Source organism: Eublepharis macularius, chromosome 5, assembly GCF_028583425.1.
Source record: "Eublepharis macularius isolate TG4126 chromosome 5, MPM_Emac_v1.0, whole genome shotgun sequence".
NCBI lineage: Eukaryota > Metazoa > Chordata > Lepidosauria > Squamata > Eublepharidae > Eublepharis > Eublepharis macularius.
The window spans coordinates 170,819,336-170,960,427 of NC_072794.1; the positions used below are offsets into that span (position 1 = coordinate 170,819,336).

The window sequence follows — 141,092 nt, forward strand, 5'->3', positions numbered from 1 at the left end:
TCTTTAAAACCCCTCGAAAGACTAGGGCCGATTCCAGACGGCCCTCTGGAATCCGAAACGTTGCGCGTTGTCGCGCGTCATCGCGCGGAAAACGCAAAATATCGCGTTTTCTTGCGCGAGTTTTGCGTGTCCTCGCGCAAAACTCGTGCGAGAAAACACGATATTTCGCGTTTTCCGCGCGATGACGCGCGACAACGCGCAACGTTTTGGATTGCAGAGGGCCGTCTGGAATCAGCCCATAATTGTCCCTTAACATCCCATTTCTTTTCCATATATTTTTTCAGCTTTTTCCAATCTTCCAAAAATGCTTCTGGATCTTGCTCCTTCAAATTTCTTGTTAGTTTGTCCATTTCAGCCATGTACAACAATTTCCTTGTCCACTCTTCAATTTCAGGTATCTTTTCTCTCTTCCAGTACTGAGCATATATTATTCTAGCTGCTGATATATCATATAACAATATCTTATCATTTCTATTAACATCTTCCAAATGCAATGATAATAACAACATTTCTGGATTTTTTGCAACATTATAACGAAGCATCAAAGCCATCGCAGTACATATTTTGGTCCAAAAGTCTCTAGCCTTATGACAAGTCCACCACATATGAAATAGAGAACCTTCATGCTCCTTACATTTCCAGCACTTATTGGATAGCTGTTTGTTGGCTATGGCTAATTTTTTCGGTGTTAAGTACCATCTATATAACATTTTATAGCCATTCTCCCTAATACTGGTACATGTTGATATTTTTAAAGTATTTTTCCGTAATTGTTCCTGTAGGCATCCTGGTCTTGCAGCTTGGCTCTCTGACTGCTGTCCAATGGACTTTTCAACTGTCACTTGTCCAACATTCCGCCAAGCTGCCTACATTTCCCACCAAAACTTGAGGGAAGCTGACAAGTGTCCAACCTGTGTCAGGCATCACTTGTAGTTTGGCACAATAATGTCTTCAAGGAGCTGCATGTCCTGAAGTCCTGCTGCAGCCTCGACAGAAAAAGTGCTTGGAATTCTAAAATCTCCCCAGAGCACTCTAGAATCCAGAAGGATCCGTGAGCCTCTATGGGTGGACCAATTTAATGGGTTGCCCACTTTTTGCAGGATGTCAGGGCCATATTCACCCTTGCCTTGAGTAGGCAGTGACCAAATCACGGTCGAGACCAAAATCTCCAATCCCAAAAGAAGGCCTTCCCTCAAAGGCTCAGTGAAAAAGATTCATTCCAAAGCGTGGCCTTTCCAAAGCGTGGCCTTAATTCCAAAGTGTGGCTTCCCTTGGGTCTAACCTGGAAATTATAGCGGGTCCAGAACGCTGCTGCACATGTCCTGATGGGCACACCATATAGGGCACATGTTACTCCCATCCTGCCGCAGCTGCACGGGCTCCGCATCGAATTCCGGATTCGGTTCAAGGTTTTGGTTTTAACCTTTAAAGCCCTAAACAGACTAGGACCAGCATACCCATGGGACCGTCTCTCCCCGTATGTACCCCAGAGAGCATTAAGATCGGCAAATAAAAATTTGCTGGTGGTCCGTGGACCCAGGGAGGCCCGGCTGGCCTCAACCAGGGCCAGGGCATTTTCAGTCCTGGCCCCAACCTAGGGTTGCCAGCCTCCAGATAGTGGCTGGAGATCTCCTGGAATTACAACTGGTCTCCAGGCCACAGAGATCAATTTACCTGGAGCAAATGGCTGCTTTGCGGGGTGGACTCTATGAAATTATGCCATGCCAAGGTCTTTCCCTCCCCAAACCCCACTTTCTCCAGGTTTCTCCAGGTTTCACTGCCCAGATCTCCAGGAATTTCCCTACTTGGAGCTGGCAACCCTACCCCAACCTGGTGGAACTCTGTAGGAGGACACTCAGGCCCACCAAGATCTTATATCCTTTCAGCGGGCCTGTAAGACAAAGATGTTCCACCAGGCGTACGGTTGAGGCCAGTCTTTGATCATTTAGGAGCCTCCCTACTGGTCTCCCCCCAGGGGGGCAACGCTATCATCGACCTCCCTATAAGTGCAGTCATCGGATTATTATAAACTGTGCCCCCCACCCCACCTCTTTCTGTTCTGCTGTTCTATAAGATGATTGGGAAATTGGAGGGGGGCTGCCATCCGAAATGCTTGTATTTAGGATCCTTTCGGTTTTTAACTGTAGTTATATGTTTTAATGCCTATTGAGCATTTTATTGGAACCCACCCTGAGCCTGTTTGTGGGGAAGGCAGGCTATACATTGAATAAATAAATAGATAAGTAAATATCCTTGTGTGGGTCACTGTTTGATGTGCCTGGCATGCATGTGAGGTATATGCCCTCCCTCTGAGCTCCAGCATCTCCACTTGAGCATCAACATCCATGTGACAGCCGTCATCTCCTGGACAGGAAAGCAGAGTCACAAGAGGCCTTTTAAGGGGCACATGATCATCCTCCTGATAGCTGTTACTGCCTCGGCTAAACGGACGGGCACGAGGAAGCTGCAAGCATGGAAGGGGAAAGAGATGGGGTTCCTTTCTAAAATGAGAAGCACTTGAGGGGGTCCTTTTTCCAAGGAACTCAGGAGGGGAATACCTTAGTTCTGCCCCCTCCTACACAACAACCTGACCAGGCTGGTTAAGCGGAGAGGTAACAACTGGTCCAAAGGGGGAGATCTGTGCCCACCAGTGGGGTTGCCAATCTCCAGTCGTGCTCTGGAGATTTCCCAGAACTACAACTGAGCTCCAGACCACAGGGATCAGTTCCCCTGGAGAAAACGACTGCTTTGGAGTGTGGACCGTATCCGTATGCCATTGTTGCCTGCTGAGGTCCCTGCCAGACCCAAACCCTGCCCTCCCTAGCCCCCCTCCCCACAAATCTCCAGGAATTTCCCAACCCGGATTTACTAACCCTAGAGGTTTTACCCAGTTTTGTAATCTAACCACGGACGACACTTCTGTTTTGAAAGTTCCCTTTTCCTCCCAGGTGAGTCCCCTTTTCTTGAGGTGCCTCTTCTCTGGTGTGCAGGCGGGAGGCCGGCTCAACCTGCCTGCTGTGCAGCCTTGCCTTTCCCTTCCCTGGGGGATAGTGCGGCAGGGGGCTAAATAGGGGAGGGGGGTTCCAACACTGGCAGGAAGGGGTGTGAGCCCTGTATCCCTTTGCTCATGCATTGCCATCATATGTTCATCATAGGACCTCCAGTCCTCCCTGGGCCCATGGAATGTCTTGGCTGTGGCCCAAGGACACAGGAACGGAAGAGAGGGCTGGAGGAGGGGAGGCCTGAGAAAGGGAGCTCGGCCTCTCACTTGCCTGTCTCCCTCCCAAGGCAGCCCATGATACGCCCCCAGGAAACAAAGCCCTCTTCTCATATAAAGAAAGAAGTTCGCTACAGGGGAGGAAGGAGGCTTAATTCTCTGCAAAAGTCTGGACAGATGTTCTGCCCCTCTTTCTAGACTGTCGTCCAAGATGCAAGCAAAGGAAAACTTCAGGTAAGATCCCCCCAGCAATATATTGCTCTCTCTGTGTGATTGTATATAGTGTTACTAAAGCTGCCTTTCCAAACCTGTAATATAAGCTCAGTTGTCTCTCTGTTGTCCTTTTCCCACTGCTTTCCAGCCAGAACCAAAATCCTGGCCCCTGAGGGGCAGTTTACAGCAATAGTCTCAAACAGCAGAAAAGAGCAAGAGTCCAGTAGCAACTATAAGACTAATAAAATTTGTGGTAGGGTAGGAGCTTTCGTGAGCTACAGCTCATTTTTTCAGATGCCAGTAGAAAAAAATCAAGAGTCCCATAGCACCTCTAAGAGTAACAAAATTTGTGGTAGGATGTGAGCTTTCATCAGTTACAGTTGTAAATATTTTGTCGTTTCGATTAATTACTGTTAAGAAAAAAATGCTTTTAAAAGCTTAGGTTTTTTAAAATTTTACTTTTATAATAAAAAAGCAAAACAGATTTTAAAAAAAATTGTGGTAGGGCATGAGCTTTCGTGAGTCACAGCTCACTTCTTCAGATACCAGTAGAAAAGAGCAAGAGTCCTGTAGCACCTATAAGACTAACAAAATGTGTAGTAGGACGTGAGCTTTCATGAGTTACAGCTCACTTCTTCAGATACCACAAATTTTGTTAGTCTTATAGGTGTTACTGGACTCTTGCTCTTTTCTACAGATAGACTAACACAGCTACACATCTTGATCTATCTTAAACAACACAAGCATCAATTAAAATATACAAAAAAAGGGTTCGGAGAGGGTGTTCTTAGGCACTTGGTTTGCAGTCTGGACATGCCAACACTTTTACGGTTTCTCACCTGTAAGGAATTATTTCACGGGCATTCTTGCCTCTGGCCTCCCCAAAGCAAAAAGTATTTTTCTCTGCTCTTGTGTATATGTAGGCTTTCCTCTTCAGACCAAAACTCTTCCCACAGGCCAAATATTTACGAACACGGGAACAGCATTTCTTGGGAGCAAGTTCCGTCTTGTTCAGCACCTGACTTCCTCCAGCAGCCAGCCAGCTGTATAAATGTGTATATATGCTGAGTTTGGATTAGGGTTGCCAGCTCCAAGTTGGGAAATTCCTGGAGATCTGGGGGGGTGAAACCTGGAGAAACCTGGAGAAAGTGGGGTTTGGGGAGGGAAAGACGTTGGCATGGCATAATTTCATACAGCCCACCCCCCAAAGTAGCCATTTTCTCCAGGTGAACTGATCTTTGTGGCCTGGAGACCGGTTGTAATTCCGGGAGATCTCCTGGAGGCTGCCAACCCTAGTTTGGATAGAGAAAGTTGGTTTGACATCGAGGTTGTGTTTCTGTTGTGCAGATGTCACATTTTCCCCAGCATTTAAACGACAACATTTTCATGCTGGAAAAATGCAATTCTTTGACTTACCCCTGGTAGTAGTATAGGAAAGGAGGTCGCAGAACCTTTATGGGGTCCTCCTGAAAATTGCATATTATGTCACAAGTGGCAGCCTTTAACTGAATTAAACCCCGGTCCATCAAGGTCAGACTGGCAGCATTTCTCCAGGGTCTCGGGCAGAGGTCTTTCACCTCTCTATTGAAGTGGAGATACTGGGGTCTGAACTTGCGATCTTCTGCATGCCAAGCAGATTATTGAGCCACTAAAAGAACCCCCTCGCCTCCTGTGCACACATCTTTGTGACCTCATCTTTGAAACTGTTATTTTAAATTCTTTGACAGCTGCATGTGCCATCAATGTACAGTTCACTATAACTCCAACCCCATCCTGCACGCAGGAAATTCACTTCCAAGTGGCAGCTTTTCAAGACACGGGATTGGTTCAAACACAAAAAACGTGGTTTGTGAAACCAGGATTTAGCTCAAAAACAACCATGTCAGTCTTGGTTTTCCTCAACAAATACTAACAGTGCAGTCCTATGGAGAGTTACTCCAGTCTAAGCCCATTGACTTTAATTGACTTAGACTGGTGTGACTCTGCATAGGATTGCCCTGTTAGTCTTTTTCCTGGAGAGAGACGGCTGGTAACCTGGCCTGCACTGCAGTGAAGGCAGTGAGAGAAATATAGCCAGGATTAATCCAAGATCTAACACATCACCTGTGCCACAGTAAAGACTCTGTGGTGAATAAACTAATTTCAAGTCATGGTTTCAGATGATTGATGGAACCTAACTAACCCTAGTTACTAATGGCCTCCATTCAGACAACTACACTAACCCTAGGTGGTTGAATTAAAGCATGGCTGAGCCTTCATAAAATGTCGTTAATGCTTAGTCAGCCTCTCAAGTGGAAATACAAAACTGTCTCATTAAGCATTAACCAATTTAATCTTCTAGGACATTCTATCACTGACTTATGAGTAGCAGTTCTTAAGCAAAGCGACTTCATAGGAAAATAGAAGAGAACTTCTCCAATTCTCTAATCTTGGTGACCCTTCCAAAAATATTAGACTTTATTAAGACTGACAACACTTTGGTGATTTAAAAGAAGGAAAAGTTCATGGAGAAATATCCTCACGTAAACGTGATGCACTCAAACAACAACGCATGCCCATGAAAGATTTTAGACTTACATTTATACCTTCTCATAGACTGAACAAAATAAACAATCCTACTAAATAAAAGGTGAGCCGTATTGGCGACGACTCACCTTTTATTCTTGTGCAGTCACAGGTGGCAGGAAGGCTCGGCGCGCCTTTGCTGCCCTTCCCAGCCCCATCGGGCCGAGCCAGCAGTGGAGGCAGGAATGCCTGGCCCAGCCGCCCTGCCTCCTCCCACCACAATCAAGGCCCGGGGGAGACATCAATGGCCAGCCCAGCCCCCCTGCCATTTCTAGAGCCCGTTCCATTTTTTTTGCCACAATGGGCTTTATTGCTAGTATTGTTTATAATAATAAAGAATTTGCACAGACAGGCAAACAGCAATCAATGGCATTTCATAGTTTTGCAATTAATACAGATGAACGACAGGTTGGTTTTTAAGATACAGCAGGTCATACAAACCAAAAGAAGTAAGTGGCATTGGCTTGGCTCCGCTTATTCTCTTTTGACAGCTCCAGAAGGAGCACTCCTAAGGTTGGGAGAAGATAAGCTAAAAGAAAATCTCTGGCCTTGAAAGTTTCTTCCCTGGAGCCTAATTCAAACTAGCTACCCAAATACTCCCTCTGTCTCTTCCGCTGTCCTTCCTTTCATCACATTCCACTTTAGATTACACAATGAATATGAAAACATGAAGAAGAAAAAACATCAGGGTAAATGTAACAGCCAAGAGCAACTTTACTTTTCTTCTTTCGAGGCCAACACCCCCCCCCCCCCAAAAACATGGTTTCCCTTATAAGAAAATCCCTTAACAGAAAATTTCAATGTGAGCCTGCTGAAAAATCTTACATCCCAATTATTGTTGTTGTTATGTATTTAATTAATTCAATCTGAGAGGGTGCCACTTTTGAAAATAAACTCAGGCCATTTCCACACGTCTTCTCCCCCTCCCGAAAAATAGCACAAAACTTACGGAACGACACGCCTTCATGGTGCGATTTTCCATCATGACTTTGCTTCGTGGTGTGTTTTCCGATGTCATCGCGCTACGAAGCAAAGGCATGTCGGGAAATCGCACCATGAAGGCACGTCGTTCTGTAAGTTTTGCGCTATTTTTCGGGAGGGGGAGAAGACGTGTGGAAACGGCCTGAGTTTATTTATTATACATTATTATTATACATATTATTATACATATTGTTATTATACATAACAACAACAATAATTGGGATGTAAGATTTTTCTTGCATTACAGATGCTAGTTTTCTGCACTTCGCATGCCTACTCTATCAAGCAAATTACAACATGTAATTACAGCTAGGTTCCTGATGCTCTGATTATAAAGACTTCTTCCTTTTTCTGCTCCTCATATCTGATGAAGGGAGCTTTGACTCTTGAAAGGTCGTACCTTGGAAATCTAGTTGGTCTTTAAATTGGTATTGAACCTGGATCTTCAAAGGTTTTATTGATTGCTGTTTTTATGCTGTGTTTATTGTTTTTATCTTGTATTTTAATCAGTGTTGTGCCTTGCCCGGAGCCCGCTTGTGGGGAGGGCAGGTTAAAAATATAATGAAATGAATAAATAAAAATAAACTTCTGAAAATAGCAGTTCTGCAATTTAAGTCGGGCAGCAAGCCATGCCCTGGGATCTGAGAGCCCATCCCTCCTCATCCCAGACATGCAGGGACAACTTCCACGTATTTAACAGTAAAAGATAACTCTGTACATGTTCAGAGGAACTCATGTTTATAATTAGTTAACATTCTAAAAGATAAATGATCAGCAACCTCAACACTGTTAACAACTTGGCTGACCAGTTCACTTGCAAGTGTATAGAAGATGGTTTGATTTTTTTAAAAAATAATTCCTTGAAAAGTCGTTTGTCATCTGGCCGCTGAACAGAGTGGGCGGCTTCCATTGAAAAGCTTTGTGTTTCAAAGGCACGTAGAGCTGTCTACGTTGTGGAGCTGTTGTATTCTGCCCTGAGCCCGCCTGGTGGGGAGGGCGGACTAAAAATCTAATATATAAATAAATAAATGTGTGTGTGTGTGTGGCATTTGACTGGTGATTCCAGGGACAAGCCCCTCCCCTCCAAGATCAAAATCAGCTGACTGACTCTGCCTTCGGAGAGGAGGCGCTCTAAACTCCCCTCTGTCTGGAGATCAGGGGGCGGGGCCACCGGCCATGTGACCATTTTCAAGAGGTGCTGGAACTCTGTTCCACCGCGTTCCAGCTGAAAAAAAGCCTGGCTTCTGGGGCTTTCCTCAACACAGAATCAAATTTGTTCTTGCTGCTGGATTCTTTCCTTACAGCTTTGAGTACTGCAGAGAGACGGCAGACTGGCTACAAGCCCGCACTAAGCAACGGCCCAGGATTGCCATCATCTGTGGCTCTGGACTTGGTCTGCTCGCTGACAGCTTGAAGAACCAGGAGTCTTTCCGATACACCGACATCCCCAACTTTCCACACAGCACAGGTACTGCTCCCCCTCCTCGGCAATCACATTTCCCTCCGGCTTCACCCAGTGTCATTTCACTCACTCCCAGGTACAGTTGCCACTCTCTGGCTGGGGTCTGGAGGCCTCCAGAATTACAATTGATCTCTGGACAGCAGAGATCAGTGCCCTTGGAGAAAAGGGCAGTGTCAGAGAGTGGACTCTATGGCAACACAGCTCTGCTAAGCTCCCTCCCCTCCCCAGGCTCCACCCCTAAAGCTCCAGGAATTTTCTAACCCAGAGTTGGCAACCCTACTTCCAGGTCGGACCTACCTGGCTGTGAAGTGGGGGGGGGAGCTAGAGATCTATCATGATGAGGCAGGGTGGACTGCAAATGTCACTTGGTACATTTTACACCCAGGAGTAAGATTCCCATTTATATTGCCGTCGTCCATCATACAAATGCAAAATTTTCATCAACTAGTCTCTACATTGGATTTCAAAAATGCCAGTTTTCAACAAATGCTGTATGATAAAAGAGACATGTATGATGGTACACACATTTGAAATCAATGGGCTTAGACTGGAGTAACTCTGCTTAGGATTTCACTGTTAGGGTATTTACAAATATATAAGCAGAACCTAGTGGAAGCAAGCAGAAGGCTAAAGCAAGGCAGCAAAACCACTAATCTTGCACCAGATTCCGAAGTAACTAGCGTGGATTCCAACATCTCTCAATCTGCTTCCAGTGCGGCAGTGTAGCAAATTCAAACAACTTCAGTGATTTTTATTCCCACGCCTAGTTTTGCAGATTTACTCCATTCATTCATTGGCAAATTCATTAATGCTCATAACAACTGATCGATGAATCTTTCTTCAATCGGTGAGAGGATTAAAAATGCATGACCTTATAGGGACTGCAGGTGAATGATGCCTTGTTTGATATTATTGGATTCAATAATAGTGTTGCCAGAGCAGATGATGGAACAGCATTTGGCTAACCATTAGGAAGAACTTCCCGACAGTGAGAGCGGTCCCTCAGTGGAACAGGCTTCCTCGGGAGGTGGTGGGCTCTCCTTCTTTGGTGGTTTTTAAGCAGAGGCTAGACGGCCACCTGACAGCAATGCTGATTCTGTGAACCTGGACAGATCACGAGAGGGAGGGCAGGAAGGGTTGCATCAGCGCTCAGTTCTCATGGCCCCTTCTTACGTGCCCAGGGTAATGCCGATCACCACTTTGGGGGCAGGAAGCAATTTTCTCCAGGCCAGTTTGGCCAGGGATCCTGGAGGGATCCCACCAATTATATTGACAACTCTGGTTTTAATGTATTTAAATGTCTAATTTTGTATTATTGTATTATTATATGGTTGTAACCCACCCTGAGTCCGTTCGCAGGGCAGGCGGGCTATAAATCGAATAAACAATAGCAATAACAATAAATGGGGTTTTGCCATCTTCTGGGCATGGAGCAGGGGGTCACCGAGGGTCTGGGGGGAAGGTAGTTGTGAATTTCCTGCTTTGTGCAGGGGGTTGGACTAGATGACCCTAGAAGTCCCACCTCTATGATTCCCCCTCTATAGGGACCATAGACCACTATGTTGCCTTACATATTATCTGTTGCTTTATATATGTACTCCTACATACTACCTGTGCTTCATGTTGTTGAATGTCAGTCCTAGAATTGATTATGTTCTGTTTCAGCAATTCTTCAACTCCATATTAGATCCTTGCTAATGCAATGTCTTTGTAAACTTGTTTTTATTTATCCTATGACATGGTTTATGGAAATGTCCTTGACACTGTATGGAAATATTCTTGACACTGTACAGAAATGTCCTTGCTACTGATTGTGCTAATCTCACACTATGTAATCTGACTTGAGTCTCAATGGGAAAGGCGAATAAGTAAATAAATAAATAAATAAATTCTGATTCTATTATATGTAGTGCCATAGAACCTGGAAAAAAATTCAAACCTCTTCTGTCAACACCCCCCCCCCCAGCCATCTACCCTGCAATGGGGAAATATGTTCCCTCCCCCTAAAAAAGAGCCCAGCTTGCATGGTTAGAGATATCGTCTCTGTTTACATCTGATCTGGTTGTAAATGGCGCACAATTTGATGAGCAGGGCTTCAGGGCATAATTCCAGAAGCAGTTTCTGCCCTGGAAGAAATAAAGTAATTAAAATCCTTGTCCAGAGTGTTATTTCTCCCCCCCCCACCCCAAGTGAGCAGTCACAGTAAGCCAGAATTCTAGGAGGAAGAACTTCCAACTCCATATGAAGCCATCGCCTCTTATTTGAAGAATTAAGCACCAATGGCGATTACTGTGTGGTTCTCTCTTCGAGCCTCTTCATCCATTTTGCAAGGAAAAAAACCAAAGGTTGTTGTGGGTTTTCCGGGCTGTATTGCCGTGGTCTTGGCATTGTAGTTCCTGATGTTTCGCCAGCAGCTGTGGCTGGCATCTTCAGAGGTGTAGCACCAAAAGACAGAGATCTCTCAGTGTCGCAGTGTGACAATACATCGAAGAAAACCAAAGTTTGCATTGGGCAGCTCTAGCAAGGACTGAGTGGGGAAAGTGTTGGACACATTGGATCTTAACATCTTTCCTTCTTTCTCTTCAGTGACAGGCCATGACGGACACCTCATCTTCGGGGAGCTGCAAGGCAAATTGTGCGTTTGCATGAAGGGGCGTTTTCACATGTACGAGGGCTACCCTCTTTGGAAGGTAGGCTGGCTGGCTCTGCAGGTACTCCAGTCTAAGCCTGTTGAACTGCAGCTTTTTAGTCAAATATGGTCGACCAGAGAAGGGCTCAGTTGCAGAGCTCAGTGTCAGACTGAAGGTGGGGGCTCTGCAGCAGTCATCGAGCTCACCCCCCCCCCTTTGGTTAGGATGGGACAGACAGGGGAATCTCCAGAAAACAGCAAATATCTGGTGCTAGGAATATTTTGTGGCATTTTATCTGCTGCACTCGCTCATAATTCAATTAGCATTGCCAACTAGGGGTGTGCACCCGGAAAAGATTCGGGTTTACCCAAAGCGGGAAAACAGTCCGGAATAATTCGAATACCAAAGCGGCAAACAGCAACAAAAGTGCTGCTTTAAGCTTCCCCGCTGCCTTTTTTTCACCCGATGGGAAGGGGGAGAAGGGGTTTCCTTCCTCCCATCGGGTAACACTCCGATTGCCAAGTCCAAGTTTTAGTGTTTTGTGTTTTAATGGCTTGTATTTCAATACTGTGTTTTTAACTGTAAGCTGCCTTGAGCAGGACTCTGAAAAGGCTGCATAAAAACATTCGAAATAAATAAATATGTTAGAAAATTCCTGAGGATTTTTGGGGGGGGGAGCCTGGGGAGGGCAGGGTTTGAGGAGGGGAGGGACCTCAGTGGGGTATAATGCCTAGAGTCGACCTTCCAAAGCAGCTGTTTTCCCCAGAAGAACTGATCTTTACAGTCTGCAGATCAGTTGTAATTCCAGGCTCCACCTGGAGGTTGGCATGCCTATATCCAATGGCTGCAACACCAGGTGTGTGTAATTGCCTCTAACAATGACCTACAAACAAGCAGGAGAGTATCACAATATCAAAAGTTACAACAAAAAGAACAACTGGCGAAGTCTTACTAAATGTGAGTTGTAGCCTAGCAATAAATGTAATTTACATAGTCATTTACTCAAGAATCAAAAGGCAATATTCGTGTACATTCACCAAATTTTCAGAATGAACAAGAGAAGTACTTGATCACCGTATCAACAAGGAACTACTCTCTTAAAGTGGCATGGGCAGATGGACCTATATTATTCAAGCCTTAGAAATACAATTTGCTATTGCTCATAAAGTGCAAGCGCTTCAGTCCTCATTCAACATATGGTGATTGTAAGACAAGAGTAGAATATTTCACGATTCCATGAATAAATTCAAAAAGGTTCATATTGCACCAATGCAGGGCTCATTTCGAGGGGGGACGTGCGGGAAGGCAGTTCTGGCAGTTCCCCAAAGAGGTCACATGGCAGGTGGCCCTTCCCACCTGACCTCAGGCCATTTTGGGCCCGTTTCAGACTGGACTGGGGCCGAAATGGCCCGGATCGGGCCTCTGACAGGTGGAGGATCACTCTCCCACTCAGCAGCGGCCCAATCCTGACCATTTTGGGCCCCTTTTCGGCCATTTTCAGCCCCTTTTTTCCATTTTGGGCCCAATTTCGGCCCTGAATGGCCAGGATTGGGTCCAAAACGGCCAGGATAGGTGATGTCGGGGTGTGTGGTATATGCAAATCAGTTACACTAATGACACACCTCTGGTGATGTCAAGGGGATGGCATATGCTAATGAGTTATGCTAATGAGTTCCTCCAGCTCTTTTTCTACAAAATGACCTCTGCACCAATGATAATAAAATGCTAAACCAGTTCAGCTGGTCCCTAACGTGTCAGCTGGTCCCTAATGCAGGCTGAGATGAGCTGTGATCATATCTTGTTCTACGGATCATCTAGATCCTTTATACCCCATTTCAACATGTATCTTTTTCAAGGAATCACAGACTATAACAAGCAAAATCATTCAGGCATACTGGCGTGTTCAGTCCTTAGCTGGTGTGGCAATGTGTCAACAAAGACCTGTCCGAGCAAAGCCAAGCCAGAAGGCGTTGTAGTTTGGAAACGATGGGGGGAGAGAAAAGACGTCTCAGCCCAGCTGTTGGCAGCGAGTTCTCTGCCCTCTCCTACAGGTCACCTTCCCAATCCGTGTTTTTAAACTCCTGGGCATAGAGATTCTGCTGGTCACCAACGCAGCCGGGGCCTTGGCGGAGTCATTCCACATTGGAGACCTTATGATTATTCGGGACCACATCAACTTGCTGGGCTTGGCTGGGCAGAACCCACTGCTCGGGCCCAATGAAGAGAGGTACGTGCCATGAGGCAGCCTGGCCAGAAATCCGTGCCTGGATGTGCGGCCTGGAATTTCAGTTTTCTCACTTGCAGTCTTTCTAAGAGCTCATTCCAGAGTCTACATGGACGTGGCTGGATTCAAAGGCCGCTCAGTAGGAAAGATCCCAGTGGGGCCACTGCTGGTACCAGGCAGCTGCGGGTGGGTGGGAGAAGACCAAGATGAATCTCAGCATTTCTGGCAGTGCCACAGGGACTGCTTGGCTCAGACATGGCCAGTGAAAGCAGCAACAGGCACGAGAGGTTCAGACTTGGTTTGTGGCAACATGGGAGAGGGCAGCAGGGGGTCTGATACCCACCCTCATCACAACCGTGGTTTGCCTCCAAGCCAACTGACTGCTGTACCCACATAGGGTACTGCTCAGCTCTGCCCGGACATCTCAATTTGCCGTCGAAAGTTCACTGCATGTGGTTACATCATGCTCAGGACAGAGGTTGGAGAAGATGTAATGGGCTATTCCTGGCTCCAAGCTACCCTGCCAGTTTTCCTGGCTGCTCACAGACTCTACTTCCTCCATCAGGTTTGGACCCCGTTTCCCCGCCCTTTCCGATGCCTATGATGGGAAGATTCGTGCCCTAGCAATGGAGGTAGCCAGGGACCTGGGATACACCTCCTTTGTCAAAGAGGGAGTCTACTGCATGGTCGGAGGCCCCAACTTTGAATCCATTGCAGAGGCCCGGCTGCTGCACTTGTTGGGGGCAGATGCTGTGGGTAAGAAACTACACAAGTCAAAATCCCTTCACCGTCACCATCCCAATCTCTCCTGCTCACAGGTGCGCCACAGTTCTCTGGAGCTCTCTCAGCCTCACCTACCTCACAGGGGGATTGTTGTGGGGATAATAGTAACATACTTTGTAAACTACTCTGAGTGGGTGTTAAGTCATCCTGAAGGGTGGTATATAAATCAAATGTTATTATTTATTATTATTAAAATACCTGCTTTGTTATGAATAGCTACAGATCTCTGAGAGCAGAACCACAAGTGACAAAAGGCACAGATTGGACACTTGTCTGCTTCCCTCAAGTTTTGATGGGAAATGTAGGCATCCTAGTCTTGCAGCTTCGCTCTCTGACTGCTGTCCAGTGGACTTTTCAACTGTCACTTGTCCAACATTCCGCCAAGCTGCCTACATTTCCCATCAAAACTTGAGGGAAGCTGACAAGTGTCCAATCTGTGCCTTTTGTCACTTGTGGTTCTGCTCTGAGTGAAAAGTGGGCTCGAGTCATGTCAGTAAGTGGAATTTTAGCTCCACCCTCTCACTGTCAGGGTCTCCCTTGGTTCCCGTAGGTGCCAAACCAGGCAACTTAATTGTCGGCCGTCCCATACCTTTCCTTTCTCGCCGCTAGAAGAATGCTTCCTGTAACTTTAAGCTTGGTCAGGTCCCTTGATGCCAAACGGATCTTCCACTCACACTTGATACACTGATTTTCAGCATTCTATGACTGGCCATTGTGCCTGGGAAATTAAGAGTTTATGACGTTTCTTAGCAGCATGGAGGGAAACTACACGAGACGCCCGGGCGCGTATCAGGTCCTGCAAGGTTCCCTGGGTAGTGTAGTCTTACAAAGAACATGTCAGTCCCTGGCAGTTAGGTCCCTCAAGCCCTCCACAGTTAACATGCAGGTGTTCCAGATGAAGTAACTTTATTGAGATCTATACAGTACAGGTGCATTGATGTCACTTCTGGTAAAACACAGTGTCAGTCCCTGGCAGTTAGGTCCCTCAAGCCCGCCACAGTTTACACACAGGTGTTCCAGTTGAAGTAGCTTTATTGAGATCCATACAGTACAGGTGTTCACCTGAAGGTGGTAATTGGCAGAAATGACAATTCAAACAAAAGCATACCTAGATATAGAGAAACTTCCCACCCTCTGGGGTCTGTTGACATACTGGCGCAAAACCCCAAAGAGGTTGCATGGGAATGGATTAGTTTAGACTACATGAAGTACAAAGGGAAATATCCCAGTCTCTGGGAAAAGATACAATGTGCGCTGCTAGCAGCTCTTCTCCAAGGACACTTGCTGGTAGAAACGAAAGTACATATTTTTGACAGATAATGGAGAGGCCCCACTGGCTCTCCTGCAATTAATATTAGCAATTAAGACGCTCTCAGAGGAACTACACAGAATACAGCCTATAACTCTGGCAAACAGCAATGATCAGTACAAAACGCAGAATACAATTATGACAGGTCTGCTGGCATACATGACAGAACAGCTGCTCCATGTGATTCTCTGTTGGGGGAAGAGCAGCGTGGGGGGATTCTCCCTCTCCCTCTCTCTTTTGCAAAAAAAACCACCCTGGATTTCCTGCCTCCTTTGCATTCACACACACACACACACACACACACCGCCAAGCTCCCAGAGAAGCAGAGGCTTTTTGCAAGAGAGAGAATTCTCCCCTGGTGGGGGAACTGCACGGAGCAGCTGTTCTTTGAAAGACTTCACTACCCAGGGAACCTTGCAGGACACGACACACGAAGAACACGTGTCAGGCGTCTCGTGTACTTCGGCTCTCGGTCAATATCTCATTTTCGTATCTCTGGGCTGTGAAATTTGATTCCCATTTCCTTGCAGGGATGAGCACAGCGGCCGAAGTGGTTGTGGCCAGGCACTGTGGGTTACGGGTCTTCGGAGTATCGCTGATTACTAACCAGGTGACCAAGGAGTATGATACCCAGGAGCACATCGACCATCACGAGGTGCTGGAGGTGAGCCAGAGGCGAGCTTCCACCCTCCGGATGCTCCTTACAGAACTGGTGGGCAGGCTGGAATGGAACAGCCTCAGCAACAGTGATCCAGAGGACAACCAGACCGCATATCAGAATGGAACCTGAACACACCACCTATGGACTCACAGACCCACCCAAGAAGGGACGAGATCCATCTTGCAATTCATTCTATTTTATTATTTTTATTTACGTTATTTATAGTCCGCCTTTCTCACTGAGGCTCAAGGCAGATCACACAGTGTAAGTCAATACCCAGTAAGTCAATGGCACCTCCATTCAATAAACAATTGACCATACATAATTCAATTGACAACAGACAATTCAATAAACAAAGCAATAGGGTGTGCAAATGCAAAGGAGCAGAGGTTTGAAAACAAGCAGAAATCTGATACAGAGCTGATAAACAATCTTAAATCTTATACGCATGTAGCGTGAACTTTCGAGAACCACAGCTCTCTTCGTCAGATGCATGGAAAGTATGAAGAAACTGGCCAGAGAGCGATCTATCTATCTATCTATCTATCTATCTATCTATCTATCTATCTATCTATCTATCTATCTATCTATCTATCTATCTATCTATCTATCTATCTATCTATCTATCTATCTATCTATCTATCTATCTATCTATCTATCTATCTATCTCTGGCCAGTTTCTTCATACCCTCCATGCATCTGACGAAGAGAGCTGTGGTTCTCAAAAGCTTATACTACAAATAAGTTGGTTAGTCTTAAAGGTGCTACTGGACTCTTTACTATTTTGCAACTACAGACTAACATGGCTAACCCCTCTGGCTCTATAATCCTAAATCTGACATATTAAACAATGCAGAAACTACCCAGTAGGATCACACTTCCAGCAACAGACAGTACACAGTAGTATAGTCTATAGTCCATATGCTTTTATCTCTTTGAAACCACTTCGTTACAGTACAGCCCTCCTATCTGATTAATAAAGCCCTCTATAATTCAATTTTGTATAGCTTGCAGAAAGCTAGGAAAGTGGGAGACGTCCTGACCTCTTCAGGCAGGCCATTCCATAAGGTGGGGGCCACCACAGAAAATGCACATATACGGGCAGCTGTAGATTTGGTGATAAAAACCTGTAGATTTGGTGATAAACAAAGGGTGATAAACACATGGAATTCGTTGCCACAGGAGGTGGTGGCAGCTACAAGCATTGCCAGCTTCAAGAGGGGACTGGACAAATATATGGAGCAGAGGTCCATCAGTGGCTATTAGCCACAGGAGATAGATGGTATTCTCTTTGTGGGGAGGTGGTGCTCTGTTGTCTTGGTGCTGGAAGGAAGGCAGTGGGAGGGCTTCTGGTGTCCTGGCCTCACTGACAGTCCTTTAGATGGCACTGGATTTCTAGCCACTGTGTGTGACAGAATGTTGGACTGGATGGGCCACTGGCCTGATCCAACATGGCTTTGCTTTGCTTAGATTTGGCCATCTGGACAGTACTCAAGAAGACGGCAAAGGGAAGAACACCCCCCCCCCCAAAATCTAACCAAACACCAGTCCCAGAACCCAAACCTTCAACCTGCTTGTCTATAATCTTTTGGCAACTGTGGAGAGTGGAGCAGATTATCCCCATTTTGTTATAACTTGCAAAATAAAACAAAGATTCAGTGGCATCTTAAAGACTAACGTTTATTTCAATGATCCAGTGGAGTTAGCCGTGTTAGTCTGTAGTAGCAAAATCAAAAAGAGTCCAGTAGCACCTTTAAGACTAACCAACTTTACGGTAGCATACGCTTTCGAGAATCACAGTTCTCTTCGTCAGATGCGCATCTGACGAAGAGAACTGTGATTCTCAAAAGCTTATGCTACAGTAAAGTTGGTTAGTCTTAAAGACGCTACTGGTTTATTTCAATATGAGCTTTTGTGAATCACAGCGTTCTTTATCTGATAAATCTCTCTATAAATAGAATCTGTCTATAGAAGTAGACATGTCTGTCTATCTGACAAAGTGGGCTGTGATTCATGAAGGCTCGTATTGAAATAAATGTCGGCGCCACTGGAGTTTTCCTTTATTTGGCAAGGACAGATCAACACAGTTATCCTTTTGTTATAATTTGCCCTTTCTTTCTTCAGCCTTGCAAGTCCAATGCAAGGTGAGAAATAGAAGGGTGGAGGGAAGGGCCCCACTAGCTTGAGGGCCACCAGTATCGTGGATCCTGCCGCTTAAGTGCACAAACCAACTTGGGCTTATCCACACTTCTCACCTTTGAACTTCAGAGCAGCAGCTGTATTACCGTGTCACATATGAAACCTGTTTCAGGTGGGTGGCCATGTTGGTCTGCAGTAAGTGAGCAAGATTCGAGTCCAGTAGCTCCTTAAAGGCTTAATGACTGGAAACTCTTTGTTGGTCTTTAAGGTGCTACTGGACTCCACCATCGCAACAGGGCTGGTGCGCCCATTGAGGCGGGTCCAGCAGCCACCTCGAGCATTGAGGCACTGGAGGGGGTGCTGGGGGTGGGGGCGCATGCTGTGGAGCTGGTGGTGGCAGCGCTGCTGGCTGAATGGGACGGCTTGGAAGCCGCCCATGCGCCTTCCTGGCCACCTGCCGCACCTGGCCTGCAGCTGCTGCAGCCTCCCAGCCCTCCCACTGAGTTACCCCCTGCTGCCACCGTCTGCACAGCTGCGGGCCAGGCGCGGCAGGTGGCCGGGGTGGCACGGGGCATGCTGCGCGATGATGTCCACACAGTGACGTCATCACAGTCCGGGTGCACGCGGGGGTGGCAACAGCCCTGAAGCTGTCCCCAGCCTCAGGCGCCAAAAACTCTGGCACCGGCCCTGCCTTGCACCTATGAACCCTATTTATCTACCGATTCAATGGCTAAATGTACAGTACCACACAAGAAGTTATTCCATGCATTTACTATGTCAACTTTCTGTGTATTTAAATATGCTATTTTATCTACTGCATTCCCCAAGTCTTCGTTTTGTTCCTGGGTGACCTCCGAGAACCACAGCCGTGTTTCTTGCAGACGACAAATGTTATAAACAATCGACCCTTAAAAATGCAGGTCGTCTACAAGAATAACTTTTATTGGTTTCAGCTCCTTTTGCCTTTTTTGAGTTGCTTCTGTCTTAAATTCTGGCATTCGAAGAAAGCTGCTGGAGGCAAGAATGTCTACCAGACGACTGGCAGGGGGAGAGGGCAGAGATTCTACGACAAACCATTTTTATTGCAATTTACAGCGTGGCCAGAGCGGGAGGTGTTGTCACTTTTGCGCTCTGCAAAGCACCTAGCACCAATAGATATTCAATGTTTATTTATTTAAATCATTTATAGTCCATCTTTCTCACTGAGGCTCAAGGCGGATTACATAGTGTGAGAGCAGCAGAGTCAGTATTAAGGACATTTCAATAAACAATGCTATAGGGGAAGTAAATGCAAATTTACAAAACGTAACATTAGCAAAAATCAAAGTTGAAGAAATGCCGAAACAGAGCATAAGCAATTCTAGGACTGACATTAGGCAACACAGAACGACCCAGTTGGGTCAGTTGTGGGGAAATCCAGAAAACCAATTCAATTGTGGGAAAATCCAGAACAGAGAAGCCAGTGCAGGTCTCTGCAATCGTTGTGTTCACGTTCAGTTTGCAAAGAGGCGAAAAGGAAATGCAACATATGAATAAAGCGTCGCTTGCAAAAAAAGCACAGCCCCCGGCAAAGAGGAAAAAAATCAGGATTTCCTACACAAGACAAGGTACGCATGCGCAGTTCGCTCAGCCGAAGGCGGAGGGGGTGGGGCCAGGCTTTATCGTCCGCTAAGGTCGCTCCGGGGGTTGTCGGAAAAATACTCTTTTCATAGTCGGCGGGTGAAAGGGGAGAAGGCGAAGAAGAGAGGAGAACTGGGCTTGAGACACTGCCAGAATTGCATGGGGGTGAGAGGTGGAGGTTGATAGTCAAACCTGGAGGGGGGCGGGACAAAATAACCTCCTTTTTAAAGTCTGTCGTAATTTAGCGACGGTCCCTTAAAGCCCTTTCGGCTCTGCCTTCTTCGAACGCGAAGCTACGCCTGCCTCAGCCGCTGGGGCTTCCGTAGTGGGGCGGGTAGCCGTGGAAACCGTCGTCCAAGCTTTTCATCTGGTTGCTAGGAGACGCCCGAGCCCAGAAAAGAGCGGCAGGTAAAGAGGGAGGCGGAGGAGAAGGAGGGGCTCGCTCGACGGTGGAGCCTGCCGGCCCAGGGGCAGTCTACCTCTGGAAGCCAGCTGCTGGGGAGGGCAATAGCAGGGGAAGGCCTTGGCTTTTTTGAGCCCTTTGGGGAAGCAGGATCTTGCATGGTTGCCAATCTGCGGGGGGGGGGAACTGAGATCTCCCGGAATCTCCCGCCAATCGCCAGGCGACAGAGATCGGTTCCCCTGGAGAAAATGGCTGCTAGTGAGGGGGACTGTTAAGGTTGCCAGCTCCTGTTTGGGAAATACCTGCAGATTTTGGAAGTGGAACCTGGGGAGGGCAGAGTTTGGGGGGGGGGAAGCTTCAGCGGGGTATAATCTAGACTTGCCAACCTCCAGGTGGTGGCTGGAGATCTCCCGAAATTGCAGCTGATCTCCAGGCCACAGCGGTTAGTTCCCCTGGAGAAAATGACTGCTTTGGAGGGCATTATATGGCATTATACCCTTCCCCAAAACCCCACCCTCTCCAGGCTCCACCCCCCCCCCCAATCTCCAGGAAATTCTCAACCTGGAGCTGGCAACCCTTATAATACCATCAAGTCTTCCCACTGAAGCAGCTGTTTTCTCCAGGGGAACTAATCCTTATGGTCTCTGGAGATCTGTCGTACTGGTTAAGGGATTTTTGAAAAAGGATCCCACAATATACTTTAACTTTTATAAAATGTATAAACATTTTAAGTTGGTCCTGCCTGATACAATTCTCAGAACAATTGCTTCTTTATTTTTATTGCACTGTGCTGTATTGTTCTGGAAAAGAGCAAGAGTCCAGTAGCACCTGTAAGACTAACAAAATTTGTGGTAGGGGAGGAGCTTTCGTAAGCCACAGCTCACTTCTTCAGATACAGCTAGAATGTGAGTCCATCTGCCCTTATATCTGGGAGAGTGGAGTGATTTCAGATGCCAAATGACAATAGCCAGTGAATGACAATAGCAGGCATGATTGGATAGGGTGGGGTATGTAGAGGGGTAGTGGGTGTGGAGGACTTAGCATTGGTAATGAGACGGGAAGCCTAGGTCTCAATTCAGTCCAGGTGGATGCATTGTCTTGAGCTACATTATCAGTTGCAATTTAGCAGTATTGTTCTATGACTGTATGTAAACAAAGGAAGGCCATTGACAAAAGAAGGGGTGTTTGGGTAACTTGGAAAGAAACTTTGAAGGCCGTAGTCTTCCCTCTCAGCATCTCTTCTCTCTTGAATGTACCCCTCTGGTTGAAAACAAGAGAAGCCAAACGACTGTCAGCTTGGCAAGCCTGGGGCATGATACCCCACTGAAATCTCTCCCTTCCCCAAACCTTGCCCTCCCCAGACTTCATCTCCAAAATCTCCAAGGATATTCCAACCTGGAGCTGGCAACCTAATTAGACTGAGTGAGCCTCTAATCAAGACTGCAGCATCTGGCTCTTGAAGTGTGTTTAAATATGGAGAATACGAGTCTTGCAAGGGCTTGAACAGTGTTTATGACATGAGTATCTTTCTAAGGAGTCCAGCCGTTATATAGTAGCCCTACTCTCTTTTTCCAACGAGGGCTTATGCCAGTTCCCCACAGCCTGTTGTACGTGTGTTTCTCTCGCAGTGGCTCAAACGATGTCTCAGAAGACGGTGGATAACCTGCCCAAGAGCTTCCTCAGCACCTTGACCAAGACTGTGAGTCCCAGAAATGCAGTGATGCCACCTAGATCCAGTCCGCCCACATCTGCCTCGATCGGAAAGACGTGCTTGCACGTGTGATGGAAAAATTAAAAATACAGGAGGCCTGCTTGCGCTTGCTGTTCCCTGATCAGGCCAGAGTCTGTGGCTTCTGCCTTGTGTATTAGCCTCTGCCATGAATAAAAAGATGCATGTGGACAGGAAAGCGAAGAAGAACATGGCAGGGTTCATGAGCAGGTCCACACGAGCAGTTCTAGCAGTGCCACGAGTCTAAGGTTGTGAACCAGCCAGGATATGGGCTGGTGGTGGTTTCATTGTGCATGCATTATGGATCCTTGGTGCTGTGAGTACAAGCACAAGCACACTGTGCTGCTCTTACAGCCTAATGGAAGAGCTAGGGAGGTGGCTGGTGCCATTCGATGGAGTCCATCTGGATAAGGCCTGTTACATATGTTGGTTTCCTAGATGTCTGGCAGCCCAGTCTGAGTGCCCCTCCAATAGCGTGACTGCCTACCATCTTCCCTTAGGTTACTTCTTAGGCAGTGAATGAAACATTTGTGAGGCCACTGTTGGCGTTAGCCAGAAGGCTGTGATGTGAACCCTAGATCCCACAGTCTCCAGAAAGTCAAGGAAACATTTCCTTCACAGAAGAAAAGCGTTCTGCCTATACTTGGGCATCTTCCTCTGAGATCCTTTTCTGAAAGACTTTTTTCTACCAGACACCCTCTGTTTTCATTCTATGAAACTGCCTCTTTTACTGTATTAATGTTTAGGATTACAGCAAATGGCAACGAAGCAAAGCAGTGAAAAAGTCACCCACATTTAAGGTTTTCTTGCCACCCATTGAACCAGCGGCTGGGAAGAAGAAGGAAGACGAAAAGAGTTCCTCATCTAAGCCCAAAGACAAGCTATCAGGTTGAGATTGCTTCTGCTTCCTTGCCTTGACCTCTGCCCATGGGCCTTTCTAGCGGAGCCGATGGATGCACTAATATGCTTTAATGGACTTGCTGGGCGCTCTGCCACACTTTCTGGTCCCGGAGAAATTTGCGGTCCATATTTTCCTGATATCCGCCCTGAGCCTGTCTGACGGGGAGGGTGGTCTAGAAATGTAATAAAATAAATAAATATCTCCGTCCCAAAAGCTGTAGCGATGATCAGCTTACTGCCCTAATTTTTATAGTAGCTGTGGGTTTCCCATGTGAACCGAGCCGTGTCATAAAGGAATAATTCCATGTTTTGTTTTAGGGAAGAAATCCACTTCTGGCTCCTCTTTGAAATCTGCACGCTTCAGGAGGAAGAGTGCTTATCAAAGAGCTTTGGAAAGTGAAATGCTTAGAAAGAGCACAGAGAACATCAAAATCTTGCAGGTACATGGAGCCACCCCGCCACAGATGAGCCCCTGTCATCAACTGTTTTTGATGCAAAAACTGAGTATCTGCAGTACAGGGCCTGTGCCTGGCATGTATGCACCTTTTCAGAATTCGATGCTCTTCCCTCTGAATTCGGTGTTTAGAATTCAGTGCCTGCACAAAATTCCATGAGTCACTCTCCTGCTTCATTTCATAATCCTAGTCCAAATTTTTCAACAATATTTGATTCTGCTTTGTCTCCTACCTTTGCATTCCAGTCACCTCTGGCTCTCAGTGTATCTTGGGGACCCTAATCTGGGTGCGAAAGGGGCATAGAAATGTTTTATAATAAACTAGCGACAAAGCCCGTTGCAGCAAAAGATACAACGGGCTCTAGAAAGGGCAGGAACCAGGATGGACATTGTCCCCTCCCCAGAGCCTCTATCTGGGGGTGGGGAGGAGGGCAAAGTGGCCCGTCTGGGCATTGCCCCTTCCCCAGCGCCCTGATCTGAGATGGAGGGAGGAGGGCTGGGTGGCCTGACGGCATTGCGCGCTCCCCAGTGCCATGATAGAAAGGGCAGCGCCAGGCACCCTGACAGGCTCCTGCACCCAAATCAGGGCCTCTGTGTGGGGAGCGCACGGTGTGTGTGTGTGTGTGTGTGTGTGTGTGTGTGTGTGGCTCCAGGTGGCCTGAAGGGCTCCTCCACTGGGAAGCTACCCAGATTGGGGTGCTGCTGGCGGGGAGCACATGGGAGGGGTGGCTCCAGGCGGCCTGAAGGGCTCCTCTGCCCAGCAGCCACCTGGATTGGGGTGCTGTTGGTGGGGGAGTGCATGGGGGGGGCGGCTCCAGGCAGCCTGAGGAGCTCCTCTGCCCGGCAGCTACCCGGATCGATGCTGCTGCAGCGCAGAGCAACTCCCCTCTTATCCCCTAGGGGCGCACTTCTGCACCTGCACTCTGGGATAACCGGTGAGTCGTCGGAAACCCGCTTACTGAATTATGTAGTAAGATAAATGGCCCAATCGCTTTATTCTGCAGAAGATGTCGGTCATTCACTTGAGATCACAGAGGTGGGAAGGCTCAAAATGTGGCAGGAGGCGGTTGCTGGAGCAGCTGATAGGTGCAGCAGGTGCCTGATTGATGGGGGGAAACATTAATGACATGCTTGAGAGGTTACTATATGCATTAGGTTTTCTGCACAGAATTCTCTCTGGCCAAGCAAAATTGATATTTACGTGCTAGTTGGTCTGGTGACTGAGAGCTAAACTACAAGAGATGAATTACACAAGAACGCTCGCGTGAAGGGAGTCGCCATGTTAGCCGAGAAGCCAAGTTTTAAAAGACAGATCAGAGGGCTCTGTCAATTTCCCCTCTCTACAGAGCTGGCAAAGATCAGGGCTCAGAGGGTTTGTTTATTTCCTCTTAGCCTCCCAGAAGGGGAGGTGAAACTGACGGAGCCTTCTGGGAGGCAAAGAGGAAATAAACCCTCTGAGGAGTGATCTTTGCTGGCTCTGTAGAGAGGGGAAATTGAGAAAGCCTTCCGATCTGTCTTTTAAAACTTAGCTTCCCGGCTAATATTGCGACTCCCTTCACACGCGCGTCCTCATGTAATTCATCTCCTGTAGTTTAGCTCTGAGTGGCATTTCCGTGTACGGCCATCTTTGTGATGGTGGAGCAGGGCAGGACCAACGGGTACCAAAAAGCTCTGTTTGCGATGGTGGAAAAGTCTGCCTCGTGGTATGATTTGAGGCAGCGGAAGTGGCTTAGAGCACAAAAAGGGCTGATGCCAGATGAGCTTATCTGGAGTAGAGCAACAACGGGAATGGGAAAAGGAGAAGCAGCCCTGAGGTTGAAGGATTCTTTGGGGGTGTAACTGGAGTGACAGGGCCGGCAAGCGTTTCCTTTTCGCTGTAAACCTTTTGTGTCCATTCATAATTCCTACAGCAACTTTCCAAGGGTAAGAAGAACAGCTTGGAGGTGCTGAAGCACCATTCCCACTTCCTGTTGGAGAAGAACCGGGGGCTGTTTGAGGATATCCTGGAAAAGGATGCTGACATGGCTAGGTGTGCCAGGGACCTCCTCCAGCAGTACGACATGTTTGGGGTAAGGTTCAGTTTGGTCGGGGGTGGGGGGTGGGGGGCGGACTGTGGAAACCGAATTCCCACTCAGTTCGGAACGTCACGGTTCAGATCCTTTGGATCGCCCGTCAGACTGTCAGGGCACGTTCAGATGGCAGCTTGTGACAACCTTGGCTGGACGCTGCTGTGCAAAGTAGGGAACGTGAGAAGCGTCTTGAGAAAAGCGAGTTCCCAGGATGCTCCTTGCGGGCACCAGCTCTGCAGACCGGGGGCCCCTGCTGAATCCGAGCCAGTCCATCAACAGCACCGACGGTCACATGGAGCTGCCTTATACCGAGTCAGGCCCTCGGTCCATCAAGGTCGGTGTTGTCCGCTCAGACCGGCAGCAGCTCTCCAGGGTCTCAGGTCTTTCACATCACCCGATCCATTCAACTGGAGATGCGGAGGACTGAACCTGGGAACTTCTGCAGGTCAAGCAGAGCTCTGCCGCTGAGCCACGGCCCCTTCCTGTCCCCAGTAATGGCTGAGTTGCCCCGATGAGAACAGAACTGTGTGGCTTTGTTTTGAAAGAAACTGGCCTGAAAGGGGAGCTCAAGTAACCTGGCCCCTTCTGTTGAGTGCACAAACTCAAAAGTGGAAAAAACACACCAAGGGGCTTGGAACTAAAGAATTTCCCAATAATGTGTATCAATATATTATTATTTTTTTCTTATTTTAGTTAGACTTTAGATATATGTGAAATAAAGTGCAAAGTGATGAATAATAAATCATGGTATTAAATATATCACATCCACAACATTCATACAAAAGTCAGTTCATTCCGTAACAACTATTCCAACAAAGCTAAATTTCTATATCGAAAGCATTGGCCGTCCATACATAGATAAAAGTTCATTGGAGCAGAGGAGTTGCTTTCCTTGTTCTTTGCTTTTTTCAGTGTGTCATGGAGGACCCCAACGGTATCCATCCCACAAATCCAGGTGAGTGAAAGGCATATATCCAAGGAGTAAATCTGTATTCATCGATACATACCTTCTCTCTACCGGTAGGACCCCCCCCCCCCGCCCCTGGAGGGGACAGAGCACCGTCTGTGCACCCCCTGCCCAACAGAGGACCGGCTATTCAACCCACATGTTTCATGCGAAACTTTCTCAAGGGCATCAATATTTTGGTCCAATCCTTCCTTATATCAAGTACTAGACTTCAGCTCTGTCCGTCTTAGTTGGTAACTCACTCAAACCAAATGGCCAACCGTTCCACCCCCACTTCAGTTATCAGTATATAAACCCCAATGTATGAATTTCATGGATGTGATATATTTCATACCGTTATTTATTATCACTTTGCACTTTACTCACATGTATCCAAAGTCTAAAATAAGAAAAATAATAATATATTGATATACCTTATTGGGATGTTCTTTAGTTCCAAGCCTCTGGTGTGGTTTTCCCACTTTTGAGTCTGTGCTCTCAGCGCCGAGGCAGCCTCTTTTTGGTTTCGCCTTCTATTGAGTGAGCCGATTTCCTGCCCTTCTAATCCAGGAGTAACCGAAGAGGCTTCTGTTAGGTATTCAATTCAGTTACTGCTCACAATATCGCCACCTCTCCCCTGCCATTGATTAACCTGCTGTGATGTCACGGAGGCTTTGTATATGTTATAAGTCAAGGTAAAGGTCTGTAAGGGGAGCAAGAAGGGTGGCTGACATGAGCTTCGCTGTGGCTTAGCGGGGAGGGGCTATGTGCTCATGGAAGGAGGCAGCTGTCTGGAAACCTGAGCGAGAGCAGGTAGTAGAGGAGTTGATGGAACAGATTAAACTGTTGACTAGCAGGAGGTACCAGAGGGAGGCATGAGTCTAGTGAGGAAGAGGGCTGGAGGACACCCTCCGTAGATCCCAGAAGTGGAAGGGGCTGTGGGTCTGTTGGGAATGGCTAGATGTAGGGGGAGAGATGGGTGGGAGACTCACTGGCAAGGTGGTCAAAGGGAGTAGGAATGTGTGCTGAAGAAGAAAGGAGAGATGGTGAGAGCAGGGAAGCTGAAAGTCAGCAAGGAAGTGGAGCTGGCTCTTGACAGGAGGTGCGAAATCAGAAGAGGCTGGAGAGGAGGGCTGTATTGTAGGGAGGGGGTCTCAAAGAGATGCCTCACTAGCGAGTCAGGGACTGTAGATTTCACCGCTGTGTTGCCAGACATTCTATTTATTGCCTTAAGCATGTGCTCCTGTGAGCTACCTGTGCTTCAAGTATGATCCCACTGAGTAGCTTTATGTTGTCTAATGTCATCCCTAGAATTGCTTATGCTGTGTTTTAGCATTTCTTCAACTCTGTATTGGATTCTTGCTAATGTCTTTGTAAACTTGTATTTATTTACCCTATGGCCTTGTTTATGGAAATGTCCTTGGTATTGACTGTACTAATCTCACACTAAAGAGCCCCGTGGCACAGAGTGGTAAGCTGTGTGCTGCAGCCCAAGCTGAGCTCACGACCTGAGCTCGATCTTGGTGGAAGCCGGGTTCAGGTAGCCGGCTCAAGGTTGACTCAGCCTTCCATCCTTCCAAGGTTGGAAAAATGAGTACCCAGTTTTCTGGGGGTAAAGTGTAGATGACTGGGGAAGGCAATGGCAAACCACCCCGTAACAAAAGTCTGCCAAGAAAACGTCGCGATGCAACGTCCCCCCATGACTCGATGCTTGCACAAGGGACTGTCTTTACCTTTACCTAATCTCACACTAAGTAATCCACGTTGAGTCTCGGTGAGAAAGATGAACTATAAATGACATTAAACAAATGAATGAGTGAACAAACGAATGAATGAATAATAATAATATAATAACCGCTTTATATACCGCCCTATAGGACAACTTAACACCCACTCAGAGTGGTTTACAAAGTGTGTTATTATTATCTCCACAACAAACACCCTGTGAGGTGGGTGAGCCTGAGAGAGCTCTGAGAGAGCTGTGACGGACCCAAGGTCACCTAGCTGGCTTCAAGTGGAGGAGTGGGGAATCAAACCCGGATCTCCAGATTAGAGTTCTGTGCTCTTAACCACTACAGCAACCTGGCAGGCAAAGGAGCCTTTCAGAGTGGCTGAGAGTGGAGCGTCAAGCAAGGAGAAGGTGGAATCTCCCTGACTGGAACAAACCAGCTAACTCCTGGGGTTTCAGGTGATCGAAAAGCCCAATCCCTTCCCCCTTTCGTTTCTCACCTATCCCGTTTCACAGCCTGGCTTGCCTTTCCCATGCCCAACCTTCCCATCCAAGGCCATGACGCTGAACCCTCTTTTGTGGGAATCCCACAAATAATCTTTAGCCTCCCTGCCCTCTTCTGCTTCCTCTTTCCTATCATGCAGCGGAGGGGGAGAGAACAAGGGCACGTCTCTGTTGTGCACAAGCCCCGATCGGCTGGGAGGCCGTTTCTCTGTATTCCAGTGCCCTCGAAGTGCTCGGGAGCCAGTTTGGCCGCACCATTCTGAGCGCGGCTTGAAGCAACCGTTGCCTGCGCTTCTGTTTCTCTGCAGGCGATCATCATGACCCTTCAGGACTCCAGTCAGAACCAAGTTGGAGTGGCAAAAGCAGAACTCGAAGCCACAGAGAAAATGGTGGAGAAGAACATGGGAAGTAAGCGGCATCTCACTTGCAAGCCCAACACAGGCCCGAAGCCCACAACAGTAAATCCGTGGGGAACACCGGCCCTGGTCTGAGGGCCTGCTGTCGCCCTGGCAGTCTGACGTAGCATGTCCCTCACTTTATATAAGAGTTGTGAGAATCCCAGAAATCGCCCCGGCTGTCTAGGCCGCTTTCCATAAAGGTGGAAAGGAGCACCCCATCTCTGTGGGAAAGCCGTGGCCTAGCAGCTCCACTGAATGTTTGCCACATTTGGGGGCATGGCCATGTTACCACTGCGTGCTGTCTCAGAGATGGAATTATGCTCCCAGGAGACATCCCTGTGTTGTGGTCCACAGGGATCCCTCTCATCTGAGGGGTCAGAAATGAGCAGATTTGTTCCTCTGAATTAGAGCTGCCTTTAATAAATAAATCGTATGTTGGCCCCAGGGGTGGCACAAGGGTTTGCCACGCTCGCGGCCGGCCAGCCGGGCGCCCCCGCACACGCACGAGTGTGCGCGCGCACCGGCCTGCGTGTGACATCATCACGGGAGCGCGCGCACGCTGCCACCGGCCCGATTGCTGCGGCGGGCGGCCTCCGAGCTCTCCCGCTCGGTTGCTTGCACCGCCGCAGATGCCTGCCCACGGTGGCTGCGCCTGGCCGGGGGCTTGTGCTGGCGGCGGCAGCGGCGCGGGGTGGGAGGGATAGGAGGCTGGTGCTTTGTGGTGCACGCTCCCGCCTGCCGCGCCTCCCCCGGCGCTCCCTCCAGCACCCCGCGCCTGCGGCCACCGCCTACCTGGCCTTAATAGGCGCGCCGGCCCTGGTTGGCCCCAGAAACCTAATTAAAGTATTCCATGATTGGGCCGTTAGCAGAGTCTGTCGTTTAGCAGTGGAAGCGTGATTATAGGTGGTTGTGAGCTGGTTCTGCTGACTGGTGTGTGTACAGGAGAGAAAATAACAAAGCATACACCTGTTTATGTTTAGAAAGGAAATAAGAGTTCTTTATTGGAGGAATACCATACTGTGATAGGAAAAGAGGAGAGACAGATACTAATTACCTATCTAGTCTAAGGATAGACATGGATGCTAGGACAAGTCCTGCATCCATGCTCCCAGGATGGAGGGAGGAGGAGAGAAATGTTGCCTCTAACAAAGCCAGGAAGAGAAGAGTGAGAAGGATGATGTCACGAGGAGGAAGTCCTGGGAATAGCAGTCTACATATCGAAAGGATAGTGAGAGCAGTAAACAGGATGCCCTGACCTCTCTGTCTTTCTAACTCTTTGGTTTGTCCTCCTCTGAAACCTGAGGAAAGGGACGGCGCTGAGTCCTCCTCTTCCAACAGCCTTCACCCTCCTTCCTTTGATTTCTTGTTTGGCCAGAACTGGAGCAAGACCTGAGTCGCATGAACGCCAAAGTCCAGGCACTCCAGGAGGAGCTCAACGTCCTGCGAACATACATGGACAAGGAGTTCCCAGTGAAATCGGTCCAGATCGCTTTTCTGCTTCGCAGCATCCGGCACCTGAGCGAAGAGCAGCAGGTGTGGCCTGGGGCCTTTGCCAGCCGCCCTCTTCCTTCCTCCGCTTCCCCTTGAGCTGGGCTTCAGCAGGTCTCCTGTTCTGCTCTCTCCAGGACGAACTCGAGGAGGCCGAGGAGATGTCCAAGCAGTTCTTGGAGACAGTCGCAGAAAAGACCCAGGAGGAAACGGAGCGCATCTTACAGGCTGTGGTAGACGTGAGTGAGATCCATTTGGGTGTTTGCATGGGGACTGTAGGCTGGCCCAGCCAGAGCTGCACTCATTTCCAAAGGAGTTTGTGTAAATAGGGACACGCAAGGAGGAGAAGGGAGGCATGCTGTTATGACCTGTACTTTCTTCAGGGTGGATTTTGCTTTAAATCTCCCCCTTACACCCTCTGGGTAGTTTGCTGCTACCAGGAATATATTATTCCAAAATGTTTTATTTAAATTTTCCCTTTTGGTAACGTGTTTGAGCGTCAGGCTCCTTCGTGGTTCTATGTGGCCCTGACGATAGGAACTGGAGATAACTCTGGGATATAACAAAACAAAGTTTATTTTTTTTAAGAAGCGTATTGGTTAGATAAAAGTCGTTCTTAGTTCTTCTAGCTGCTTCATCCAAACTCATTCACACAGATCTCTTGTAAGGCTTCACACACAGTTAGCCTCTTTCTCTAGGCTCTATATTTCCCTCACAGAGAACTCTTCAGACAGCACACAGCTAGCCTGTTTTCACTCTCAATCCTTTCTCTCTCAGGCGCACACACAGTTTGCCTGCTTCAAACAGAGTGAATATATAGTCTCCCAGACACACTCAGTTCAGGCTTCCACTCAGGCTGCCTTTCCCTCCCAAATACATGGACACCCTCAGGCTGCACACAGCTCGCCTCTCTGGCCCTGACTGAATTATTTTCTCTCCCTCAATAACTGAAAACTGCCTTCACTCCGCCCACTCTCTGTCATCAACCAATCATATCACTCACTCATCTCTCTCTTTCACCCCCTCTCTTCACCTATCTCACCAAACATCTAAAGACACATGCACCCATTTCTTGAAATCATTACACATGCGCTTTCAAGCCTCCACTTTTCAGAGCAGGCTCACTGGTACGGTGGCATCTCCAGGCTGCTATTCAGGTTCTTCGGGAGGCTGACCATTAGACAGCAGGAGTTGGGCTGTCAGGGAGGGTTTGGCATTTCACTGGCTCCTTTCTTCCCTTAGCCCATCGCTTTTGTCTTCCTTGATTCTTTGGTCATAGATCCAGAGGAGTTAGCTGTGTTAGTCTGTAGTTGTAAAATAGTAAAGATTCCAGTGGCACCTTTAAGACTAACCAATTTTATTGTAGCATAAGCTTCCGAGAACCACAGCTCTCTTCGTCAGATGCACCATTGTAGCATAAGCTTTTCGAGAACTGCAGTTCTCAAAAGCTTATGCTACAATAAAATTGGTTAGTCTTAAAGGTGCTACTTGATTCTTTGGCAGCCCTTGTCAATCACAGCGTCAAACTGCAGAACTGTACATTGCTGTGCCTGGCTTGTGACAAGGTTCTCTGCCTGAAAGGGAGGCCAACGCACGCCCTGCAACAGCAGCTCTGTTCTTCAGTTTCTGCACGTGGGGTCTGTTCATGCTGGAGGTTCACTGCTGGACAAGCCGCTCATGCTGCCGAAGTCACATTTTATCAGTCCGGGTTTGGTGTTAAATGGATGCTTAACGATCCAGCAACAGGCCCCTGTTATTCCCCAGGGGGTGATTAAAACATTCAGGTACGGCTGTGAGGGATGGAGGCATTTCTACGTCTGCCCTTCCGGGGAAGGAATTGGGTGGGATGCCCTTTTCAAAGGCAGCAGGCGCATTTTGAGGCTTGCTTTGGAGTGCTTTGTGGATTGCAAAACAAGCAAGCTCTACCCCCTGCGGTAGCCAGGTTCAATAGTCCAGGGCCTGGTACCTGGGGAGCACGGACCACTCTTCTGGAAGTTGAGAGCCCCTATGGCATAGTGGTTAGAGGGCTGGACTCAGAGCCAAGGTACAAGTGACAAATGACACTTGAACGGCAAGTGAACAGACTCACGTGTATTCCTCCCTGTTCACTTGCGCTCCACTTGTGCTCCACTGGATCACTACATGTCATTCATCACTTGTAGCTTGGCCCTCAGATTGGGGAGAGACTTGGGTTCGAAACCCGACTCACCCACAAAGCTCCCTAGGATGACACTGGGCCCATCATTATTTGCTCAGCCTAGCTGAGAACCATGTCCTGTGCTGCTTCGATTCTTAATTGGGGAGAAAAGTGGGACATGAAGTGCATTATCCTCCCTCAGCCTAGCTTACCTCATTGGGCTGTTAGGAGGATAAGGTGAAGGAAGGGGGGCCCTTGTATACCACCCTGAGCTGGCTGGAGGAAGGGCCAGATGAACAGAGAGAGATCCACCTAACATCCCTTAGGATCCCTTTGTGAGCTCCGCTGCGAAGTATGATTGAGGGCTCTTTACTGTATGCGGTGTTCACTTGTCCTGTGCCCAACACCCCCTTCCAGCAACTTAAGAGCCAAGAGGGTTAAATGTAAACGGGGGAAATGGGCTTGTCCTCAGTATGCTAGTAGTAGAGAGTGCCGTCAAGTCATAGCTGACTCGTGGCGACCCCTGCTGGGGTTTTCATGCCCAGAGACTAACAGAGGTGGTTTGCCATTGCCTGCCTCTGCAACCCTGGTCTTCCTTGGAGGTCTCCCATCCAAATAGTAACCAAGGCCGACCCTGCTTAGCTTCTGAGATCTGACGAGATCAGGCTCACCTGGGCTATCCAGGTCAGGGCCGTCAGCATGCTATCAGCAGCATAAAACACGTCATCAACGGCAGCATGACAAAGGGCATGTACTCATGTACATACATTTACTGCATGTGCCCCAGAAAGAAGATGTATCTCTCCCCTCCCCCCCCAAGACCTTGATGATAACATGATCAACCCGTGCTCACAACTGTTTTAACAAAGCATCTCCTCAAGGCAAAGCTACGGACCACACGGTAATTGAACAGGAAGAGCGGCCAGCAAATTTGGATACTATTTCCCCCATAATCCTGAAAGCTGCCAAGGCTGCCCCTCATGTTGCAGGCCAGGGCCCCATAGCCTGGGACTCCTTCTGTACCCCAAGGTATTAAACCGAGTATGGGAGGAGGGAGCAGGCGAGAAACTCGCCAGAGGACCTCCAGATGGGCAGGTGGCCGGAGCCGTTCACCTCGCATCAGTTCCAGCACTGTTTCCTGCTCAGGGGACAGGCCCGGCGCTCTGATTGCTGTCGGGTGGCCATCTAGCCGCCTCTTAAAACCTCCAAAGGAGAGCCCGCCACCTCCCAAGGAACAGAAACATAAACAGAGTGGAAGGGGCTGCAAGGGACATCTAGACCAGCCCCCTGCACAATGCAGGAAATTCACAGCTGTCTCCCCTCCACCCTCCCCCAGTGATCACTGCTCTATGCCCAGAGGAAGGCAAAAAAAAAAAACCCTCCAGGATCCCTGGCCCATTTGACCTGGAGAAAAATTCCTCCTTGACTCACTGGCACTACTTTGGGCATATAAAAAAGGACTGCAAGAGCCTGGCCATGGCTCTTCATGCCCTCCGTCTCCCAATCTGCCTAAATTCACCAGGTGAGATGATGTGGACCAAAGGGACGGGGCGGGTTCCTGCTTCAAACCAATCTCACGGCTTCTTGCCTCTCAGACCTGAGCGTACGGCTGCTGGCCCACAGCTTTACAGGGTGATTCCCGCAGGCTTCCCACTGAAGCTTGCTTGGTTGGGCAGGGAGGGGACACGCTAACAATTCAGTAAGTCTAGAAAAGAGACTGAAGTTAGAAATCAGAGAATCATAGGTTTGGAAGGGATCTCCAGGGTCATCTAGTCCAACCCCCTGCACAATACAGGAAATTCACAACTACCCCCCCCCCACACACACACACACTCCACACCCAGAAGATGGCAAAACACCGTCAGGATCCCTAGCCAAACTGGCCCCGGGGTAAATTGCTTCCTGACCCCAAGGTGGTGAATGGCAAATGACGCTGTAAAGTGCAACAGAAGCAGCTGAGAGTGCAGACAGCCTTTTGGGGAGGGCACGGATGACAGGGCAGTCTCCCTTCCTCTCACATAGGGCCGCTGCATGCATATGAGCTTGCTCCACCCCTCCCAAGCTCCTAGGGACAAATAATATCATTTCTAGTGGCAGAGCTTTTGTGGGGTGAGGGGGGGGCTGTGTTGACCAGCCACCTGAGAGCATGATATCTCCCTCTCTCTCCCCCCCCCAATTTGAAGCCATCTCTGCAAGGCTTTCCTTTCAAGAACAGCCCCCATTAACTCTTCTCTTGCGGGTCTGCCGCCCCTCTGTCCACTCCTGGTACCTTCCGGGTTCGTTGTTCGTGTTTCCTTCTGCAACTATATTGCATTTTCTACCCTCCTGTGCAGGAGAAGGTGTCGGAGTATCATACTGGCCTCAAGCAGATGGCAAAGAACAACCGAGAACTGCAGCGACAAATTGAAATACAAAAGAAGGTGGGACAGCGTTCAGGGACCCCCCCCCCCAGAAGCTCTGCAGCTTGTCGAGCCTGCCAGGGTTTGCCCCGTGTCACATTAGCCCTTCCTCTGGCTGGCGGTTGTTCCATTACTTAGAACCATAGACACACAGAGCTGGAAGGGACCCCAATGGTCATCTAGTCCAACCCCTTGCTCAATTCGAGAAATTCAGTTCCTCCCCCCATTCTGCCAGTGACCCCTGCTCTATGCCCAGAGGAAAGCAAAAAACCATGAAAGCTTAGCACCAGCTCACCCCTTCATGCCCTCCCTCTCCCGATCTGCACACATTCATATTGTGTCATAGGATCATCATTGCTGTCACGTGGCCATCTAGCCCCTTCTTAAATATCTCCAAGGAAGGAGAGCCCACCACCTCCCGAGGAAGCCTGTTCCACTGAGGGACCGCTCTGACTGTCAGGAAGTTCTTCCTAATGTTTAGCTGAAACCCTTTCCGATGGTTGTTGTGGATTTTCCGGGCTGTATAGCCGTGGTCTTGGCAAGATCTGCCAAGACCACGGCTATACAGCCCGGAAAATCCACAACAACCTTCGTTCTCCGGCCGTGAAAGCCTTCGACAATACATCGAAACCCTTTTCCTTTAATTTTAACCTGCTGTTTTTGGTCCGACCTTCTGGGGCAACAGAAAACAACTCTGCTCCGTAAGCAGCTTCCCTTGGGATAATCTCGCAGCTGGAACCCAGAATGAGTCCAGCAAATAACCTGTACAGTATGCAGAGGGAGGGAGATTTTTGGCATGCATGTCTCTGGTTAGGAGCGGATGAGGCTTTGAGATGGACACGATCCATTTCTAGGCACACGGAGTCACAGGTTGTGGGAGGCATGTTTGGCTGCTGAGATGCTTCGAAGGACAGCGTGTCCTGGTTCTTTGGCTTCGTCTGATGATACTGGCTAAGCTCAGGCTTGGTGGGGAAGTGTCCCCCAGCCAGAAGAGAGAGAGGAACCCTCTTTCTGGGGGATTTAAGGTCCCTGGCCCTAGGGAGGCCCGCCTGGCGTCAACCAGGGCCAGGGCCTTTTCGGTCCTGGCCACAGACTGGTGGAACACTCTGTCTCATGAGACCAGGGCCCGGGAAGACTTGTTAACATTTCGCTGGGACTGTAAGACGGAATTGTTCCGCCAGGCATATGGCTGATGCCGGGCGGTGCCCCCCCCCGGCGGGGGGGAGGGGGTTAAACCATATGCCCTCCTATGTAGATGCTGTTGTCCATACTTTATACTTCACATATTTGTTCTGGGAAGCACTGTTGTATGGAATGCCAAATTTAAATTATGTGCTGCCCCTTTTCTTCTGTTTTATATGTATGTATATGTGTGTGTGTGTGTGTGTGTGTATTTGCATAGTTGTAATTTTAATGATTGTGTGTAGAACTTTTAAATTTTTTTTAGTGATACTTAATATGTTTGAATTGTGTTGTTATCTGCCCTGAGCCCGCTGATGTGGGGAGGGCAGAATATAAATCTAATAAATTAAATTAAATTATGGTTGTTGTGGATTTTCCGGGCTGTATAGCCGTGGTCTTGGCCAGGACCACGGCTATACAGTCGGGAAAATCCACAACAACCATCGTTCTCCGGCCATGAAAGCCTTCGACAATACATTAAATTAAATTAATCTAGATCTTGCATAGTGGAATCTGTGGGGAGCAGCAGGGAATACGTACTAGTGGCAGCTGTTGACTTCTGATCCAGAAGGTAAACACGCCTTTAAAACCTGGTGGGGGGTGGGAAGCCACTGGAAGTGGGACTGTTTGAAGTAAGGAAATGGAAGGCAGCAAAAGAGTCGCAACTCCTGCACACAGTTTCTGCACTGTCCCACTGGTTCTAAAGGGGTCACTGGGCCCCCCATCAGGCCCCGTTCCTCGGAAGGTTTGAAGGTGGCCTATGTGAGATCGGACGGTTGTCTGTGGGATAGCTCTGAAAAGACCAGCATGGGTCCTCCAAGTGGAGTGTCTGACTTGCTGACCTCTTCCTGAACTCTTTCAGATAACTGCTGATCTGGAGAAAGACATTGAAGTATTGCAGAAGAGCACTGTGAAACTTCGCCAGTCCGTCCAGCACCCGCGGGAAGTGATATTTGCAGATGTCCTGCTCCGAAGGCCCATGTAAGTTCCTTAGGCTGTAGCTGGAGTTGGAAATTTGGCTGAGCGTGCCTTGAGTCACCCTAGGGGTGCTGTAAGCACCTCCCCTTTCCCCTCAGCACATTTTGCATCATATCAGCGAAGGAATCCACTGAAGGTCAAGAAGCAAAACGGTGGGCTGGCATTAATCACTGTGGACGGAATCAGTGTCCAAAAGAGCAAGTAGCTACGTAGGTTCTTGCCGTTATCACTGAAAACCCATTTCGGCCCCTTCTGGGTTTCTGATCCTCCACAGCAAGCATCTTTTCAAATGTTTCTGCACTAACAAGAGGACTAAAAACTTTCCCCCTTCTTGGCAATCTCAGCTTTCAAGATTGGAGTTTGCACAATGTTTGATGGTTGCCGAACACCTTCCAATCTATCCAGTTGGTGCAATGTTTGAAATAGGAAGTGTTCCATAGGTTCATCGGTGTACAATTTACCAGTTCCATTTTTTTGTTAAAGGAGTGGGGAGTTACTAGAGCCTGCCCTCTGATCTGATCGGATAGCACCTGTTCATAATGCCTTGTTCCATTTGTGTGGAGTGGACGTGAAATGCAGAATGCAAACACAACAGTCTCACCCATGGTGTGGAATGACTGTAGCAATTCTAATCATAACAACAACAACAGTGCGCTTATATACAGCCCTTCTGGACAGATTTGTGCCACACTTAGAGAGGTGAACAAAACCAGTGTTGTTGTTATCCCCACAATACAGCTGGAGAGCTGGGGCTGAGAAGGGAGGCTTACCCGAGGTCACCTGCAGAGCTCCTGGCAATAGTGAGATTCCAACCAGCAGGGTGCTGGTTCACAGCCCAGCCACTTAACCACAATGCTACAGCAGTTCTCATAGCGTATTATTACCCCCCAGTACAGCTGGGGAGCTGGGGCTGAGAAGGGAGGCTTACTCGAGGCCACCTGCAGAGCTCCTGGCAATAGTGAGATTCCAACTAGAAGGGTGCTGATTCACAGCCCAGCCACTTAACCACAGTGCTACAGCAGTTCTCATAGCGTATTATTACCCCCCAGTACAGCTGGGGAGCTGGGGCTGAGAAGGGAGGCTTTCTCAAGGCCACCTGCAGAGCTCCTGGCAGTAGTGAGATTCCAACTAGAAGGGTGCTGATTCACAGCCCAACCACTTAACCACAGTGCTACAGCAGTTCTCATAGCGTATTATTACCCCCCAGTACAGCTGGGGAGCTGGGGCTGAGAAGAGAGGCTTACCCAAGGCCACCTGCAGAGCTCCTGGCAATAGTGAGATTCCAACCAGCAGGGTGCTGATTCACAGCCCAGCCACTTAACCACAATGCTACAGCAGTTCTCATAGCATATTATTACCCCTCAGTACAGCTGGGGAGCTGGGGCTGAGAAAGGAGGCTTACTTGAGGCCACCCGCAGAGCTCCTGGCAATACTGAGATTCCAACCAGCAGGGTGCTGGTTCACAGCCCAGCCACTTAACCACAATGCTACAGCAGTTCTCATAGCGTATTATTACCCCCCAGTACAGCTGGGGAGCTGGGGCTGAGAAGAGAGGCTTACTCAAGGCCACCTGCAGAGCTCCTGGCAGCAGTGGGATCTGAAACAAAAAAGTGCTGATCTGCAACCCAGCCACTTAACCCCTTGATACATCAGCTCTCATGACCGCAGGAGAACAACCACAGCATGACGTGGTCCTTGTATTGACTGTTCCCGAGCCACGCCCCGGGTCCACCTGGCCAGCAGTGGCTCTGCAAGTTCTCGGGCACAGAAAGGGGTCCTTCTGCATGCACAGCACACATGCCCATAGTTCATTAGTTCATTCGTTCAAAATACGTGCTGTTTTTCTTGCCAGCTCCGCCACTGAGCTATAGGCGCCCTAACCTTCCCTTTGCTGTTTCCCACCAGATGCACCCCAGATATGGAGATCGCACTCAACATCCCCACAGAGGAGGATTTTCCCCTGTAGTTGCCAGCGGTGGGATTGGACGGACACCGCTTGGTCATGCAGCTACGGCCTTGCAGAGCAGAATGCGGAAACTGGTGCCCAGCCTGAATCCCAGGTGGAAGTTTTTAAACCCGTTGGTTCCCGCCCCCATTGGCCAGAATTAAATTCTATTGAAACGAACAGCCCCAGCAGAACAGAAAAGAGTGTCTCAGTTCATTGCAGTACAACCATGCAGTACCATGTCTGTAGGGTTAAAGTGTAAGGCTAGGAGAGGAGAAGAGCCCGTGAGTACATGAGGCTGCCTTATGCTTCGTCATAGGTGTCACATCACCTATGACATGATCCTTTTAGCTGGAGATGCCAGGGATTGAACCTGGGGCCTTGTGCATGCCAAGCAGAGGCTCTAGCACTGAGCCACAGCCCCACACTGGCCCTTCCCAGCCAGATGGACAAGCAGGGCTTTTTTTCAGCTGGAACATGACGGAATGGAGTTCCGGAACCTCTTGAAAATGGTCACATGGCTGGTGGCCCCGCCCCCTGATCTCCAGGCAGAGGGGAGTTTAGATTGCTGCTCCACTATTTTCGCCAAGGGCGATTTAAACTTTTAAAAACTCACCCCTTGTTCCAGCTGACCCAAAGTGATGTCATTGGCCCTGGGAGCATGCGTGCACTTTGCGCGCACACATGTGGTACCAGGGGCACCACCTCCCGCCAAGAGTTGCCCCCTGTGCTGGCAACCCACTGAGTTCCACCACCTCTTTTCCCAGAAAAAAAGCCCTGTGGGCAAGTGAAGACTGCCTGATACCGAGTCCTATGGTGATCCTCCCTGGCCCTGTATTGGCCGAGGCTCTCCAAGGTCTCAAGTGGAGGACTTTCCTTTATCCTGCTACCCGAGGCCCTGTGGCTCCTTCTCTCTGCACGATGCTACGCTGCACCTGCTTGGGAGGGAGTGGAAGTGCTCAGCCCCTGCATTCTACCCCACGACAAGGCTTGTCCAGACAGGCCTGTAGCACAAGGGCAGAAACATCTCCTGCAGCTGCTTAAGATGGTATCGTTTTCAGGGGGCCAGCTGGGGGTTGCCCTCTTGCCTTCTTACAACACTCCCAAGGGTGCAGGGGCACAAATCTTGGGTCAGCCCTGCAGCTGTGTCATTGCAAGGGATAGAATCGTAGAATCATGGGGTTGGAAGGGACCTCCAAGGTCATCTAGTCCAACCCCCTGCATAACCCCCTGCAACCCCCTGCACCGCCCAGAGCCCCTGGGATGGGCGGTATATAAATTGAATAAATAAATAAATAATAAATAAATAATACAGGAAATTCACAACTACCTCTTCTCCCCCCCCCCACACACAGTGACCTCTGCTCCATGCCCAGAAGTTGGCAAAACACCTCCAGGACCCCTAGCCAAACTGGCCTGGGGGAAATTGCTTCCTGATCCGAAAGTGGCGATTGGCCTTACCCTGGGCGTGTAAGAAGGGTCCTCGAGAACTAAGCACTGATGCAACCCTTCCTGCCCTCCCTCTCACAATCTGCCCAGGTTCACAGAATCAGCTTTGCTGTCAGAGGGCCATCTAGCCTCTGCTGAAAAACCTCCAAAGAAGGAGAGCCCACCACCTCCCGAGGAAGCCTGTTCCACTGAGGGACCGCTCTAACTGTCAGGAAGTTCTGCCTAAGGTTCTAGCAGTATACCTGCCTTGGGTACCACATTTTCCTGGGCCAAGGAATAGCTGGGTGACAGGAAAGGCAGCAACCCAGTGGTTCCAAAGCGTACGTTCTCTGTATGGAAACAGGCGTGGCAGCTTCTTTCCATACTGAGACCATACGTTTTGGAAGAGAAGGGCAATCTGGCAGTGCATAGAAGCTCCATTTTCTCTTCCCCTGCTTTGTCAGACAAAAAGGGCCAGTTCGAAAGGTAGCTTGACAGGCTTGGAGACTAAGAAACAATCACAGGTCAGAGCCCGAATTTTGACAGTGTGTATTTGATGCTGGGAACTCAGGATAGAATGGGACTCTCCCGGTGTGCACCCACCTTGCTGCTCGGTGGCCTCCCTGCCTGAGCTGGCAGAGGTGGTCTCAGACTTAGCATTGAAGACAGATTAGTGCCCTACCCAGAGAGGTGAACATGTTAGTGTTATTATCCCCACAATACAGCTGGGGAGCTGGGGCTGAGAGGAGTGGTGCTTATCCAAGGCCACCTGCTGAGCTCATGGCAGTGGTGGGATTCGAACCAGTAGAGTGCTGATTTGCAGCTGAACCACTTAAACCACTGTGCTACAGCGGAGTGCAGGTGGAGAAAAAGTTGAAGTAAATGCAACTGAATGTGCGTGAGAGCTCATGACGATGCTTACTCTGTGGCCGTAATCAGGGTGAAGCGAGCTCATTGGCTCGTCGCTGTTGCATCTGCACAGAGCTGTCCAGGAGAGTTTTTTGGGGTGGTGAGGAGGCCTTGATCCTAGGCCACTCAGGAAATAGACCCCAAAGATGTCCAGGCTCTCTGTAACTCTTCCGTGAAGCATTTTGCCGATAAAAACACTCTTATCTGCTGTATTGTCGAAGGCTTTCACGGCCGGAGAACGATGGTTGTTGTGGGTTTTCCGGGCTGTATTGCCGTGGTCTTGGCATTGTCGTTCCTGACGTTTCGCCAGCAGCTGTGGCTGGCATCTTCAGAGGTGTAGCACCAAAAGACCAGCCACAGCTGCTGGCGAAACGTCAGGAACTACAATGCCAAGACCACGGCAATACAGCCCGGAAAACCCACAACAACCATCACTCTTATCTGCTGCTTAAAAGTCACTGTTGGCGCAGTCCCATCTTGGGAGGCTACTGGGGTGTCGTCGGGTCCTAGCTGCATGCATAACTTCCTGTTGGCTGAGGCCTGATGAAGCAGACAAGCCGCTTAGAAGGATGCGGCCCATCCCGTCTGGGCCTGATCTTTGTAGGTGATCTCTGCTTGGGTCAGGTTGGTCAGCTGCGTCTGGGAATAAACAAATGCTTCTTCATGGACGGTTGTTCTGACCACATTGAAGGAGGCAGTCGGGAAACATCTTGTCATGTATGCACCCATCCATGCCATTTATGTGTCCTCTGATGTTCTGATCTCATGCCGTGATAATACTGCATTGCGTTCCTATAATAAGTTCAACCCAAGTTAGCCTGTCTGAAACCGAAAGTGCCTTGCTTGTTAACGCTTTTCACAGAGATGTGCGCTCAGCCTGTTACCTTTAAAAAGTATGCTGTCTGCAGACCTTGCAGCTGCAAAATAAGAACGCAACCATTTCACAGGGGAGAGGAAGAGACTTTGATTTCTTTGTACTCTTGCCTAGACAAAGCTATTGTGTTCTCACATAACTTCTTAGGTTTTCGCGCCTAAATGCAAACTGCTCAAGGGGAGGGGGGAAATGATGCTCCCTATATCTCTAGTGCTTTTGCCTGTATAATCATTCCTGCCAACTTTCCCATCTATGGATGTACCCATAAACTTAATGGATCTCTAAATAAAAGTCTTTCAACCAATGCACTGGAGTGCTTGCTGTGAGGGGCTTGGGGATCGATCTGCCATGGACTGCCATCCTTAGAACTGACACATCTCCTGAAAAAAGCATCCCCGGACCCCACTGACCTGAACAACGATGGTCCGTTGGCTGACCTTCCATTCTTGGGCCAGGTGCTGGAGCAGCTGATAGCTATACAGCCTTGAGCGGCCTCGGAGGAAACAGATTGTCTGAACCTGTTTCATTTCAGCCTGTTTTAATACTGTTTTAATATCCGGCTGTTTTACTTACCCGTAAGTTTTACTATGTATTGTATCTTGCTTGCTGGTCTATGACCGTAATAATAAAATTTGGGATGGAGATAACTGCAGTGGCCCTGACTGATGATCTTTGCTAGGAAGAGCGGCAGGGAAGCACGTCCCTATTGGCTCTCCTGGACCTCTTGGCAGCTTTTGACACCATCGATTGTGGGATCCGCCTGAAGAAGATGCCTGGACTAGGCCTGCCGGTGGACATTCAGCTCCGAGGCACATAGGGCCTTTTATCCGCTTTGACTGAGAACGCCACCAGTGACCGTTCCTTTTAAAAAGTGTCATTTGGCCACACTGATCTCATACAGGTTAGATTACGTGGATGCGCTCTATGCCTTTGAAAACTCTTCAGAAACTTTGTTTTTCTCAAACGAAGCAGCCAGGCTATGGTCAGGGCTGGGATTCAGGGGTCGTATCACAGCCGCGCTGAAAGAGCAGCACTGGCTGCCCATTTATTTCTAGGCACAATTCGGTTCTTCCATTTAAAGCCCTAAATGGCTTCGGGCCAGGGTATCCGAAGGACCGTCATGCATATTGTCCAACCTACCAGTTAAGATCCTCTCCCCCCACTGCAGATGGTGACCAGAGATAGGGCTTTTTCAGTGCTGGCACCTTGCCTTTGAAATGCCCTTCCCCTTGAGGTGCGTCTGGCACCTGCCTTACTCTCCTTTAGGCTCCAGGCCGAAACTCAGGCTTTTAACTTTTAACATCTTTTTGAGCTCTTGTGTGGTCTGATTCTAGCATGACAGACGTTTTGTAGCTCATAGGTTTCATGACCTGTTTTAATGCTGATGATTTCTAAGGCTGCTGTTTTTATTATTTTATTGTACCTTTTTTTAAAAAAACCTTGCCTCAAGCAGATCACTGGAGGGACAGCGTATACATTTTTCAAATAAATAAATCTTGAGCTTCTGGCTCTTCGGTTTTATGCACCGGCAGAATGCTTGAAGACAAGCATTCTCCTTTCATATCTGGCAAAGGGAGTGTTGACACTTTAAAGCTTATGCTGTGGAAATCTTGTTGGTGGATTCTTGCTAATACTCTGTCTTTGTAAACTTGTGTTTATTTACCCTATGGCCTTGTTTATGAAATTGTCCTGATATTGACTGTACTAGTCTCACACTCTGTAATCCACCTTGAGTCTCAGTGAAAAAGGCAGACCATAAATGACATAAATAAATAATAGTAAATAATACAATAAGATACTACTGGACTCAAGTTGGGCATCCTCCAGCAAGTAACATTACTACATAACCTGACTGCATGCTCCTGATCTACCACTAGGTGGAGACAAGCAGTATCATTCATCCCTCAAGTCATGAAGGGTCCTTCTTTGTGCACTTTTTAAAAACACCCAGATGTGTCTGCTTGTCCAATAGTCAGTGCCGTTCATTTTATTTACCATGAACCTCCCCCCCACCCCAGGTCCTTATCCAAGACCTTAAGAAATGATCCAGCGTGATTAGTATTTATTATACCCGTTTTTTCTGTGTACCTGGCACTTTCAGAGTATCCTTAAGAATCAGTGTGGTGTATAGGGTAGAGGCTGTACTAGGATCTGGAAGACCCAGTGTCATGTATGCCAGCATCCATGCCATTGTTGTGTTCATGTGCCATATGCCATTATTGTGTTACCATCCATACCATTGTTGCATTTTATACTGAGAATGATATAAACAGCCATGCCATCATTGTGTTGTACATATTGCCTTGGTGTCTAAGTTCCATACTGTACCTTATGCATTTCACATAATTCAGCTGAAGGTATTTAGATTGCTGGTACTACTTTCTAGAGGAGCAAACGGCCTCTGGCTTATCTCTCAGAAATACACGCTTTCACTTTTGGGCAGCCTTGGGCCGAAGCTGCAGCTGTGTGCTGAACTGTATCTTTTCACAGAAGAGAATGATTCCACTCTGCACTTTGTCTAGACTAAACTGCTTTGTTCCCATGTGACTTTTTAGGTTTTCGCGCCTGAATGCAAAGGGGCGGGAGAATGTCCCTCTATCAGTGGCCCTATTGTTTGTCTAATTACTTCTGCCAACTTTTCCCTATGAGTGAATACCTGAACTGAATAGATCTCTAAATAAAGTTCCTTCAACCAATGCACCTGTTTGCTTGCTGTGAGGGACTTGGGGGTCTTACTGCCAGGGACTGACACCCTAGGACTGACATTTTGGCAGAAGTGCCTTTCCCCCCTCTGTACCCGAAACCTTTGGAGTTTGGCTAACGGCAGCATGTTGTTAGAGTTGAACCCAAGGACCACGTAGCCAGATGAACAACATACCTACCCAGACCTCCAACTGGATCCAGGTTCAAAGTCTGGAACTATTGGGGGACCTTCCAGGGAACTTCGGCATCATGGCAATATGTACAACACAATGATGGCATGGCTGCTTATATCCTTCTCAGCATAAAATGCAACAATGGCATGCATGGTAACACAACAAAGGCATGGATGCTGGCATGCATGACACCCAGGTTCGAATCCCCGCTCTGCTGTGGAAGCTTGTGGGGTGACTCTAGACTAATCACACACTCTTAGCCTAACCTACCTTACAGGGCTGTCGTGAGGATACAGTAGAAAAGAGGATTCTCTTTGAGTCACCATTGGGGAGAAAGGTCTAGACCCATTGGGGAAATTAAAACTCATTAAATCTTCCGATCCTGATGGGATATGTCCATGAATTCTTGAGGAACTCGGATGTGAGGTTGCAAAATATTAAAGAGTCCAGTAGCACCTTTAAGACTAACCAACTTTATTGCAGCATAAGCTTTCGAGAACCACAGCTCTCTTCGTCAGATGCTTTGTCCGAGGCATCTGATGAAGAGAGCTGTGATTCTCGAAAGCTTATGCTACAATAAAGTTGCATCTGACGAAGAGAGCTGTGATTCTCGAAAGCTTACGCTACAATAAAGTTGCATCTGACAAAGAGAACTATGGTTCTCGAAAGCTTATGCTACAAGAAAGTTGGTTAGTCCTCAAGATGCCACTGGACTCTTTACTATTTTGCAACTACAGACTAACACGGCTAACTCCTCTGGAGATGTGAGGTTGTTGATCTATTAACCTGTATGTGTAACTTGTCACTAAAATTGGACACTGTACCACAGTGCTGGGAAGTAGCAAACGTTACACCCATTTTTAAAAAGAGGTCCAGAGGGGAAGAGGAAATTACAGGCCAGTTAGCCTAACGTCTGCCTAAGGTAAATTAGCAGAAACTACAATCAAAGGTAGAATTTTTAGGCACATAGAGAAACAAAACCTGCTGAGGGAAAAGCAGCATGGCTTCTGCAAAGGGAAGTCCTGCCTCACCAATCTTTGGAGCTCTTTGAGAAAGCGAATAAGCACGTAGATGACAGCAGCCCGGACTTTTGACAAGGTTCCTCACCAAAGACTCTTTGGGTAATCTTAGCAGACATGGGATCGCAGGTTGGGTCCTCTTACGGGCTACAGATTGATTAAATGGCAGGAAGCAGTAGGAATAAGTAGTGGCAGTGGAGGGAAGTAAGCAGTGGGGCCCCACAAGGATCCATATTGGGGCTGGTGCAATTTAAGTTGCTCATAAATTTTCTGGAATTGGGGGTGAACCTTGGAGTGGCCAAGTTTGCAGATGACACAAATTATTCAGGATGGTAAAAACCAGGGGTCATTTCGTAGATAAAAAGCTGGAGGAACTCATTAGCATATGCCACGCCTCTTGCCATCGCCGGAAGTGTGTCATTAGCGTAACTGATTTGCATATGCCACACCCCCTGACATCACCTATCCTGGCTGTTTTGGACCCAATCCTGGTCATTCAGGGGCAAAATTGGGCCCGAAATGGCAAAAAGGGGCTGAAAATGGTCAGGATCAGGCCGCTGATGAGTGGGAGAGTGATCCACCACCCGTCAGAGGCCCAATCCTGGCCGAAACGGGCCCAAAATGGCCGAGAGTCAGGTGGGCGGGGCCGCCTGACATGTGACCTCTTTGGGGAACTGCCGGAACTGCGTTCCTGCGTGTTCCCCCTCGAAATGAGCCCTGGTAAAAACCAAAAGTGGTTGCAAAGAGCGCCGGAAGGATCTCTGCAAATTGGGTGAGCGGGCAACCATGTGGCAAATGAAGTTCAGTGCAGGTTAGTGTAAGGTAATGCACACTGGAACCAAAAAAAAAAATACAATCTTCAAATATATGCTAACGGCGTCTGAACTTGCCGAGGCCATGAGGGAAAGAGACCTTTGGGTCCCTGCGTATCGATCAGAAGTACCCAACCTTTTTTAGAGTCTGTGAGAATGTTTGGGATCCTAATGGCATTCATGCCATTGTTGTGTTCATGTGCCATACACCATTACTGTGTTACCATGCATGGCATTGCTGCATTTTATACTGAGAATGATACAAGCAGCCATGCCATCATTGTGTTGTACATATTGCCATGATGCCTAAGTTCCTTGGAAGGTCCCCCAATAATTCCAGACTTTGAACCTGGATCCAGTTGGAGGTCTGGGTAGCTATGCTGTTCCCTGTGATCCTCGGGTTCAACTCCAATGACATGCTGCCGGTAGCCAAACTCCAGAGGTTTCGGGTACGGAGCGGGGAAAGGCACTTCTGCCAAAATGTCAGTCCTAGATCACACTATGTAATCCGCCTTGAGTCTCAGTGAGAAAGGCGAAATATAAATGACATAAATGCCAGGCTGCACATGGGCAAAATCAACAGCAGGCTGTACATGGGCTTTCTCTGTGGTGGCCCCTACCCTGTGGAACGGCCTGCCTGAGGAAGTCAGGAAAGCCCCCATGCTCCTGTCTTTCCGCAAACAATGCAAAACTGAATTATTCAAAAAGGTTTTTTACTCAAATGGGAGGGCTGTATTGCAGGGAGGGGGTCTCAGATGCTTCACTAATGCGTTAGGGACCATAGACTTCACCACTATGTTGCCTTACATATTATCTGTTGCTTTAAATATGTACTCCTATGTACCACCTGTGCTTTAAGTTGTCTAATGTCAGTCCTAGAAGTGACTATGTTCTGTTTCAGTATTTTCTTCTACTTTGTATTGGATTCTTGCTAACGCGATGTCTTTTTAAACTTGTATCTATTCACCCTATGGCATCGTTTATGGAAATGTCCTTGGCACTGTACGGAAATGTACTTGATACGGATTGTACTAATCTCATACTGTGTAATCTGCCTTGAGTCTCAGTGAGAAAGGCGGACTATAAATGAATAAATAAATATTTGGGAAGAGGGAGAAAGAGTTTTCTCTGCCCTGAGCATGAGTCCACACACCCCTGGTCGGTTGGCCACTGGGCAGCCGGGCTGCTGAACAAGCCAGTTCCCTGTGCTCTGATGCAGCAGGGCTTTTGTTCTTTGATCCAGAGGAGTTAGCCATGTTAGTCTGTAGTAGCAAAATCGAAAAGAATCCAGTAGCACCTTTAAGACTAAACAATTTTATTGTAGCATAAGCTTTCGAGAATCACAGCTCTCTTCGTCAGATGTGCCTGACGAAGAGAACTGTGTGACTCTCGAAAGCTTATGCTACAGTGAAGTTGGTTCGTCTTACAGGTGCTACTGGACTCTTTTCGTCTGACGAAGAGAACTGTGATTCTCGAAAGCTTATGCTACAGTAAAGTTGGTTCGTCTTAAAGGTGCTACTGGACTCTTTTCATCTGATGAAGAGAGCTGTGATTCTCGAAAGCTTATGCTACAGTAAAGTTGGTTCGTCTTAAAGGTGCTACTGGACTCTTTTCATCTGACGAAGAGAGCTGTGATTCTCGAAAGCTTATGCTACAGTAAAGTTGGTTAGTCTTACAGGTGCTACTGGACTTTCGTCTGACGAAGAGAACCGTGATTCTCGAAAGCTTATGCTACAGTAAAGTTGGTTTGTCTTAAAGGTGCTACTGGACTCTTTTCGTCTGACAAAGAGAACTGTGATTCTCGAAAGCTTATGCTACAGTAAAGTTGGTTAGTCTTAAAGGTGCTACTGGACTCTTCGATTTTGCAGCTGTTCTTGAAAAGTCCCCCCCCCCGAGTTTATAGTCTAAACTCAACCGGGGGGGGGTCTCAGGCAGGGGTCCCCCCGCTGTCTCGCCCTTCTCTCTGCATCCTCAAGGCGGCGCCACTGGCCGGTCCCCGCCGCCCTCTGCACACGCCCCGGAGCGCGCCTGGCCTCTCCCCGCCCCGCCGGCCAGGGTGTGTCCGGCGCCACCTCCCCGGGCGGCCTTAAAAGTCCCTCCCCGGCCCGCCGCGCTCGGCGTGGCGCCATGGAGCTGGCCGGCAGCGGAGGGGCAGCTGGCGGCGCGGGGAGCGGCACCGGGCAGCCCCCCGAGAACGCCCCGCCGGGCAGCAGCGAGTGAGCGGCAGCGGAGGCGCGCCGAGGTAAGGAGGCGCGGGCAGCTCGGGACGGGACGCCCGGCGCGCCCTCGCCTCGCCTCGCCCTGCTGGCCGGCCCCCGGGGGCGAATCGGGGCGAGCGTGCCTCTGAGCACACGCAGAGCGCCCTGCCCTCTCTCCGCAGCCGGCGGCGCGCGGCTTTCCTGCGCCCAGGACCGTTGGAGCCAAGCAGGGGTCCCAAGCGCGTCCCCCCGAGCCCAGAGATGGGGTGGCTGCCAAGGCTTTCCTCGGTCCGGCTTCGGTGCCCCCCCTTGAATGTTGATCTGAGCCGGAGCTCAGGCCCAGTACCGACCGGGAGTGGCCAGCTTCAGAAGAAGAGTGCCTCTGAGCTTGTGCGGAGGGCCTGTCCGTATCCGGACACTGCTGTATCCGGTCACTGCCGGTGTGCGTCACTGGGGGGTGGCATTGCCAAGCAGGTGGGAGTCTAAATGTCTCTCCCCGCGCCACCTTTACTGGGGGGCAGCCGCTACACAAAACAGCGTTCAGTTTCTCGGAGGGGTGCAGTGATGGTGTGAAGCTGTTTGTCTCATTTAGGCTAAAATTATGGGGGGGGGGAATCAGCTCTTCGCACTCAGGAAAATGCTCTTTGTGCATGTTCAAGTGCGCTCTTCTGGTTCTCTTCATAGCCCTGGCGTTAAAAATGGGTTCCAGAGTTCTGGTGCTCCCAGGGTCTCTTTGTGTGTGTGGAGGGGGGAGTGTAATCCGATGCCGCCCGAAGCAGGGACAATGGTGTGCTTCATTGCGAATAACTTTCCTTCTGAATTTTTAACCATGTTTTGGAAGCTGGCAAAACCATGCAGTGGTATTGGGTTACCAGTACCAGGAGGAAACCAGACCCCGGGTTGGAAAAAACCACACAACAGATTGCCCTTGCTTTCTACAAAAGGGGCTTGGATGGGGCGGGCTCAGTTATTGATGCCGCCCCAGGATTTCAGACCCCCACCCACCCCCACACTTTCCTGCCGAACCCCTGCAGCTCAGAGCTGTTTCTTAGCCTTTCTCCCAGTGACACATTTTGCGTCCCATACGCTTTGCTTCCTTGAGTTTTTTTTATAAACATATTCCAGCCACCCCTGAGATGCAGAAACTTCTCTTGTTAGCTCTGAAACCGGCAAATGTATAGACTTTTTTTTTTTAAAGGAGTATTTCTAATCCCCCTTTTCTCTGCCCTGGCCCTGCAGAAGGTGATGTGATCAAAGAGAAAGGTTGAAATTTAGGATACTGGACACTTCAGCCACCCACCCCTTTTCTGGCTTCCATTTATGAGGCTCTTCAAGATAAATGTCCCTCCTGCTCTTTTCTCACATCTGCCGCAGTCCCCTAAGATAGATATATTTGGGGCTGGGTTTGGTGCATGCATTCAGATTCCACACACACAAAAGCAAAATATTTTGACTTTGGGCAAATTAAATAACTCCATAATTTGCTTACTTAGCCAGGTTATGGCCGAGGACCCACGCAGACCCCCTCTCACTGCCCAACCTGATGCCTGTATCATACATTTCATATATATGATACAGAACTCTCATCTCCCACCCCAGTTTCCTTCCCTCCCATTAAGTCCTTAATTCACTTCTAGTTCCTAAGGATTGGAGTCCAGTGGCGCCTTAGAGACCAACAAGATTTTCGGTGTAAGCTTCCAAGAGTCAAAGCTCTCTTCTTCAGATACCAGATATTCAGAAGGGAGCTCTCACTCTCAAAAGCTAAGCTTACTCCCTGAGAATCTTGTTGTTCTCTCAAGTGCCACTGGAAATCCTGCTGTTCTACGGCAGACCAACACGTCCACCCACCTAAAACCATCTAGTTCCTAAGATTTCACTCAGCATATGGTTTCCAGCTTGTCTCCAAAGACATGAGGACTAGAAACTCTCCTTCACAGAGAAAGAATGCTAAATTTGTGTGCGTGCCATGAGTTTTGCATTGCACACGAGTATGCAGGGGAAAAAACTTTAAGCAGAGTTAAGCAAAAAGTTAAGCAGAGAGGTGGCGGGGGGTGGGGGGAATCAAACAAGCCATTGCTACCAATTCTAACTTATAGAGGACTTCTGCTTTGTAGCACGCATTTCTGTCCCAGGCATGTCTTTCCTTGCAGCAGGCCTGTGCCTTTTACAGCCAATCCAAAATTTCAGCCTTATGAATGACAACAGAGATGAGACAGGAAATATAGCGAAAACCGGGAGAAGGTAGGAGGCTGGAGCTCTAGGATTGTTTCGGCCTGGGATGAAGAAGGATGAGCTGTATAGCAGTGCCGTTCGTAGCTTTCAAGACCATCTTTGGGAACACTGTCCAGTCCAGAGTGGGCCAGGGGTGTTACATGTCCTTCTGCCCTTAAGTTCTATGCCGGCATGGCCAGTGGGCTGCAACCTGGTGCTGGAAAATCCTCCCCCCATCTATAAGTTGTTTACTGAACGGGCCCAGGGAGGATCCTCTGGCTGGAATGATTTATGGTTGTTTTCTTTGGGCCGGTGTCCAACTCAGACAAACAGAAGCAGGGTTTCTAAGAACCGTTGCTTCTTCACCACGGCTGGTCAGACACCCAGAGCCTTGGCCGAGAGCTGATCTCAGATCGATTCTCTTTGCAGTTCCTTTGGCAGAAAATGACCCTGAACACCCAGCGAGGAAGCATAGCCCCTTCCCGGAGACGGGCCAGCACCCCACTGCCAGCCCTCTACCGGTCCCGGCCAGGGAGGCTGAGCGTCCGGCCCATCCAGACCGAGCCGTGCCACCCCCCGCTGGGACACTCCTCATCCTGTGAGCCCAGAGCCTGCCTACCTGAGCCACAGGAGAGCTGGTCACCTGGATCCTCCGACTCAGAGGGGTCTTGGGAGTCCCTGTATCGAGTGGTGCTTCTGGGAGATCCTGGGGTGGGCAAGACCAGTTTGGTGAATCTCTTCGCTGGTGTTCAAGATAAGGATCCGCCGGAACAACAGAGAGGTAAGAGTCCGACGGCGCGGAGCAGTTGCATAGCTGTAATTCCTGTGGGCCTCGGGTGATGTGGACTAGCAGCATGCCACGCAGATTTCTGTGGGATGACTCAGTAGCTATAAATACTCGAGGTCTGGCTGATCACCCTGTTCAGTTTTTCCTTGGCTAGAGGCTCTTGTTTCTGTGGGTTGCCTCTTCCCTCTTCTTGCAGGAGGGCATGGCATGGCTTACTCTCTTGAGTCACCTGGAGTTGTTTGTTCTGCAGACAACTGTTAACTAATGCACTCATGAAACATGAGAGCTAAAGATGGGACATTATTATTATTATTATTTATTAGACTTTTTGTCTGCTCTCCCCGCAAGTGGGCTCATTCCTGTTCAGGAGCAATGTACCTATGATGAGTGGTTAAGAGTGGCAGGACTCTAATCTGGAGAGCCAGGTTTGGTTCCCCACTCCTCCGCTTGAAGCCAGCTGGGTGACCTTGGGCCAGTCACAGCTCCCTCAGAGCTCTCTCAGCCCCACCCACCTCACAGGGTGATTGTCATGAGGATAATGATAACACACTTTGTAAACCGCTCTGAGGGATTGTTAAGTTGTCCTGAAGGGCGGTATATGAATCGAATGTTGTTGTTATTATGAGTAAAAAGGGTGTGTCTGCTTTACAGACTTAAACGCAATTAACAGACATCCCAAGGAACTGTGAGAACTGTAGCTCTTGTGAGGGGAGGAATAGAATGAAGTTCTTTGTTGAAAAATTGTCCAAGGGGTAACAATACCAACGCAGCTTGACCGGCTCTACCTTTCTGCGATTGACCGAGCAATGAAACCTCACAGGGAAAAAACACCAAACACTCTGATGGAATTAAGTATCAAAGGAAGAGACACGTGAAGAGACACGCGGTCCATCGTAGAATCATAGAATCATAGGGTTGGAAGGGATCTCCAGGGTCATCTAGTCCAACCCCCTGCACAATGCAGGAAATTCACAGCTACCCAGTGACCCCTGCTCCATGCCCAGAAAATGGCAAAACACCGTCAGGATCCCTGGCCAAACTGGACTAGGGAAAATTGCTTCCTGGCCCCGAAGTGGCGAGCAGCATTACCCTGGGCATGAAAGAAGGGGCCACGAGAACTAAGCCCTGACGCAACCCTTCCTGCCCTCCTTCTCATGATCTGACTCATCCAGGCAGAAGTCCTTCACAACACCTACCACTTGGTCTTTTCACTGGAGATGTCAGGGCTTGAACCTGGCACCTGCATGCTGAGCAAAATGCTCTAATGCCGAGCCGGGGCCCCTCCCAAACAAAATGGGACCAACCAGTTTTATTAGTATAGAATAAAAGGGCCTAAGGTTAGCAATCCTACATCAAAGTCCCATATTGTCCTTCTGACAGACCCTAATTAGTTTGGTTGCTTCCACACACGTTGGATAATCCACTTGCGATACTCTTTAGCGAACATTTGAAACTGCTTTTCCATGTGTGAAACAAAAAATCCACTTCCAAAGGATTGCTAAAGTGCATTGAAAGTGCATTATTTAACGTGTGTGGAAATGGCCTTTGATTTGGACTTCAACGAGAGCCACAAGTACCCAGAATTCCTTGAGGAGCCGTCTGATCGCTGGCTACCCATTTGGTGGAATGTGGCCATATTGGTGCGAGCCAGGGCTGGGCAGATGTAACCTGTCTCTTGAAGATGCAGTACTGCAGCTGGCTGAGCAATTAGGACTTTTCTCTATTCTTCACAAAGATGCAAAGTTTCCAGATGTTTTGAAGCTGTTGGGGGGGGGTCAGAAAACAAACCTATTTCAGGAAAAATGGAAATATATGCAATAGCTTGCTTTCTAAACAAGCCTAAACATACGTTACTACTTTAACAACATAAAATGTATCATTTATAACTTAGCTTGTAAAGTTGGCGTTTCTGGCATATTTATGGAATTTAGAAATAGAAGTTTCTCATTTTCTACAAGCAAAGGTTGGGAATATATCCAGTACTAAAGGCAGTCGCAAACCACTGCACTCTGTGTTGACTTAGCACACGTATCTTAATTGTTGCCTGTAGGGGGAAAAAAGAGTTGAAAATAGAAAAATACAAATTTTGTACTGAACAAAGACTGCATTACGCTGACAGGAACTATCTTTTTCTATCACAATAGAACTAGCGGCATAATGGGATATAGATTTAAACTTTAGCGAGAACATTGGATTCTTCTGTATTATAATACACATTGTAGCAAATTAATTGTGGATAAAATTGATCACTTATGTAAACTATAAACATATCCTAAAAAATATGTTGTGCGTGCCTTGACCGTACACTGGAACTACACAGAAATCAAATGCTGTAGATTGTTTTACCAAAAAAACCCCCTTTCTATTACACATTTTGAGTGAGTGCAACTTTGACTTAAAAAGAACGTCATTCAGTCCAAAAGAGGCAATATTTCTTTTTGTGCTCCCTCAAATTTCCAGTTTCCTGTTGGAAAAACTTGAAAAGTCCTCAGGGAAAAAACACAAGAAAAAAACAATTCCCCAACCACCCGTCCTTCATATTCCTGGTTTGAGATAACTTCTTCTTTAATCACAGTGCTTGTGTGGACAGTATTGTAACAAAACTCTATTAAGTTGTCTCTCTCTTCTGTTAGAGCAAGATTCGGGTCCAGTAGCACCTTAAAGACCAACTAGGGCCGTTTTCACACTGCTTACCGGCCACAGAACATTGTGCCAAGCTCCCAGAACGACAGCGTCTTCCTGGCGCAATTTCGCACGAGAACTGCAGTTCTCGCGCGAAATCACACCAGGAAGATGCTGTTGTTGTGGGAGCTCGGCGCTATGTTCTGTGGCCGGTAAGCAGTGTGAAAACGGCCTAGATTTCCAGGGTATGAGCTTTTGGGAGTCAGAAGGGAGCTCTAGAGGAGTTAGCCGTGTTAGTCTGTAGTAGCAAAATCAAAAAGAGTCCAGTAGCACCTTTAAGACTACCTTAAAGATATCTGACCAGTTTCTTCTTGCCCTCCATGCATCTGACAAAGAGAACTGTGATTCTCAAAAGCTTATGCTACAATAAAGTTGGTTAGTCTTAAAGGTGCTACTGGACTCTTTTTGATTTTGCTAGAAGGGAGCTCTGACTCTCAAAAGTTCATCCCCTGGAAATCTAGATCGTCTCATGGACCAGAATTTGGCTCTTCTACTACAGACCAACACGACTACCCACCTGAAACTATCACCTGTGTTAGTAGCCTATTCCTCTTCCCCATACGCATCCCACAGGTTGTTCACTTGTGGTTTGTGGAAGTGGGGGATTCCTCCACGCGGAGCCCATCCTGTCTGGAGAAGCCTTTGTTCCCCTGCTTGCCTGCTCTTGATGTTGTCCCTCTTTGGCTCTTTGCAGAGGACTCCTACGAGCGCACCCTGTCAGTGGATGGCGAGGAGACCACGCTGATGGTGATCGACACCTGGGAGACCGAGAAGCGGGTAGGCAGACCAGCGTGGGCTCCTATGGAGATCAACACTGCATAAGTAGTGATCAGGCTTCTTAGGTTTAGAGACAAGATGCCAAAGAGGATGGGGGATCTGGTTCCTTTCACAGCAGCCCCCAAAAGGTGAAACTGTGCTTTGTACACAACTGAGAGTCTCTTTACACAAGACACCTCGGCATGTGTTCGTCATGTGTAGGGAGACGCAATGTTAGCCAGGAAGCGTAGTTTAAAAAGGCAGAGCCAGCTGAGATCACTCCTCAGAGCGTTTGTTAATTTCACTTTTACCTCCCCCCAAGGCTCTGTCAATTTCACCTCTCCGGTCTCAAACTGGGTGGGATCACAACCAGAGGGCAGGGAGGAATGGAAAGGGGCTGGAGCTGCCTTCCAGAGCTGACTTGGACCCGGAGAGGTTCTAACGGGCTGAAGTTTCCCCTCTAGCATTTCACAGCCCTTTCCCACAGCTCCAATGTATAGACAAGCCTTTGCCCTGCCGCCGGTTCTGTATTTTTAAACTACCCTTCCTGGCTACCATCGCATCTCCCCACACGTGTTCTTCATGTGTCAGATGTCTCGAGTAGAGAGACTCTGAGAAAAGTCCAGCCTCTGCCTTTAAACTGTCCCAGGGAACTCATTGCCGCAAAAGGCCCTTCCTTCATATTTATTACAAGCATGTCCTGCCCTTTGTCCAAGGAACTGGGGGTGAGGAAGCAGGGACTTACGGAGCTGGTGAAGCTTTCAACAGACCTCCTTACAGCCACAGCACACACATACTTATACACAATAGGGGGGCCACCATATGGACCTACCCTGCACAGTCACAAAGCTAACATTAGATGAAGTGCTTTTAAGACTCTCCAACCATAAATATTGCCCCTTTTTGCCTCCTTTCACAACCAACCCAGTGCAGCAGACTGCGACTAGGGCTACCCGGTGTGCTTTAACGGGGATTTGGCCTTCAGTCTCCTTGGTTCCAAACCCTGCCTTTTACCCTCTGCATCAGACCAGCTGTCAGTTGTGATGACGGCTGTTAGCAGAAGTTGGAAGGTTATCCAATAAAGAGTATTGGATAGCTGGGTGGCCGCCACAGTTGTAAAAAGGCCGTGTCCGTTTTTGGAAACGGTCTGCTTCCACTTAGCGTTATCTGGGGTTGGGCAACTGAGAGGGGCCACCACCGCTGTATCTTGCTTGTGATTCTCCTGGAGGCGTCCAGCTAGCTACCGTTGGTAGCGACAACACTGAACTAGATGGCCGCTTGCTCTGATCTGGCATGACAATTGGCATGCTCTTGTGGGTTGACGCTGCAGCCTGCATTTTGTGAGAGATCGTCCATTGATCGTTGGCAATTTGTCATGCTTGCTCCATCTCGGAAAAGCTGAGCCTGGATAGCAATCAATTAAAAACAAATGCAAAACATTCCATTAGGTCGAGATTTGGAGCAAGCGGGGGGAAGGGGGGGCACATACTGGGAAGTGAGAATCCCACTTTTGCTGTAAATTTACAAGGTGGTCCGAAGCAAGCCTCTCTTGCCAGTGAATGAGATGTGCAGAATAAAACCAAAGACTAACAACATTTACTTCAACATGAGCCTTCATTAATCACAGCTCCTTTCTTCAGATATTTATTTGTGTGTTTGTGTCATTTATAGTCTGCCTTTCTCACTGAGACTCAAGGCGAATTATGTATTATGAGATGAGCACGGTCACTATTAAGGACATTTCCACAAACAATGCCATAGAGGAAATAAATGCAAGTTTACAAAGACATTGCATTAGCAAGAATCCAATACAAAGTTGAAGAAATGTGGAAACAGAGCATAAGCAATCCTCGGACTGACATTAGACAACATAGAACTACCCAGTGAGGTCATAAAGCAACAGGTAACACATAGGAGCACATGCTTAACGCAATAGATAGTATGTAAAGCCATAAATCAAGGTGGAATTCCTAGTTAAAATGCAGATTACCAGCGCTGGGGGGCAGGAGAAGAGGCGTTAAGGCAAGGATTCAAAGGTTCCACTGGTTTTTTTGTTTTATGGACTACAATGGACTAACACAGCTCCCCTGTTGCAGTTAATAATGTTTGGCCTGCCTTACAGGGTTGTAGGGTTGTTTGTAAGGATTATAGAGATGTGATTATAACAACAACAACAACATTCGATTTATATAGTGCCCTTCAGGACAACAATACCCACTCAGAGCAGTTTACGAAGTGTGTTGTTGTTATCCTCACGACAATCACCCTGTGAGGTGGGTGGGGCTGAGAGAGCCCTGAAAGAGCTGTGACTGACCCAAGGTCACCCAGCTGGCTTCAAGTGGCGGAGTGGGGAATCAAACCCGGCTCTCCAGATTAGAGTCCTGTGCTCTTAACCACTACACCAAATTGTGGGAGAGGCTGCATGTTGTGCCTGTGTTGTATGAACATGATACGTATTTATTTAAAACTAGCAACAAAGCCTGTTGAGGCGAAAAATACAATGGGCACTAGAAAGGGCAAGGTGGCTGGGCTGGGCATTGCCGCCTCCTCTGTGCCCTGATCCTGGCTGGGGGAGGGTGGGCCAGACATGGACATCTCCACTGCCAGCTTGGCCCGATGGGGCTGGGAAGGACAGTGTAGGCATGCTGGGCCTTCCCACCGTCTGCGGCTACGCAAAAATAAAAGGTGAGTCGTCACCAATACGGCTCACCTTTTATGGAGTAGGATACTGATGTGTCTACCTTTCTCCTGAGCTTCCAGGAGGTATGATGCATAGACTGAAACAGATGTAATGGCATTTTCAGTAATGGGCTTGCTGATGTAAGCGTTCCAGATTAGCCCCATCATGAATGGATGCTCCATTGTCTCTGAAAATTGTTTTACTGGGTCACACACACTGTGAAATCTGCCTAGAATCTCACTGAGAAGTGAAGACGATAAATAACACAAATAAATATAATTGTTGCAACAACTCATGGTTAGTCTTGGAGGCAACAGGGGAGAAAGTGATCTCTGAGGTATGCCTGATTAAAACGTCTTAAGCAATCACAGGTTAAATCCAGCATCCATGTTAGTGACTGATGTGTGAGACAGAGGGCAGGGTCTTCTCGGTGGTGGCCCCACCGTTTTGAACCTGCAGCCCAGAGAGACTCCCCAGAGTCCAATTTTATAAACGTTAATTTAATTTAATATATCGCATATCTAGCCGCAAGCGAGCTCTGGGTGGGTAACAACATTAATAATATTACAATGACATATAAATATAAAATCAAGAATACAGTAAAAGATATAAAATTAAAACCAAATCCAAGCGGCAGTGTGTGATGTTAACACACCTCATCAGAAATGTTCAGAAAGAGTTTATATCCCACATCGACTGTTCAAGGCAGTGTAAATGGGGGTTTCTAGGCAGTCTCCCACCCAAGTATTGACCAAACCCTGAAACTGCTTAACTTCAGCCAGGTTGCGATGTCTTTATGGGCTGCTGGTGAATTCCCGAGCCCAGCATCCAAGGCCATGGTATTGGAAGGTTTTTAATCTGTGATGCTCACATCAGTTATTGCTGGAGATTCTAGTTTGTGTGTGTGTGTGTGTGTTCGTTTGTTGTCTATGATTTGTACTCCTCATTCAAGCCAAGCAGGACATGACTTCTAAAGGGGCGCTTGTAGGTCAAGCCAGACAAAACCTAAACCACCTTAACTAGAAGCCCTTTCTGTTAATGCCAGATCTCTGGAAGCTTCATGCAGTTAACCTGTGAGAAGGGAAGTGCCCTTTGCACCTGCTCAGAGACAACCTTGAATGAGTCTATTGGGAATTTTACAGGGATCTTCACCTGGAATTCAAAACCCTCTTGGGAGCTCGTCCTTGGCTTCAGCTAATCCCCCTGACTCCAGCTTCCCTTGGGACAGTGTGGGTTTGGTTTTGAACCAGAGCATGCAGGGTTTTTTTTAACCCTTCCCGATCTTTTCCCGGGTCTCAGCAGTGTGGAATGGCTTTCATACACTGAACTGGCAGACGGAGCTGTTTGGAGGAGAGTTCCCTAGGGGGTAATTTGTCACTGACAGATCGACGGGGAGACTGTGTCAAATGCAGCCCAAAGGCAAACGCTTTTTATCTGCAGATGTCAATTCCACCATGTGTAAAGGCAATGGAACGTCCCAGCCTGGTGGGCCGCGGTGGATCAGAGACCATCCAAAGCTGGACACGAATGCCCCCCCTCTCTGTCCTCACCTGATCACCTCCCCTGCCACCTTAATATTGTGGAGAGGCAGTGGCTTGGTCAATAAGCATTTGCCTTGCATGCAGAAGACTGGATTTATTCAGATTCTGTATATTTTGTGCAGAATTAGCAAGCGTTTGCACTTTTTGGAATGAAGAGCCAGTTTGGCGTAGTGGTTAAGAGCAGAGGACTCTAATCTGGAGAACCGGGTTTGATTCCCCACTCCTTCACTTGAAGCCAGCTGGGTGACCTTGGTTCAGTCACAGCTCTCTCAGGGCTCTCTCAGGCCCACCCACCTCACAGGGTGTTTTTGTTGTGGGGATAATAATGACATACTTTGTAAACTGAGTGAGAGTTAAGTTGTCCTGATGGGCAGTATATAAATTGAATGTTGTTGTTGTTGTTAACAACAGCAACAACGACTGCGCTTATATACCGCTCTTCTAGACAGATTATCGCCTCACCCAGAGCGGTGAACACGTTAGTGTTATTATTATCCCTACAATACAGCTGGGGAGCTGGGGCTGAGAGGTGCTTACCCAAGGCCATCTACTGAGCTCAGGGCAGCAGTGGTATTCAAACCAGTAGAGTGCTGATTCGTAGCCGAACCACTTAACCACTGCCCTACAGTGGTTGTTGTTGTTAAGATTCTCAGGTTGTACATTAGAGCTGTACACAAGTGGCTGGTTTTTGACTGTTTAGAATTACTTCAGCCTGTCTTTAGTACAAGTGACATCATTAATGTTGATTGTTAATAGCAGTTTATATTTTTGAAATGAATGTCTTGTTCTTTACTTAGGCTGTCTTAAGGTGGATTGGAATCTTTGACATTATCATCGGCTTTTGCTTAGTTCGTTTTCATGGCTTTTTTGCTTTCTTGATGTTACTTCTGTGATACTCTCTTATATCCTTGCTGTATGCAGAAGGTTCCAGGTTAAAACCCCCATATCTCCGTTAAAAGATTTTGGAAGGCAAGAAAGATCCTTTTCCACCTGAGATTCTAGACAGCGGCTGCCAGTCAGCCATCAACCAAGTTGCGAAGAGGTTCCCTGGCACTGCCTCAGAATAGCTTTGGTAGTCTCGGCGTATGCTGTATTCCTTCTAGTCCCAGGAATGCATTGCTATCCTTGTTTAAGCAATGTGCTAGGGGCTGTGTAAAACAGTGGCTGGTTTCCATTGGGCATTATCATCTACTCTAGATGAACAAGAAAGAGTGGGTGAATTGAGATCACGAATTAGCAATCGAGTGATCAGGGTGAATAGAGACAAACCTTTTTAAAAGGATTCCTCATTCAGCTGTCCTGAACCTCGGGTTGTGATTCCCGTTGGCTGTCTGCCTTTTATTTTGTAAAGTCCCCCTTGGTGATGTGTCTAATGTAACCATTTTGGGACTTTGTTTTTAATGAACACGCAGATTTTAAAGAGCTGGAAAACTGCTCCCAGGAAGATAGATCAAGATGGGTATCTGTGTCTGTCTGTCTAGCAGTAGGAAAGAGCAAGAGTCCGGTAGCACCTATAAGACTAACAAAATTCGTGGTCGAGCTTTTGTGAGTCACACAGCTCACTTCTTCAGATACGAAGTGCAGATTTGAACTCAGGTCTAGTCTAGTAGCACTCCATCCTGGCTAAGGCCCCAAGAATATTTACTGAAGAAGAATACTTCTCTGAAGAAGTGAGCTGTGACTCACAAAAGCTCATACCCCAAGCACAAATTTTGTTAGTCTTATACAGGGCTCTTTTTCTGGGAAAAGAGGTGGTGGAACTCAGTGGTGGAACTCAAGACTGCACAATGACGTCACTTTGGGTCAGCTGGAACAAGGGGGGAGTTTTTTAAAGTTTAAATTGCCCTCGGCGAAAATAGTCACATGACCAGTGGCCCTGCCCCCTGATCTCCAGACAGAGGGGAGTTTAGATTGCCCTCCGTGTCGCTCGGTGGCACAGAGGGCAATCTCAACTCCCCTCTGTCTGGAGATCAGGGGGCGGGGCCATCGGCCATGTGACCATTTTTAAGAGGTGCCGGAACTCCGTTCCACCGCGTTCCCGCTGAAAAAATGCCCTGGTCTTATAGCTGCTTCTGGGATCTTGCTCTTTTCTACCACTCCCAGGAAAAGAGGGTTCGTGATGTCACAGCCACCCAGCAGAGCGCACAGCCCAAATGCACAAAACCAGTTCCCCCCTTGTCCCTGGGAGAAAATGAATGGGTTGCTTTTCCTCCTCCTCACAGCCGCCGGAGGAAGACAACTGGTTCCACAATTACTGCATGCAGGTGGGCAACGCCTACGTCATCGTGTACTCCATCACCGACAGGGGGAGTTTCGAGAGCGCTTCAGAACTCCGGATCCAACTGCGACGAACCCGGCAGGCAGAGAACATCCCCATCATACTGGTGGGGAACAAGACGGACCTGGTGCGCTGCCGAGAGGTGTCTGTAGAAGGTGGGTGCATAGGGCGACAGGAGTGGGGCATGAGTGGCCACCCCTCACAGCAGTGCCCCCAGGCGAGGTTTTCTGCAAAGGGAAGCTGATGCTGTGACCTGGACTGTTGCAAATTTTTGTGCTATCCCATCTGAATTGCCATTTGAAGGAGATAGGGGATGGAAGTGCCCGTGATAAGTGGGTTCCTTTGTATGTTTGAAAGCATTGTCTTCATAAGACTTTTGAATGATGTTATTGTCTTCATGTCCTGAACTCCTGGAGAAGAACTGGAATGAGGGCATGTTAGAGCAGCAGCAGATTCTTCCGCTGTCGCTGCGGCTGGAGCTTCACCGACACGGCGCCTTTCTCCAGAGCAGCTCCCTGGGATCAAGACACCCAGGGAGAAAGTAGCAGCTGCCCGCCCCCAAAGATGGTTGAGAGCCCTCTTGTCCAGCAGGCTTGTGACTGGAGGAACAATTTGCAAAAGCTGCTGCTGCCGGTTTTCTCTCTCTTCAGGCAGCGATTCTAACAGAGGGGAAGGACACTCGGACGTCAGTTCCCAGGAGAACTTGCGAAAACAAGTGTTCTCCATGTGAAAAAAGTCACTTGTAGCTTGGCTCTTAGCTAAACCCCTACAGTCACCATCCTCCCCCCCCCCAATACACCTGACAGATTTTTCAGGCTTTTTAAAAATGGGAATTTCTAGATCATTGTAGCATTATTTATTTATTTATTTTCAATTTTTATTCCGCCCTCCCCACATTTCCAGCAGGCTCAGGGCGGATCCTTAAACATAAAAGGGGAGTCATGTTCCAGACAACTCACCCTTTTATGTAGTGCAGGTGCAGTATGTATGCCTGTGGGAAGGATGGCCCGCCTCCCTTCACTTCTCCTGTGCAGGGATAAGAAGTGAGTTGTCAGGGGCATGGTTTGTCTTTTATGTTTAAGGATAATGAGTGATAGTTCCAAGCTTTCTTTTTTTTAAAAAAAATCACTGGCCATTTTCATTGCAGAGTTATAAGGGAAATGTGCAGCCTGCACTCTCCCCTCTGTCAGAAAAAAGGCTAAATATTTATTTTTTTAAAAAAAATGAAAGCGGGGAACTAGTAGATTGTGCCAGTAGATCATTATAGCATCATCATGCTATAGCAATCTATCAATACCTGTTTTTTTTCTTTTTAGGCCTCTGGTGGAGGTACGTGCAGCAGTTAGACTTACACAGAAAATAGTCTCCATGTCGAATAGCATTCAGTTCAAATTCCCATTCTACCATGAAACTTGCTAGTCATACTTACTTAGCATAGCCGACCGAATTGGGTTGTTCTGGGGATACAAAGAAGGAGGAGATCCGTATATGATGCACAGCCTTGAGGGTTTTCCCCCTTTACTCCAAAGATATAGCATGGTAATTAATACAGTCAAATGCAAACTGTAAGGATGGATTCAGGAAATGGGTTTATTAAGATATAAATAATAGAACAAATTTCAACGGAACGTATGCTAGGCCAAGAAAAATAATATAAGGAAAAAATGCAACACTTAACTACTATCCCTGTTTGGATACAGTAACTTCTATTTTCTTTACATTCATACCCACCAAATCCACTCTGCTTGCCTTCTTTGGTAACCAAGCGTTTCCAGGACTGATTTTCTGCACCCTGTCTTTTCTCTGTTTCCTCTTCTACTCTTTCCCTTTACCCAGCTCCTTTATCTGCCTCTTGGCAGCCTTAAAAGTTCTGCAAACTTCCACCAATGCAGCGCACAGCTTCCTAGGCCAGCCAAATGGTCATTGATCCTCTGTCAGTTCAATCTCCTCCTCCTAAACTAATTGATTGATTTTTTTTCTCAAAAGTCACACAGAAACATGGAGTTGGAAGGTATCCCCAAGGGTCATCTAGTCCACCCCCTTCATAATGCAGGAAATTCACAGCTACTTTGCTCACTCCCCCAGTGACCCCTGCTCTATGCATGTTCCTTTTTAAAGTTTGTTTTTTCAAAAAATGACAAAGTCGTCTTTTTGTCCTACTGGATACGCCATTCTGGGAGGCACAGATGGGATAAAAATATCCCGGGCAGATAGAATTTGGCTTTGCGGTGTAGTCACATCAGTGTGGACTTTCCTTTCCCAACTTGTTGCACGGAGCAGCTCTGACTGGGGGGGCTTTCTTTCTCGGCAGAGGGCCGGGCTTGCGCTGTGGTCTTCGACTGCAAGTTCATCGAGACATCAGCCGCCCTCCAGCACAACGTGACTGAGCTCTTTGAAGGGGTCGTGCGGCAGATCCGCTTGCGGCGGGACAGCAAGGAAGCCAACGAGAGGCGCATGTCGCTCTACAAGCGCAAGGAGAGCCTCACCAAGAAGGTGCGCCGCTTCCTCGACCGGCTGGTGGCCCGCAACAACAAGAAGGTGGCCTTGAAGGTCCGCTCCAAGTCCTGCCACGACCTCTCTGTGCTCTGAACGAACCAAACATGCTCTTCCTCCTTCCCTCCGTCCTGTGCTTCCAAAGGGTCCTGTTATCCTTCTCACGTGTACATAGGACTTTGCGCATTTCCTTCTTGACTAGTCTCTCTCAGGACTGGACCTTTTGGTAGGGTGGACAAAAACTCGTGGGCACTGAGAAGATGTTCAGCTGAGCTGCCCCCAAGCTAGAAGAAGAAGGGGCTCCTTTTCGCAGTCATTCAGCATGCCAATGTCTGTGCCGCAGTTGGGAAGCTGGCACATTGAACAGTGGGAGGGGACTTTTGCGCATGTTCCTGGCTTTGGGGTGGGGGCCCAGAGAAAAGGAGCAAGGAAGGGGGCACAATTCAACCCGACTGTCTTTGCTCCAAAGGTCTGTGAGACTCTGCAGCCAAGGGGTTCCAGCATTATCTCCAAGGTGCGGCTCATGCCGGGTGGAAATCCCAGTCAGGCAGACACCTCAGCTGTTTGGAGCACGGCTTTTCTTTTGCTCGGCAGCTGTTGTAATATAGTTAGGTAGGAATTCTCCAACGGAAAATGGATTTCCAGCTTGCATCTACATTTTTTTAAACAGTATCCAGTGTAGAAGAGGTGAGGGGGGTCATTCCTTTTTCTAGGCAAATCTGTAAATATTGAAACCGAGGCCAAGGGGGGAAATGGCATACACTCATGGGAGGGGGGGATCTTGGAGAGATGAACACGGGCCATCCGTAAGGGTCCCTTTGGCCGTCCTCTGGCCTCCCAGTACTGAAGAACTTCTAGATGGCAGTAAAACAAGACAACAGGGAGAAGACCTGGGAGGAAGGATGAGGGAGTAGGCTTGTAGAGTGACCCGCCTCTGATTTCCTAGCAGGGCTTTCCGGCCTTTATCAACTGTGTGGTGGCCTGAAATCCAACAGGCAAAGTTCCACTAGCACCAGAGAGGTGGAAAGCGACATCTGTTGGATATCCACCTGCCAGTCTGCGGCTAAAGGTTTAGCAGCCCTGCCAGGGAAGAAACAGATGGGGCAGAGCAGGAGTGCTGGATTACTGGTGTTTGTCGAGGGTCTGTTACCCAGGCCCTGCTGAAGGAAAATCAATGTGAATTTTTGCACTTTGATTTCCGCCTGTGCAAAATGTTTTGCTACCTGAAGTTTCACTCTCATCATCTTTGTATAAGCACTGTGAGCAGATCCCCTAGATGAAAAGCAATAAACCACCACCAAGAAACACCATTTTTGGTGTTTGCTTGCCATTCATTCAGCTTTTGACTTTGGTTAGAAATGGGCAAAAGAGCCCCAAGGCGCAGAGTGGTAAGCGGCAGTACAGCAGTCCAAGCTCTGCTCACGACCTGAGTTCGATCCTGGCGGAAGCCGGGTTCACATAACCAACTCAAGGCTGACTCAGCCTTCCACCCTTCCGAGGTTGGTAAAATGAGTACCCAGTTTCCTGGGGGTAAAGTGTAGATGACTGGGGAGGCAATGGCAAACCACCCCATAAAAAGTCTGCCAAGAAAACGTTGTGATGCGACGTCCCCCCATGGGTCAGTAATGATTTGGTTCTTTTACCTTTACCTTAGAAATGGGCAGGCTCCAAAGTCCTTGATAGTGGGCAGAGTTGGCAGTGAGTCCGCTGGGGTAATTGCAGGAATCTCTGCCTGGTTCTGAGTCCCTAAAACGTGGAGGGAGGGGGGCCCTCAGGCATGCCTGCATCTTGTGGGTCACATAGGTAGGTAGGTTTATTGCAGTTAGCCATTCAGGGCCGGCGTGCCCATTGAGGCCAGGTAGGCGGTGGTCTCAGGCGCGGGGTGCTGGAGGGATTGCCGGAGGAGGCGCGGGGGGCGGGAGCACGTGCCACACAGCTGCAGCCTCCTATTCCTCTGGCCCCACGCCGCTGCCAGCACACACCCCCAGCTGGGCGCAGCTGCTGCGGGCAGGCGTCTGCGGCAGCGCAGGCAACCGAGCGGGGAGCTCGGAGGCCACCTGCGCACCGTCACAGCCGCCCGTTGCAGCGATCGGGCTGGCAGTGGCTCACGCGCTCCCATGATGACATCACACGTGACGTCATCACGCAGCTGGTGCATGTGTGCGCGCGTGGGGGGGGGTGCCTGGCCAGCCGGCCACAAACATCAAAAACCCTGGCACCGCCCCTGTAGCCATTAGCCATAGCAAAATTACAATTTAAAACATACAATTATCATCGTCTATAAACTCGTAAACTACAGAACAACAATACATCTATAACAGATAGAATCCAGGTACTGTTTAATAGAAAATTTATCTATCCAAAAGCCCCGAGAGCTACCACCTTTGCTCGTATCTTTCTTGCCGCAACAGGGAATAAAGAGACTTTGTAAGACACCTTTGCATTTAAATCAGATTACAATATAGAAAATGTTTCCACCTCTGAATATTGCCTTAAAATGGCTGTGATCCAGAAATTTATCTTTTGGGGTACAATACAATGGACAAGAGAGGATATAGTGGGGCAAATCTTCAATTTCTTTAGAGCCACATATGCATACACACTAGGTCAACGAAACTGGATTAAAATGAACCTTCAGTACTGCCGTAGGCATTGTTTGAAAGCACAGCGAGGTAAAGATCACATAGGGCGAAGCTGTTGCCTTGACACGTGGTGTATAAACTTCCCAAAAGCACATACCCCATCACAATGGGAAACGATTTAGGGCTACAACCTTTGGTCTGATTATGACATAAATGTAGGATCTAGCAGGGCTCTTCCTTTATTCTGATAGTAAACAGGTTTCTGGATGATACCATGTCAAACTGCCAGTGGGAATCACACAACTGAAAACTATGCCCTACAGAACAATTCTCCCCCCCCACTTAGTCAGCTAGCACACTGGAGCAAAGTCAAAGGTGGAATCCATTCCTTGTTGCTGCATGTTTCATAGGCCAGGCATCGTTGGAGGTCTGCAACATTTCATTGATCAGAGGCCTTCCAAGCAATTTTTAAAAAATAATTATTTGAATGCCCGTCTAGAATAGATCTTTTTTTCTACCCTTTTTAAAATGGGTGCCTGCTGTTTCTCTCTCCCTCTGCTTGGGCAGTAGGATGGAGAGAAGTTAGAGGTTTGCCACCTCCTGGATAGGACATCACACAGGTGCAGACTGTAAGGTAGTAGTTCTGCAGATTTTCTGGGGAGTAAGCCGCCCTGAAATCACTGGGGTTTACTCCCAAGCAGCCTCATCCAAGAAGTATGGTTCCTGTCTTCAGAACTGTTTATCATCTGCACTTTTATGCTGCCTTTGCAAGCACTGCCCAACTCCGGTATACCCACAGAATTAAGCGACTAAAATGTATTTAGTAATATGACAGCCTTCTTATTCCAGAGGAGTTAGCTGTGTTAGTCTGTGGTTGCAAAAGAGTAAAGAGACCAGTAGCACCTTTAAAACTAACCAACTTTATTGTAGCATAAGCTTTCGAGAACCACAGCTCTCTTCGTCGGATGCATCGTCCGCTTTCGAGAACCACAGCTCTCTTCGTCGGATGCATCGTCCGCTTTCGAGAACCACAGCTCTCTTCGTCAGATGCAACTTTATTGTAGCATAAGCTTTCGAGAACCACAGCTCTCTTCGTCAGATGCATCGTCCGCTTTCGAGAACCACAGCTCTCTTCATCGGATGGATCGTCCGCTTTCGAGAACCACAGCTCTCTTCGTCGGATGCATCGTCCGCTTTCGAGAACCACAGCTCTCTTCATCGGATGGATCGTCCGCTTTCGAGAACCACAGCTCTCTTCGTCGGATGCATCGTCCGCTTTCGAGAACCACAGCTCTCTTCGTCAGATGCAACTTTATTGTAGCATAAGCTTTCGAGAACCACAGCCCTCTTCATCAGATGCATTGTCCACTTTCGAGAACCATAGCTCTCTTTGTCGGATGCATCATCCACTTTCAAGAACCACACCTCTCTTCGTCCCATGCAACTTTATTGTAGCATAAGCTTTCGAGAACCACAGCTCTCTTCGTCAGATGCAACTTTATTGTAGCATAAGCTTTCGAGAACCACAGCCCTCTTCATCAGATGCATTGTCCACTTTCGAGAACCATAGCTCTCTTTGTTGGATGCATCATCCACTTTCAAGAACCACACCTCTCTTCGTCCCATGCAACTTTATTGTAGCATAAGCTTTCGAGAACCACAGCTCTCTTCGTCAGATGCATCTGACGAAGAGAGCTGTGGTTCTCGAAAGCTTATGTTACAATAAAGTTGGTTGGTCTTAAAGGTGCTACTGGACTCTTTACTATTTTGCAGGCTTCTTATTGTGTGTGGAGGGGGGGAACCACCCCCCAGGCGTAAGCATCACAGCCCAGATGCAGGTTTGAGACCTCAAAAGGAGGCTGGAAGCAGATGAGATACAGGGAACTTGTCTTCTCAAAGTTGAGAGGAAGGGCAAGAGAGAAGGACCTGCATCTTTCAGCAACTGGCTGCAGTCTACATTCCCCAGAATAGGCAAGAGCCTTGTGGGTTTTGGCAGAAGCATTCACGAATTAGAAGTGGTTAGTAGTGAAGGGACCACCAAACGCCTGCATATTTGGGCTGCAGACATGTTGAGTCCCTAGGAGGCATTTTCTCCAACTCGGAGCATCTTTTGGCTCTTGCCAGCAGCTCGATTGTGGAAAGCAAAGGCCTGGAGCCAGGGCTGATTTCAGCTCCGGGATCGGCTCCTTCCCAAGGTCAGGTCAAGAGTTTCCATCACTGGTGGGAGCAGCGGGAATTGTTTAAGGAGGCGGGCAGAGGAGGAGAGGCTAAGCTCCGGCGCTTTGCAAGCATTAATCTTGTCAGGAGGAGGAGAAGGAAACTAACGGTCCCCCTGTCTCTTGTGCTCGGTCATGAAAACAAGCCGCTGGGCCTGCCAGTCAGCTCTGTGTCAAAATCCAGGGAGTATCCAGGGATTAAACCTACCTGGAAACCTTTTCTTCTCATCCCAAAGAACGGAGAATAGGATGTGGGTTGGGAAAGGCGCTCTGGATGTACTTTACAAGCACAATTCTGCAACTGGAAATATTCAGAGCCTGCATAGACTGCACCTCTTGAGCTGGAGGCAAAGGCTGACATTGTCCAACCCAGCCCGAGGGTTTCGTCTTTTCTGTCGTGGCGGGCTTCCGTGGATCTCAACAGTTGCGCGAAAGGCAGTGCTTCGGCTCTGAAGTGTCTGTCAACAGACGCATGGTCATTCCATGCCCTGCCATGTGTAATCTGCCACTAGGGCAGAGACTCAGGGCCAAGCTACAAGTGACGAATGACACTTGGACGGCAAGTGAACAGACTCCCGTGTATTCCTCCCTGTTCACTTGCGCTCCACTTGCCCTCCACTTGATCAACTGGAGCGCAAGTGAACAGGGAGGAATACACGGGAGTCTGTTCACTTGCCGTCCAAGTGTCATTCGTCACTTGTAGCTTGGCTCTTAGAGCCAAGCTACAAGTGACGCCTTACACAGCTTGGACACTTGTCAGCTTCCCTCAAGTTTTGATGGGAAATGTAGGCATCCTGGTTTTACAGCTGCCAGACCAGGATGCCTACATTTCCCATCAAAACTTGAGGGAAGCTGACAAGTGTCCAACCTGTGTCAGGCGTCACTTGTAGCTTGGCTCTCAGTCAACTCAGGGCCATGTGTGGTCTACAGACCCTCAAGTTTGGCCGGAGTATCAGCAAATTGGGCTTCAAGCATTGGCTTGCAGGCTGCTGCTCCTGAAGAACTGTTACCTGGCTCCAGGTCTGAGCACTGGGGTGGCCAAAGGGGAACCCACAGGACAGATCCAGTCTGGCACTATTGCTCCTCTGGAAAGGCGTTTCTGCAAACTGTGAGTATTCACAAGTTCTGCTTGTTCTTGGAGGCAAACCACCACCTCCCTTGCTTCCCACCCCCTTGTATGCATTGAAAGGCCCTCCCATGCCGTCCCAGAGATTGCTTCAACAGCAGCCTTTACTCTGTTCCCTCCCCTGTAAAGAAAAAACGAGTCCGTGTTCTCTTCCGGCAGCTGAAAAGGACTGGGGGGGGGGGAGGAGTACGCCTGTCCTGATGGAAAGTTGGCAAGAGGCAGCAGGCTGAGTGGAAAGAGTGAGATCCAACGCAGAAAAATGCAAAGCCCAAAGGGAGGAAGTGGGAGGGAGGGGAGATACAGCTGAGGCAGGAAGGAAAGGGACACCAGGCGTGCGCTCTTTTCCACTGGCCTGGAACAGGCTTAATTTCAGCCACTAGCTTAGCATCAATGAACATGTGCAGAGTGCCTTTCATTCAGGTTCATGTCATAGGGCAGGCATAGACCTCGGTAGGATGGGATGGCACCTACAGGGGGTAAAGAGGACCGTGGGTGGATTGGGGGGGGTGAGTCTTGCTGTGCTTGGGGGCTCGGGGGTGGCCCCGGGTAGGCGAGACAGCAGAGCTCATAGCCAAAGCGGAAAACCAGCTGGTCCCCTGCCTTCCAGAGACCCTGGAAAGAAGGCTAAAGGCACCGAAACTGATTTACCCACAAGGAAGCTTTTCCTGACACAGAGACCGACAGCAGGCTAAGCAAGAGAGCTGCTGCAGCACAGCGGTTAAGCAGTTGGGCTGCGAATCAGCACTCTGCTGGTTCAAATCCCACTACTGCCATGAGTTCTGCAGGTGGCTTGGATAAGCCTTGGTAACGTGGCATGCATCTCAGCTGAGTGGACCCTGGGGCACTGCAGTTCCCCAGGAACCGTGGCTTAGTTTATTCCAGGACTGCTTTACAATCCTCCAGTAGAAAAGAGCAAGAATCCTGTAGCACCTATAAGACTTAACAAAGTTTGTGGTAGGGTATGCACTTTCATGAGTCACAATTCACTTCTTCAGATCAGTTGTGACTCACGAAAGCTCATACCCTACCACAAATTTTGTTGGTCTTATAGGGCTACTGATTCATTTGTAATGTGGTGCTGGAGGAAAATTTTGTGGACAGCCAAAAAGACTAATAAGTGGGTACTAGATCACCCTATGGCCTGAATTCTCCATAGAAGGTAAAATGGCAAAACTAAGGCTATCGTACTTTGATTACATAATGAGAAGACCAGATTCTCTGGAAAAGTTAATAATGCTAGGAAAAGTGGAAGGCAGCAGGAAAAGAGGAAGACCCCAAACAAGATGGCTGGACTCAATAAAAGAAGCCACGCCCTCCAGTTTGCAGGATCTGAGCAAGGCTGTGAATGATAGGATGTTTTGGAGGTCTTCCATTCATAGGATCACCATCGGTCGGAGGCGACTTGATGGCACATAACACACATGTAGGTGCTACTGGGCTCTTGCTCTTTTCTACTGCTACAGACAGACTAACACGGCTACCCATCTTGATCAGTCCTGCTCTAGTAGCCCACTCGCCCACTTCACTGGATGCCTGAAGTGGTTCTGTAAACGGGCAGGGACGCAGCAGGCTTTGTCCATGACAGCTGCTGCCACAGCGAATCTGTTGCGCCATGTGCGGCGCCATGTGTGGCGACAGGCTAATGCAGCTACCCTGTTACACTTCGTGCTGTGACCAATGCACAGCACTTAACAGGATAACAGAAGCAAAATAGATAGCTCCCTGCCCCAAGACACTTACATTCTAAATTGCACCAGGGACAGAGACGAGGAAAAACTAGAGAAAGGAGAGCAAAAGAGGAAAGAGTTGTTTATTGAGAAGCAAGTCCCACAGAGTTCAAGATTTCTGTCATGCATCCTGATTTGATTTCTGATTACTTGAAAGCCCCCCCCCTTTTTTTGTTTTGCACCAAAGCCAGGGGCTATGACTTGAAGGCAGTCCCTGGGACCACGGAAATGAATGTGAGCTGAGCAATATCCGGGTGGGATATCCTGCAATGGGAGCAATTTGGATTTTATTGAGGCCAAGACCACGGCAAGACAGCCCGGAAAACCCCCAACAACCATCTTTATTGAGGCTGTTCACAAAGCAACCTGTGGGGTGGGGGTGGGGAATAGTTTGACATTAACAAAGCGGGGCGGGGGAGCAGGAGAGGATTGATTGGAGTGTGGCCAGATCCACGGTCCAGTTGGGATTGGCTCTGGGACGTACCCAATCTGCCTGCTGTGAGATCGATTTTCATCTTGCGAGTAGCACAGGGAAGCAAAAAAACTAATCATGGTCTCGGATAAGCAGGCTGAAACTAAGTAGGTTAGTGCTAGGCCCCAAGGGCTGTATCCCTAGCGCTCCCACAGAGTCAGCCAGATTTCTCTTTGCTTTTCATTTCTCCATTCCCCCCCCACCCATGCCTGTATCTCTCTGTGGTGTTTCCCCAACATTAATGCTTCCTCCTTTGAGAGCTTCAGGCTTTGACATTTGTTGCCTCTCAAACCAGGTAGGGTTCGGAGGTCGCGATGCGCTTTTTGCATGCCCCAGCAAATTAGATGCCATGTGCCTTCCCTCGAGCATGTGTGCGCATGTCTGACACAAAGACAGAACTGGGAAAAGGCAAGACGTGTGCTGAAAAAAATAATGAACAAAAGAAATCGACGTTTGTTTCCCTGTATTGAGACCTGAAGCTCTAAGGATTCCAAATTTGTGCAAGGAAATTCCAAGACTGCAGAATCATAGGCTATTTATCAGGGACAGCCATTGGGAAAAATCACTGTCCCCATTTTGGCTTCTGGGAACAACTTGCTGAAATGTTGGTAGCGTACATTAGCATTCGAACACTTTAGGGATCTCCAGTGTATCCAAGTGAAGTCTTTGATAAGGAAGGGGGGATGAATCTCGTTTCCAGATATCCATGTGTGTGTTAAACCTAAGGCACAGCTTGCCAATACCCACCCTTTTAACTTTCCAGCTGTTGATCGCCTATTGTAGGACAATTCTATTTTGAAATATCTCTTTAACTCACACCCACACACCCATAAATATTTTCCTGGCTTCAAACCAGTGTGGAAGACAGGCACTTGCGGAATAAGTGAAGACAGCTTAGAGAAGGAGCAGAGACTTAGCAATGTGTAACAGTTTGTGGGTGGAGGAAGGAGCTGAGCAACAATCCTAGACTACAAAAATGTATGCTAGAATAATAATGCGTTAGCCTTTAAGCTGCCACAGAGTCCTGTTTGTTTTTCCTACATGCAAACCAGCAACACTATGCTGGAACCCACTTTCCCCCTCTCTGGATGCGTCTGTTTGCACTATGGGGCTCTTCATACACAACAAGCTTCCAATACAGAGGACATTTCTCAGTAGAAACAGCAGATAACCTGGTATCTGAAGAAGTGAGCTGTGACTCACGAAAGCTCATCCCCTACCACAAATTTTGTTAGTCTTACAGGTGCTACTAGACTCTTGCTCTTTTCTCCTGCTAGAGACAGGCGAACACGGCTACCCATTTTGATCTCTCTCCATGGATGGCACCACCTTTAGCCATACAGAATGGAAATCCATCAACCTTGTGAAGAAACTTGCAAGGTATCTGAAGAAGTGAGCTGTGGCTCACGAAAGCTCCTACCCTACCACAAATTTTGTTAGTCTTACAGGTGCTACTGGACTCCTTTTCTACTGGTACACATAACCTCAGTGTAGATGGTTACATATGACCATCACAAACGCATGTTTGACAGCAGAACCTGAGGTGTGTACCCCTTTTTGTACACATCCTGGTGCAGCCAAACACAAACCAGCAGATGTTGTTGTCCATTATCGAGCCCAGAAAATTACTTGGCACGTGGAGGGAGGGAGAGCTGGCATAGGAGGGAGGTTATGTTGTCAACTCTCACTTAGGAAATTCCTGGAGATTTGAGGACAGTGCCTGGGGAGGGAAAAGTCACTATTGTCTCTGTTGTGAAATTTACATGATGTAGCCACGTAAGTGACAAGAGCTTCATGGTGTGGTTTGAAAATGTAAAAAGTCTGGGGAGGAGAGGCTAAAGTTGCTTTTCTGTGTGTGCTGTGGTTGCAAGCATAAAAGAGCTGGTAAGGATTTCGGAGGCACAAAACTCCCATCACATGTGTGATGCAATGTCCTGGGGTTGTTCTCTAACACAAGAACTTTGTAATGTGTAGCTGCAGCCTCTGAGCTATGGCTCCTCTTGAGTAGCCCCATTGAAATGAAGGGTACAGCTCTCATGCAGCTCTTGTTCATGTCATCGAGGTCCGTGCAGCAGAATTTCCTGGGGGATTGTGTCCTGTGGAAAGAGAATGACTCAGGCAAAAGGCCAGATCTGGGAAACCGATGCTCCCCTGAGCTTTTATCTCTGCTCTTAGCCTGAAATACAAAGTGATGAATCATCCTTTCTTGGGCCTTAAAATAGTTTGTCAGATTTTTTGAAAGGATACATTTAAAAGAACCCATCTTTCTCTCTGTCTTGGGATCCGTCTCCATTCAGAATTCTAAAGTCACAAGAAGGTAAATAACTGGATGCAAAGCAAAAAGTTCGCCAACCACTTAAGAGACGGTTGTTTCATAATGCACAAGGGCAGAATGTTGGAGAGAAATATGCTTGGTTACAAGTCATGTGCAAAAATCCAACGCTTACAGAGACAACATCAAACCCTGGCCGGGTTCCTCCCTCAGCAGCCTCTAACATTCTTATAAATTCAACTCTGGGGACAATGGCAGCCAGCCAGGCCCCCTCCTGGCACTAATAAATGGCATTCACCATAGCTAGTAGTAGGCATCAATGGACCTCTCCTCCATGACTATGTCTAATCCCATTTTTAAAGTTATCTATGCTTGTGACCATGGCTACATCTACCGGCAGTGACAGAGATGCCAGCCTCCAGGTGGTACCTGGAGATCTCCTGGAACTACAACTGATCTCCAGAGATCAGTTCCCCTGGGAAAATAGCTGCTTTCGGGGGTGGACTCTATAGCATTATACTCTACAGAAGACCCTCCCCAAATCATGCCTTCCCCAGGCGATACCCCAAAATCTCAGGAATTTCCCAACTCGTAGCTGGCTGATTGAGTAAAGAAATATTTCCTTTCAGAGTGCTTCTAGAAGTGGAATTGCCCTGGTCCACCAGCAGCCCCCACAGATTGCTGAGGAAGGGCAGCCGTCAGGATCCTCCGAGAAGCAAGAAAGAAACATGAACTCGCCCATCCTGTCACACACACACACACACACTCGAGAAAGGAGGAAGTATTCATAAGGGGGGAGAAAAAACTTTTCGGCCAATTTTCCAGAGAGCCTTGGCTCCCTTCCAGCTCCATGGAAAATTAGGTTTTGTTTACAAGGCGGCTTCACTTGGGGGCTTGTTCATTCCACCGCCTCTCTGCCAATGGTACCCAGGTGGATGTGAAAGGGAGAAGGCTCCAGAGAGGCAAAAGGGGAGGACAGAAAGTCCAAAGTAACCACTCGCAAAGTGGACCTGTATGTTGTGAGAATCTGCTTGCCTGAAATGGCTTTCCAAACGGTTTTGTGATTGCAACCCCTGCTGGCTCTACTCTTGCTTTCAGAAGCTCGGGGCCAGCCAAAGGGTTTTGGGCACCCCAGGCAATCTTCTATGACTTCAGTGACCCACCCCCCCTTCAATGTACACAGACCAACAACATGAAATATCCACCAGCTCATCCCAAGGGTGCAATCCTAATCATGCTTACCTGGGAGTAAATCCCATTGAACAAAGTGGGACTTTGGTTGTTGTGGGTTTTCCGGGCTGTATTGCCGTGGTCTTGGCATTGTAGTTCCTGACGTTTCGCCAGCAGCTGTGGCTGGCATCTTCAGAGGTGTAGCACCAAAAGACAGAGATCTCTCAGTGTCACAGTGTGGAAAAGATGTTGGCAGGTCATTTATATCTACTCAGGAGGGGTGGGGTTGAGCTGAGTCATCCTGTAAGAGTTTCCCAGGGTGTGGAATGCTAATGGCGGGAGGCTTCACTGTATCCTGAGGAGGTTCTTTTGCATATGGATACAGTGAAGCCTCCTGCCATTAGCATTCCACACCCTGGGAAACTCTTACAGGATGACTCAGCTCAGTCCCACCCCTCCTGAGTAGATATAAATGACCTGCCACATCTTTTCCACACTGTGACACTGGGAGATCTCTGTCTTTTGGTGCTACACCTCTGAAGATGCCAGCCACAGCTGCTGGCGAAACGTCATCCATCGTTCTCCGGCCGTGAAAGCCTTCGACAATACGAAGTGGGACTTACTTCTGAGTAGGCATGACAGCCATTCAGAGGAACGCTGGTTGGGCTCCCTCTCTGCCAGGCGCCTTGGACCTTCGGGCATCATGCATGCCAGAGGTCATGTTTTCCAGCAAGTTCAGTTAGTATGTTCCTTCAGAGTCCCTCCCTCTGTCCGTCCTTCCTTCCATGTCTGCAACTAGACAACTGTAAAAAAAAAATATCTCTGTTGGGTTGCAATTGTGAGGAGATAGGGAGAAGCTGGTTGCAAAAAAACGGGATTTTGGCAGACTTTGACCTGTAAAGCTGTAAATATTTGATTTCTCTGCTTGCTTGCTGTGATATTGGAAGCTTTCAAGATCGTATGATAGTAAAGAGCCTAGTAGCACCTTTAAGACTAACCAACTTTATGGTAGCATAAGCTTTCAAGAACCACAGCTCTCTTCGTCAAATGCATCTGATGAAGAGAGCTGTGGTTCTCGAAAGCTTATGCTACCATAAAGTTGGTTACTCTTAAAAGTACTACTGGGCTCTTTACTATTTTGCAACTACAGACTAACACAGCTAACTCCTCTGGATCTAGGATCGCATGAAATGCCTTCTGGTCTGATTAATAATAATGGGGCAATATATATCAGTGTGATTAGTGGATCTTTCAGCCCGCTGTAGATTTCCATGTTGCCTATTGTTGCTCGTGATTGTTCTGGTGAATCCAAAGAGCAGTGAACAGCCCTGAGATGAGAACGCTACCAAAGGGGGGAAAAATTTGAAGTCCTGTTTCTACTGTTCCAAACACAGAATTGTTTGTATTATTGATGAGTGGGCAAAGTATCAAAGTGGCCTGAAATGGGGTGTGTGTGTGTGTGTGTCAGCACAGCACTGGGGGCCAAGTTAGGGTTGCCAACCTCTAGGTGGGGCCTGGAGTTCTCCCAGAATTGCAACTGATCTCCAGATTACAGAGATCAGTTCCCCTGGAGGAAATGGCAGCTTGCGAGAGCGGATTCTACGGTATCATATCACTCCCAGACACTGCCCCCAAGAATCCAGTAATTTCCAAAGCTGGAATTGGCAGTCCTAGGCCAATTTCATGCAATGGGTTTGTGCTGCCTTCTAGAGGCCATGAGCTTAACGGAGCTCCCCCCCTCCCCATTACAGACCTCTCTTACCCATGAGAGCTTGTTGATCTCAAAACAGTTGCATTTTGAGGCTTGCTGCTACCTTTCTTTTAACAATCTTTAGAGGAAACTTAAAGAGCAACAGATTTGGAATTCAGAAAATAAGATCTTTGTAACGTATTATATTCTGAGATAGGGTTTACTGGGACTGTATTTAAAAAGATTTGAAGGCTGAGCCAATACAGAGGCGTTCCTAATGATAAAATCAAAAAGAGTCCAGTAGCACCTTTAAGACTAACCAATTTTATTGTAGCATAAGCTTTCGAGAATCAAGTTCTCTTCATCAGATGCATGATCCGCATCTGATGAAGAGAACTTGATTCTCGAAAGCTTATGCTACAATAAAATTGGTTAGTCTTAAAGGTGCTACTGGACTCTTTTTGATTTTGCTACTACAGACTAACACGGCTAACTCCTCTGGATCTAATGATAAAAGGGTCTCTACTATTTCAGAAAAAAATTAAAATGGTCATATCATCGCTTCTTTCCCCTTGGGAGATAAGGGGAATTTTTTTCTGGTTGCTGCTGGATTGGTCATGAAGGCAGAGATGGTTCCAGATGTGATGGGAATTTGAAGACTTTCTATACCATTTATGGAAATATTGGACACTGATAAAGCTTTTGTATCGGAACACAACACAAAATATATGAAAAATTTGTATTAAAATCTGGAGAATGAAACAAAATTTAAATTAAAAGTATGGCAGATGACAGTAATGGGGAAATAAGTATTTCAAAGCAGGTTTGCCCCAAATAAACTCAAGCCAGATACATTTCTTTTAAAATCTTGGGGCCCCGATGCTGAGTTATAAAAAACAGGAGCTTCAACTCACTATTACAAACCCCATCCCCATCCTTTTTGCAAGGGATATTTTAATAACAACAACAACAACAACAACTGATTTATATACCGCCTTTCAGGACAATGCCCGCTCAGAGCAGTTTACAAAGTATGTCATTATTGATGGTTGTTGTGGGTTTTCCGGGCTGTATTGCCGTGGTCTTGGCATTGTCCGGCCATGAAAGCCTTCGACAATATGTCATTATTATCCCCACAACAAAACACCCTGTGAGGTGGTTGGGGCTGAAAAAGCTCTGAGACAGCTGTAACTGACCCTGGTCACCCAGCTGGCTTCAAGTGGAGGAGTGGGGAATCAAACCCAGCTCTCCAGATTAGAGTCCCACACTCTTAACCACTACACCAAACTGGCTCCCCACAAAAGGGAGGGAAGGTGGCTGTCAGTTGTTTAAAATCCAGCCTGAGCTTTTGTTTCCTTCCTATTGCAGGTGCCGGAAAAAACCCCAGAGCATCACCAGAGAGCTTGCCAACTCTGGGCAGGGGGAATTTCTGGAGATTTTGGGGTGTAGTCTGGGGTGGGGGCATGGTTGCCAGCCTCCAGTCTCCAGAATTACACAGAGATCAGTTCCCCTGGAGAAAATGGCTACTTTGGAGGGTGGATTCTTTGGGATTATACCCTGTTGAGGTCCTTCCTTTCCCCAAACCCCACATTCTCCTGGCTCCACCCCCCCCCCAAATCTCCAAGAATTTCTCAACCTGGAGCTGGAGCCAGTTTGGTGTAGCGGTTAAGAGCAGCGGGACTCTAATCTGGAGAACCAAGTTTGATTCCCCACTTCTCCACTTGAAGCCAGCTGGGTGACTTTGGGTCAGTCACAGCTCTCTCAGAGCTCTCTCAGCCCCACCCACCTCACACGGTGTTTGTTGTAGGGATAATAATAACATACTTTGTAAACCGCTCTGAGTGGGCATTAAGTTGTCCTGAAGGGTGGTATATAAATCGAATGTTGTTGGCAACACTAGAAGGAGCAAGGTTGCCAACCTCCAGGTAGTAGCCGGAGATCTCCTGGAATTACAACTGATCTCCAGGCTGTATTGTCGAAGGCTTTCACGGCCGGAGAACGATGGTTGTTGTGGGTTTTCCGGGCTGTATTGCCGTGGTCTTGGCATTGTAGTTCCTGACGTTTCGCCAGCAGCTGTGGCTGGCATCTTCAGAGGTGTAGCACCAAAAGACAGAGATCTCTCAGTGTCACAGTGTGGAAAAGATGTAGGTCATTTGTATCTACTCAGGAGGGGTGGGGTTGAGCTGAGTCATCCTGTAAGAGTTTCCCAGGGTGTGGAATGCTAATGGCGGGAGGCTTCACTGTATCCTGAGGAGGTTCTTTTGCATATGGATTGGTACTTGATGTGCTAATCTTCTCTGCAGGGCTATTGTCAGGGATAGAATGTTTTGTTAGCCTGGTGTTTTTCAGAACTGGCAACCATTCTCGGTTCATTCTTAAGGTTTCTTCTTTCCTGTTGAAGTTTTGCTTATGCTTGTGAATTTCAATGGCTTCCCTGTGCAGTCTGACAAAGTAGTTGGAAGTGTTGTCCAGTATTTTGGTGTCCTGGAATAAGATACTGTGCCCTGTTTGAGTTAGGCTATGTTCAGCCACTGCTGATTTTTCAGGTTGTCCAAGTCTGCAGTGTCTTTCATGTTCTTTTATTCTTGTCTGGATGCTACGCTTTGTGGTCCCGATGTAAACTTGTCCATAGCTGCAGGGTATATGGTATACTCCTGCAGAGGTGAGGGGGTCTCTACTGTCTTTTGCTGATCGTAGCATCTGTTGTATTTTTCGGGTGGGTCTGAATACTGCTTGAAGGTTATGCTTTTTCATAAGCTTTCCCATCTGATCAGTAATTCCTTTGATATATGGCAAAAACACTTTTCCTGTGGGAGACTGTTTTTCTTTGGTTGTTTGATTCATCCTGGGTTTACAAAGTAAGTAAACCCAGGATGAATCAAACAACCAAAGATGAATCAAACTTACAAAGTAAGTAAACCCAGGATGAACAGGGCACAGTATCTTATTCCAGGACACCAAAATACTGGACAACACTTCCAACTACTTTGTCAGACTGCACAGGGAAGCCATTGAAATTCACAAGCATAAGCAAAACTTCAACAGGAAAGAAGAAACCTTAAGAATGAACCGAGCATGGTTGCCAGTTCTGAAAAACACCAGGCTAACAAAACATTCTATCCCTGACAATAGCCCTGCAGAGAAGATTAGCACATCAAGCCCCAATCCATATGCAAAAGAACCTCCTCAGGATACAGTGAAGCCTCCTGCCATTAGCATTCCACACCCTGGGAAACTCTTACAGGATGACTCAGCCCAACCCCACCCCTCCTGAGTAGATACAAATGACCTACATCTTTTCCACACTGTGACACTGAGAGATCTCTGTCTTTTGGTGCTACACCTCTGAAGATGCCAGCCACAGCTGCTGGCGAAACGTCAGGAACTACAATGCCAAGACCACGGCAAGACAGCCCGGAAAACCCACAACAACCATTGATCTCCAGGCCTCAGAAATTAGTTCCCCTGGAGAAAATGGCTGCTTTGGAGGGTGGCTTCTATGGCATTATTCCCCACAGAGATCTCTCCTCTCCAAAACTCCGCCCTCTTCAGGCTCCACCCCCCAAATCTCCAGGAATTTCCTAACTCGGAGCTGGCAACCCTAAGGGGGGGGGTGAAGAGGGGATGTCTTCAGTGGTGTATAATGCCACAGAGCCCACCCTTCAAGGCAGCCTTTTTCTCCCGGGGAAGTGATCTCGGCGCTCTGGCGAGCAGTGATAATTCCGGGAGGACGCCAGGTGCCACCTGGATGTTGGCAACCCAATCGGCCAAGATGCAGGCTGGCCGGGCGCCGCTCCATGGCAACGGAAGCCGGAGCGGTATCCAAGGGGCTGGGCCTGGCGCGCAGGCGCGCCGCGCACTTCCGGCTCTTAAGGGAACGTGTCCCTGGCGGCTGGCGAGGCGGCCTCTGCCGGGCCGGAAGTGCGGACTGCGTCGGGGACTGGCGGCGATGGAGCAGGCCGAGGCGCACAACGGCAGCGTGGCCGGCGAGGCTCCGTCGGCGGGGGCGGCCGCGGCCAGGCCCCCCGCCACCCCGGAGGGCATGGCCCTGGCCTACGGCAGCCTGGTGGTCATGGCCCTCCTGCCCATCTTCTTCGGGGCGCTGCGCTCCGTCTCCTGCGCCAAGGGCAAGGTGAGGGGCCGGCGGAACTCCCTGCCACTGGGCCGGAGCGAGTTGAGGGCAGGGGCGGGAGAGGGTCGGCCTCTGGGGATTCCATGCGCCTCCTGCTCCTGGGATAGCCCCATTTCTCTCCCCTTTCCCCGCCACGGCTCTCCTTCTGGGCATCCAGCAAGGCGGGCAGGGTTTGCTGCCAGCCTGCCTGCCTGGCTGGGTTTTCACCCCTCAGCAGATGGGCCCAAATGCTGCCCGTGTGGACAGGGCACCAAAGCAGAGGGAGGTAGCTCGGGGCAGGCTGCTACAGTACAGGGATAGGGACTGTAGACTTTGCTACTGCGTACTGCTCGTTGCTGTCAATAGGATGCAACCGGGCACTTTCTGCGTTGTTTCACATGTCAGTCTTAGAACGGCTTGTGCTCTCGTTCAGCATTTCTTCATTCAGACCTCACACTAGAGTATGAGCTTTCGTGAGTCACCGCTCACTTCTTCAGATACAGCTAGAATGCGAGTCCATCTGTCCTTATATCTTGGAGAGTCTCTAAGATGCTCTCCAAGATACAAGGATATAAGGACAGATGGACTCGCATTCTAGCTGTATCTGAAGAAGTGAGCTGTGACTTAGGAAAGCTCCTACCCTACCACAAATTTTGTTAGTCTTCTAGGTGCTACTGGACTCTTGCTTTTTTCTACTGCTGCATACAGACTAACAGGGCTGCCCATCTTGATCTATCTTCATTCTGGTTTAAATCTTTGTAAATTTGCATTTAGACCCTGTTACATTGCTTGTTGCAATGGCTTTGAAATTGACTGCACTAACTTGTGCTGTGTAATCTGCCTTGACTCTCAGTGAGCATGGCACACTATAAATAAGGTAAATTAAATAAATTTGGGTCTGTCCCCCCCACCCCTGCTTGAGCCGTTATTGGAATGTCCAGATAGTCTGTCTCTAGATACCTGCCTCTGTTCTTGTTTCCTGTGGCATTTGCATGCGCTGTGTTCCTTCAAGCTTTGACTTCAGGCCTTGGCTTCCTGTATTTGTGGGTGTTGTCCAGCGCCCCGCCCCATGCTTTAAAGGGGGCTCCCCTCTCATTCCTGAGCCTGGATTTTCTAACATGTCTGCTAGATCTCTTCACTAAGATCAAGTCCCCCCGTTTTTCCTCTGCTCCCCCTTTAATTTAAAGGAAGAGGCATTATTGTCAATGAAGCAGATTTGGCCTGTTTTTTGACCCTCCCCCCCTTCCTTAGTATGAACGAAAGCAGAATGAGGCCAACTGACGTGTTAATAGCTAAGAGGCCAAACAGGAAGCAAGCCCCTCCTCTGGGTTCTTGCATATGCCGTCTTTGGCTGGAGGCTACAGGCACGCTTTCATAACTGCTGGGTTTTGCATAAGCTGTGCTGGAGGAGATCCTTCACAGGGTGCCTACCGCAAGTACTTGCAGAGTTTGTTGCCACAAGCAGCTGTTGGCTGCTGGCCTAAAGGAAGGCGTGGAAGAGTGGCTGGTGGCTACAGCCCAAGATGTTCAGAAGCGTAAATTGTTTCGTAGCAGCCTGACTCGATCTTGCAAGTCAGTGACTGACCCTTCCACTTTTGCTATCCTGCCTTGACTTCTTCTGCTTTCTTCCAACACACAGGAGTGTTCCCTGCTTGGTTGCCTGGAGGGGATTTTTTTTCTCTTGCAGAGATTCTCTCTCTGTTCTCAATCCTGGTTTAACAGTGGAGCAGATGCAAGGGACTGACAGTCAAAGGTGCTTTGCGTTGTCCTGACCCGTACCACCTGGCCCCCTCACTGAAGGCTGTTGCTTCAGTGGGCTGTGTGCTACGACACAACAAGGAGCCTATGGCAAGTCTGTCTTCTAAATGAGGAACAAAAAAAGGGTGCCTGAAGCAGAGGTGACGCATCCTGACAGGGAAGCTAATCTGCCTTTTGTCACAGAACCTGCTTAAGTGTCTGAATGGGCCCAATTTCTAGCTGGATGTGTCCTAAATTCACTACAGATGGAGAGGAGAGTCCTGGCAAACTGCATGTGCTAGGCTGTCTTTTGAGCACTTTAGACTCACTTTGCAGCCCGTCTTCATTTCACCCCGAGCAAGCAAGTTGATGTCTGGCCAATTTCTTCCCTAGAATGCCTCAGATATGCCGGAGACCATTACCAGCCGAGACGCTGCCCGCTTTCCTATTGTTGCCAGCTGCACCCTCTTGGGCCTTTATCTCTTCTTCAAAGTAAGTGCTGGAAGGTTACTGTGGGGCTTCTTTTTGCAGGGGAAAGAAGTGCTGCTATCCCAAGGCGGGGCTGTGGCAGACGCTTTCCCTTGGTAGCTGACCAGTTTGGGGCTCGCGCAAGGGAGTCCCACAAGCTTGCCACAGAACTTGAAGTGTTACTGCTGTTGCAAACAAAGGCTGGCTGGGATTCTCGGGTGTTCAGGCAATGAACCGTTCCAACTGACAAGGGGCTGGATTTCAAGACGAGCACTCAATACGCAGACCGTTTGGGGCTGCCAGCTGCTTGAAAATGCTCGTGAGCTTTAGGTTGGTTTGCCGGCCAAGCTATCCACGTGATCGCGTGAGGCAGTGCAAACAAAGATATGTGTCCTGATCATCAGTTGCATAGCAGGCAATGGCCACCTCTTTTTGTACGTGCATCTCAGCTGAGCCCCTGTGGTGTTGCTCCCAGGACTCAAGCCAGGGCAGACACACCGGAGACACCAGTATGCTTGGGGATGACTAAACACCTGGGAATGGCTCTGTATAGATGTCCTACATAAAACTAGATCCAGAGGAGTTAGCCCTGTTAGTCTGCAGTTGCAAAATAGTAAAGAGTCTAGTAGCACTTTTAAGACTAACCAATTTTATTGTAGCATAAGCTTTCGAGAGCCTCAGCTCTCTTCGTCAGGTGCGTTGTCAGAGAGAGCTGTGGTTCTCGAAAGCTTATGCCACAATATGATGCATCTGACGGAGAGAGCTGTGGTTCTCGAAAGCTTATGCTACAATAAAGTTGGTTAGTGCTACTGGACTCGCTACATAATGCTGCTAATTATGATGTTAAATGAGTCACACAGTGGTTTGGCTTGCTTCACCGAGCACTTCCCTTCACTGGTGCTGGCACGCACAGGCCGACTTCCATGCACACACAAGCTAATACTGTGTTGCGTGATTCTCCCAATAAATTGCCCTGTTCATGTGAGTAGATGGAATAGGCCTAGCTCAGTGGCATGGTAGAGCATCTGGTTTGCATGCAGAAAGTCACAGGTTCTACGCTTGGCGTCAGTTTGAAAAGATTGTGAGTAAAGTTTAGTGAAATGTTCTGGCAGAATAGGAAATAAATCGCGCTGCTCTGTCAGAAGGCCCACGATTGGTTCGTTTCAGTTGAAAATCAGAAATGGATTTTTGCGGTATGCTCAGAGCATGCGCAGAGATCTCCGGTGCTGTTCTTATAGCATGTGGGAGTCCTTTGAGCTGATGAAGTAAGCTCTAGCATGGTGTCGTCCCTCTCCCCCCCCCGCCCCCCAGCAGTGGTCTAGGCTGAGGCCTCCATTACGCAGGTGACATGTGGAGGCTTGGTAGTGGCCTGCCCTGGGTCTGCTCTTGCCCTAAGTGGAAGTGACAGCTCTAGTCCTAATTCTTGTAGAGGCCAAATTCAGATTGGATAACTTTTGAACTGCTGAGTATGGGTCGTTTCCACACGTCTTTACCCTCATGCAAAATGGCGCAAAACTCACAGAAGGACGGCGTCTTCGTGGCGAGGTTTCTGATGTCGCCCCGTTATGATTCCGTTTCGTGGCACGAAGACATCAGAGATCACGCCATGAAGATGCCATCATTTTGCACGAGGGTAAAGGCGTGTGAAAACGACCCTGGTCTGGCTGTACAACGCGGCTTCAAATGGCCACTCGCACAAGGCATTTAATACTTGTAATGACGGTCGGTTATAAAAAGTGAATAGTTCCCAATATTGCTAACTAACAGATCATGTTTGCTTTTTTTTTTATTTGCCTGTTGCCCGGGGCTGCTTTTAACTGGCAGGTTGCTGTTTCCTGGAGAATGTTTGTTCATTTCATTACATTTGCATCGCAGATTTTTAAATAAGTTCTGCCTGAGCGGCTGAAGTCAGGAGAACTCAGAGCTCGGCCTCTGCGAGGAACAGCTGCAGAAATTAGCAGGGGAATGCCGAGAAAAGATAGAGTCCAATGAACATTTTTTTTTTTCATACCGGAAGGTGTTTATTATAATCACCACATAGTGAATCTCAAACACATTCGACCCCTGCCAACACAAAATTAACCTCCGTTGTTAAAGGTAGTAATATAGAAGTATTTTTTTTTAATCCCAGAAAAGGGCTACTTGCATTGTTGAGGGGAGAAAAACATTGGCTAATCTTGACTGCTGTGCTGGACAGGTGCATAGTCACTGGGCTCGGCAACTCCCAGCACATGTGCCAAATGGTGGCACATCATAGATCCAGAGGAGTTAGCTGTGCTAGTCTGCAGTCGCAAAATAGTAAAGAGTCCACTAGCGCCTTTATTGTAGCATAAGCTTTGGAGAACCAAAGCTCTCTGACGATGCGTCTGACGATGAGAGCTGTGGTTCTCAAAAGCTTATGCTACAATACAGATAGGGTAGTCTTAAAGGTGCTACTGGACTCTTTGCTATTTGGTGGCACATCAGGCCTGACCAGATATAACCCTCATCCCTGCATTTGTCTTCCCCACCCCCACCCCTCCACTTTCTTAGAACAACATCTTAGAACAACATCGTCACAGGTTGACCTGAAGTTGGGGGGGTGGGGGGGGGTGGAGTCCAACTGAGAAGGCTTCTGCCGGAGTCTGCTGGAGTACTCTTAGGCCAACATATCATGATTAAAGTCATTACTGAAAAACAACCAGTTTGAAAAAGCAAGCTGTCTACAGTCGCCTCCATTAGCAGTGCTCAAAGCTGCTTTAGGTAACCAGCTCTGCAGCATTCGCTTGGAAGTAGACAAGGAGCACATTTTGCGACTGGTGTGGCCTTCTAATGATCAGGGTCGTTGATGATTCTTTCTGCCTTCCGTAGAGGCTCACGGACCGCTTGATGTCTCCTCTGCCCAGATGAGAGTTCTTCAGATGCTTAGCTTGGAATCTTACAAGCCTAGAATTATCCCGCACAGGGAATTAGAACGTATGAAGAGCCTTGCTGGGTCAGACGAAGTGGCACCTAGTCCGGCATCCTGTTTAATGCAGAGGTCAACCAGTTGACCTGGGGGGCCAAAGAACAGGGCAACGTTTGCCCCAACGGTGCCTCCTGCCACTGGTATTCGGAGATTTATTGCCTCTGAAGGTGGAGGTTCCAGTAGCCGCTGATGAATCCTGACTCTACGTAATTTCCTTTTAAAGCCATCTGTGGCCATCGCTACATCCTCTGTCAATGAATTCCACATTTTAATTGGTTATTAAGAAGCACACCCTTTGGTCCATTGTGAATCTGTTGCCCATCAGCTTACCTGAAAACTGTGCCTAATTAGTTGTAGATTTTCCGGGCTGTGTGGCCGCGGTCTTGGCATTGTAGTTCCTGACGTTTCGCCAGCAGCTGTGACTGGCATCTTCAGAGGTGTAGCACCGAAAGGCAGAGATCTCTCAGTGTTAATGTGTGGAGAAGATGTTAGCAGGTAATTCATATCTACTCAGGAAGGTGGGTTTGGGCTGTGTCATCCTGTAAGAGTTTCTTACAGGAAACTCAGGAAGGTGGGTTTGGGCTGAGTGATCCTGTAAGAGTTTCCCAGGGCATGGAATGCTAATGAGGGGAAGCTTCACTGTATCCTGAGGAGGTTCTTTTGCATATGGACTGGTGGTGAATATGCTAATCTTATCTGCAGGGCTATTGTAAGATGTAGAGTATCTTGTTAGTCTGGTGTTTTTCAGGACTGGAAACCATGCCCTCTTCATTCTTAAACTCTCTTTCCTGTTGAAATTGTGCTTATGCTTGTGCCTAGTTACATGTGACCAGCATTCACCCTCAGGGGCATGCATGTGTCGTGTGGGACAACCTGCACTTATTGGGAATGGGATGCTTCCAGCACAGCTCTGCCTTCCAGATTGGCTGCTGTCCTACACAGTCTTGCTCAGGGATCAGTGCCGGAAGCGTCAGAGGGACACCTGAGTACACTTCTGAAGGTTCAGCCTTTTGTCTGCTTCCCCGGCCCTCCTGGATGCTAAAGCTGTGCAAGATCACTGGCTATGTGCCTGTGGACTCAGAAATAAGCCCCTCCCCGCCCTCAGTTTCAGTCAAACAAGCCCTTTGCTCTTGATGCTGAAGACAGCGATCTAATATCTTTGGGACTCCTGCGAATTTTTGCCTCTTCCATTAGACACAGAGGCTGGGCATGGAGGGTATTCCAGTCAGCCCTCTATTTTTTTTTTTACACCAATGTTTCCTTTTATTGTACGTATAAAAGGAATGTTCAGGCACGGGGAGATTCTTTAACGTGGTGTCCTCGGTTCTGAGTAGGGAGAGAAAGGTCGGACTTGGCTGTCGTAGCTCTCGGTGTTCAGGAAGTGGCCTGAAGAATCCCACAGCTCCTTTGGTATGGGTGCCATGTGCTGCTTTCTCCTGCTTGCATGCGCATGTGTTGGAGACAGGCAGAGGGAAAAGAGCTGGCTGTTTGCTAAAATACCTGCTGCAGAGTATGAACTCACAGTTCCATCCAAACAGCGTAAGACCACCAGGGTTTTATTCTTGTCCTCAAACATGTTTGCTTTGACTCTCATTTGATGCTGTGTGCATGTGCCCTCCTCCCCTCACGTCCTGCACACCAGTTAGTGGCTTCCGGTTTAGCACAAATAGCGGCTCGTTGGCCAACCTTAGCTCAGGCTTGCCTTCCAAACTGGGATTGCAATCTTGCTTCAAACCACTGTTTGCTATTCTGGTTTGAAAGGAAAATGCCAGTTTGCAGGCATAGCTACATTGGCAAACTGGTTTTGTGCTCAGCCAGAAGTCACTAATTGACTTGTAGCAGGTGAGGGTCAGAGGGGAACACCGCCCCCCCCCCCAGCCTGGGAATCACTCACATGGAAGCAAGCTGTGGTTTGGTGCCGTCAAAACCAACAGACTGTTTTTGATGGTCTTGATGTCTGCAAACGGTCATAGATGCAGAGGAGTTAGCCGTGTTAGTCTGTGGTAGCAAAATCAAAAAGAGTCCAGTAGCACCTTTAAGACTAACCAATTTTATTGTAGCATAAGCTTTCGAGAATCAAGTTCTCTTCGTCAGATGCATGATGTGCTACTGGACTCTTTTTGATGTCTGCAAAGACATGCTTAGGATCAGCATCTGCCACAGGGCTTTTTTTCTGGGAAAAGAGGTGGTGGAACTCACTTGGCTCCATACGTGCATGCGCTATGCATGTGCGCTCTCCTGAGACCATGCGATGATGTCATTTCTGGGAAGTGATGTCATCACACAGGCTGTGGCTGCCCTGGGAGCGCTTCTGTGCTCTACATGCGGGAGAGCCATCCCCCAACCAGCAGCGGCCCAATCTTGGCCATTTCAGACCCGAAATGGGCCCAAAATGGCCGAAACGGGCCTGGATCAGCCTGGAATGGGCCCAGAATGGCTGAAAAAAATCTTTAAAATACCCAGTCACTTGGGTATTTTTAAGAGGTGCCGGAACACCGTTCTATGGCATTCCAACTGAAAAAAAGCCCTGTGCTAAGTATTTCGTTGCACTTGCATTCCATCCTTCCGCAGGGAGCTGCAATTTAACTTCGCGACGGCCATATGAGGGTGGTTAAGCTGAGCTGAAGCTGTGCCCCAGGCTGCCCTGTCACCTTGATAGCGGAATAAGGAGTTGAACCTAAGCTTCCTTCATCTCTGTGGCTCTGTCCTGACTCCCCTGCTAGGTTCAGAAAGTGTGTATGAGGCTTTGCTCTGCCACAGGGGAAGGTAACCTGCGTTCTCTTGTGAAGATCCTGACTAGCAGTCATTTTAGGTGGGCAGCCGTGTTGGTCTGCAGTGGAACAGCCGAATTTTGATTCCAGCGGCACCTTAAGAGGCTGACAAGATTTTCAGGGTGTAAGCTTTTGAGAGTCACAGCTCCCTTCTTCAGACACGAACAAAAATCTTGCTGGTCTCTATGGTGCCACTGGACTCCAGTCCTGCTGTTCTACTGCAGACCAACACGGCTGCCCGCCTAAAACTAGCCTCATGGAAGGCACCGCATTCAGCCGCATAGAGTGGAAATATATCAGCATCATGAAAAAACTTGCACAGATACTATATGTCTAAAAAAGGGAGCTCTGACGGTTGAAAGCGTACACCCTGATAATCTTGTGGGTTTCTGTGGTGCCACTGAACTCAAATCCTGCCGTCCATGGGTCATTGTTCCCTGCTTTTGGATGGGTAAGGGAGCTGAGCAAAACCATCCCGTCAGCTCGTCACTAAACTGGGGTTTGAGCTCACTTTTGGCACCAACCTGGGTTTTGTACTGTTCAATATCAAACCATCAGAAAGAAGTACCCTGCTGGCTGATAGGCGTGGCCATTCTACTTGTGCTTCTGGACAAGATCTGGAGTAGAATGAGCTCCGCAGAGGCTCCGGCTCTTCCCTCTTGGAACAGAAGAGTGACAAGCTTTCTGATATGCGCGGTTTGTCTGGTGAGATCCAAAAGCCATGGCTGCTCATTGCACTGGCAGCCAAGGCTCTTTACTGTCTTGGGCAAGATTGCTCAGTTCTGAAGCAGGATCTTTAACCCAGTCTGGTTTTTCTTACCTTCTAGATATTTTCTCAAGAATACATCAACCTGCTGCTCTCCATGTACTTCTTTGTCCTTGGGATCTTGGCCCTTTCTCACACCATCAGGTAAGAGGTGGCAACTGAGTGTTGTGTGGCTATATGTAACTGCTGGGATTTTAGCAAGTGTGCCACGTCCAGTCATGAAAGAGTTAAGTTGTTGTTCTGTTATTTAGTCAACTAGTTTGCTTAGGACCACTTAGCTGTCGAGTTAAGTTTCCCGCTGTAGAAAGGGGGGAGTCTTTATGCTTAATGAAGAAGATCTGGGATTCACTATTGGGCAACCAGTTTGGGGGAGGATGTGGTTAACATAGCAACTTATACTGAGGGTTAATTTCTCTTTGTTCAGTGTAGTGTCCGTCTCTGTCTCAATATCATTCTAGTCTAACCATCAAGATGTAGTAGCGAGCTAGTTAGCTATTCTTTATTTTTCTCACCAATGTACCCTTTTACCCTAATATGTAGTATTTTTCTAGAGTTTAAACGCTGGAGTCTGTTCTTATTATATTCTAATGTGCAATAATTTACTCATTAAAACCCTACAATAACATGGCAACAATTTTTGCATAAAACCTGACAAGCTAGAAAAGGTCTTGAGTTTCGATTTGGTCGTCACCCAACTCTCTTCTTGCCCTTAAAGACCTAGTCTCTCTCTGCACGTACCTACACGCGCATCCTCTCCCCTCTTCCCAAGCAGGAAAGATCTTGCTTGCAGTGGCTAGCTCAGTGGAAATGCCGACATGGTCCACAGCAGGGATGAAAAAGGCAAACGATGTGGTAGAGCTTGGAATCAAAACAGCCTGTGTCGTAATGGTGAGGCCTTGTTTGGAATGTAGTGTACAGTCCTGGTTGTCGTATCACAAACGGAATAGTGTAGAGCTGGGAAAGGAGCAGAAAAGGGGGACCAAAATAATCAAGGATTTGTAGTGGCTTCCTTACGAGGAAAAGCTAAGACATTTGGGGACCTTTATTGTAGAAAATAAATGAAATGGGCACCACAGAAGCTTATCAAATTAAGCCCAGGCTGGAGAAAGTGGATAGAGAGAAATGTGTCCTCCTCTCTGGTAATGCTAGATGTCAGGGGCACCTGGTGAAGCTAATGTGGAAATAACTGCTTTACTCCAAGAGTACCTTATTTACTGATTTATTGAGAAGATTTTTGCCTAGCTTTCTGCTCCCATTGGGCCAACGAGGCAGCTAACCAATGAAAAGATACAGATTGAAAATCATCTTAAAAACCATTAAAACAATTTAAACACTAGAGCAGGGGTGGACGATTGTTTTGGCTCGGGGGCCACTTTGTGGGAGCGGAGGTTAGCGGAGGGCCGCACCTTTTAAAATGATTGCATTCATTAGTTAACTTTGCATTTCAGAAAAGGTATAAATTGTATCATAAAAATCAATATAAATTAAATAAAATAGTGGTAGTTTTATTCAATTTATTTATTGTGCTAATTTCATATCATCTATAGATGCAAGCACATTGAATTTTAGAATCAGTTTAATGAGGCAAATGTACCCTATCACACGATACGAGACGAGTCTTCGGTCGCGCACGGGAAGGAAATCTCGGTTCAAGGCGGATTTTTCTGACTGTCTTGGCGGGCCACAAAAAACTCTGTAGCGGGCCGCATGTGGCCCGCGGGCCGCAATTTTCCCACCCCTGCACTAGAGCTTAAAATGTATGCAAGTTTTAAAAAAAGATAAAAATAGCAGTTAAAATGTTGCGGAGAGAAAAGGGGTCATCGAGGCACTGCCAAGTGAAACAAAAGGTCGCCACCTGCTGGTGGAAGACGGCAACAGAAGGGAACATGCGAGTCTCCCCGGGGAGCGAGTTCCAGAATTTGGGCGCCACTACTGAGAAGGCCCTCTTTTGGATTGCCACCTGCCTAACCTCAGAAGGTGTGGCCACCCGAGGGAGAATCTAGCAGGTTCGCAAGGCAGTCCTTCAGGCACATCGGTTCCAAACGACGCAGGCCTTGTGGAACTCACTGCCCCAGTAACCTTCTGAGTACTAGAGCTGAGAGCCAGCAGGAGGGGAAAGCTTTGGCTGAGTCTTTCAAAGGGATCCGGCCGCTTTGCACTGTGCACTGTGTACTAGATGGAGCAGCTTGGGTTACTGCCGTATTTGTTCGACGCATCTTTAGAAATTACTCTGCCGTTTCTAACGTTATCAGAACTACCTGTAGTGGCATAATGCCGAGGACGCCCAAGAAGACAGTGGGGTGATCACAATAGAGAACTATCTTCCCTGCTGCCCTCTCCAAGATAATATTAGTGGCCCCATCAGGCAAGTTACCCCTTCCCCTTTTTAAGTAGCATTCAGTGTTATGAGAGCAGTGAGCATGCTCCATCCTCCTAGGTCCATATTTGGGTGTTTCCTCTTTTTTAACTTTCGAGCTAATGCTCGCCTATGTATGTAGGGAGTCTCCTGTGTGTGTGGGGGGGGGGGCTCAGTAGGGCTGTCTGCCACCCACCCCCACCGCAGTAGGCAGGCTTAAGGGATTCTCTCCCCCCCCCCTGCTTAACTGGAGGCAGCCTGCTATGCACCCAAGGGTGCTGAGAGGAAGATCAAAATGTTCTGCCAGGTTGAGAAGTTTAAAATCCACTTTGGCATTTGAACCTCGGTTCCTGCTCTGTGCTTTTTGTTCTCACCCTTAGATCCCCCCGCCCCCAACCCACAGTACTGACAGCCTATGTCAGGATACATAATATATATTTTTTTAAAAGTGGCGTCTGTCTCAAACTTGCCTTGTTAAGGAACTGCTTTCACACCTGATAGGATGCTACTTGGCTCGAACTGAGGGCTGGTGTGGAAAGCTTATCTTTGCAGGCAATAACGATTAGCTCAGGCAAAGGTGTGTCTCCCCGTTCCCTCCTTGCCCCTTGTTATTTCACAACAGAAAAAACACGCAGTTGGAGAACTGTGGCAGTTTGAAAATTTTTAAAGAACAATGTTGCAATGAGTAGAGAGAAGGGATCTTACCATTTAGGGGGAATGTAATTATAATCTAAGCTAATATAATATTTAAGGGGATTTTACATTGAGTATATGGCATAACGAGAAGGGGTAAATAGATATCTCAATGAGGTACACTATATATGATATATAATATAAAATAACGGGTTAGTGGATCAGATTCTATATTATAACATAATATGTGGTTGTGCTGTGTGGCGTTGTGTGCTGTGCTACATTGGTGGCATAGCATACAACATATATATAATATATTATTGTGATATATACTATATTGATAGTGTATTTGAAGAAAAGAAATAGAATAAGTTTAAAGAAAGAGATAGGGCGATCCCTGCTACATATTATATTATATTGGTATGTTATAGTGATATGAGATATACTATATTGATAGTAGGTTTGATAGAGGTTATGTAAAAGAATAAGAATGTGCTTAGAATAAGAGATACTATGATTTAAAGTTGGTAGGAAAATATAAATGAAATAGATTTAAGTAATAAGAAGGGTTAAGGGTTGGAAAGCTGTTGGAAGTCAATAGGGAGGGGGGAGGAAAAGGGTGGGGGATAGAGCAAGGGGAAAAAATGGGAATATATGTGTTAAATTTGGAAAATTTTCTTTTGTTTTTCCACTCACTAATAAAATTTTATTAAAAATAAAAGAAAAAACTTACAGTTTAGCTGAGAGTCTATCCAGTTCGACAGGCTAACGTACAGAAGAGGTGCAAGATCACTCCGCCGAGTCATGCGAAGCAAGGTTCGAGTCCAGTAGGACCTGAAAGATACCGACAAAGGGAGCTTTGACTTTTGAAAGCTTCTGGAAATCCTGTTGGTCTTTAAGGTGCTACAGGGCTCTAATCTTGAGCTAACTAGTTCTTGGTGGCCTGCGTGTGTCTCCCTTGATCTGAGAGCAGAGCCTAAGACGCTAAATGGTGCCCTCCTCCCTTATCCGTTGCTTCCATGGCTTGCCCGTGGGTTAAGAACGTAAGAACATAAGAGAGGCCATGTTGGATCAGGCCAATGGCCCATCCAGTCCAACACTCTGTGTCACACTGGCCAAAAAAACCAGGTGTCCTCAGGAGGTCTGCCAGTGGGGAAGGGACGCTAGAAGCCCCCCCCCCCCCACTGATTGCCCCCCCCCCAAACACCAGGAATACAGAGCATCGCTGCCCGAGACAGAGAGTTCCAGCTATACCTTGTGGCTAATAGCCGCTGATGGACCTCTGCTCCATATGTTTATCCAGTCCCCTCTTGAAGCTGTCTATGCTTGAAGCTGCCACCACCTCCTGAGGCAGTGAATTCCATGTGTTAATCACTCTTTGCGTGAAGAAGAACTTCCTTTTATCCGTTCTAACCCAACTGCTCAGCAATTTCATCGAGTGCCCACGAGTTCTCGTATTGTGAGAAGGGGAGAAAATTACTTCTTTCTCTACCTTCTCTATCCCATGCATAACCTTGTCAACCTCTATCATGTCACCTCTCAGTCGTCGTTTCTCCAAGATAAAGAGCCCCAAGCGCTTTAACCTTTCTTCACAGGGGAAGTGTTCCATCCCTTTAATCACTCTAGTTGCCCCTTTCTGCACTTTTCCCAGTGCTATAATCTCTTTTCGGAGGTGTGGTGACCAGAATTGTACACAGTATTCCAAATGAGGCCGTTCCATTGATTTATACAGGAGCGTTATGATACTAGCTGATTTGTTTTCAATTCCCTTCCTAATAATCCCCAGCATAGCATTGGCCTTTTTTGTTGAAGCATCTGAGGCTCGGCCCCTGCTTTTGCTTGGCCTGCCTTTAAGGCAAACTGCAGTTGAAGTTAAACAAGGAAAGCTAGACATGTCACTAGCCCCCAAGGGCCACCGTTAGTCATTTGTGCTTCAGAAGGGGGGAAGGAGAACCCACTAGAGCTAGATGCTCCCTCGTCACACTGTTTCCCCCATTGGCTTAGCCTGTCCCCCAGTTTGCATCTTCCAGTGCCGCAGCTCTCATAAATTGTGGTCCTTGAGCATAACCCAAAGTGGACGATCCCCTCCAGCTGTACTTCTCTGGGTCACCCGGGTGTGTCGTTGGGAGTAACCTTCTTCCTTGCCTCTCCTTTCAGCCCCGTGATGAACAAGTTCTTCCCAGCCAATTTTCCTAACAAACAGTACCAGCTCCTCTTCACTCAGGGCTCGGGGGAAACCAAGGAAGGTAAGCCTGTCCCCCTGTCTGGCTTGGTGCCTGGCGTGTCTCTCTCTCTCTCTCTCTCTCTCTCTCTCTCTCTCTCTCTCTCTCTCTCTAGCATGTCTTCCTCCTGCCCTCTTTCACCTTGAAGGCCTTGGTAGTCCCTGCTTGAAGGACTAGATTGTTGCCCACTTTAAAATACTGGCTGGGGCTGTTGACGGTGGCTGTAGCTGCAGCACGTCTGTTCCAGCCATCGACTGGTGGTACCAGAACAGAAGACGGGAGTGACGCAGCCATTTTCCAAATGGTTTAACAAGGGGAGGCTTTGTGATTTGTGAGTCCTAAGCTAGCCCCTCTGGCTGCTATCCCATTTTATCCCCGCGACAACCCTGTTAGGTAGGCTAGGCAAAGAAAATGTGACTGCTTCACTCAAGGTGTGCTGTGGCTGAGAGAGGGGCTCTGCCTTTGCCACCGTCTTTTCCAGCTTGGCTACCCGCCCCAGATTTACTGAACCTGTCGGAGGATGCAGAAATTAGAAAGGGAGAAAACTCTGGCTGTCAAGTGCCTGCAGGTCATAGTCCATGTCTGGTGGCCTCTGCTGGCTTAGTGGGTTGGAGGCTGTATAGGGTTATCTTGCAGCCCACAGTAGGTTGGAAACATTGGTGTGAAAAACGGGCCAGAGAGCGACATGGCCTGCTTAGGGGAGAAGGGGGGAGATGGCCAGTTCAGAAGATAAGACAGGACGGAGCTGGATGGATGCCGGTCGGACTTCTTCCGTGTTGGTGTAAACCTTGTGTTGCTTCTCCACACTCCATGGTTGTCCCTTGCCCCTCCCAGCTCCTGCATCATGCCCGGAAGCTGGCACGGGCGGCAGTGATGCGGTGGGTCTCGTTGCAGAGATCGTGAACTACGAATTCGACACCAAGGACCTGGTGTGCCTGGCCATGAGTAGCGTCGTCGGCGTCTGGTACCTGCTGAGGAAGGTAACGTGGCAGCGCCGGGAAGGGGCGCTAGACCTGGGGAGCCGGTTTGCTTTTGACCTGTGGGGCTCGGCTGGGCAACGGCTGGCTTGACCCACGAGACCTTCCCTTTCCGCAGCACTGGATCGCCAACAACCTCTTCGGGCTGGCCTTCTCTCTCAACGGGGTGGAGCTGCTGCACCTGAACAACGTCAGCACGGGCTGCATCCTGCTCGGGGGCCTCTTCGTTTATGACGTCTTCTGGGTACGCTTGTCTGAATTGCAGCGCCCCCCCTCCCCCCAAGATTGGCAGGACTTTGCGTTGTCCTGGTGTTCTTGGGTTGCGATTTTTGTGGAGTCTTGTGGTGTGTTGGGAAGCAGAGAAGCTTTGGCATGCCTCGCTGAGAGAGCTGGTATGATGCGGTGGTTACAGTGTCTGACTGGGGACTTGGAGGCCTGGGTTCGAATCCCTGCCCTGCCCGGGAAGTTTGCTGGGTGGCCTCGGGGGCTGTTGTGCACACTCTCCGCCTGCCTTCCCTTGCTGGATTACGATGCAGGTAAAATGAAGGAGGGAGAGCCCCATGTGCCGGTCACTAAGCGGGATGGAATAAAATGTCCTAGCTGGTTTCCTGCCCTGCTTGTATGTGCTCTCCCCACCTCCCTCCCCAGTCGCTCTGCTTTCTCTCTCGTTCTCCTTCAATGCACTGATGCTTACAGCACAGCTTTATCTGCTCCAGGCGGCCCTTCACTCTCTCTGCTTCGTGGCCTGTTATGGAAGGAAACAGGCGACCACAGCCATAGATGGCTTTAAACAGATTCCCAGGCTAACGATCATTGGCTTCTAGCCACGGTGGCTGAAGGGAGCCTCCATATTCAGGGGCATTGAGCCTCTGAATCACGGGAAACAGCCGTGTCCTGTTGCTGGCCCTCCGGGGCAACTGCGGTTGCTGGACTAGATGGGCCACTGGTCCGTTCCGTTATGTTCATGTCTTAATACATACCCCCTCCCTATTTCTCCGTGGAAATCTTAAAAGAATAGCCACAAAATAGCATCTTTCTTTTTTAAAAAATTAGTTTTTAGTTCCGGCTTATTCTGCTAGCAGAGTTAATCAAAAAGATGCCACAAAATAACATCTCGGCTGCCTGCTCCTGATGCCAGATCGCTGCAGGGAGAGGGCTGTTCTCTGGCATGGCCCCACGTTTGCCGGGACTCAGGCCTTGAGAGGGAGGGAGGTTGGGCTAAAAACGAGCCTCGGCTTTCTGCAGGTCCCTTTCCCACTCCGTTGGTCCCTTGGTTGTGATGTCACGGAATGTCCACGAACATCCCAGCTAATGATGGTGAAGGGCCAATGCGGGAATGTTGAAGCAGTTCCCCTCTTCTTTTAAAAGCAGAGTTTTGGCTTGGGGCAGGTAAAGTCTTCAGAGATGGCCAAAAGGTCAGAGGGGTCAAGATAGGTGCAGGCTGGAGAGTGTGGCATCTAAGATGGCAGACACGAATCAGGCAGCCTCGTGCAGAGCTGCAGATTAAGGAGGACTGAACCGGACATTGAGACGTTTGACTGCTTTCCGTTTGTGGCGTTTGCTTTTCTTCCACCAGCTATAGTAGTAGATTTGTGTTTGAACTGAAGAATTACAAGATCCGAAGGGGTGGGGATCGCCACCAGCGTTTCTCTGAATGAAGGCTTTGTTGCCATCTGCTGGTTTCAGTTGCAGTCCTGCTGATCCAAGACTCTCCTCTCACGCTTCCCTCCTCTTCTGCAGGTCTTCGGCACTAACGTGATGGTGACCGTGGCAAAGTCATTCGAGGCGCCCATAAAACGTGAGTAGGGCTGTGTCAGCTCAGGCAACGGGGAGCCTGTTCCTATGGGGCAGGTGGGGAAGAATGGCTCATCCGCCGCTCTGGGGCCAATCCACGCACCCCCTACAAGTCTTGAGTGCTCGTGACCCAGTCTTGAGCACCATGTTTCTTTGCAATGCGATGTGAGGCTTGGAGGGCTGGACAAAGAAGCACAGAGCTGACCGTGGGCCACAGAGTTCCCTGGCGCTGCACTCGAGCAGAAGATTGCCGGACTAAGATTGTAGTGCTCAGTTTGTGATTGGCGCCCTCAAGGACTGACTGCTAAGATTATTTTACATGGGGCTTCCCTTGAGGAAGGGTCTGGAGGATTCAGCCGATGCAGAAAGCTGCAATCAGCCTCTCGATCCACGTAGAGACGGGGCCCCGTGCAGCCAGCTGTGCCCCACTTTGTATTTCCAGGCCCAGTTCAAAGTGTGTGTGTGTTGCTTTTAGAGCCTTTCACGGATTGGATCTGGGAGATGTTGGCCCCCCCCACTCCCCATATGAGCCCACCCATCTCCATTGTACATTTGGAGCCTTCCTTCTTGGGAAGTGTGTTCATCTGCAGCAAGGAGCACGGTCGTCTCAGCTGTGCCTTGAAGCCGCTCTGCAGAAAAGAAGATTTCACCATCTGCTCCGTTCTTTCCTATTCTTTAGCCTGATACGCATGATGGGTCAGGGTTCTGCGTGAGAGCGGCTGGGTTGAGAAGACCTGTGTGGCACTTAGAAAGTACGATTCCCCTGTTGAAAAGATCTTGGGTAGCCAGCAGGAATTTTCCTTAGCTCAGAGCTGGATGGGCCACTGCGTAGGCGCAGAAGATATTGCAGAGTTTGAGGGGTCAGTGGTAGAAAACAGCGTCTTTGCATTTTTTAAATATATAGGTATGGGTTTGACTTGCCATCAGCTGCATTAGGTGCTAGGAGAGAGGGGGGAAATTGTGTTAAATTCTATGTACTCCTTTGCATTCCTGGTAAGGGGAAGGCATATTTTTAACAGTGTCCCCTACCCTCTCTTTTCCCCCGCCAGTGGTTTTCCCCCAAGATCTGCTGGAGAAAGGCTTGGAGGCTGACAACTTTGCCATGCTGGGCCTGGGGGACATAGTCATTCCAGGTAAGGGGGTGGAGGGCACGTAGTCCCCTGCTGGGGAGAGGGTCTGACTTTCGGAGAGCAGCTTTATCTCAAAGGCTAGAAAGTGGGGCAGGGGGGACCAGGTTCTGAAAGGGAGGTAGCCTCCTCCTTTATAACCAGAGGAGTTTGCTGTGTCAGTCTGTAGTTGCAAAATAATAAAGAGTCTTCGAAGAGAGCTGTGGTTCTCAAAAGCTTATGCTACAATAAAGTGGGTCAGTCTTAAAGGTGCTACTGGACTCTACTATTTTCCTTTCTATAAGGCTGCTTCCGGCAAGACCCACTTCCTCTGCAGACCTTCCCTGAACTATCTCTGCCCCCCTTAGCCTTTTTCTGCACCCCTGCTAGTTCCTTATGTCCCCCTTATGTCATTCCTATGACAACGCTCCATTCTGTTTATTTGCTCCTTTATAGTCCACATTTCTCACTGATCCAGAGGAGCTAGCCGTGTTAGTCTGCAGTAGCAAAGAGCTGAGTTCTACCCAGAGCACATTTCATTTATTTCATGCACTTCACTTAACACCCTGCTTTTCTCCCAAATGGGGGGACCCTAAGCACCTTACAGTATTCTCTTGTCCTCCATTTCATCCTCAGAACAACCCTGTGAGGTGGGCTAGGATGAGAGTGTGTGACTCGCCCGAGGTCACCCAGCAAGCTTTTATGGCAGGGTAGGGATTTGAATCGCGTCCCCCCCAGATCTCAATCTTTTTGCCGGCTCCTGCCAAGGGTGCCTGTGAGCTGCCGCTATATGACTGTCTACCACAAGAGGGTGCTATGGCCCTTCAGATCTAGGAACTGCCTTTGAATGGAGGAGCTCTTGGTTCTTTATTTCATTTCTACCCCCGTTTCCTCCCCAGTGGGGGCCGAACACAGCTCACATCCTTCCCTTCTCATCCATTGTATCCTCACAACAACCTTGTGAGGTAGGGTAGGCTGAGAATGTGTGACTGGCCCAAGGTCGCTGTGAGGGGTTTTCTCGCCAAAGTCTCGATTGTGGGAGACCCCAACCAGGACTCTGGTCTTTAATCAAAGCAAGGCATGAAATTATTGGCAATAAAAGGAAAGTTTATTTAGAGAAAACACTCAAATAAACTGATGCACATCAAACATACATCACACAAAGTGCCTATCTTTGCAGAGGTGGCACTCGCTTCTATACCTTCTTACCGATAGCTGTATTGGATATAACATCTGCATTAACAAAACTGTTTACAAAAGGCAAATAAGCTTAGACGAGTAAATTCTTAAAAAAAATGACCGCAGTTACTAAAAGTTAGCAGGTTATATAGATCAGGCATCTGAAGAAGAGAACTTGATTCTCGAAAGCTTATGCTAAGATAAAATTGGTTAGTCTTAAAGGTGCTACTGGACTCTTTTTGATTTTGCATAAAAAGTGAGATTCAGCACTTCTCGGGCACCTCTTGTTATCTTTTGGAACGCTAGCGGGGTATAGTCGGGGGACAATAAAGGAGCCATGAAGAGAAACAAGGGCACAACGCCCAAGGATTTTTGGAGCTGTGACCTGTTATAACTTCGAAACATCCTTCTGCCTCCCTCTCTTTACTTACATTGCAGTTTCTGTCAGGGGAGAATGAAATGAAAGGGCACGGTGATAGGAGAGCCGGGACCCAAGCACTGAACACCCATTTTAAAGCTTAAGGAATCATTAATTGTCAGTATATAATTATACAATCTCCTAACAGTTGCCCAGCAAGCATCTGTGGCAGATCGTCTTCTGGGCGTGGAGCACGGGTCACTGGGTGTGTGGGGGGAAAGGGGAGGTAGTTGTGAATTTCCTGCATTTTGCAGGGGGTTGGACTAGATTGACCCAGAGGTCCCTTTCTAACCCTGTGATTCTTAGAATTTGAGGCTGGGCTCCCAGATCCTAGTCTGAAACGAATTGCTCGCCACACTGGCCCTCCATTTTAACTCTTTTTCAGGAATCTTCATTGCTCTGCTCTTGCGTTTTGACATCAGGTAAGTCCATTGGGGGGGGGGCTGTGCATGAGCAGGGGGGGAGCACGCCCAGCGTCGTGCAGAGAGGCTTTGCAGAAAACAGACTTCCTGTAGAAAAGGCTTTGCGGCAGCAGCAGTTGCGAATGAGGAGGGACGGGACGGGGGAGCCTGTGAGGGCTGTCTGGGTTGACTCGATGCCTGCTTGGGCGTCTCCCCCCCCCCCGTGAGCGGGGGACACAGCTAGACTCTGTGGGATGGCTTAACCCCACACTCTTTGTTTCCTTCCTGACTCAGCCTGAAGAAGAACACGCACACGTATTTCTACACCAGTTTTGTGGCTTATATTTTCGGGCTGGGGCTCACGATCTTCATCATGCACATCTTCAAACATGCTCAGGTGAGCTTACCTGTGCATATGCACGCCTGCCTGCCCGCGCCTGCCAGCCCCCCAAAGTTTACATGTGCCTCGTGCCCGGTTGCATTGTCTGTTTGTTCAGCTGCTGCTTTGGGGGTAATGGAGACGCTCTTGGCATTGGGGGTGAAGGGCGGGGGCGCTGTAGGAAGGAGCTGGGCTGGCCCGATGCTTTGCACCCCTGCCCCGGACGCCCTGCTTGCCCACACGGCTCCCCTTTTGTTCCTCCTGACTCGGGCAAGCTTTATAGATGTGCCTGCTTGACCGTTGCTGAACACAAGGTGTCTGCTCAGGTTTATTGTTCATTCTCTGCAGGCACTGGATCCTGCCCAGAAATCTGACAGGCCATTAGAAGTGTGTTTGTGCACGCACGTGCCGGTTAGAACAAATGACCAAAGAAAGGCAAGCTGGTGGCTAAGCCTCCGTCGCCTGAACCCTTGCCAGTTACCACCACAGAATCTTATTTGTGTAACTGAGTATCAAATTTGAGATGAGCTGGCACACAATTCTTGGTTCTGCCACGGGGCCAAAGCCTGGTACGGTTTCGTCGTGATCTGCTTTACGGACACCAGAGCCCCTGGCTGAAGCTGGTCTTCTCAGGAGGTGGCTTACCTGGTGGAGGGAGGGTGACAGCAGGGGACCCCAAGGGCGGCTTGCTGCAGTTTTCTGTGCCTTGGCAGGGAAGGAGGGCAGCAGCCTGCCGTCTCCTGCCGCAAGCACAACGCCCCGGGTGCATCGCAACCAGCTCTTCTACCCCTTTGCACTGACTCTCCACGCCCAGCTCAGGATTGGGGGTTTAAGTCATTGTAAGTCCCATGAGGCTGCCTTCAGCTGTGTGTGCCATGGCATTCTCTGTACCCTGTAATCCCTTTCAAATTCGGGCTTATAGAATCATAGAATCACAGAGTTGGAAGGGGCCATACAGACCTTCTAGTCCAACCCCCTGCCCAATGCAGGATCAGCCTAAAGCACCCCTGACGAATATTCCTCCAGCCTCTTCTTGAAAACTGCCAGCGAAGGGGAGCTCACCACCTCCCTAGGCAGCTGGTTCCACTTTTGAACTACTCTTCAGTGCATTCTTGTAAATCTACTCACTCTTAAGTTTTGAAGGGGGAGAGGGTTAATTATCAGCAGACCAAACCTGAGCAGTCCCGGGTGCAAAGAGCCTCCCTAAGTTTTCCCAGCGCCCTGCTTTGGACTGTCCCCACCAGCCTAGAGTCGACCCCCTTGTGGTGCCCGCCTCCCCCCTAACGCTTCCCCTTCCTTTCCCTCTCCCAGCCGGCTCTGCTGTACCTGGTCCCAGCGTGCATCGGCTTCCCTCTCCTGGTGGCTCTGGCAAAGGGAGAAGTGACGGAGATGTTCAGGTGAGAGCTCGTAGTCGGATAAAACACAGTGAAGACCAGCGGCCAATCCTGGGGCCCGGCGGAGGGGCTGTAGCAGTTGAGACCATGCTGGTTCTGTGGCCCTCCGAGCAAGCCGCAGGCCTGCCAAAGGAGGCGGGGGTCAGGCCCAGGGAATCTCAGGGTGCTTCCCGTCGCGTCCCCATGAAGATTTATTTATTTTAAAGGAGTATTTGGGTTGAGCCAGACAGCCCGAGGGCCTAGCTCATCAGTGCTGAAGTGTAGATTCTGTTTCCCAGTCCTTCAGGGCATTGTTCAGTGGGGAGAGGGAGCCCTGGTCCTGCAGCAGAGCGGGTACTGCCAGGTAACTGCCTTGGGTTATTTGGGGTATTTTTTTGAGGCCCGTGAACAGTGAATTAAGGGAACTCGTATTCACAGTCAGTAAACCTCTGGAACTCCATGCCGGGAGGTAACATTGGAGGAGTGCCTCTGTCTCATATTGTCAGTTGCTATAAAGGTGGATGCCGGAGTTAGGTGGACTACTGGTGTGATCCAATGGGAGGGGGCTTGTGTTCTCAGGCCGAGGTGCTTAAGGAAAGCATGTCTGTATAGCCTCTCCTATGAACTCCCTCGTGTAGCAGTTGTTGGAACGTCCGACTAGGATCGGGGAGGGCCTGGGTTCGAATCCCCACCCTGCCGTGAGTGTGCTGGGTGATCTAGGGTTAGACATTCTCTCTTAGCCTAACCAGCTGCCCAGGGTTGTGAGCACAGCAGCGCACGGTGCCCTGAGCTGATAATGTACTAAACGTATCTCTCCCCCTGCCGCCGCCCCAGTCATCTTGATCCACACCAGAACTCAGTCCCAAACTACCAAGGCTTCTGCAGCCAGGCTGGAAATGTTTTCCCAGGCCTCTGCCGTTCTGGGGCCGCTTCTTGTCCAGCGTTTGAGGATTCCTTTTAATATCAGCCTGTGTTTGCATCTTCTCTGCTGTGTGAAGTCTTCTGCCTCAGTGGGGCAGTCCTTCTTCCTCTCGGGCTTGTGCACGTTTGCATTTATTACTTTGTTTTGGGGACTGCTGAGCCTGCCGGGCGTCTGGATCAGGTTGGCAGCGGCCTTTTGTTCTCGGTGTTTGTGGGGTGGCTTGAGGCGCCCGGAGAAATTTGCTTCATGGGCCCCATTCCTGCTTGGGATGTGCTCACTCTTGGGGTTAGGATTGGTGGCTGGGTGGGCTTGCCTTATGTCTGGCTGGACTAGGCAGCCTTTTGATCCCTTCCAGCAGTTTGATGAAGATTCATAGAATTATAGGGTTGGAATGGACATCCAGGGTCATCTAGTCCAACCCCCTGCAGAATGCAGGAAATTCACAACTACCTCCCCTCCCCCACACACACCCAGTGACCCCCTGCTCCATGCCCAGAAGATGGCAAGACACTGTCAGGATCCCGAGCCAAACTGGCCTGGGGAAAATTGCTTCCTGACCCCAAAGTGGCAATTGGCATTACCCTGGGCTTGTAAGATGGGGCCACGAGAACTAAGCCCTGATGTATCCCTTCTGGTTTTGGCAGCTGCTGACTTGCCTCTGTACTGAGCTCAGCTTTGTTAAAGGGCGAGGGGTTGAGAGACTTGAGCTGAGAATTTCTCCCGGGACTTGGGACGGACAGGGCCCCTGCTGTCTGAGACTGTTGATGCGGATGTTTGATCTTCTAGTTGATGCGGATGTTTGATCCTCTAGTTCAGGGGAGCCGTGCTTTTTGTCCATCTGGACGTCGTTCAGCCCACCCGTGGGCCCGGCGGGAGCCACCCAGAAGTGCGGCCTCGGTGACGGGCATTGTGCCCCCTTCAGGTGGCACTGTGTGTCCGTCGGTTCCCCAGATCTCCAGAACGCAGAACCCTTCTGGGAACAGCCGGGATCTGCAGCATTGGCCCGCCTGTCAGCAAGGGGTCAAGTGGGGTGGGGCTGGCAGGTGTCTCGGCAGACTCTCGCTGCAGCTGGTGGTGAAAGTCAGTCTGCTTGCTTGGCTCCAGGAAGGGAGGGTGGGTGGGAGTGCGGGCCTCGAGCACCTTGGAGGTGCTTTGGTATTTGGAAAGGGGGGGGGGAAGGAAGTGGAACCTGATAAAAGCGCATCTGCCTTGCGGAGCGGAAGCCTCCCCACCCCAGGAATCTCGGCAGGTGTTGTGCAGCGTCTCTCGGCTCCCTCCCAGGTTGCTTTGATGCTCAGCCGGTTCCTGGGAGTGCTGACAGTCCGTGATGGGAAAGGACACCCGTTCACGCCTCTCGGGCACCGTGACCTTCACCCGCTTTCAGGAGGAGGGCGCCTGCCCGTGGTCCTGATAGAGGTCGTGCAAGATGTTGCATTCGGGAAGAGTAATGCCTGAAATAGAATTGGCGTGGGGAGGTGGTCGGCAAGAAGTATGAATGAGGGTTTGGGGGGAGGGCTCTTGGGTCTCTGGCTGTAAGGGTTACAGCGAGTAGGAAGCCTGGTAATGCGTACAGGTGGAGGCATTGAGCCCTGGCCGGCTGCCTGGAAGGCCACCCGTCATCCTATGGATCACTGGCCAGTGTGGAGAGAGGATTTCCTTTGGGTTTCTCTGCTGGATGAGCAAAGTCAAGCCCGCCTGCCCCAGAATGTCTCTTCCAGTAGAAGCAGGGATAAGTTTCCAAGCCTTCACCCTGTGTGGGTGCTGCATTGGGGTTTCTTCAGCAGTGCCCCCCACCCCCTATGCTCTGGCTGATCCTGGAGCTGACGGAGAGGAGGCCGTGGTCAAGCGTCTGCCTGGCATTCAGGGGGTCCCAGATTCAGTCCCTGGCCTCTCCGTGTCAAGCCCCTCGAGCAGCAGATGCTAAGAGAGACCTCTCTGCCAAGCCCCCGGAGAGCTGCCGCCCATCAGGCCAGACAAGACTGGCTTTGTGACTCGGAAGAGGGCAGCTTCAGGTTCACGTGAGGTTCCTGGTAGCGCTCAAAGGGGCAGTAATGGCAGATCCGTTTCCCTGGGAGGCGGCTTGCCCAGCCCCTATGATTTTCCTCTGCTGTGAGTCCAGGTTGTGCCCGAGGGTCTCCGACCTGGCTGGCATGCTGAGCGCGTGCATGCCCTCGAGCGTTCCCTCGTCCTCTAGAATTCTTTGTAGGTACTGAAAAGATGTCCTTACACGTAGCGCTCACAAAAATTACGGATGTAGCTTGTTGCCGTTTTTCTGGCGCAGCTGCCAGTGCAGCACCCAGTGAGTCGGAGCAGCGGACTCGGCGCTTCCCGGATCATCGTTGCTCCTGTGTGCTGCCTGCAGCTAGAGCCGGCTGCGCTTTGCTCCTGGTTGCTCATCTTTGGTGTTTTGTAGGAATCGTAAGGCTGCCAAAGGGTGGGGGAGGGGGCCACCACGGGAGCAACTCTCTGGGCAGTCAGGCCCCCTCTGGCTTGGAGATCTGCCGCTTTCGGTAGTCCTTTCCTCCTCGGTGTCCAGGGTTGTATACCAAATTGCCCGTTCCGTGTGTTTTGCAAACCCTAAGGGAAAAGCCCTCTAGGGGAGGGTGGACCGGAAAGCACCAGACAGCCCTTCCACTTGGGTTGGGAATAAGATGGCATATTGGCAGGAGGTGGGGCCAGGCAGCATCGAGTTTGGGGCCAACGTTTTTGCAGCTCTCCTCTCCTCTGGGAGAAGCGGAGAGGCTAACTGCTCCCAAAGCACGGTGGGGAAGAGAGGCAGCCCTACCCCAGAGCTCCGTTACGGGTTAACGTGCAGAGCAGTCTGCACCCCTGGGTCTCCTTAACCGTTCATTTGCACAGTGCAGGAGGGCAAGGAGGACCCCCTACCACCACCGCCCAGAGGGTTCTGCCCGCCTGCGTTCTCTCTCTGCAGCTTCTGCCAGTCTCAAGCCTCTTTCTCTTCTGTCCCTTTCCTCTCCCGCCTTCCTGCCCTGTCTGTGTCTCCCCTGCAGCTACGAATCTTCTGCCGAAATCCTGCCCCACACCCCGAGGCTCACCCATTTCCCTAACGTCTCCGGGTCTCCAGCCAGCCTGGCTGATTCCATGCAGCAGACGCTGTCCTGTTCCCACAGACGTCGGCAGCAAACGCCCAGCGCCATGTAGCCCTCGGGCCAGGCCTTGCCCTGCCTGCCTGTCTCTCTGTGTGTCTCTGGCCAGGTAGGGGGAGACGGGAGGGGCATCCTGAGCGCCCCCACTGGCATCTTGGCAAAACAAAGAGGGCTGGGGGGCGGGCGGGGGCGCTGAGCACCCGTCATCCCGTGTAGTGGGGCATCCGTCTCAGCGCCCGGGCTTTCTTTGGTGGTTAGAGAGAGCTCTTGCTCAGCAGCAGGGACAGGGAAGAGTTTTTTCTGGAACGCTTTGGAGAGCCATTGCCAGGCGGGGAGCTGGTTGTGGGCTGAACAGACCGCTGAGCTGGCTGGGTGGAAAGCTGCAGAAAAGAACAAAGGCCCTCTCTCAGCCAAGCCGGTCGAGGCAGGGGGAGTGCCAGAAAAACAATGCAGGCGGGCAAAGAGTGGCCAGCGAGCCCTGCGCTGCCGCCGGGGTGGGAGAAGGCTGCCAGGTCTGGGATGGGGTCAGGGCTGAAGGAAAAAGTCCTTGGTGGCTGGTCCCACGCAGAGTCAGGCAGAAAGGCCCTCGCTGCTTCCCTCTGGGGAGAGAGTGACTTCTGTCTTGGCGCCTCTCGGGCCCTCTGCTCCGCAGCTCTTCTTGAAAGGCTGCTGCTGTGTATTTCCCCGGCAGGAGCGAGACCTCGGCAGCCCAGCCCGCCAATAAGCAGCTCGTTGCCCGTCATCAGTTCTCAACCATGGAGGAGCAGCCAGCGTGGCTTGTGCAAGGGGCCTTCCTTGCAAATGGTGCTCTCTGTGTTCAGTTCTGGGCATCATAGAGTTGGAAGGGACCTTCAGGGTCATCTAGTCCAACCCCCTGCACAAGGCAGGACATTCACAACTACCTCCCTCCACACCCACACCCAGTGACCCCTGCTCCATGCCCAGAAGATGGCAAAACACCTCCAGGATCACTCGTCAAACTGGCCCGGGGGGAAATCACTACCTCATCCCAAGGTGGCGATTGGCATTGTCCTGGGCATGTAAGAAGGGGCCACGAGAACGAAGCCCTGATATAATCCTTCCTGCCCTCCCTCTCATGATCTGCCCAGCAGGTTCACAAAATCAGCACTGCTGTCGGATGGCCGTCTAGCTGGAGGGAAGGAGGCTGATGCTAGAATGAAGAGAAGTGCTGAGATAAATAGTAGATACTCAGATGAGGAGAGGTTAAAGAAATGAGGTGTGTACAGCCCAGGGAAAGATGGGGGTGGGTTTGATGGGTTTTGCCCCATTTCTGTTTTCCCCTTCCTCAGTTGTCACTGCAGGCTATCTATAGGGGTCTGCATCTGACAAAGAGAGCTGTGGTTCTCAAAAGCTTATGCTACAGATGCATCTGACGAAGAGAGCTGTGGTTCTCGAAAGCTTATGCTACAGATGCAGGGCTTCTTTTCAGCGGGAACGTGGTGGAACGGAGTTCCGGAACCTCTTGAAATTAGTCACATGGCTGGTGGCCCTGCCCCCTGATCTCCAGACAGAGGGGAGTTTAGATTGCCCTCCTCCCCTCTGTCTGGAGATCAGGGGGTGGAGCCACCATCCATGTGACCATTTTCTCCGAGGGCAACCCACTGAGTACCACCACCTCTTTTCCCAGAAAAAAGCCCTGTACAGATACATCTGATGAAGAGAGCTGTGGTTCTCAAAAGCTTATGCTACAGATGCGTCTGACAAAGAGAGCTGCGGTTCTCGAAAGCTTATGCTACAGATGCGTCTGACAAAGAGAGCTGTGGTTCTCAAAAGCTTATGCTACAGATGCGTCTGACAAAGAGAGCTGCGGTTCTCGAAAGCTTATGCTACAGATGCGTCTGACGAAGAGAGCTGTGGTTCTCGAAAGCTTATGCTACAATAAAGTTGGTTAGTCTTAAATGTGCCTCTGGACTCTTTACTGCAGGGGTCTGGAAGATGGGACGTTGCCCTTCAAAAGGGACAGATAAACCATATTTTAACCTACTCCTCCTTCCCCAAATGGTTCATGATCCTTACAGTGTCCCCAAAGTTACAGCTTTGAAATGTACGCCAGCTTTATAATCTTGTTGCAGTTGGGGGCGAGGGGTTTGAGGCTGTGAGAGGTGATGGCTGCCTTCGGGCACCCGGGGAGTTCACGAGGATACAGAGAGATATGTGGAGGGAGGGCATCCAGCTCCCACCCCAGAAGCACAGCGATTTAGCACGATCTTGCTGTTGCTGATTGGAAAGGCAGGTTCCCAGTGGGAACAGCAGACAGGAGAAGCTGTGTGGAGGCATCAAGTAAAGTTGGGGGCAAGTGTGTTTTTTCAGGCATACGTCAGAGGTTTATTCCCCGCGATTCTCTAAATCTGTTTCAGTCCCGTGACTCGGAAATTATCCTCCGGTCCTTACCCCAGAGTACCAGGGAAGGTTTCTGAGCTCACAGACATGCATTTTTATTATCTCTTTGGCAGTATTTGCAGGGTGCAATTGTGACCCGCCCTGGGGTGGGCTTTCTGTATGCATTTTGCCTCATCTAGATCTCTGCATCTACTGCAGACATGGTGTTCAGTGGAACCTCCCGGTGCAGAAGCAGTATGCCTCTGAAAGCCGCTTGCTGGGTGCAGAACAGCATGAGAGAACAGTTGCTTTTGTGCTGCGCTCTGCAGAAGCCGCTGGCGGGCCACGTGGGAACAGGGTATGGGGTTAGGTAGACTCTCCGAATGTATATGAATATTTCTCCCCCTGCCTGGTTTCTCGTTTCATTTTCTTAAAAATACCTGCAGCCGAATTCAAATCTGGTAATACGTTCATGTTAGAGGCAGTAGAGCCCCGTGGCGCAGAGTGGTAAGCGGCAGTCCTGCAGCCCAAGCTCTGCTCATGACCTGAGTTCGATCCTGGCGGAAGCCGGTTTCAGGTAGCTGGCTCAAGGTTGACTCAGCCTTCCATCCTTCCGAGGTCGGTATAATGAGTACCCAGTTTCCTGGGGGTAAAGTGTAGATGACTGGGGAAGGCGATGGCAAACCACCCCGTAACAAAAGTCTGCCAAGAAAATGTCGTGATGCGAAGTCCCCACATGGGTCAGTAATGACTCGGTGCTTGCACACCTTTACCTTACCTAGAGGCAGTAGGAAAAGAGGAAGACCCAAAATGGGATGGCTGGACTCAATAAAAGAAACCACGTTCTCCAGTTTGCAAGATCTGAGCAAGTCTGTTAACGATAGGATGTTTTGGAGGTCTTTTCATTCATAGGGTCGCTGTAAGTTGGAAATGACTTGACGGCACGTAACATGCAAAGCATCTTAAAGACCAAGAAGCTTTCAAGGGTGTAAAGTTTTGCAAGTCTGACAAAGTGAGCTTTGGCTTGCAAAAGCTTGTACCCTGGGAAATGTTGTCAGTCTTGGAGATGCTACTGGACTCAATTATTTTTTTGACCCCTGCTTTGAAACTGGCAGCCTGGTTCCCCCTTGGTTGAAGCTCTGCCCACAGCCGTCACTTTTCGGACAGCATCAAAGTTTTGTGTGCTTTGGTTCGTTGCTGCCTAATAAGGGAAGAGACGGATGGGTAAACCTGCAATCTTCCCAGTGAGTTCTGCTGTTCTAGTTCCCAGCTGTTCAGCCTGGGCCTTTTTTGGGTATCACTCTCTTATCTTAAATCCTCTTTTACAGCCTTTTGGTTATTTTTTGATCAGACGTTGGGCGGGGGCGATACCCGAAGAAAGGAAATTCTGTGTCCCACACGATCATTGAACTTGCTTGGTTCCTTCACTGAGCCCCCCTGCAACGCCTCTTCTGTTGGTCTTGGGGCCAGTTAGGAGGTGTACTCATAATTCCCCAAGATGACCTTGCCACTGGCAGGAACTAAGCAAGGCCTGTGTGGCATCGCCCATGACGTAGGCACCACGGTTTCCCCTAGGGGTGTCGGTAGCCGGCAAGCCAGCCAAATCCTGCGGCATCTTTCCTTGCCGTGCTGCCTGAAACACTCCCCGGGGCGGAGAGGGAGTCTAGCTTGGCCAGAGTAGCGGAGGGCGCCCACTCTTGGGTGGGTTTGCATCCAGGGAGGAGCTGACCTCCTAGCCAGGGACCTTTTTGCTGAGCAGTGTTGCCAGGGCTCTCTTTCGCTATCTCATCCGTCGCCCCCTTCTTTTCTTGTCCTTCAGCTACGAAGAGAACACCACCCCCAAGGAGGTGCCAGGGGATGCCAAAGAAGGGAAGACGGAGCTGGAAAAGAAGGAGAAATGACGTGGGGCAGCTCAGCAGGGCTGGGCTTGGTGTGCTTCTCCCCCCCCCCCCCAACGCAAGTGATTTTTTTTTTCAAGACGAAGCGGATTGTGTAACGGCCATGTGTATCTGTATGTGTGCATCTGCCTGAAGAGCTTGAGGGGGGAGGCAGGGTGCCCCTGACCGTGTACCTACCTGTGCAAAGCTCTTCCTGTTCCACAGGAGAAGGATGGAGCCGAAGCCAGGTAGGCTTTCCCCCCTTCAAAAGCCTTCAATGCACTCTCTCATTTTATTTGTCTTGGTGCGATACAGAAAATATGGGGGCGGGAGGGGCGGGGGACATGATTTTTAAATTTTGTATCGTGGATTTGCTTCCTCTCGTATTAAAAAAAATATTGAAGGACTGGCTCACAGCTGGGGCTCTCCGGTTCTGTTGTGGCCCCCTGGGAGCGGGGAACGGGCTGGAGCTTGCACGGCCCGGGCACGATTCACTTGCAGGTGCAAAGAGGAGATCCCTGCGGAAGGCGCCGTTGGGAAACAGGACTCTTCTCCCTCTGCGATGGCCCCTTCCTTCGCCTGGAGCAAAACCCAATATGTTATTTTTACCATTTTGAGTCCATTGCCGCGTGGTATTCATAGAGGTCTGGCTGCTGCACTGTATCATTTTCCTGGTGCGAGTTGCCACGCCTTGTCCTTGGATAAAGAGTGCCCCTGGCCTACAGATGAATCCAGAGTGAAGCTGGCATGGCTGCCTTTCGGCGCAGCAAGACAAAGGCATCTCAGAAGTGACTGGAAAGCAGCAACCATTGTGTGGAAGGTTGACTAAATGGTACCTGGAGTCTCCGCAGCGGGTCCCGAAAGACTTCCACCTGCCTTATTGCCTTGTGCACAGTTTGATTCACACACCCCTCTTCTACTTTCCCTTGGGCACCTCTCCTAAATATATAGGCTAAAAATGTGAGTGGCAAACTGCTTTGAAAGGGATGGGTATTTCCTGTGGTGGGGATCCTTTGCCCAGGAAAAAAAAAGATTCCAGGGCCATGTCTAAGTATTGGGAAACCATGAAGCCCAAGAGAGCTTTGAAAAGGTCACAGTTGAGATAGAAGGTTTCCAGCTGTTAGCGGAAGCCCCCTCCCCTTCTGTTTGGGAGCAAGAGATAAGTTCACCGATTGGTGGTTCACCTGGCCAGAGTTCCGAACTTCCTTCCCGTGTGCATGGTGGGCCCTCCCCACAAAGACGATCTGGAAACGGAGGCAATTGCCTGTTCATTAATCGATGAATTCACTGCTGCTTAAGCAATATGTGCAGGGCAGTGGTGATGGTAATGGATTCCACTGGTGATGGTAATGGATTCCACTGGTGATGGTAATGGATTCCACTGGTGATGGTAATGGATTCCACTGGTGCTTCCCCCTCCAGGGTTGCAAACTCTTGCTTAATCCACGGCCACTCTCTGCATGCAAAGCCTCCTGTCTCCTCAAGCAGCAGAAGTTCCCAGTTTGCAAAAGGTTTTCTAAAGGGGGTGTGGCAAAAAACCCTTCGAGATACTCACTGAAGCCGGTAGAGACATTTTCCTGCCAAGAATGGAGACCTCTGGTATTGGGACTCCAGCAGAAACAGTCCCCTGTGAAATCAGGTGCCACTCGCAAGGCCTTTGTCCCACAGAAGTGAAGCTTGGCACGTCTGGTGGGGTGGTGAGGGTTTGGGGACCTTTTCCTCATGGCATTTTCTCAAAGGGAGTAACCTGAGTAATCTCTCTGTGGCTGAGGTTGAACAGCTTACCGCCAAGTGGCCTGCGCCCCAGGGATCTTGTCCACTAGCAGTGATGTTTTCCTCCTGGACAAAAAGAGCCTTCCTGTGATGTGAGGCACTTCACTGGGGGAAGGCACTGCTGCCGGCAGAACGGATCCGTGGCTAGTAGACTCTCAGAGGAACCGTATAGACGTACCAATATGGAGGAGGAAACACACGGTGGTATTTTCCACGTAATCAGTTGCTGTGGTGAGCATGTTGAATAAGCACGTCTGGGTTGTAAATGTACCTAGCAGGGTGTGCAGCTCGCCTCTGTCCCATTGGATTTCTGAAAAGAACCTAATGCGCCTGGAGCACAGGAGCGCAGCCTAGCACCAGGCCCGGGCTAGAGAAGTGCAGGCTTCTCTGTTAGAGGGAACAGATTTTTGCTTCTGGCGCAGTTGAGATGAGTGTGTGTGTGTGTTATGTTCTGTCAAGTCGCCTCCGACCTAGGGCGATCCTATGAATGAGAGACCTCCAAAACCACCTATTATTAACAGACCTGCTCAGGTCTTGCAAACTGGAGGCCGTGGCTTCTTTGATTGAGTCCAGCCCTCTCGTTTTAGGTCTTCCTCTTTTCCTACTGCCTCTGCTTTCCCCAGCATTATTGACTTTTCCAGAGAGTCTTGTCTTCTCCTGATGGGATCAAAGTACGATAGTCTCAGTTTTGTCATTTTAGCTTCTAGGGAGAATTCAGGCTGTTTATCTGGTATACGTTTTGTGTTTTGCATAGAGATGGTCACAGACTGGATACGGGGTGTTTTCATGGTCTTCTAAGCCCCGTTGTTCAGTTATCTGTCTCTAAATAACATACACGAGGTTGCCGGTAATTGTATTGGTCCAAAGACAGATGCAGAAACAAAAATTGTAATATCACAAAATGTCGAGCAAGCTTTTGAATTCTCCAGAGCGCTTAATCAAGCTGGATGTTCAGGAGCTGCTTCAGGAACTGCCCTTAAGGGCGATTTCCACCCACCACTAATTCTCTACAGGATTCTCTTTGTCTTCTCCAATCCCATCTTTCATTGTTTTTTTTTTTAATCCGTCCTCTGAAGAATTCTGTAAAACATGAAAACTTGCATACTGTGTTGTGATTCTTTGGTCCTAATTTAAGGAATTGTGTGTGAACATCCAACGAATGGGGATCTGGTCTCCCAAATGCTCCTTTCTGTTCTCAGAACTGTCCCTTTTGCCTAAATTTTTGAGTGACGCTTGGACTTTGCTGACCTTTACCTTTCCAAAGTGTTGGCTCCCATTGCTGAATTCTTCTTTGTCGGCTGCAAGTACCGCTCAGAAACAAGTGTCTACAGCAAATGCTGCATGAACGTCCTAAAAACCCACCTCGAACCATATGCTTACTTTTTCCTGCCCTCAAGCTGTGTTTTTATTTTGTAACCTCCAGCCTCGGGAAGAGTTCTGGGGAGCTTGAAAGCTGGCACAATGCTTTGTGTCACTTTGGTTAGCCCTAATAAAAAGGCATTGCATGGGTTTTAGTTTTTGTTTCTGGATTTTTCATGGGCCAGTATGGCTGATGATGAAGAGAGCTGTGGCTTTCTAAGCACCATACCCTGGAAAGCTCGTTGGTCTCTACGGTGCTACTGGACTCAAATCTTGCACTTCTACTACAGACCAACGCTGCTACTTACCGGAAACTTTCTTTGTCTCTTATCCTGTCCATTGGCACTGAGTGGCCCTTACTTTTCCCACCAGCAGGGGGTGTCAGTGAGCCTTGAGGTCTGAGATGTTTGAACCAGGTGTCCCTTTGATGGATCGGTCCCTTGGGCAAAATCCAGTTTTCCCATTCAGACAAACTTTGCTCTGTTCATTTAGGGGATGGATGGGATAAAGCTTACCTCTGCATGCCAACTGTGTCAGGTACCAATTACCCCTTTGGACTATACCAGCCAACAAGAGTGGGCTAGAAAGTACCCTAATTCCTTGTCCGTCCGTTATCATTAATGTGGGCAGAAGGATTTGGGGATTTATTGTCTTGTCCCCCTTTGGGAGGAAAGCTGCCACTTCTAAATGGGCTTTAGAGACGAACCAGCTCCCCAAAGACCACACACGAAGTCTACAGGGCAAGAGGAGGTAGTTTTGAAAATTCCTGCCTTGTGCAGGGGGTTGGACTAGATGACCCTGAAGGTCCCTTCCCACCCTAGGATTCTGTGATTCTGCAGCAAAAGAGTCTGTGCACTGGACCTCTCAGCTGCTCCGTTCTTGATTACTTGACTTGGGCACGAGGGGATCTCGCTCCTTTTGTCCGGGCTGCTGGACCCTGTTTGGATTGCTTCAGACGTAACAAAGGAGGGGAAAAGAAAGCGCGAATCTGGAGATAAACATACAAAAAGGGGTTTGCAGGGGGTTCGCTGCAGCTGTATTCACATCTGGCTCTGGCAAGCTTCATGCTGTGCGCATTCTTTTTTGCAACCTATGCTTAAAAGCCTTTGGGTAAGAGGGAAATGCCGTTTCCTTCTAGCCAATTTTGGGGTGCTTGTAGGCGAGTTGGACTTTGCGGTGTTGCCTTCGCCTTCAGCTCGGTCACTGAGCATCTCAAGTTGGGCCTCTGCGCCACTAGCGCACGAATGGTGCTCTACTTGTTTCAGTTTATGTATCACACAGCATTTGGGGCACATAGGGGTGCTTGGTCCACGAACAACGAGCAGCCCCTTAAGCTCTCTACTAACATGTCAAATCAGAGTTTATTTTTTAAAAAAGATTACTAGCTGCATTTTCTTAAACCAAACAGAGCACATAACCTCATTTTTGGTATCTGGATGTGTATGCCGTTTGGGTCATAAAGTGAAAATCGTAGCTAAAATGGGAGAGCCTGCCTAAGACAGGCAGGATTGTGCCCGCCAGTGTGTGCCCCTGGCGCTATTCAGTGGGTATTTTGTGGCCGGCCAGTCCAAGCATCCCCTTCTGCCCTTCACAGCAGAATAGGGATTCTTTGAACTGTGCCTTCCTGTCCTGTTGCTCTCAGCCCTGAACCCTTGACAAAATCAGAGGAAATACCGCCGGTCAGAGAAGCACATGCCAGGCTAGAAGCCAAATGCAACCTGTATTTTGTAGCAAAATACTAAAGAGTCCAGTAGCACCTTTAAGGCCTAACCAACTTTATTGTAGCATAAGCTTTCGAGAACCACTTCGCATCTGACGAAGAGAGCTGTGGTTCTCGAAAGCTTATGCTGCAATAAAGTTGGTCAGGTCTTAAAAGGTGCTACTGGACTCTTTACTATTTTGCTACTGCAGACTAACACAGCTGACTCTGTATTTTGTAGGGTTGCATGGGAAAGGCGTATTCCAGACAGTTGTGTTAGTCTGCAGGAGGAATGCCATTGCACTTCAGTTGTTGGCAAAGTTTTCTTTCATGGCGGTTGCCAATGCGGAGAAGTCATCTTTGCCACAGCTGGCTTACAAAGCAGTAAATGAGCTGACGGGGGTGCAGGTATGGGGAAGACCTTAAGGATGGAGCGCCTCGTCCCCAAAGGGCCTGCCCCACAGCTGAGAGCACCACTGGCGATCTTTCTCCAGGTGTGTGCTCATCTTTGGACCTCAAGCAGAGGTCGCCTCTGTCCTGGGGTGTCTGCCTGGCCCCAACTTTGTTATTTTTGAGCCCTCCTATTTGCTTGAATGTTCAAAGGTAGAGAACATAATTTTGTGCAATGGTCTGTAGCCATTTTAAACCGTTGTGTCACATATTTTTGTCTTAGGGCTCCATCATTTTTTTTTATTACCATTTTTTTTCTTCTTGCTTTACTTCCTCTATAGCCTGTCTTTCTCACTGAGACGCCAGGCGAATTACAAAATAGCTTTTTTAAACATTCTGACTGATGAGATATAATGAATAGTGTGTTGGGACTAGGGTTACAAATGCAAATAAACTGTTGAAGGGATGACATACCATGAATGTATTTAATGAATTAATTAATTAATTGAATTTATATTTTGCTCTCCCCGCAAGTGGGCTCAGAGGGAATCACAACAATATAAAAGCAGGGAGTGCTTGCCTCACTCAGTGCAAGCACCGAGTCATTACTGACCCACAGGTGGACATCGCATCACCACCTTTTCTTGGCAGACTTTTTGTTACGAGGTGGTTTGCCATTTCCTTCCCCAGTCATCTACACTTTACCCCCAGAAAACTGGGTACTCATTTTACCGACCTCGGAAGGCTGGAAGGCTGAGTCAACCTTGAGCCGGCTACCTGAACCCGGCTTCCACCAGGATTGCACTCAGGTCGTGAGCAGAGCTTGGGCTGCGGTACTGCAGCTTACCACTCTGTTTCACGGGGCTCCTTATTGTGTAAAAGTATACAATAATAAAACGTAGCATAAAATATAAAATCAGCAAACAGCAATACAATACTAAAAACAGCCGCCCACGTATTACTCCAGCCGTTCAGAAGAGAGAAAGTGGATTATAAAGGGAGAATGCAATGCAGTGAAAGCAAAGGTAGTACATATGATAAACGTTGCAATGGAAGCAACTTCTGGACCTGTTCCGTTATACTACAGTTCTAATCCTTTTCTGAGAATTCTCTCTTGAATGTTTCTGTTTTGCGCATTCTGTTAAACGATAGAAATTGGTGGATACAAGTTTAAATCTTGGGAGAAGAGATGGTGGGCCAAGAGTGCTGCCTTTGGAAAGCAAAAAAACGTGTCACTACAGAATATTAAGGAGTGAAAGTGTTCTTTTTTAAAAAAATATTGATTTTTAAACACAACATTAAAAAAACACCATCTAGGCCAAAGACGTAACATTCAAAGTTACATACAGAAATAGAGAAAGACAGACATATGTGATAAAAGAAAAAATATAAGAATAAAAGGAAAAGACAGAAAACAGGCAATGTTGAATCAACCTATTAATGGAGAACTTTTCAACTTGTACTATATAGAACTCAGAGAGGAAATTTTTAATGGCGTTTTTTCCTCTTTTTTTCTAGAGCATTGCTACAAATCTAATCTCTTCTACAGTTTGAGGAAGGGTTCCAATAAATGTTTGTGTTGGGTGCTTTTCTGACTAGTATATGTAATAAAGTCTCGCCATGTTTCATAAAAATCCAACATCCTAGCATTATCTTTGACAACTCTGAAATGGCACATCAGTTTTTCCGCCAGGACTTAGTGTTCGGAAGACTTTCTCTGCTTGTGAATCTGTACAACGACCCTGTAAAGTTGAAACATTCATGTGTCTCGGAGGGTTGCGCTGGTGTCTTGTTTACGGCCACGTAGCGAATGTGCGGCAGAACAAGATTCCAAGGGGGTTCCATCTTGGAGCCCCAAATAATCATAATATCCGGTATTATTCTGCTGAGCCTCGGCTAGAGAGCTCCCTCTCACCCCTGTGGAGTTCTCCACATTTATTTATTTTATTTATTATTTTAGAGTTTTATTCTGCCCTCCCCGAAAGCGAGTTCAGGGCGCTTGAACATCTTTTGATAACCTTTGCGCTGAAGCGGAGGTTGAACCTATTTAGTCTGAGAGTATTTTTTTCCCCTGTTACCAGTTTAAATTCGGAACCATTCGCAGGGCTGGCACGTGAGCTTTTCTGAAAGCCCACTGTTAAGCACCCATGGTGAGGAAACTATTCAAATGCCACCCTGTGGAATTTCACAGGAGCCTCTCTGAGCCTTCACAGAGGCATAAGGCACCAGTTGTATTCTCTTTTATTTCAGTACAGCTGAAGGGCTATGCTGGGGGGGATGCGTGTGTGTGTGTGACGGGAAGCAAAATCCTTTCCGTGCAGGACAGACAAGACAGGATAGTTTCAGATGTGCAGCTGGAGAGGGGAGGGGCCCTGCTGTCCAAAGCCAAAACATCTGCAAACCCCCCCCTATTGTGGCCCAGCAGGATTCCTTTGGCCTCCCCGTTCTTTTCACACTGTCCCTTCTGTTCCCCACCCCCCCTCCATGCAGGTGGGTTGCTTCTAGCCTTCTATTGAGCGGCTTTGCCCTCTGGACAAGACGCAGGCCTGTTCACATCAATGCCGCCTTCTGTTGCTTGACTGTTTCCAAGTGACCATCCACTGCTGATTGGTGGAGCATGAAGGAGGGGGGGATCTCCACTAGTCCGACAACCTTTGACTGGCTTAGTTGTGCAATGGCAAAGATCTAATATGTCACCCTGCTGACCCCTGTGAGCACGCATCCCTGCACCCCAGGGCCTGCTTCCACCCCACAACCAGAGAAAGCTGCATCTAAAAAAGAGAGAGACTGTTTTATGTATTGTCGAAGGCTTTCACGGCCGGAGAACGATGGTTGTGGGTTTTCCGGGCTGTATCGCCATGGTCTTGGCATTGTAGTTCCTGACGTTTCGCCAGCAGCTGTGGCTGGCATCTTCAGAGGTGTAGCACCAAAAGACAGAGATGCCAGCCACAGCTGCTGGCGAAACGTCAAGGACTACAATGCCAAGACCACGGCAATACAGCCCGGAAAACCCACAACAACCATAGAGAGACTGTTAGTCAACAAACGGATTAGAGTCCCTTGGCGTTGGCATCCATAAAGGGGACCGGTATGCCCCCCCCTTCCCTTCATGACTAAATGTTGCACTTTTCATTAATTGCTGGAATGGGGCTAGCAACCTGCTTGGGAGTTCTCCCTTGCAAAAGTGAATTGGCAAACTGGGCTCAGTTACCTAAGCCTCCCCTTCATAGAATCGTGGGGTTGGAACGGATCTCCAGGGTCATCTAGTCCAACCCCTGCGTAATGCAGGGAATTCACAACTACCTCACACACACAAACTCCCAATGACCCTTGCAACATGCCGAGAAGATGGCCCTCTGCCTCTGGAGGTTGTTTAGCCAATAGTACAGTGAAAACGGGAAGCCCTTGTAAGGCGAGGGGTGTGAGAAGCATCCCAGTGTTTTTGGAGGCGTGGCAAATAGTGCGGTGGCAGAGGAAACAGGTAATGTCTTGGGGCCACTGGGGAAAGATCCTACATCTGCACAGGTGAGAGGAAGTTTCTTTCCTGGGATTTGGGGAAATGGAACAGGAGGGGTGTGTGTGTGTGGGGGGGATTGTTTCAAACATCAAAATGGTGGAGGAGCGCCCCTTTGCCTACTGCTTTGGGTGCTAAAATTAGACCTGCTCCCTCGAGCAAAGTGTTGTCAAGGCTCTCTTCTTGGTTCCTTTTCCTGTAGCGTCGTCTGTCTGTTGCAGGGCACTGTTGTGCTTGTAACGGAGTCTGGGCACTCCGTCTCTGTCCCTTCCATCTGCAGGGCCCTGGCTGAACAAGGTGCCTTTTGTGACATGCGCGAAAGCTGCGAAGAGCAGCTTCTCCGCTTCCTTGCTACTCTTCCCACTAGCAAATGTTGTGAAACCTGATACTGGATTCCAGGGGCGGGGGGAGAAGAAAGGTTGTGTGTGATGCTCGCAGCTGGGGCTGCAGGGGTGTGGCAGGACACACACAGTTTACGCTTGACCCACAAAATTCCAAGGCTGTGTCCCTACAGCCGGGATTTTCTTTGCTGTCATGGATCTTGGAGATATCCAGCATCCGCATAGCTGTTATCCCGTACTTTAAGCATTTGTGCTACATCGTTGTTTTATAGCGATTTTATTGAATATTATGTTTTGTGTTGCTTTTAACCAAGGTAATTGTTCTGAACCACTTTGAGCTCTTAATTGAAGAGCTACAGAGCTTAATTGAAGAGCTACAGTGATCCATGCAACGGTCACCTCCAGGCTAGATTACTGTAACTCACTCTACGCTGGGCTACCCCCGGGCCTGATCCGGAAACTACAACTGGTCAAGAATGCGGCGGCGCGGGTCCTGACTGGTATACCTTACCAGTCACACATCACACCTGTCCTGCGCCAGCTGCACTGGCTTCTGGTTGAATTCCGAATCAGGTTCAAAGTGTTGGTTCTTACCTTTAAAGCCCTGAGTGGGTTGGGACCGGCATATCTTCGGGACCGCCTCTCCCTGTACGTTCCCCGGAGATCGCTCCGATCAGCGAATAAATATTTACTTGTGGTCCCGGGCCCTAAGGAAGCCCGCCTCGCTTCAACCAGGGCCAGGGCCTTTTCAGTCCTGGCCCCAGCCTGGTGGAACGCTCTGTCAATGGGCCCAGCGGGACATATTATCGTTCCGCCGGGCCTGTAAGACAGAGCTGTTCCACCAAGCATTCGGTGATTGAAGGGGGCAGTGCCATGTCGGCCTCCCACCTTTGGGGTGGGGGAGGGTTCTCCCCACCACTGCACTTTGTTAATTTGTTTTATTATTTGTATATTGATTTTAGTTCTTGTTTTTATCGATTTTAACTGTTCACCGCCCAGAGCCCCTGGGGATGGGCGGTATATAAATTGAAAAAATAAATAAATAAGTGGTATAAAAATCAAATAAAATTCCCTCATCTCACCCCTTCCCCCCCCCCCGGATTTTTCAGATGGAAAAAACCCTCTAAAATTGATATATCTTTATATCATAACATTAGAATGACTTATCTACTACTGAATTCCCAGCTTTCATGGGAGGGGGGCTGTAGCCCTTCTTATTGTGGAGATGTAAGGGGAGAAGTGTATGCCCACAGTGAAGATGGCTAGAAGCATTTTGAAATGAAAGCTGGGGCTTAGAGGAGCTAGTAAACAATTCATTTTAAAGATCTAACTATAGCAATGTGTCAACCCCCCCTTGCTGGTGGCAGGGAAAAATGTCCATGGGGGGCAGCGGCTGAGGAAATGGAGCTAATGTGGGTGGGGTTTGAAATCCACACCTTTCTGTCTCTACAAACATTCCTTGACTGCAGTCTTTCTGGGAGTCTCTCTACATGAGACACCTCGGCGCCTGTTCATCGAGTGTGGGGAGATGCAACATTAGCTGGGACGCATAGTTTTAAAAGACCAAGTTGGCAGAGATCACTCCTCAGAGGGTTTGTCAATTTCATTATCTCCTCCAGGAAGGCTCTGTCAATTTCACCTCTCCAGTCTAAAACTGTGTGGGATGGCAACCAGAGGGCAGCAAGAAAGGGAAATGGGCTGGAGCTCCCTTCCAGAGCTGGGCTTGGAACTGGAGAGGTTCTAATGGGCTGAAGTTTCCCTGCTGGAATTTCACAGCCCCTTCACACTGCTCCAGTGTATAGCATTTTCCCTGCCTCCGGCTCTGTCTTTTTAAACTACCCTTCCCGGCTGACATTGCATCTCCCAACATGTGCTCTTCACGTGTCAGATGTCACATGTAGAAAGACTCTAAAAAAAAATCATTTGGGAACCGTGTGCGGATGCTCCAGAAACCCCTCTTTGGTTTTGGAGACCAGACCAGATCAAAACCTCTGTGTGGAAGCCACCCAAGAAACAGAGGGAGGATGTAGACGAGTGGTCTCTTTGTATTACAACTTTTTAAAAAAAACTTATTTCTGCATTATGATTGAAAACATGACTGAGGTTTTCAGAACGCCTTGTGTTCGGAAGGGCCAGCAAGAGCTGTGTATAAATTGCTCTGGGTACTCTGAGACACATTTGCAACATAACTCTTATGTTATTACTGTTGTTATTATTTTGCTTCATTAAACCCCACCTTTCTCCCCAGTGGGGAACCAAAGCAGCTTACATCGTTCTTCCCACCTCTATTTTATCCTCACAACAACCCTGTAAGGTAGGTTAGGCTGAGAGTGTGTGGCCTAAACTCATCCAGCAAAAAATGTTCCCTGGAGGACACTCCGTTCAGCAAATAAACGTCTTCTGGTGGTCCCCAGCCCCAAAGAGGCTTGCCTTGCCTCGGCCAGGATCAAGACCTTCTCGGTCCTGGCCCCAGCCTGGTGGAACGCTCTGTCTATGGAGACTCAGGCCTCAGCAGGAATTGTTACCCTTCCTCCAGTTCTGCAAGATGGAGATGTTCTGCCAGGCCTATGGCGGTTGAGGCAGAGAGGCCATAGAACTGGCCTCCTGCCGCCGGGGTGTGTGTGTGTGTGTGTGTGTGTGTACCACCCCCTGTTTTAGCCACCAGGCTTTATGATTGGTTATTATTGCTGGGGTGTGCAATATGTACGCCGCTGCCGCTGTCTTTTAGTAATTGCTGATTTTATTGATGTTTTTAGTTGGTTTTGAACTAAATTGTTGCGGTGTTTTATATTTGTTGTACTCCGCTCTGAGCCTGGTTGCGGGGAGAGCGGACTAGAAATACCATAAATAAAAAAATAAAAGCTTCCATGGCAGGAGTGGGATTCCAACTTAGGTGTCCCAGATCTGAGTCTGACGCTCCGACTGCGACGCCAGACTGGCTCTCTATCCCCTCTGCAGCGCAGAAGGCGAAAAATCTCTCATAAGTTCACACAGACGCGCTCTTGGTGTATTTTTAGAATTCGTAAATGCAGAGCATCGGGTTGTGCTTTGCGGCCGTTTTGCACGTTCCGCAGAGGCAAAGCCAAGCTCGCCATCCACACTCCCAGATCATCATCTCCCAGTTCACTCGGCTGCTTCCCATCCCCTTTTTGGGGTTGCAACCCCCGTTTTGAAAACAGTGGCATGCAAACAAACTAGCGGTCCCACAAGTTGCATTGCCAGGCCTGGAGTTTTCATCCCGGGATGGGTTGTAATGTCCCACCGCCCCCCTTTTCAGGTGGCCTCATATTTGGGGGGGGGGCGGGATGCTGAGGGAGGGAGAAGAGACAGGCCTGGTGCTGTATCTCTCTGTGTCTGTCGGCCGGGAGCTGTCTCTCTCTGCTGGCAGGGCGGGCGCTGGGCACCCTGGAGTATCCCGGCAGCAGTACCCACTGCCAGAATAAACAGGCCGTGTTTGCTGGCTGGGCTGCCCTTCCACAAAAGCCGTATTGAGCCATTATTCCTCCTGTCGGCTGCAAGCACTAAAACTGGCGCCTCGCGCTTTGCCATCTAATGACCCTTCTCTGTCTCCTGCAGATGTTTTCGATGACTCGCAGCTACTTTTTCCAGCGGCCTTGTCCACAAAAACAAGAGAGGCCACTTTAATTCCAATTAAATACCTCCAGCTAAGCAAACAGAGTGCAGGGGGAATGGGCACAGCCGAGCCGGCAAGCCCGGCCCACCGAGCCACCGAGTCTAGACTCCAGATGTGCTTTTGCCAGCTCCCAGTGTCCTCCGCTCAATGTCACTTGCTTTTGAGTCGGACGGGAGGAAAGCAGGGGTGCCCTATGCTGTGGGGTCCCTTGCATCTTGGGGCAGGCTGGCGCTGGCTGGCAAAGCACTCTGAAATACCCCTGCCCCCTTACTTTAGGGCACTTTCTCACGCCCTCCCATCCACACTCTTGTATAATGTTTGTTGTACTTTTCCAGGGTGGCAGAAGGAAGAGGGTGTGAGCTGCAACCCATGGATGGCCCGCTGGCCAATTCGCCATCTTCTGCCTGTGGCTTTCTAAGCTGCTGTGCCAAGAATGCTGCACCAAGGCACACATTACATACATTCTTAAGCACTGAACACCGGTTAAGTCTGCATTCTTAAGAAATCCTGAGTTGTTCTTTCTGTGTAAATCTTGAAGCACAGACTGTGGGGCTGTTGTAGTGATAGGAGTGGCGAATGCCACGGAGTTCATCAGCTGCTGCCAAAGCAGAGTGACTTGTGACACCTTAAAGACTTCATCATCTGCTTACCTCGAAGGTGCTGCAAAATTCTTGGGTGTATACATCTTGTAAGCCTTAACTATCAAGATGTCTCTCTCTCCTGGTGAAAAGCTTGGATGCTGCAAGAATGCTGGAGGGAGTGTACATGTTGTATACACTTTCCTGCAACCTCCCCCCACCCCCACCCCCAACCTGGAAGGGTCAGAGAACAGATTTTGCTCTTGCTTAAGTCTGCCATCCAAAGGGCAGCCGTTTATTCCCCTCCATCCTTGGAGATAATGGCTCTGGAATTCCGGATTCCATCAGCTCCTATCCTTTCAGGTCATAGATCCAGAGAAGCTAGCCGTGTTAGTCTGTAGCAGCAAGATAGTAAAGAGTCCAGTAGCACCTTTAAGACAAACTAACTTTATTGTAGCATAAGCTTTCGAGAGCCACAGCTCTCTTCATCAGATGCATCATGCATCTGACAAAGAGCTGTGACTTTCGGAAGCTTATGCTACAATAAAGTTGGTTTGTCTTAAAGGTGCTACTGGACTCTTTACTATCCTTTCAGGTGGTTCATTAGATAACTCATGGCAGCCCTCTTTGAGAGAGAGGGAGGACCTTTGGCTTGCTAGTAGTGTTGTGCAGTGGCTACAGCATCATACCAGGATCTGGGAGACCCAGGTTCAAATCCCTGCTTTGCCGTGGAAGCTCACTGGGTGACCTCGGGCCAGTCGCACACACTCAGCCTAACCTCTGGAGAATGATATTCAGCTACTTTGGAGTCCCCATTGGGGAGAAAAGTAGGGTATAAATCAAGAAAATAAAAATAATAGCTTCCAACAGGTATAGCACTGCAAATCAAACATCTGATTGCTGTTGGAACCTTCCTGCTGGCTCATTTGTGTGTTTTAATGATCCCCTTGATGGTTTCTCTTGTGTTTGGACTTCCAGGCGATTGCTTTTTAGCTAGCTGTCATCCCTGGATACTGTTTTAAAAGGGACATAGAATCATAGGGTTAGAAGGCACCTCTAGGGCCATCTAGTCCAACCCCCTGCACAATGCAGGAAGTTCGCAACTACCTCCTCTTCCCCCCCACACACACACCCAGTGACCCCTGCTCCATGTCCGGAAGATGGTAAAACACTGTCAGGGTTCCTTGCCGAACTGGCCTCTGGAAAATTGCTACCTGACCCCAAGGTGGTCATCGTCCTTACCCTGGGCATGTAAGAAGGGGCCACGAGAACTCAGCACTGATGCGACCCTTCCTGCCCTCCCTTTCACGATCTGCCCAGGTTCACAGAATCTTCTTCAATTGAGGGAGGCTAGATAGAAGGCCAGCAACAGACTACTATAGGCAACAACATGGGTCCTGCTCTGGGAAGCTGGTTCTCTTCAATTTTGACAGGTGGGCCATAACAGAGAGAAAGGGGAGGGAAAGCAGGAGCCAAGGGAGAGGAACTGTGTGGCAGTGGATACATAGGAGGGGTGTGTGAAAGACCTTATTCCTTGGGGGTCTGGATTCCAGGGTTGAATCAAAGGGTAAGTATCGGAGAGGCGATTGAAGGACGAGGGAGAGGTGGCATGAGGTGAGGTCATTTCCTGATCTCCAATGCGGTGCCTGTCCATGTGTTTTCTGATGCTCTCTTCCTTCTTTCCCAAAGCAAAGATCTCGTCCTGGCTTTTCTCCATCCCTTTGAAGCAGTGGATGCTGCAAAACAGTCCAGGAGGCATTCCTATTTTGCACGGAGGGACTATACAGGAGCAATTATTTTCTTCACAGGATAACGCTTGGCTTGGAACCTCCCCATATTTGCAGAGGAGTTAGCCGTGTTAGTCTGCAATAATAGTAAAGAGTCCAGTAGCACCTTTAAGACTAACCCACTTTATTGACAAAGAGAGCTGTGGTTCTTGAAAGCTTATGCTACAATAAAGTGGGTTAGTCTTAAAGGTGCTACTGGACTCTAATATTTCCTAATATTTGGTGACCAAACCCAGCCTCTGTGGAAGCCATCAGGTGGTGGCGCCCACTGCAAAAGTGCAGGCTGAACACAGTTGGGGAATATTGTGTTGTGACAGCAGAGGAGAAAAGGTAGTGTTTCTTAAGGGCGCAGGAGGCCTCTGGCTAGCTATTGGGGGTAGCCTTGGAGCAGGTGCGGTCAAGGGTGGGAGGTCACGTCAGGAGGAGATGAGAGTCCAGTGCCCTTCATACTAGCAAAGGAATGTTTTGGTTGCACCCTCCCTCCCCCCCCCAGACTGCATCTTCTCTCTCCTCCCCTCCTCCCCCCTCCTCTTCTATATTTGACCAGTTTCTGTACCATGCATCTGACGAAGAGAACTGTGATTCTCGAAAGCTTATGCTGCAATAAAATTGGTTAGTCTTAAAGGTGCTACTGGACTCTTTTTGATTTTGCTACCACAAACTAACACGGCTAACTCCTCTGCATTCATACACGCTGTGTCTCGGTCTCTCTTCCCCGTGGCCCTCAACCCAGAAACCAAGTATCTAAGCCCAGGAACAGAGCGTGCTAAGCTAACCAGTCCTTCCCAGAAAGCATGGAAGTGTGCACCCTTTAGCCTCGGGGAATTGCTTCCAAAAAAGCAGTGCTGTCAAAATTGACAAGCATCAAGGGCTCATGTGTGACTGCGAAGGAGGCCCGGGACAGCAAGCCCCTCTGTCTCTGAGCTGCGGAGCGCCGCTCGCTCGCTCGCCTCTGGCTGTCCCAGCGCCAAGCCAGGCCTGCACCTGGATTGTTACAATAACAGCCCTTCCCGGGCTGGATTGCTGCTCCCTCCCCGCTGCAACTCCCCCACAAGCCTGGCTCCACTGTGTCTGGCCAGCTGTTTGGACCACCTTCCTGCACTCAGTGGGGTCTCTCCAGATGGGAAAACCTTTGGTTGGTCCTCCCGCAGAGGAAATGCCGCCTGTTCTGGCGGGAAGTCTCCCGTTTGTCTGCAGAAGCCCAACGAATGTTTCCAGAGAGGGGTTTGGTTTGAGCCGGGGCAGCTGGACGGGGACAGCTGTCCGCTTGGTGCTTCCCGGAGTGAGCTGGCCGGGCTCTGCTCTTGCACCCCTCACCCCGAGGTCTTTAAAGGCACGTGCCTACGTTGTGTCCCCCCACCCCCCCACCCCAAGATCACAACCAGAGATGCATCCAGCTCTTTGGGACGGCTGGTCCAAAGGAGTGTATTCCACCTGAAAGAATCTACAGTACACCAGAGGGGTGCAGATTACAGTCCGCGTAGATATATCTTCAGAACTTCGCGAGGCTTCTCAGTTTTTTGCTTTATGTTTCCAGACCTCTCTATTTACAAAGGGGAAAGGCCGTTTGAAAGCCTGAGTTCTGTTTATCGGTGTGAAAATAATCAGAGCATGGGGGGCGCCTGAAAGACTTAACAAAATGAACAGAAGAACAAAATTGAAGTGCCACAGACTACCTTTGCTGTAACAGACATAGAGTCTCTCTACGCAAGACATCTTACATGGAGATGCTCAAGTGAAGGGAGAGAGACAATGTGAGCCAGGAAGCCTAGTTTTAAAAGATAGAGCCAGCGGAGATCACTTCTCAGAGGGTTTGTTAATTTCATCTTTTCCTCCTGGAAGGCGCTGTCAATTTCACCTCTCTACACCAGGGTAGTTTAAAAAGACAGAACCAGTGGAGATCAGAGGATTTGTTAATTTCATCTTTGCATCCACGAAGCACCTCCCCTTTGGGGAGCTGAAGATGAATATTAACAAACCCTCTGAGGAGCGATCTCCACCAGCTCTGTCTTTTTAAATTATGCTTCCCAGCTAACACTGCGTCTCCCTACACTTGAGCGTCCCCATGTAAGATGTCTCATGTAGAGAGACTCTAACAGAGCAACCCTTCTGGAATTATTACCATGCCTGATGGAAGTAATTCGAGCGGACCAGCCTGGTCCTTGCGGCATGGAAGGTTCTGATTCTCTTTTTGCCGGGGATATCTTAGTTGGAGTATTTTTGTACAGCACAAAGCCTGGCTGCTGCACCTGTGAGCCATTGGCTGAGCTGTTGTGATGTCATAGCATTTTCCACCTGACTTCTAAGTGGCTGGGGAGAAAGCAGTCTGTCAGCTAGATGTGGGTCCAAGAGCATCTTTTAAAAAGCTCATACCTTGGGAGTCTTGGTGGTCTTTAAAGTGCTATCGGACCTGGATCTTGCTCTTTGATGGCAGACCAACATGGCTACCCACCTGAAACAGTCAAATAGCTGGCAGGGAAAGAGGAGAACAGTTAGGAAAGAAAAAAACATCCCATGGACCACAGTGGGTCTGCATGAGCTCTGGGGGGGCTTCCGCACGCTCTCCCATCTCTTTGCTCTTGAGTCCTGGCCCATAAGAGCCACGTTCTTGGATCGGAACATCTCCAAAATTTTGTTTTTACCAATAGCTAGATAGATGCTTCTTGGGGGGGGCACAAAGGGGGGCAAAAAGGCTTCAGCCTTCTACTGTGGGGCATCCCCGGCATATCGGACTCCGAGGTACAGTGCAACTGTGCATGGAGGTTCTAGATAGACCTCCATGAATTTGCCTGTTTTTTTTTTTAAAGACAACGGAGCTAGTGGCCGTTGCCAAATCTGTGAGTTCCGTACAGGAACGGTTAGGTGTGAAGAACTCCATTTGGGCTCTGCTTTTTGTGCTTCCCTCTTGTGAATAGAGCAGCTTGGCCGCCTTCCTTCCCCTGACTTGGGCTTCAAGTGACAGATGAGACCCGGGAGCTGGTACAGAAGGAGGAAACAGGCATGAAGGCCACAGCCTGTGCAGGGAGAGGCAGGAAATTGGATCCAATCCAGGGAAGGACGCTTGGCTCCAGCTGGTCTGGAGCTGGGGAGTGAGAAGGGAGGGGAGACTGCCATGTCTTGGGGCTGCTCCCAGACCCCTTCTGGTTACAAGCACTGCAGGTCAGATTGGTCCCACCTGCATCTCGCCCTGGTTGGGATGACCTTCCTTTTAGCTCTAAGCAATGGAGGTGTACGATGTCTGCTCCTACAGTCTATATTTTGGGGTACAGTGCTTTTCAATTTCCCCCAATATTTGTGTTTTGCTCTACAAATAAAGAACTAGGACCTGCGAATAAGGAACAGGGAACCAACGAAGCTGAAGTTGGTTCCCGGTTCCTTATTCGCAGTTCCTAGTTCCTTATTCACAGAGCAAAACACAAATATTGGGGGGAATTGAAAAGCTGTGTACCACAAAATAAAGACTGTAGGAGCAGATATCATACACCTCCGTATTCAGTGGACTCTCTCCTCTAAGTGGACTTATACTGGGTCCTCCTACAAAGCCCAGTTCTTGAGTTAAGAGCTTCAAAGTAGGGTAAGAGATACAAGCCCTCTGTACCCCCAAAGAATCTTGCATGGCCCCAGGTCACACAGCCCTGCGCTCACTAGACCGTCCCCTACAACCAGACAGGTGCTGGTGCCCATCCAAACACTGGTTCTGGAGCTAGGGCCTCCTGTTTGAGTTTTGTGTGTTCCTGGGGCAGGGCAGAGCCAGGCAGAGGCCAATGCAGGCTGGTCAAACGGCCCTGCTAGGGATCCCAGACCCCCGGTGGGGGTGGGGCATCCCCCACCCCTGGTTCCCACATCCCGCCCCCACTTACCTGAGCAGCGGGGGGCGCGCACCTTCCTTGTGTGCTCCTATGCTCCGCAGCCGCTGGGATCGGGCCCGTTTTGGCCCGGATCGGGGCCACTGTGGAGCACGGGAGCTTGCCTGCGCTCTGCAGTGCTCAAAACGGGCCCATTTTCAGCAGCTGCAGAGCGCAGGAGTGCTCTTGCACTCAGCAGCACCCAAAACGGGCCCGTTGTGCTGCGGATCAGGCCCGTTTTGAGGTGCTGCGGAGCGCAGAAACGCTCCTGTGCTACACAGCGCCCAAAATGGGCCTGTTTCGGCACGGTTTGGGCCCATTTTTGAGCCACTGTGAAGCGCAGGTACGCTCCTGTGCTCTGCAGCGCCCAAAGCAGGCCCGTTCTGCCATGGATTGGGCCCATTTTGAGATGCTGCGGAGCTCAGGAACGCTCCTGCGCTCCGCAGCGCCTCAAAAACGGGCCCAGTCCACAGCAGAATGGCCCATTTCTGGTGCTGCAGAGCGCAGGAGCACTCCACAGCGCCTGAAAACGGGCCTGCCCAGGGGCCGCGCAGTGACGTCACTCAGGCCCCTGTCCCCTGCCAGGAGGTTGAGGGGGCCTGGCGACCCTAGGCCCTGCTACGGCATCTGACAAAGTAGGTTGTGGGCTCCAGCGCCTCCTGCCACAAAAAGCCATTTGCAGAAGAGCAGGCATTCCTGAATCAGTCCACATCATGGAAATGCTCCACCTGAGGAGGTGCACAGCTGCGGGAGTGTAGGCGGGTGAGCACGGGCTCTACACACTCTTGACAGTGCTTTTTCCAGCTCCTCACTCAAGCGCTTTTAAAGCTAGAATATGCTGCTTTCTATTATTCTTTCGAAAGGAATCTACAGAGGCTGAACTGCACTATCTCTCGAGTTCATCTTGCCCTTAAAAAACGATCTCCTCTAGATCACGGAAAGGAGGGCACGTTCATTCTGCCGCTCTGCCCCTGCTGATTTATAGACCTTTCCCTCGCTTTGATTTTTTAAAAAACTTTAGTTATCTTTTAATTTGGGTATTGAAGGCTGGACAGCCTAGCGCCCATCTGTGTTGTGTTTGTGTGGGTGTTTTTGTGCTGCTTTTGACTTAGCACAAGAGAATGGACAAAGCTCACTTCAGGACAGGAAGAAAAGGAGCATTCACTGCGGGGTCTGGATAGGGCCCCATCAGAGTTTTGCAGGAACTTCACACCAGAGAAAAAACACACTGTTGCGCTTGACGTGGGGACTACTTGTGAAGTTGTCCTTTTCCTGTCCCCTGAACAAGAGATAACCTTGCTTCTGGCAGGATTAAAAGTGTAGGGGACATTTTTACCTGCTTAGTTTTTGCATTCTGCACAGTGAAACACAGGAGCAGCAGGAAGGGGCGGGAGGGAATTGCGTTTTTTGCTACTGTGCAATTGAACCAGCTTCCTATATGAATTTCCACAGTGGAAAATTCAACAAAGGAAAGAGAAAGAAAGCAAGACCAGAGTCAAATTCGAATATGTAACACAAAGAGCAAGATTTGGGTCCAGTAGCACCTTAAAGGCCAACTAGGTTTCCAGGGTAGGAGCTTTTGAGAGTCAAAGAAGGGTGCTCCAAGGGAGCCAGTTTGGTGTAGCAGTTAAGAGTGGCAGGACTCTAATCTGGAGAGCCAGGTTTGATTCCCCACTCCTCCGCTTGAAGCCAGCTGGGTGACCTTGAGTCAGTCACAGCTCTCTCAGAGCTCTCTCATCCCCACCCACCTCACAGGGTGATTGTCCTGAGGATAATAATAACACATTTTGTAAGCTGCTCTGAGTGTGGCATTGTTGTCCTGAAGGGCGGTATATAAATTTAATATTATTATTATTATTAACCTTGAGACAATCCTAAAGAGATTTACTCCTGTCTAAGCCCATTGACTGGAGTAACTCTGTTTAGGATTGCACTGTTAAGAGTGGGGAGAGTAAGATTCTGGAAGTGAAAAAGTGCCATCTGTAAGTGATCAGGACCATTAAATATAAGGTTGTTTGGTTGCCCCCTTACCATTTCAGGAGGGTAGCCCTATGGGTTTGTAGTCGAAGAACAAGATACGAGTGTGAGTTTTCATGAAGAAGTGAGCTGTAACTCATGAAGGCTCATACTCTAACACTAATTTTGTTAGTCTTACAGATGCTACTGGACTCTTGTTCTTTTCCACTGCTACAGACAGACTAACGTGGCTACCCATCTCGATCCATTTCTAGGGTAGGAACTTCCGAGAGCCAGAGCGCCCTTCTTTGACTCTCAAAAGCTCCTACCCTGGAAATCTAGTTGGCCTTTAAGGTGCTGCTGGACCCAAATCTTGCTCTTTGCGTTACACACTCAGATTTGACTCCGGCCTTGCCTTCTTCCTCTTTCCTTTGCTACATTCCCCACTGTGGAAATTCATATAGGAAGCTCCTCGGGGTGGGAACTGTTGGTGTTTGCTGATGCAATTCTGTGAAGCACCTCCTTGCACGTTGATGATGCAAAAGAAAGATGGGTCAATGCAATGTCATTGATATTTCAAAAGGGTTGGAAGGGCGTGCCTCTTTGGAATGTATTCGATCGACTTATTACAGCGTGCTGAAGCCCTTGTGCATTGCTCCCGGCGCACCCATTTCACCTCTCGAATTTCAGAAGGCCTGATGTCCCCGTGCCACCTTTTTTACTAAAAGGCTTTTGTATTGTAGGGGGTCTCAGATGCTTCGCTAATGAGTTAGGGACCGTAGACTTCACCGCTATGTTGCCTTACATCCTATCTGTTGTTTTAAGTATGTGCTCCTATGAGCTACCTGTGCTTCATGTGGTCTAATGTCAGCCCTAGAATTGCTTATGCTCTGTTACAGCATTTCTTCAACTCTGTATTGGATTCTTACTAATGCCGTGTCTTGTAAACTTGTATTTATTTACCCTATTGCCTGAATTCTCCCTAGAAGCTAAAATGACAAAATTGAGGCTATCATACTTTGGCCACATCATGAGAAGACAAGATTCTCTAGAAAAGTCAATGCTAGGAAAAGTGGAAGGCAGCTGGAAAAGAGGAAGACCTAAAACGAGATGGCTTGACTCAATAAAGGAAGCCACGTCCTCCAGTTTGCAGGATCTGAGCAAGTCTGTTAATGATGGGACATTTTGGAGGTCTTTCTTTCATAAGGTTGCCATAGGTCGTAGGCAACTTAACAGCACATAACACTCCCTCTCACACACACACACAGCGCCTTGTTTATGGAAACGTCCTTGAAACTGACTGTACTATTCTCACACTGCGATCCGCCTTGAGTCTCAGTGAGAAAGGCAGACTATAAATGACACAAATAAATAATGAATAAAATGGATAGGAGTCCAGTGGCGCCTTAAAGATTAACTTGAGATTTTATTCTTGCATGAGCTCTTGTGGCCTGTAGCCCGATGATCTCTCCTCCCTTAAAGTTTACCCCGGTGCAAAATCTCACATGATTGAAGGTGCCAGTGGACTCCGGTCACCACCAATGAACACGACTTGCCTTGCAAACTTGGAAGGTTTTTGAAAGCATGGAGTCTGTGGCACGCTGATTGAGTGCATATGGGACTGGATAGTGCCAAAGAGAAGAGAGGTTGCCGGCTTGCCAAGACTGTGCCCCTGCCAGCATCTTGAGGCTGCGGCCAATCTGTGAATGGGGGGGGAGTATGTGGAATGTACCCCTCCCTCTCTGTCCCTGGCTCTTCTCCCTCCAGCTCCCTCCCACCCCTTGCCTTTCCAACAACACCTAATCTACTGCACAGAACAGTGGGGGGGGGCTCTTCTGGTCCCATAGGCAGCTGCTTTGTCATGCTAAGAGAGTCACAAACGCCTCCATCTGCATTTGAAGGACCTGCGATATCGGGACAGAATGGAACACCATCTGGAGGAAAGCTGGCCGACAAGCCATCCACTCTCTCCCCCTCCCCGACTTTTCAGAGAATTCCCTGAAAAGAACAAGACAAGAAAGGAGGAGGCAGGAGAAAGGATGGGAACCGGGGAGGAGGCCGGAAGCCCCGCCCAGGCCCTTCTGCAGCTGGGCCCCCTTGGCTCCAGAAAGGAGCAGACGCAGAACAGTTTTATGAGCCCCTTACTCATCAGTGCTGAAGGGTGCGAGCTTCCGAATTACACAGCACTCTTCCTCATTTGGCGTGCAGAAAGCAGGTTTGCCATAATAAGTGGCCGTTACCTGAGCTCCTTACCTGGAGTTGCCCGGGGCTGAACCTGGATGGCTGCCATTCCCCCCTCCGTGAGTTTTATGCTCAGAGGGTGGATTGAGGTCAGCCTGTTAGCCAGCGTGTTTCCTCCAGTGGCCAAAACCCACTGTGGTTAGAATGAAATTCAGGAGTGCAGTGAGAAGTCTCAGAATCTAAACAGCGTTGCCAATTTCTTCTCGCCACTGTTCCTGTGTCTGTAAAACAGCATCTGGATCCAGTAGCACCTTAGTTCGTTTTTAAGGATATCTTGGAAATCGAGTTGGTCTTTAAGGTGCCACCGGATCTGAATCTTATACAAACAGCGTGATCTCCAGAAAGTAGCCAGTGGCAAGCGTTTGTTACCTATATTGCCTGTTCATTTCAGTGGATCAAGCTGCCAAAATGCTGGGGGACTAGGCTTTTTTTTTCTTCTGTCCTAGAAGAAGAAGTGGAAGAGGCTCCTCGGGAGGTGGTGGGCTTTTCCTTCTTTGGAGGTTTTTAAGCAGAGGCCACCTGACAGCAATGGCGATTCTGTGAACTTAGGCAGATCATGAGAGGGAGGGCAGGAAGGGTTGCATCAGTGCTTAGTTCTCGTGGCCCCTTTATACACGCCCAGGGTAAGGCACCACCTTAGGGTCAGGCAGCAATTTTCCCCAGGCCAGTTTGTCTAGGGATCCTGGAGGTGTTTTGCCATCTTTGGGGCATGGAGCAGGGGTCACTGGGGGTGTGGCGGGGGAGGTAATTGCGAACTTCCTGCATTGCGCAAGGGGTTAGACTAGATGACCCTAGAAGTCCCAGCCCTATGTTTCTATGATTCTAAGAATATTCGCAAAATCGACATATTTGAATTTGTGATGAATCTGCCTGGCCTCAGTGAGTGACCTGGATTCCTATACATTTTGCTCTCTGGTCATCCAGTCCCTTGGTGATTCTTTGATTTTAGTGATGATCCAGTCACAGCTATCTTAGGGGAACTGTGTGCCAGCACTGAGGGTGGTAACTTCTGTCCTTAAAGCCAACAATATCTCTAGTCCTACCCTGCTGTGAAGGAAAGCAACCCCATTCTTTTATGGAATGAATTGCTGGAAGCGAGAGACCCATCCTGCATTGTGCAGGGGGTTGGACTAGATGACCCTGAAGGTCCCTTCCAGCCCTCTGATTCTGTGATTTAGGTGAGCAGTAAGTTTCTCCAAGTGTTACTTGGAGTCGGTGTATTATCATCCTCACAGTACAGCTGGGGAGCCGGGGCTGAGAGAAGTGGCTTCCCCAAGGCCACCTGCTGAGCTCATAGGATTCGAACCAGCAGCGTGCTGATTTTCATCCCAACCACTTAACCACTACGCTACAGCAGCTCTACTGCAGGGTCAGAGCCCATGGGCAGCTAGTCGGTCCTTATTTCTTCTGCAGCCTCTCAAGTGGTTCTCTTCAAGCTAGCCAGCCCCGTCTTGGAAAGAGAGCTAATGTCTCTGTGTGTATGTTATGTTATGTGCTGTCAAGTCACCTCTGACCTATGGCGACCTTGTGAATGAAAGACCTCCAAAACGTCCCATCATTAACAGCCTTGCTCAGATCCTGCAAACCGGAGGACGTGGCTTCTTTTATTGAGTCCAGCCATCTCGTTTTAGGTCTTCCTCTTTTCCTGCTGCCTTCCACTTTTCCTAGCATTATTGACTTTTCCAGAGAATCTGGTCTTCTCACGATGTGACCAAAGTACGATTGCTTCAGTTTTGTCATTTGAGTTTCTAGGGAGAATTCAGGCTTGATTTGATCTCGTACCCACTTATTTGTCTTTTCGGCTGTCCATGGTATCCGCAAAACTCTCCTCCAGCACCCCATTTCAAATGAATCCATTTTCTTCCCATCCGCTTTCTTCACCGTCCCACTTTCACATCCATACATAGTTAACGGGGAATACCATAGTTTGGATTATCTTGATCTTGGTCTCCAGAGACCAAGACCTTGATGCCTGATACGTATATAATCTCAATGTGTAGAAGGAGAACCTCACTCCAAGGAAGACGGAGTGAACAGTTCTGCTTTCAAAGCGGGAGGGAGCTTAAAAGAAGAGCATCTTGCAACCGCTTCCGAGTTGGCTGAGCCGTGATGCCGTTGCCTGGCAGTCACTTTGAGGCTCCAGGACAGCCGCCGCTTGCCTTGTGTGGTCTCTTCAGAAATCCTTGTGCAGCTGAAGTGCCTATAGATCCGCAGGCCTTTGATATCTGCCTGCTGCCCGGCAACCTCGGCAGGGCCCAGAGAAGGAGGGAGCGGCCCAGCAGCTCCCGGCTTAGGAGCGCCATATGGTCAGGGGTGCTGGTACCGGAGCCCTCGCCTCTTTCCCAGAATTCACATGGTAATGAAGCCGCTCTTTTTGCTGCTGGGTGCAGGTTGGTCTGGACCAAGATGCTGGGAGTGGACCCTGGACACAGTCAATGGCCTCGGAGCCACCTGTTTGATTTTCCCACCATGGAGCTTAATAATGGGGGGGGGGAGAAGCCTCCCCTTCCTACAACCTCCCCCCCCTCACCATGCTGCTCTTCTCCTCTCCTTATTTTCCATCTGTCCAGCTCCACACAGGACTCTGGTGGGCGCCGACTTCTGCCGGATCCTCTGTAGCAATGCTCTGCGGCACCCAAAGTACTGCAAATGCCACTATTTCCGCAGCCCTTCCAACGACAGCCTTGAGTGGTAGGCCAATGTTATTATCTCTCAGTCACATTTTTACCCCACATTTCTTTTAAGGACCGCAGGGTGGGTTTTCTCCCCTCCACTTAAACTTTATAAGAAGCCTAAGGCAGGCCCTTTCCATGCGTTCTCAAAGGGACGGCCCACTCGCCGAACTCTGGCCGCCTGCCCCTTGACTCTAGACGTCTCCATTTTCAAAACAGTTGCAGACTAGTTTTGGTTTCGGTTTTTTCAGCGCCTTTTCAGGACTAAATATGGTGGAGAGGCAGTAGGTAAAGGTAAAGGTAGTCCCCTGTGCAAGCACCGAGGCATTACTGACCCATGGGGGGATGTCGCATCACGACATTTTCTTGGCAGACTTTTGTTATGGGGTGGTTTGCCATTGCCTTCCCCAGTCATCTACACTTTACCCCCAGGAAACTGAGTACTCAGTTTACCGACCTCGGAAGGATGGAAGGCTGAGTCAACCTCGGAAGGATGGAAAGCTGAGTCAACCTTGAGCCAGCTACCTGAACCCGGCTTCCACCAGGATCGAACTCAGGTGGTGAGCAGAGCTTGGGCTTCAGTACTGCCGCTTACCACTCTGTGCCTCGGGGCTCCTCAGTATATGTTAAATAAATAAACAGGCTAAGAGAGTGTGACTGGCCCGAGGTCATTTAGCAAGTCTCATTTATTTTGGTTATTGTGGATTTTCCGGGCTGTATCGCCGTGGTCTTGGCATTGTAGTTCCTGACGTTTCGCCAGCAGCTGTGGCTGGCATCTTCAGAGGTGTAGCACCAAAAGACAGAGATCTCTCAGTGTCACAGTGACACTGGAAAATCCACAACAACCATCATTCTCCAGCCGTGAAAGCCTTCGACAATACAACTCGTTTATTTTATTTATATACTTCATTTATACCTCATTTTTTCTCCCAAATGATGACCCATAGCAGATTACACCACTCTGCCCTCCATTTTATTCTCACAACAACCCTGTGAGGTAGGTTAGGCTGAGAGTATGTGGCTGGCCCCAGGTCCCTCTCTCAGCAAGCAGACTGGAGATTCGGACCTGGGCCTCCCAGATCCTAGCACGACCTTCTAATCACTACTCTACGTTGGCTCGTGTCAGAAGGGAGATCTGAGCCCCCCCCATCTTGCAGCTCCTAATCCGACACTGTAGCCGGGACCCCCCACACTGCATGTCTCCTTCTTCCCATATGTCTGATGGGAAGGCTGAGGCCGACACACTCACTGGAGGAGATACATTCATTCTGAGACTGCTATGCCACACTGCCTCTTGAGAGCCAGTTTGGTGTAGCAGTTAAGAGCAGCGGGACTCTGATCTGGAGAGCCGGGTTGGATTCCCCACTCCTCTGCTCAGGGCCGGCGCGCCCATTGAGGCCAGGTAGGCGTGAAGGCACCGGAGAGGTGCCGGAGGGGGTGTCGGGGGCGGAGGTGTGCGCTGTGGAGCTGGTGTGGCTGGCCCGCAGCTGCTGCAGCCAGCCAGCCCCGTGCCGCCACCGCCGCCATACGCCCCCAGCCGGGTGCAGCAGCCACGAGCCGCTGCCAGGGCGGTGTGTGGAGTGCGGAGCAGCCTCTGCCCGCTACCCCAGCCATCTGCCGGTGAATGCCCCCGGCTTGCGCTGAGTGATGACGTCATCGCATGATGATGTCATCACACAGTCCATGGCGCGCCAGGCGCCAGAAACCCTGGCGCAGGCAGTGCCTCCGCTTGAAGCCAGCTGGGTCACCGTGGGCTAGTCACAGCTCTCTCAGAGCTCTCTCAGCCCACCCACTTCACAGGGTGATTTGTCATGAGGATAATAATAACACACTTTCTAAACCGCTCTGAGTGTGGCATTAAGTTGTCCTGAAGGGCGACATATAAATCAAATCTTGTTATTATCTTTGTTCCTGAGACTTCATGCACATGGATTTGGGGAAGGTTAGGGCACTGCTGAGCCGTTGTGTCTCCTCTCGCCTGGCAGTTTTGCTTTCTCACACGCATACGACTGTGACATCTAATCTTCCTGCCCAAGGGGAGATGGCAAGGTCACAGCAAGGAGGGGTTATGCTGGGAGGGAGGGTGCATGCCTGAAAGTGCACAGAGCATAACCTGCACTTGTCTTCAGTTATCCGAAGAACATGCAATAGTGCAACAAAGTCCTGCTCCCAATTCTGTGGCTTAGATCAGCCGGCTGAGTGTCTCCCCTATACAAAGCCAAACCCAGAAGCCCCAAGCTCCGCATTTGATTGGCAGCTGTCCTTCGTCTTGGTCTCATGCAGAGAAAGGTTTCTCCCAGCAATGGCTCCTTATGTTCCTCTTAAATGACAATGCTGGGAATTGAACCTGGAACCTTCTGCAAACCGTTTCCATTACCAAATTCCTGACCACCCCCTCCCTGTGTGTTGAGAAAGCTGTCCAAAACACGCTTCTTCTGCATGGCTTGGCGGGATCAATGCTATTTTTGGGTTGTCTGCCACCAGTAGTTTTTAAATTATGGATCATCGTCTTGGTCAACTCTCTAATACCATTGATGCTCTTGGATGTCTGGAAGTCAAATTGATTGAAAGGTGATAGAGAAATTAAAAGTTAAATGTGACATGGAAACAAAAAAGGTGCTTCTAAGCATGCAAAGAGTGCTGTTTTCTATGTAACCACCTCCACCCAGAATGCATCTGGGCTTGGGAGTAAAAGATCACAGGACAAGGATCGACTTCAAGAAAGTTTGAGCTTTGAGACCTCAAGAGCTCTAAGATTAAAAATAAGATATGTGGTTTCCCCTGTCTCTCCAAGTATTGCTAACTGGGGGTGGTCAAAAGTGAACAAGTCTACCCTACTTTCCATCCTGTAACAGGGTAGCCCTTTCTTCTTCCTTATCATATGAGAAGCAAACTATTCTGCATATGCTCAGAGGCATTACCTTTAAGATTATTTTCATACCTTGTTAGGCCTGAGGCTGTCCCTGGAGACAGATTCCAGGCTTTGCAAGAGGCGAGATCTCCGGTGAACTACCTTGCCCTCACAGGAAGGGAAGCCACAACCAGGGCTTTTTTCAGCAGGAACGTGGGGGAAAGGAGTTCCGGCACCTCTTGAAAATGGTCACATGGCTGGTGGCCCCGCCCCCTGATCTCCAGACAGAGGGGAGTTGAGATTGCCGCTGAGTGGCGCGGAGGGCAAACTCCCCTCTGTCTGGAGATCGGGGGCGGGGCCACTGGCCATGTGACCATTTTCACCGAGGGCGATTTAAACTTTCACCCCCCCCTTGTTCCAGCTGATCCAAAGTGCGGTCCTGAGTTCCACCACTGAGTTCTACCACCTCTTTTCCCAGAAAAAAAGCCCTGCCCGCAACAATTTATTTTGATCTCTTTCCAGGGAGAGATCACTGCAGACTCTTGAGCCTCGCCCGCTGCCTTTTGCACTCTGCATATGCTCCAGAGCTACGTTCTGGTGCATTTCAGTCCTCCTGCTTCTCATGTTCTGAAAAGCAGGGCCTCCTTGGAAAATCACTTTCTGTGCCTGCAGTTTGGCTCGGCCAGGCCTGGCCTGGCGGTGAA

The 141,092-nt window shown here is 49.1% G+C and overlaps 4 protein-coding genes across 5 annotated transcripts; all 4 read left to right on the forward strand.

The window, feature by feature from the left end:
- The first annotated feature begins 3,302 nt into the window (after window positions 1-3,302).
- Window positions 3,303-16,370, forward strand: LOC129329970 (purine nucleoside phosphorylase-like). Its single transcript, XM_054979738.1, has 6 exons — window positions 3,303-3,451; window positions 8,281-8,444; window positions 11,025-11,128; window positions 13,120-13,295; window positions 13,858-14,048; window positions 15,915-16,370. The coding sequence occupies exons 1-6, from the start codon at window positions 3,429-3,431 to the stop codon at window positions 16,172-16,174; spliced, it is 918 nt and encodes a 305-aa protein (XP_054835713.1). The 5' UTR covers window positions 3,303-3,428; the 3' UTR covers window positions 16,175-16,370.
- A 5,467-nt stretch (window positions 16,371-21,837) lies between these two features.
- Window positions 21,838-41,672, forward strand: C5H20orf96 (chromosome 5 C20orf96 homolog). Its single transcript, XM_054979737.1, has 10 exons — window positions 21,838-21,906; window positions 22,683-22,824; window positions 23,155-23,276; window positions 25,201-25,359; window positions 28,847-28,946; window positions 30,312-30,469; window positions 30,562-30,663; window positions 34,895-34,981; window positions 37,005-37,123; window positions 39,026-41,672. Exons 1-10 carry the CDS (start codon window positions 21,847-21,849, stop codon window positions 39,084-39,086), a joined length of 1,110 nt encoding a protein of 369 aa, XP_054835712.1. The 5' UTR covers window positions 21,838-21,846; the 3' UTR covers window positions 39,087-41,672.
- A 7,465-nt stretch (window positions 41,673-49,137) lies between these two features.
- REM1 (RRAD and GEM like GTPase 1) lies at window positions 49,138-67,230 on the forward strand. Its single transcript, XM_054979739.1, has 5 exons — window positions 49,138-49,225; window positions 51,822-52,173; window positions 55,556-55,638; window positions 62,061-62,271; window positions 64,428-67,230. Exons 2-5 carry the CDS (start codon window positions 51,837-51,839, stop codon window positions 64,703-64,705), a joined length of 909 nt encoding a protein of 302 aa, XP_054835714.1. The 5' UTR covers window positions 49,138-49,225; window positions 51,822-51,836; the 3' UTR covers window positions 64,706-67,230.
- A 14,526-nt stretch (window positions 67,231-81,756) lies between these two features.
- HM13 (histocompatibility minor 13) lies at window positions 81,757-115,035 on the forward strand. Of its 2 annotated transcripts, XR_008597040.1 has the most exons (13): window positions 81,757-81,996; window positions 84,106-84,204; window positions 90,726-90,808; window positions 95,811-95,899; window positions 96,770-96,855; window positions 96,971-97,096; window positions 98,593-98,650; window positions 99,696-99,779; window positions 101,735-101,771; window positions 102,045-102,147; window positions 103,441-103,526; window positions 107,436-107,640; window positions 111,691-111,777. XR_008597040.1 is itself a non-coding variant. In XM_054979736.1 (12 exons), exons 1-12 carry the CDS (start codon window positions 81,814-81,816, stop codon window positions 111,770-111,772), a joined length of 1,116 nt encoding a protein of 371 aa, XP_054835711.1. In that variant the 5' UTR covers window positions 81,757-81,813; the 3' UTR covers window positions 111,773-115,035. The 2 variants fall into 2 exon arrangements, 1 of the variants encoding a protein (XP_054835711.1); XM_054979736.1 differs by lacking the exon at window positions 107,436-107,640 and having other exon boundaries at window positions 111,691-115,035.
- Window positions 115,036-141,092: the final 26,057 nt, after the last annotated feature.

Excerpts from the sequence above, each read along its gene's own strand:
- LOC129329970 (XM_054979738.1), top strand. The coding sequence starts at position 3,429 with ATGCAAGCAAAGGAAAACTTCAG. Across the intron at positions 3,452-8,280 it reads CAAGCAAAGGAAAACTTCAG|CTTTGAGTACTGCAGAGAGA; the intron begins GTAAGATCCCCC and ends CTTTCCTTACAG. Across the intron at positions 8,445-11,024 it reads CAACTTTCCACACAGCACAG|TGACAGGCCATGACGGACAC; the intron begins GTACTGCTCCCC and ends CTTTCTCTTCAG.
- C5H20orf96 (XM_054979737.1), top strand. The coding sequence starts at position 21,847 with ATGTCTCAGAAGACGGTGGATAACCTGCCCAAGAGCTTCCTCAGCACC. Across the intron at positions 23,277-25,200 it reads AGAACATCAAAATCTTGCAG|CAACTTTCCAAGGGTAAGAA; the intron begins GTACATGGAGCC and ends TAATTCCTACAG. Across the intron at positions 28,947-30,311 it reads GGTGGAGAAGAACATGGGAA|AACTGGAGCAAGACCTGAGT; the intron begins GTAAGCGGCATC and ends TTGTTTGGCCAG.
- REM1 (XM_054979739.1), top strand. The coding sequence starts at position 51,837 with ATGACCCTGAACACCCAGCGAGGAAGCATAGCCCCTTCCCGGAGACGG. Across the intron at positions 52,174-55,555 it reads TCCGCCGGAACAACAGAGAG|AGGACTCCTACGAGCGCACC; the intron begins GTAAGAGTCCGA and ends GGCTCTTTGCAG. Across the intron at positions 62,272-64,427 it reads CCGAGAGGTGTCTGTAGAAG|AGGGCCGGGCTTGCGCTGTG; the intron begins GTGGGTGCATAG and ends CTTTCTCGGCAG.
- HM13 (XM_054979736.1), top strand. The coding sequence starts at position 81,814 with ATGGAGCAGGCCGAGGCGCACAACGGCAGCGTGGCCGGCGAGGCTCCG. Across the intron at positions 98,651-99,695 it reads ATTCGAGGCGCCCATAAAAC|TGGTTTTCCCCCAAGATCTG; the intron begins GTGAGTAGGGCT and ends TTCCCCCGCCAG. Across the intron at positions 102,148-103,440 it reads ACATCTTCAAACATGCTCAG|CCGGCTCTGCTGTACCTGGT; the intron begins GTGAGCTTACCT and ends TCCCTCTCCCAG.